The sequence below is a fragment of the Cydia amplana genome, chromosome 13 (assembly GCF_948474715.1).
Source record: "Cydia amplana chromosome 13, ilCydAmpl1.1, whole genome shotgun sequence".
Classification (NCBI taxonomy): Eukaryota; Metazoa; Arthropoda; class Insecta; order Lepidoptera; family Tortricidae; genus Cydia; species Cydia amplana.
In genome coordinates, this window is record NC_086081.1 from 15,670,409 (window position 1) to 15,778,251 (window position 107,843).

At 37.0% G+C, this 107,843-nt stretch overlaps 2 protein-coding genes across 2 annotated transcripts in view; both read right to left on the reverse strand.

Moving 5' to 3' along the window:
* The window catches only part of LOC134653732 (neuroglobin-like), an 18,953-nt gene extending 2,941 nt beyond the window's left edge, over window positions 1-16,012 (reverse strand). The window contains exons 1-2 of the mRNA XM_063509127.1: window positions 15,834-16,012; window positions 1,202-1,433 (exon numbers count right to left, since the gene is read on the reverse strand). Coding sequence (XP_063365197.1) covers window positions 1,202-1,433; window positions 15,834-16,012 — 411 coding nt within the window. The remainder of the gene's footprint in view (window positions 1-1,201; window positions 1,434-15,833) is intronic.
* A 20,618-nt stretch (window positions 16,013-36,630) lies between these two features.
* Window positions 36,631-100,918, reverse strand: LOC134653592 (neuroglobin-like). Its single transcript, XM_063508988.1, has 4 exons — window positions 100,903-100,918; window positions 70,076-70,512; window positions 42,166-42,397; window positions 36,631-37,063 (listed from the first exon to the last, which is right to left on the reverse strand). Exons 2-4 carry the CDS (start codon window positions 70,270-70,272, stop codon window positions 36,917-36,919), a joined length of 576 nt encoding a protein of 191 aa, XP_063365058.1. The 5' UTR covers window positions 70,273-70,512; window positions 100,903-100,918; the 3' UTR covers window positions 36,631-36,916.
* Between the last annotated feature and the right edge of the window lie 6,925 nt (window positions 100,919-107,843).

A 107,843-nucleotide genomic window follows, 5' to 3' on the forward strand; every position in this document is an offset into this window, starting at 1 on the left:
TCAGTGCATAGTCACAAAGTGCAAGGTTCCCATACAACATCGTGCAGTATCAAAGCAGGTATAATGGGAACGCGCTTATTCTTGACTTAATACGCATTTTATTAACATAGGTAGGTATAGTTAGAAAAACCTAGTATGGGAACTGCACGCCGACTGCACGCCAACTGCAACGTCAGCGTGCCGTTCCCATATAAGTTGCAGTCGAGTTGCAACGAAATATCATTTGATATTTACCAGTCGCTTTTCGGTGAAGGAAAACATCGTGAGGAAACCGGACTAATCCCAATACGGACCTAGTTTACCCTCTGGGTTGGAAGGTCAGATGGCAGTCGCTTTCGTAAAAACTAGTGCCCACGCCAATTACTGGGATTAGTTGCCAAGCGGACCCCAGGCTCCCATGAGCCGTGGCAAAATGCCGGGACAACGCGAGGAAGATGATGATGACAATTTGGCGGAATCTAATAGGGGCAAGTAAAAATATGGGTAACTGGGTAATGGCCAAAAATTAATAGGTAGGTATTATTATATTCCTATGGGTTTCAGCTACGAGATAGAGTCTACCACTTTAACAATCCATCGTACAATACTACGTCCTGTCTACGTCGCGTATACAATACAATACAAATCCTCTTTATTGCACAACCTCAATAAAATATTTACAGAGAGACACACATAATACATGAAGACAGAGGTAACAACAGGCGGTCTTGTCGCTAAAGAGCGATCTCTTCCAGACAACTTTTAGGTAGTGGAGAAATGATAATACTAATTAAACTATTTAGGAGGTGCAAAAAACTAAATTGGAAACTACATAATATATCTCTGAAGAAAATACCTATAAATATTAAATCGCGTATACTTTTATATCTGCACTATGCTCCAGTCAGAATGGCGACATCAAAGTGATTGAGTTAGTCGCCTTCGTTCGTCTGTTCGTTCCAGCCACTCTGCACTTACCTATAGGTATTGCCACCTTATTCACAAAACATTCGGCCCGATTCGAACTTTAAGATACGTCAATTATTGCGTCTAGATGCGATATTTATTAGATATGTCAGTGTCAATACGTGACGTTTTTTTTTTTCAAACAAAAACTTCACTTTTGACACTAAAACGTATCTGAAAGTTCGAATCGGACCGACTCTGTTGTGTGGTCACTGGTCACCAGTGTTCGATAAAAGGCTTCAATGATGATATTTACCCAAAAATTGCTAGCTTCGAACCCATCTATCTGATGATGCGTGGCCCCCACATGTTGCACATACACCAGGAACCCATCGACGTCTCGTAAACTCTTGATGCCCTCGTCCAGGGTATGCATGACCTTCGTAGCGTGTTCAGCCAGCTCTGTGGAGCTGAACTGGTGTTCTGCTGTGTGGAGCTCGCTGAATTTTGTGAAGAGAGCTAGGAGATCCTTGTTTTCTTCGAAGAGTCTGGAATAAACAGGAAGATTAAATTAACGGCCTCTTAGTCTAGTCGGTAGTGATCCTGCCCGTTCGAATCCCAGTAAGAGCATTTATTTAAACCTTTAACCATAGACATAATTAACATTTTAAACAGATTTTGAATGAATATGAGCTTTTTTTTCAAGAACCGCTTTTTTTAAATTTTGCTTGTTAAATAAATTTACGACGCTGAGCAAAATATCGAATATTATTTTTCCCGTGCATATCTTCTGGATAATGAAGCTAAGCTGTCGCGGCAGGCCGCGCTGCACCATTATCCCTGACAAGGGTCTGATCGCACGTATACCGCTATGCTAATGTGGAAATCGGAACTTTCTATTAGTAAACGATTTGTCAAATATTATAGACCCTTTACAGTTGTGATAAGGTTTGAGGAGCAAGTAGAGGGGGTTTTGAAGGATTATTTACAGAAAACTTGATGGTTTTTCAGAATACTGTAATAGGTGGAGCGCTGGAGTGGAAGGGTTGATTCACCAAACACGGTATACAGGTTAATAGATGTAATATCTTCCAGCTTGTATACTCTAATCCACCCAATACTTGCTATTCTAACTTTATATATAATTATTCTACGTGACAGAACAGGAAACCCCTTATCGAGTGGAGGCGCAAGATCTACTTTAAATGTGCTGATCACTCATATGCACAGACGTGTCGCATCATATTTTTAACCGACTCCAAAATTCCAAAAGGAGGAGGTTCGTTGGAGGCAATTCAGTTGTTTTTTTTTGTCAGGGTCGAGTTCTGATGATGGATTCCACGAGGAATTGAGACAACTCCTCAAAATTTTAACTTATAGCGATATAGCTCTAAAAAAAAGCATTTAAGTATTCCAAGTGCTAAGAATGGAACTGCTCATGAAGACCAGAATGCAACTCCTCCGCGATAAATATTTTAGCGCGATAAATTTACGTTAGGTACTACAACATTTGCGCATCGTTTAATTACGATAGAATACTGGACATTTTTCTACAAGAACATCCTGTAACTATAATTAAGTATTCTTGCAAATAAATGATATTGATTGATTGATTGATTGATTGGGGTTATTGTAATTATTATGAGATGCACTATGGTAAATAGTTTATATGGCATTTTAAACTCTCGTCTAGCCTATTGGGATCAGTAATGATAAAAAGAATGTGAAATTTGTGAAATTATGCGTGGTGAACTCAAAGAAAATGGGTTTGTTAAAATAAAACATCGAATGGAAGTATGACTGAATTAAGTTATCAAAATTTGTACAAGGAAAACTTAAACTTTGCACCGTCAACATTTTTAAGAGTTCAAGTTTATCAGTTACCCTCTTTTCCCATTAAACCGATATTATCTTTGATAAACGGCACCCGATCTTATCAAACAATCATTTTAACTTGCAATTTCAACTCTACTAGTTTGAGTTTGAGTTGCTTTTCGTAATAAATGGATTGTTAAGATAGGAGTTTGTTTAATGTAGTCGTTATCCATTTCGAATCGGGCCAATGAACTGAACTGGCACGTAAATAATGAATCGCAGGCATTTCAATTTGCACCGAAACGGCCTGGCAGGTAGGGTAACCAGGCCCCTATTTCACCACGGCGACAGGTGCGACAATTCGACAAACGTCACTGTTGCTGACGCTACAGGCATCCATGGGCTACGGTTACTGCTTACCATCGGGAGGGCCGTATTCCTGTGTGCCACCATCATTGTATTATTTAAACAAATGTCACTGTTGCTGACGTCACAAGCATCCATGGGCTACGGTTACCGCTTACCATCAGGCGGGCCGTATTCCTGTATTGCATTATTGAAAAAACTTTATTATATCGGCAAAAAACAGGTATTTCTCTTCCGAAGTTTATGATAATGATGATGACAATTGTCACACGATTTAATAGAACTTTCGGTACCTAATTCTTGACAGGAAATGAGTTCTGTGTCGGAATTTCGTGTCAATTGTCGTGTTTCTTGTGACAATTGTCATTAGCTTCGCACAATACCTAAGTAGGTACTTATTTAATGGCGATATAATGGAGTTTTTTTGCAAATTAATATATGTTGGTGGCAAACAAGCACACTGCCCGTCCGATGGTAAGCGGTTACCGTAGTTACCGGAGGCCTGTGACGTCAGTAACAGTGATGTCGACGATTGTCGCACCTGTCACCGTGGTGAAATTAGGGGTCAGGTATAAAATATAAAGTAAATGTAGAAAGCAGGAGAGTACAAGTGAATGCTGTGATCATCATCATCATATCAGCCTTTTATCGCCCACTGCTGAGCATAGGCCTCATGGGACGATACCCTTCCCTACGAGACCCTTCGCGTCTACATTTTTTTTAATTTGCCGCTCTTTTCTACTGACGGAAATGGCTTGACAGAGTATAGCAAAATTGAATGTGCGAAAAAATATTAACGAAACTTTTTAGTCCCACTTGCAGTTGGCGGTTCAATTTGCTAATTATCGGTACGAAAAAACAATACCAATATCATAAACTCTGGGCCCGATTCGGATTTTGTAATAGACATCTATTAGATATCTTTTAGACATCGCCAAGATACGATAACGATATGTTTAAGATCTAACCTGTCAAATTTGACATTTCCGCGATTCTGGAGATACTCTTGATCGATTTCCACAAGATATTACTTAGAGATCGAATTCACATGTAATAGTTAGATATCTATTACATGTGAATTCGATTTGCCCGGATTGCGCTGCAAAAGAGAACTAGTTGAAATCTAAACTATAACGTATCTAGAATGGATCTAGTACGTGTCGTCTCTTGTGAATATCTTGAAGTTCGAATACGGCAGTTAGTCATTACACGATGATGTTGTAAGTAGTTCAAATCTAGTGCCCATATATACCGACCTACTGACAAAGTATCTAGATAACCTAGCGTCTCAACTTGAGAAAGTGTCAGAAGCAGGCCAATTCGAACGTTTGACATCAAAATTATATTGGTCGTACTTGTCCGTACATGTATTGGCGCAAGCGAGACGCACGATAAATCTTCTGCTTCTATATTTCTGGCTTTATGGCCGTGTTATACGAATTATGGATATATGTAGGTATATACTTGTAAAAAACGTCCAAAACGCTTAACACGGCAGAATAGCCACGACAGCTGATGGTCACCCTGCTGCCGAGTGTTTTAAAGAGATAAGTTAACCGTTGACGGATCCGAATTGTGGAAGCGTATTTAAATTGGCGTGAATAAGGGCTTTTTGGCACTCATAATTTTATTTACATTCCAGGGCTATGAAAAAATATTTTAGAAGTAAGGTGTGTCGGGGTAAAAGTGAAAGGTTTTTAGTGTTCACTGCCTCAAAAGGAACCGGAACCTTTATAGGATCACTCGTGCACCTGTCTGGCTGTCCGACCATCCCCCCCCCCCCTTTATCTCCGAAACTACTCGGTCTAAAATTTTGGAAAAAATACACAAAATAGTTCTTTACCTATAGATGACAGGAAAACCTATTAGAAATGTGCAGCCAAGCGTGAGTCAGACTTAACCCTTAAATGCATAGTGTTGCCAAATGTCTACAAAGCATTAGACAAATTCTATTTGTTCCTGTATATTATTTCAATAGTAAAACTTATAAATTTTCCGAATTATTACATAAATTTACGCAGTATTTTAATTTATAAAAATTACATTTGTTTATAGACCAAATTATGGAAAACTTGGAAAAACCTGGAAGTTGATGATTTTTAGTATGTGATATTGGGCAGATTTTTCGGGGTTTGTAATTATTTTTTATTTAAGTACAAACTTTATCATAGGAACATCATAAATAGTGCACCTTTCTGAGGGCAGTTAAGATTTTTCCTATACCCTTTACTATAGCTATATATTTCCAAAAATATAATTTAGCCTATGCAACTTGTAACACTAATTTCGCAGTGAAAATCGATGATATAATTTTTTTTACTATCTTTCCTAGAAACGGCAAACGATTATGTGATACATATATTAATTTCGGACAAAAAGAAAAAATCATGCATATAAGGGTTAATAAACGGAACCCGTGGAACGCGAGTCCGACTCGTACTTGGCCGGTTTTTTTCATGAGGGTTAAAGGGGCCCATGCACTGATTATCAGTCCGCCGGACGACATGAGCCTGTCAGTTAGAACAAAAAGTTGACAGTTCCGAACAACTGACAGGCTGATATCGTCCGGCGGACTGATAATCAGTGGGCCCCTTAAGATAAAAAGCCGCCCGTAAAGGCAGGGACACTCCTTCAACTAGGAAAAGTTCGTCTGAGTATGGTAACCAGTGTCATAACAGGTCATGGACTTTTTAACAAACATCTTTTTATAACAGGTGTCACAGACAGTCCCCTATGCCGTGGATGTATGGAGAAGGAAGAAACAGCCTCTCACGTGGTGTTGGAATGCAGCGGAGTGGCCCCATACAGGGCAAAACATCTCGGATCCCCGAGAGATCTCCCCGAGGTCCTACTCAACATCAAAGGTTTGATAGGATTCCTCGAGGAGCTGGGCTGGCAGGACTAGCCCCTATCACGCAAAATAGGCGCAGGACGTCGAGTTGCGGAAAATCGCCCGTACTACAATACAATACAATACAAAGGCAGGGACATGACTTACGCATTGCGTTGCGTTATGACAAGTATGTTTCTAGCATACAAATTTCAGGGTTCAGATTTCATAATGCATAATGCGCACGTGGGATGTGTGTCCCTAGCTTAATGCTCGTTATACGGGCGGCTTTTCATCGTACCCCTCATGAAAAAACCCATTCAATATTACTCCAACCCATTGAATATTACCGTACTTGAATACGGGAATTTCTTACTTAGGGGGCTAATGCGAAGTTGTATTTTTCAAATTGAATTTTTACACGTTAAATCAAGGGCAAAACCATGAAAAAAATACTCAGGACCAAGAACGTCACTTTTGACACTGACAGATTGGTATCGTATCGTTGACATCTTTAGAAGCATTGTTCGAATTGGGCCGGTAGTTGGTCAAATAAGAATCCAATCAATTTGATCTGTCACGTTATAATGAACGGCCGCAAACAGCCGACTGTCAATATTTATTAGCCGTCAATATTGGTTAGTGGCGGCCCTGTTGAATTTTCAATCAAAAGCAAATACGAATGAATAGCGATACAATTTCGTTATTGAAAGTGTAGTTTTCGTTATGTTTTTAATTTTGCATTTTAAAACGAAAGTGGACGACCACGCAAAATCGTCTTTTCATACAAACATGTCCTCATTTTCCACTTTGGATATTAACAATATAGATTTTGACACAATTTGATCAATATCAACCGCAGATACATATATGCCCCTTATTTTGTTCTTTTTCGAATATTTAGTTATTATAAGAGTTAGAAGCATTTAAAATCGAAAAACGTCAAACGGTGGGGCATAGCTGTGGTTAATATACATCAAATTATGTAAAAATATTTATTTATTATATTACCTTAGCACTGCCTTAGCAAAACTTGTACTACTAATTAATATTATACATATATAGAAAACACCCATGGCTCAGGAACAAATATGTGTGTTCATCACATATATAGATGCCCTTACCGGTATTCGAACCCAGGGCCATCGGCTTCACAGGCAGGGTCACCCAGTAGGCCAGACCGGTCGTCAAATAGTTATTGTGGGAATGTGGCTAAAAGAACTTGACGGAAAAATGTTATCACATCGAGCTCTACATACTGTACATGTCGAGTACAAAATATACAAATGTGGCTTTCCATCAGAAAAGGGTCTTTAATGCTTCATGCGATAAGGACCTTTCTATCAGAATTTCTGTTGAAATTTCAGATAAAAAGGACCTTAATCGATATTAAACTTTCGTGAGACATACGGCGCGATTCGGGAAATTATTTAGAGATTCACTAGATATGAAATAGTAAAGATATGTGACGTTCCACGGCAAGAGGTACCATTGCCCCGGCTGAATATTGGAGCGGCGTTAATAATAGCGTAAGCGCCAGCCGCCATAAGATATTACCTTTTGCTGTGGAACGTCACATATCTTTACTATTTCATATCTAGTGAATCTCTAATTCATTTCCCGAATCGCGCCGATATTCTAAACTGTTTAGACGACAACGGTTTCACCCACTTGAATTTTTAGTCGCTATTGGCGACATGTTTCGGGCCCTTTGGGGGTCCTTCTTCAGGCTCGAGTGCTCGCGGCGACTGCAACTCGCGCACTGATCGCGCAGTACCAGTCAGTCGCCGCGAGCACTCGAGCCTAAAGGAGGACCCCCGAAAGGCCCGAAACATGTCGCCAATAGCGACTAAAAATTTAAGTGAGTGAAACCGTAGTCGTCTAAACAAAAAGGACCTTATTGTACTTATAAATAAATAAATAAAAAAATGAAAACTGGTAGGTACTATTGATTCTCGATTTTATCAATTTCTTTAATTTGATTTGTAGATGTCGGCGGCCGATCGTAAGATCAGGCAGATCGTAATGCATCTGTGTAATGTTTTGACGATATAGTGACATTAAACCAATGTCACTATATAGGTAGGATAGGTTCGTTAGGTTGCTTTAGATGCCCGAAGGGCAAACTGCCCAGAAATAGGGAACGGGGGAACGGGTCAAAGATTTTCACGTTTCACGATATGCCTAGGAATTTCACGATATGCCTGATCTTACGATCGGCCGCTGACATAGATATGGAATAGACGATAATTAATATAAACCTTAAGAATAGAGTGGACACACCGTGATATGGAAATCGTTTTAAAGTAAGAACGCATAATTTCGTACTCCCGGCATTTTCTTTTTCTATCGCATGTTCGTAATATTACTGACATTGGGCTCGATTCGGATTTTGTAATAGGTATCTATTAGACATCGCCAAGATACAATAACGATATGTTTAAGATCTAACCTGTCGAATTTGACATTTCCGCGATTCTGGAGATACTTTTGAACGATTTCCACAAGATATTACTTAGAGATCTAATTCACATCTAATAGATCGTAAAAGTGACATTGGTTGCCCGAATTGCGCTGCAAAAGAGAACTAGTTGAAATCTAAACTATAACGTATCTATTAGAATGGATCTAGTACGTGTCGTCTCTTGTGAATATCTTGAAGTTCGAATACGGCAGTTTGCCACTGTGCGGGCGGGACGGCTATGCACGTGCGATAGATAGGAAATGACGGGTCAATGTATGTCATTCTTTATCCCTATCGTCCTAACTTTAGCGTCTATGTGCACACGGTATGTTTGTATGTGAGGCATCAATGTGTGTTTAGATAAACTTAGAGCAGTCAGTTGACTTTTAACCTGTACCCATGTAATTTTGAGTTTCCAAAACGTCCCGCTTGGCGCGCTGTTCAGAATCCCATACAAAAATAGACAACGCAAACGCGAACGCACGTCACGCGCTCGAATGAAATTTACACTAGGGGTTCTGGCGTTACTTTCGTCCAACGTTTCTCCTACAATAACTAAATAAGAACCTATTTTATTATTACTTCGCTAGATTTTGAAGACTTAATTAATAGAGAGTAATCTTGACTCTTACTGATATATTTCCTTCAATTGCTCGCCAAATAGACATATTTTCATACGGCGCTCCAAAGATAACAGAAGCAGGATATTATATCTGCCACGTGGGCTTACGAAATATGCTCTTATTTTAATAGCAGTCAAGGCCGCCTTACAATTATATTGATCCAAACGTCTGGTGGATATGGATCACTAATGTCGGACGATAAAGTGCTATTAAAGGTTTTCCCCTCGGGGTTGGATTTGATTTGCCCTAAATAAAATGTAGTAAGTAGTGTAAGTACCTACCTTGTTGCTATGCCCGGATATGTTCCGCCTGGACACTTAAGAGATCCGGGGTTTTCATTTTATATTAGGTACCTACATATTTCTTTTTGAAGTGAAAACTTCTTTAGCGGCGCTGTGCACTTTTTGTGATGGGGAAAAAATGTTTAACTCGTGAGAGGTGTCACGTGACCGTAAGACGTAAGACGGACACGTGACCTGATCGAAAAACTGTTACTTCAATGTCATTGAGTTTTTCTTTATTGATTTAAATGCCATCTAGTGAGTTTCACTCTAACTCGAGTACTAACAGTGATGTGCTTAGGGGTTTCAAGTAATGCGACTAAATAACGCTAGATGGCGTTAACCTCAATTATACATAGTGCTGCAGACATTTTGCAATAGTGATTGAGTTTTCACTTCTGCCAGCACTCCCGGAGTGCAACCCGTTGTGTTTTTTTTTACAGACATATCGGGCTAGTCGGTAGTGACCCGGCCTATGAAGTCGATGTTCCCGGGTTCAAATCCTGGTATGGGCATTTATTTTTGTGATGAGCACGGATATTTTTGTTCCTGAGTCAAGGGTGTCTTCTATTATGTATTTAAGTATTTATTAATATTTATATAATTACATGTATCGTTGTCTAAGTACTTACCAACAACACAAGCCTTATTGAGCTTATTGTGGTCATGTGGTGCTTAATCAATTTGTGTAACAATGTCCTATAACATTTTTTTTAATAGCCCGTTATAGTGTCCCACTGCTGGGCAAAGGCCTCTCCCCTTGATCTCCACAACTCCCGTTGTTGTGCTTATTTCGGCCAGTTACTGATGAATGCGTCTTACGGCTTCGGGAAATGATTTAGAGATTCACTAGATATGAAATAGTAAAGATATGTGACGTTCCACGGCAAAAGGTACCATTGCCCCGGCTGAATATTGGAGCGACGTTAATAATAGCGTAAGCGCCAGCCGCCATAAGGTACCTTTTGCCGTGGAACGTCACATATCTTTACTATTTCATATCTAGTGAATCTCTAATTCATTTCCCGAATCGCGCCGTCTGTCGTCCCGCCATCTCTGTCTGGGCCGGCCACGTCCGCACATTAATTAATATTAATTACTTATTTACATAGACAATATAGTTTTATTATCCCTGTCACGGGTGTTTATTTGTCTATTTAGTTCCATTGTACTCCATTTAGTATCTTATCCTTATTAATGTATCTGTCTGAATACAGTAATCCTATTATGTAATGACTGATTAATCTGAACTTAAAGCAAATCCCGCACCCTATCCACTAGGGAACCATAGTAACGCTTCAATGCGATTAAAGACACATTTGTGAGACGTGTTCGCGTCCACATTTGATATAGCGTCCTTACGTCACTGATATGAGATTAATTGACAGGGGGAGGCCGGGAGACTCGCCCAGCCGGGCTAGCACATGATTGGCGCGACAGTATCTCGCCTCCTCTTTAAATAAAGAAATATTATAAAAAATAAGTATAAAGCCCCACCAAAGGATAAATATAAGGAAAAAACGTGCCTCGGAAATCAAGATAAAGTCATTCTCGGATAGATGGCGCACATACCTTTGGCATATGCTCGGCTAGATGGCGTTGACGACACCGTTTCATATTTAACAATTTTAACACATATTAGGCATCAGTGAAAGAACATGGGTCGAAATGATATAACAATTATAAAATCATTTATCCTTATATACCTACATCAATACATTTTTTTGATAGTTTTATACATTTTCTTTTTGAGTTTTAATCGTGTGTCGATAGATGGCAGTAAATTTACTGTGACTACAAAATTTACTATGCCCTCTATACTATCCATTTTCTTTGGCCCCACGGTAAGCTCAAGGAGGGTTGTGTCGTGGGTACTCATCAGACAACGATATATTATATAATAAACAAATACTTAAATACATAGAAAACAACCATGACTCAGGAAATATCTGGGCTTGCTATTCAGCTATTATGAGCGGACAGTCACTTTACTGAGTTTACTGTAATGAACGGCTGGTGGTTCTCACCACCGGTCTGACCACTGCCTTAAGACGAAAGTGGAAGACCCGCGCGAAATCACCTTTTCATACAAACGTAGTCCTCATTTTCCTCTCTGGATATTAACATTATTGAAAATATTTTGACACATTTTGTTGTATATCCATCACAGTTATGCCCCTAAGTTAGATATTTTTGTAATTTTAAATTAAATCTAATACCTTTAAACGAGCAATTCTTGCATATTTATTTATTCATATACCTATTTATTTGTTTTTATATATATATTTCGCGGGGTTCTCGGTAACGGCTTTAACGATTTCGATGAAATTTGGTATATGGGGGTTTTCGAGCGCGAAAAATCGATCTAGCTAGGTCTTATCTCTGGGAAAACGCTAATTATTGAGATTTTATATGTTTTCCGAGCAAAGCTCGGTCTCCCAGATATTATTTATTAGAGTTAGGAGCAATTAAAAATTTGTATGAAATCTATTTTTCGCTCCTAATTTATACAACAATAAAAAAATCGAAAAAAAGTCAAACGTGGGGGCGGGGCTTAATTATACATCAAATTATGTAAAAATATTTTCCATAATGTCAATATCCAGAGAGGAAAATGGGGACTACGTTTGTATGGAGAAACGGCAGTCCCCTTTCCTCTTAACTATAGCGAAACTAATTTGAGCATGCATCTAAACTAAGCTTCACGAGCAACTAACGTAATTATGCTCGCTGTAGCTTGAGACGATTCTGGTCTCCCAGTGGCATTTCTTGTGCTATTCACCAAGTTTAGCAATCATGTTAGTTTATGTTATGTCAAGTTTGTTAAATGTTACATATGTGCGTTGCTGTGGGGTAGTAAATAAATAGGCAAGACCGCAAGGTGGTAGCGTACCTAAATGACGATGGCGCAGCGTCCTGCGTTAAGGATGACTCACGTTAGACCGGGACGTGTCCGGGCCGGAGCTTCCGGGGCTTCGTTTTCTATGGAAATCATCACGTGATCACCTGTCATCTGTCATAGAAAAATAAGCGCCGGAAGCTTCGGCCCGCGGCCTGGACACGGCCCGGTTGGCCCGGTCTAACGTGAGTCATCCCTTATTCCTCCAATGATCGCTTGTATCTTATATAGTTTGTAAAAGGACTGTCTCATTTCAAACATAGACAGAGTAAATCATACTATATTTATCTTACACTAGTACTAGCACCCAAAAGAAAAGGATGAGAATAGTTTTTTGTTCTTATTTACTGACAAATTTGGTTTGACGAACTATAAAACTGTCTGTCATTTTATTTCGCCCATGAAAATCCGATGTCTGCAGATTTGCTATGTCTATGCATAAATTCAAGTTTGAAAAAATCAAACGAAGGTGGTTGATACTTACCTACATCAAATTGAGTCAAAATATTTTCAATAATATCGAGAGAGGAAAATGGGAACTACGTTTGTATGGACAAGCGGTTTCAGGGCGATCATCCATTTTCGTATTAACTACAGTGAAAATGTGGTGAATTAAAAACGATTTTCAGCTCACTAGGTCGGAAAAGCTTTATTTATAATTTAACTACATCTGCTGGTAAATAAAATTTAAATCAACGCCCATTTCGAAATTCTTTTCGAATTTTCTCTAGCATAATTTTATTATTAGTAAAATGGATTTTCCGTATTAATTTAATTTTGCGTTAATTATAATCACGATATTAATAGAGTCAGGCTAAGTTAACTCTGCATCGTAGTGAGTGTTATTTTAAACGTCATAATTTCATAGAAGTTTGACGTTTATGATAACACTTGCCATAGCTGGGCAGAAGTCCGTTAATCCGTTAATCGTTAATTGACGAAGTTAAGTTTTCGAGTAACGGATTAACTTTTAAGTTAACTTTAAAAACCTGTAACGGACTTGTTAACTTCCGTTAACTTTCCTTAAGTCTGTTAATCGTTAATACCTAAGTACCTACTCACACCAAGGCCGCGCGCTGCCGCGCCGCGCCGATCACGTTACGACTAGTTTGCGTTAGGTTTATACAAACCAGTTCAGTCGTAACGTGATCGGCGCGGCGCGGCAGCGCGCGGCCTTGGTGTGAGTAGGTACTTAGGTATTACGCATACGCAGTGCAACTTTACATAGCGCGATAGCGTTTATTGGCTATGCTATTATTAATTAGTAATGATTACCATGTTAATTAGTAGATTAGTCTTTAATAAAAACAAAATGTATGATTATTTCTACTAGTTTTATTTCCTATTGCGTATATTTACGATTTCGAGTTACCGATTAACTTTAACTTCCGTTAAAACTTTTGAAAAGTACCGTTTTAACGTTTAACGAAGTTAACTTTTTATTTAACGGATTAACGATTAACGAAGTTAACTTTTTGATTAACGTTGCCCAGCTCTGACACTTGCAGTTAGCTCAGCCTGACTCTACTAGTATGATCAGAATATGATAAAAAATTCTAACAATCATTTTAGGGAATAATATCGTCTTCGGTTACCGCGATAGTTACTCATGATATTAACACTAAATATGTAGATAAAATATGTATGTATGTATGTGAATGTAGTATAAATTCAATATACGCGATTTAGTCCGTTTTAATAGTTTTATTTCAATAATTTTAGGGGTTAAACAAATAACCATTTTAATACCGTTTTCTACAAGCCAGTTAAATTTATCATCATACGTCCGTCGGTGATCCACCACAGATCCCTAGATTAACCAATCCAATTTATATCCAATATACAGAGTGTTTACAAAACAAGAGCAACTGAATATAAACAAAGGCGTGGGCGGGCGTGGGTCAGAGCTATTTAATTTGCACCGAAAATGCCTTTGAAAAAAAACTTCTGAGAGGACTTGAGTTCAATAATGCCTTCTTAAATAAACTCCAGCTAAACTCCAGGCATTTAAAATATATTCAATGGGTTGCTAATCTTTTCAATCGAAAAACTGTCTGCTGAACCTGTGTTGGTTAGCGAACACAAACAGTTCTAGATTAAAGCCCCTCGTAATGGAGCGAAACATGTCAAACAATGTTGGTTACCAGATGACAGGAATTTTCCTGACATGTCAGGAATTTTGGCCTTTTGTCAGGAATGGGGAGTTGGGGACGGAACACGAAAATGTCAGGATTTTTTTGAATTGATGGACTTTTTTTTTATAAAGTACCTTTTTATTAACTTAAATTAATACAAGCAATAAATTTAATAAAACTTAAAAAAACGCGGCTATTGGCTCAATCGGGTGACCATCGCTAACGGCTAGACCCCCCTCCCGTCGTCGTTAAAAATATGAATGTCAGGAAAAATATTCGGAACTCAGGAATTTTGTCAGGAAATTCTAACTTTGTATCTGGTAACCCTATCCGTGTCAGAAAGGCTTGGTGCCATAATGTCCATGGTCAATTAGTCCGAATGTGGTCCGAATGTAATAACGCCCTGATGACGGAAAGTCCAGATGTAATAATACCCATTTGTGTCTAGACATTATGACTTATGACATCTGGCCATTCTGGCAGTGGGGCATTATAACAGTTTGCCTAAATGACAAAAGGACATCACGACACCTAGTCTTTCTGGCAATATGGCTAAACGGTTTTAATATGGTCGATTTTGACAGCTTAAGACACATAATTCTAGTTTTATTATTATTGAATATACATATATCGGTAACCTTTTCATATTAAATTAAATAAGGTAAAGTAACAAGTCAAATTTGAAATATAAAAAGCCGTTCTCCATACAAAATCAAGTTTTTCTACGAAAAGCGGGCAACATTTGCTCAGTACTTACATAAACCACCGAAATAAAAACCCATCATGAAGTCCGGTCGGATACTGAAAGTCGTAATTCATAGACAAATGAAAGAACAATTCGACAAACAGTACAACAAAAGGAAATAACAGTAGGAGAGCAAACAGGAAGGAAATATATAATTTATATGTAACCGAGCGAGACGGTGTCTGCGGTTTCTTTGATGTTTGATAAGATGCAAATGAGCAGACGCATCTTCCGATGCTAAGCAATTGCTGTCGTCCATGGACACCTGCAGCATCTGCACCAGAGGGGTTACAAAGGCATTGCCGGCTTTAATATGAGAGTGTGACTCTTTTCTCGATGGTTTGAAGATCGAAAGGTGGATGCACTGTGAGAGATGACAGGAAACGAACACAAGTGAATGATAAGATGACAAGCGATAGAGAGGTATGGAAGAAAAAGACATGCTGCGCCGACCCTAAGTGAATGGTGATGATGACTCAAGATAAGAGCTTCTTCTTCAACCTAGCGTTTTCCCGGCCTAGCGCCAGGGTCCGCTTTCCTGCTCAGTCTTCAACTCAACTCAACCTTTAAGTGACTCAAGATAAGATAAAAGATTTTTATTCGTGACGATCACAAAACATGTACGGACGTGTACATACAACAACAACAGCAATAAAAGAAGAAATACATAAGTGTGCGACATAAAATTGACCCAATGCTAGCTATAAAGCCAGCGCTGGTCTTCCGTAGGGCCAATTCGGTGATGCCACGACAGATAACACATAAACTTAGTACATCATTGTGAACTTACTTCACAAACAATATGATCCCAGTCTTCTCGATCTGTCTGTATATTCCCTTCCAAGACGCCAGCATACAATACTGCTGCTTCGTGGTCAGGGGACACCTAGGGTCCGACGGGGGCGGTGGCCGGTCGAAAGGGTCGTGGTTCAGCTCTGAAGCCGCTAGTTTCGCTAGCTTGCACCCCATGACTTTGAAAGTTTTGAAACTTTAACTTAAGTCATTCATCAACTGCTTGGACAACTTTGCTTCTTTGCGATTACGCTCTTGTAAGATCGTTAGATTGACTGGTTAGACAAAAATTGTTTTTTGGCGTTGTTAAAAAAAACTGTAGAGTCACGTCCAGTTTAGTAGTTAGCTTCACAGTGAGACGCCGATTATCGGGATGATAACACACAATTTTGATAAAAGTATTGACTTGTAGATTTGCTTCAATTTTTTAGATTGTTTACTATGTCCTGTTACTTGAAGTTAGCGAGTTAATGTTAACAGTTGACAATCGTGATATATTTTTAGCGCTAACTGATTTAACCTTAAAATTTAACGTTCCGATATTTTTAGAATCACAAGTTTATTTAAATTTAACTATGAAATAATTGTTTTAGTTATAATTTGCTAAAATAATATAAGTATGACAAACGTGTCGTTGTCTTAATACCACTTATAATCACTGTCTTAGAACTTAAACATTTTAAATCAAGCTATTTAGATTAATAGCCTGATCTAAATTTCTTTCGCAATTAACGTTCGATCACATGTAAACACATTATCTGCAATAATGGCGTCTAGTAGAATTCCATTAATCGATATTTGAATATAAAGTTATAACCGTTGCGTCTCGTGGTTACGCAGGCGCGATCTTTTTGGGACTGACTCTAGTGCACTTAGGCGTTTTAGTGATGGGAAACGTTTTAGTTTACGAATAAATTAGTCATTATTTTGTTTTATCGTTAGTAAAAAAATATAAAAAATGTTAATTTATATTAATTAACACTTGGAGAGGATAAAATATACTGGTTTAAATGTGAAATTGATATTTTTATTGTTGCTTTACAGAATTTCAAAGGCACAGTGAATCCGTTTGTCACTTTTTGATTTTCACTCGAAAAAAGCATCTATCTATATTGTGTTAATGTAGTAGTCATTTATATTCCGACGCATTGTTAAACATGTTAAACAAGCTTGTAGAAAAATGGCTTCCCAATAGTTTTTCCCAATAGAAAAATAATATCCACACGTTTTCCGTTCAGCCAATCAGTATCCATTGTGTGATTGTCTACAAAACTAACGGCTCACTTAATATATCGTAAGATATAGAGGGCAAAGATCTCATAGTGGGAGGGAATGATTATCCTCCTAACTTTGCCGGGGGGAAAACTTTGACCATAGCCCCGGGGATCGAACCCGGAGCGGTGGAGTGTTAAATTAATACAATATCGGATGACAGAGGGCCTACTGCGAACACCGAAGTTCGCAAAATGCGGACATCTCTCTCTGTCACTCTTAATACGCCTTCATTAGAGTAAAAGAGAAAGATCCCCGCAATTTGCGAATTTGGGTTTTCGCGGTGAGCCTTCTGTTTGTTGGTTATTAGTTGTGTTGTCGTTAATTGGTGACATTATTTTAGTTTAAAGTTCGATAGTCACTACGTGTCGTTTGTTTGTTTTATTTTACATACATGATGAAGTATAACTGAATATAATAAATAAATTACAAACACTGTGGCTCTCAGATGTAGCATTAATTTAATAGGAAGTTATTAGGAAGGTGTTGTTAGTTGGAAGTGTTTATTATTCATTAACTTATATTTCATAATACATGAACATTAAATTATTTTGTATTGATATACATACTCATAAATCATACCTATTAAATATAACAGATTTTAATGACTACATGTCCATACATTATGATAAAAAAAAGATTTAGGTATTTTTATTCTCGTAATCATAAACCGACCAATTTTATATCTTATAACATTTACTCGGATCTTTATACTTTCCTCGAGTATTCAAATCTTATACCTTTAAACGAGCAATTCTTGTATATTTATTTATTTATATGTATATCTATATAATAATATATATTTTGAGGATCTCGGAAACGGTTCTAACGATTTCTATGAAATTTGCTATATGTGGGTTTCCGGGGGCCAAAATTCGATCTAGGTCTTATCTCCAGGAAAACGCGCATTTTTGAGTTTTAACAGTTGTAATAATAATCATACAGTAATCTTAGTATATTAAATCACGGAAGTTTTGTTATTAAAATTGTAATCTAATGTACTATATGCCCAAGTTAACATATTAACAGTAACTATACGTTACTGCCTGCGACATAAATATGCGACGCACGTAATTGTATAAATAGCATGTAAGCAATAATAGCCTATAAATATGTGTTATGTTTAGATTTACTCTCTCTCTATACTTGGATACCGAGGATACAACACAACTTCGGTAATGTTTGCTTTTACTTAAACTCCATTTCGACCCTCCGACTACCAAGTCATCTCATGGCGACCCATACCAGAAGAGAACCAGGAAAGTGAAGAATACCACGAAACTATAGGAGCACTCGAGAACACGCACAAGAACCTAGGAGCTTACCTTAGGATACAATGTAGTAATAACCGCACAGACTGGAGTACCTGGTTAAGCTATTGGTGTTTTTCGTATAATACCACCGTACATACCGAGACGCAATATACGCCATTCGAATTAGTTTTCGGCAAACACTGTCGTTTACCGAATAATTTAATTTCTTCTGTCGACCCTCTCTATAATTATGATAGTTATACTAAAGAATTTAAGTATAGGTTACAAAGAGCTCAGTCAGAAGCTAGAAATAATTTAATGTCTAGTAAAGTAAATAGAAAATTAATGTATGATAAGAAAATGAATTCTGTACAATATAAACCAGGAGACTTAATACTTTTAAAAAATCAAGTAGGCGATAAATTAGACTCCATTTATAACGGACCTTACAAGGTCATAGAAGATATGTCACCGAATGTTAAGATATTAAAAAATAATCAGGTTTATATAACTCATAAAAATAACACTAAGATGTATTTTGAAACTAAGTAATAACTAGTTTATTATTATATTCAATTATAATTAGAAAAAAAATGTAAATGCAACTGCGTGTGTCACATTTTTTTTTCTCCTTTGTGGGGGTGAAGAGTAACTTTCCAGGGAGGTGTACTATATGCCCAAGTTAACATATTAACAGTAACTATACGTTACTGCCTGCGACATAAATATGCGACGCACGTAATTGTATAAATAGCATGTAAGCAATAATAGCCTATAAATATGTGTTATGTTTAGATTTACTCTCTCTCCCTACTATACTTGGATACCGAGAATACAACACAACTTCGGTAATGTTTGCTTTTACTTAAACTCCATTTCGACCCTCCGACTACCAAGTCATCTCACTAAGTACTTACATTCATGTAGCTAATCTGTGTTTGGACCTATGTTTGACTGGTAGAGAATGCCATTTGGCATTAAGTCCGCCATTTGTATTATTTGTATCACTCGAAAAAAGCATCTATCTATATTGTGTTAATGTAGTAGTCATTTATATTCCGACGCATTGTTAAACATGTTAAACAAGCTTGTAGAAAAATGGCTTCCCAATAGTTTTTCCCAATAGAAAAATAATATCCACACGTTTTCCGTTCAGCCAATCAGTATCCATTGTGTGATTGTCTACAAAACTAACGGCTCACTTAATATATCGTAAGATATAGAGGGCAAAGATCTCATAGTGGGAGGGAATGATTATCCTCCTAACTTTGCCGGGGGGAAAACTTTGACCATAGCCCCGGGGATCGAACCCGGAGCGGTGGAGTGTTAAATTAATACAATATCGGATGACAGAGGGCCTACTGCGAACACCGAAGTTCGCAAAATGCGGACATCTCTCTCTGTCACTCTTAATACGCCTTCATTAGAGTAAAAGAGAAAGATCCCCGCAATTTGCGAATTTGGGTTTTCGCGGTGAGCCTTCTGTTTGTTGGTTATTAGTTGTGTTGTCGTTAATTGGTGACATTATTTTAGTTTAAAGTTCGATAGTCACTACGTGTCGTTTGTTTGTTTTATTTTACATACATGATGAAGTATAACTGAATATAATAAATAAATTACAAACACTGTGGCTCTCAGATGTAGCATTAATTTAATAGGAAGTTATTAGGAAGGTGTTGTTAGTTGGAAGTGTTTATTATTCATTAACTTATATTTCATAATACATGAACATTAAATTATTTTGTATTGATATACATACTCATAAATCATACCTATTAAATATAACAGATTTTAATGACTACATGTCCATACATTATGATAAAAAAAAGATTTAGGTATTTTTATTCTCGTAATCATAAACCGACCAATTTTATATCTTATAACATTTACTCGGATCTTTATACTTTCCTCGAGTATTCAAATCTTATACCTTTAAACGAGCAATTCTTGTATATTTATTTATTTATATGTATATCTATATAATAATATATATTTTGAGGATCTCGGAAACGGTTCTAACGATTTCTATGAAATTTGCTATATGTGGGTTTCCGGGGGCCAAAATTCGATCTAGGTCTTATCTCCAGGAAAACGCGCATTTTTGAGTTTTAACAGTTGTAATAATAATCATACAGTAATCTTAGTATATTAAATCACGGAAGTTTTGTTATTAAAATTGTAATCTAATGTACTATATGCCCAAGTTAACATATTAACAGTAACTATACGTTACTGCCTGCGACATAAATATGCGACGCACGTAATTGTATAAATAGCATGTAAGCAATAATAGCCTATAAATATGTGTTATGTTTAGATTTACTCTCTCTCTATACTTGGATACCGAGGATACAACACAACTTCGGTAATGTTTGCTTTTACTTAAACTCCATTTCGACCCTCCGACTACCAAGTCATCTCATGGCGACCCATACCAGAAGAGAACCAGGAAAGTGAAGAATACCACGAAACTATAGGAGCACTCGAGAACACGCACAAGAACCTAGGAGCTTACCTTAGGATACAATGTAGTAATAACCGCACAGACTGGAGTACCTGGTTAAGCTATTGGTGTTTTTCGTATAATACCACCGTACATACCGAGACGCAATATACGCCATTCGAATTAGTTTTCGGCAAACACTGTCGTTTACCGAATAATTTAATTTCTTCTGTCGACCCTCTCTATAATTATGATAGTTATACTAAAGAATTTAAGTATAGGTTACAAAGAGCTCAGTCAGAAGCTAGAAATAATTTAATGTCTAGTAAAGTAAATAGAAAATTAATGTATGATAAGAAAATGAATTCTGTACAATATAAACCAGGAGACTTAATACTTTTAAAAAATCAAGTAGGCGATAAATTAGACTCCATTTATAACGGACCTTACAAGGTCATAGAAGATATGTCACCGAATGTTAAGATATTAAAAAATAATCAGGTTTATATAACTCATAAAAATAACACTAAGATGTATTTTGAAACTAAGTAATAACTAGTTTATTATTATATTCAATTATAATTAGAAAAAAAACGTAAATGCAACTGCGTGTGTCACATTTTTTTTTCTCCTTTGTGGGGGTGAAGAGTAACTTTCCAGGGAGGTGTACTATATGCCCAAGTTAACATATTAACAGTAACTATACGTTACTGCCTGCGACATAAATATGCGACGCACGTAATTGTATAAATAGCATGTAAGCAATAATAGCCTATAAATATGTGTTATGTTTAGATTTACTCTCTCTCCCTACTATACTTGGATACCGAGAATACAACACAACTTCGGTAATGTTTGCTTTTACTTAAACTCCATTTCGACCCTCCGACTACCAAGTCATCTCACTAAGTACTTACATTCATGTAGGTAATCTGTGTTTGGACCTATGTTTGACTGGTAGAGAATGCCATTTGGCATTAAGTCCGCCATTTGTACATTATTGTATATATTTTGTGCAATAAAGATTAAATAAATGAATCTTCAACGCGGTGATTAATATTTTCGCACTTCTAAATTAAACGATTTTTCGAATCTATTTTAGATGAAAGGCACATCACTATCCCACCATTACGACGCCAACGATATAATATTGTATGATAATATTTTAATATTATGGCGCTCATACGTCATAGTTCCCCTTCAACGCCATTTTAGACCTTATTCCTTTATGATAGGGGTCATTGGTATGCTGTGATCGTGACCATTGTTACTCATATGGTCCTTATTTGGGGGTAGGTCGGGCGGCGTCATACGTAGAGTAGTTATTACTACAGTACTGTCGGTTTCCTAGCATAGTTAAGTTAGCATAGTTTGTTACAAGAAATGTTATACTAATACCTATGCTAAGTAGATGACTCATTATGGAAAGGGCTTGAAGCTGCCATAAAAATGTATGATTGGTTTAAATAGCATAAAAGCAGGGCTTTAAGAAGTACCCCAGGAGACCATTACTATTGATAAGTGACAAGAAAAACGTTATTTCATTTTATTTTTATGAAAAGCAACTAGCTTTTCAAAAATAAATATGTATTCAACAACTTTAGTCGCTCGCACTCGGTATTGATTGATACATTTAATGCGCGGCTAGGTTGGATACGAGTATGACTAAGTTTGCCTCGTGACTTGCTTGCTAATTTTGGCTCGTATAGTTTTTTGTACTGTACTTACCATAAGTACAACAGTACCACATTTGGCAGGCCCCCAAAGGCGTCAGTAGTAGCGCCAGCATCAAAGTAGCGGATGAGACTATGTGTCAAAAGTATCTGCCCTTCTGCGGCGGTAGCACGGTCGCATTTTTATCGCTTATCACCATGCCTGTCACGTTCTAAGAAGTAGGTATGTAAGTGCGAAAGTGACGGGCATAGTGACAAGCGATAAAAATGGAACCATGCTGCGCCCGCTGAAATAGCTTAACAAAAAAGCGGCCAAGTGCGAGTCGGACTCTCCCATGAAGGGTTCCGTATTTAGGGGATTTATGACGTATAAAAAAAAAACTACTTACTAGATCTCGTTCAAACCAATTTTCGGTGGAAGTTTACATGGTAATGTACATCATATATTTTTTTTAGTTTTATCATTCTCTTATTTTAGAAGTTACAGGGGGGGGACACACATTTTACCACTTTGGAAGTGTCTCTCGCGCAAACTATTCAGTTTAGAAAAAAATGATATTAGAAACCTCAATATCATTTTTGAAGACCTATCCATAGATACCCCACACGTATGGGTTTGATGAAAAAAAAAATTGAGTTTCAGTTCGAAGTATGGGGAAAAATTTATTGTTTTTTTTCTATTTTTGTGTGAAAATCTTAATGCGGTTCACAGAATACATCTACTTACCAAGTTTCAGCAGTATAGTTCTTATAGTTTCGGAGAAAAGTGGCTGTGACATACGGACGGACAGACAGACGGACAGACGGACAGACGGACAGACGGACAGACGGACAGACAGACAGACAGACATGACGAATCTATAAGGGTTCCATTTGGCTACGGAACCCTAAAAAGAGGATATCACTACACTACATCCGCGTCTATTTGTTTGTGTTGGTATTTTCGCGATAAACTCAAAAACTACTAAACGGATTTTCATGCAGTTTCATCTATCGATAGAGTGATTCTAGAGGAAGGTTTGCGTATAATTGGTTAACCCGTGCGAATCCGGGGCGGGTCGCTGGTGACTCTGTATGTAGGTACAGTGAGCTGCAAAATTTCATAAAGAAATTATGAATGAATTCAGTGATAAAGTCGCCAATGTCGCCATGCACTTTATGCACGGCTGATGGTACAATAATTTGACTGTAGAAAATAATCGTAAGTATGACCATATCTCTTATTTCCGTAGAAAACTTAATTGGCTCCCTATACAAGAACGTAGGTCCCTTCGTACTCTGTGTACTCTCTACTCAATCTTGTTTGACCCGTCCGCCCCAGATTATCTCCGGTCGAAATTTAAATTTGTCACTCCACGTCCAGGTATTACAGATCTTCGCTCTTCCCGTAGCCTTACGCTCATTGTCCCCCAGCATCGAACGGGTTTCATGTCCAATTCTTTCACTATTCAGGCTATCAGACTTTGGAACATTCTCCCACTCCCTATCAGACAAGCGCAGACCAAATTCACATTCAAGCGCATGCTGCGCAAGTATTTCCGTGACAAACTTTCCTCTTCGTCAACTTAATGATTCACACTAGGTGTTTATATATGTATGGTATATATGCAGGTTTATTTGTATTAAGTATATGTGTAAGTTTATCAATATAGTTTATATTCATAATAATATAGTCCTGTTTTCAAATTAATTTATTCTAAAAGACACTGCACCTACTTAATCTTTCTGGTTCGACCCATCCCATTGGTTGACTGGTAGAGAATGCCTTAAGGCATTAAGTCCGCCACCTTCATGTATTGTGCAATAAAGATTAAAATAAATAAATAAAATAAATATCCGTATATGTATTGAAGCGAGCGAGACGCACGGGCGACTGACATCATTTAGATATTATTTTGATATTAAAATGTATGTTTGAATTGCCCAATGTCAGTCAATAATTCATTTAGACCAGGTACCAGATAACCGAAAAAATGGTTTATTTATTTTACTTTCAGATCCACTGGAATGGCTGGAATCCACTTTACTGTCGACGGACGTGAAAATATTTTTATTAGGCCAGCCCAAAGTGGAACGTGAAATATTGCGTTAGGTACTTCGCACTAGCACACCAGTAATGTAGGGCTGCAATTATATGCGATATTAATATTACTATTTATTCAGAGCCCACTGTGTCCCACTGCAGGTAAAGGCCTCCCTCCTCTTTTCCATTCGTCTCTGTTCGGTGCTTTATCCGTAGCCCCGTAGCCAACATGCCAATCGCTAATAACGCTCCGAGGCGAACGAAACGCAACTGTCACTGTCACACTAATATGAAAGAGTGATAGAGAGCCACAAAGCGATTCGATGGCGAAGCGATAGCGATCGTCACCTTGGCTAGGCCGCCAGTCTCTCAAAAAGGAGTCCAAGTTATCCCGCCACCGTCGACGAGGTCTACCGGCTCCTCGGTTAGACTTGTTGTCCCACTCGGTCCCATCTTGGCCCGAACGATATGTTTCAGCAAAATATTTAACTTGTCACTTACTTAAACTAAGCGAGCGAGACATCAATAATTAATCCTTAATTAAAGGTCTGTACACAAGAAGCAATGGCTCACATGAATACAAATGGTACTCAGAAAAATTATACCAATTTGTCGGTTTTCACTACGGTCAATGTGGGTAAGATCGTCTATAAAGCCGCGGACTGGAAAACGCGCCCGTTTCTCAAAAGATTGTAACTATTATAATACAAGACCTAACTAATAAAAAGTAGTAGCAATTAAAAACATTGTATTATGTATAGAGTTATAGGTGACACAGCTCAGGTAAGCAGGAAAGCACATCAAATATTATATGTTGGTAATTAATAATAATCAATCAGATTTATATAATATGTTTTCCCATTTCTTTTAATAACTTTATTTTCTTTTCCTTTTGTAAGAATTTGATATGTTTTCTGAAAGAGCTACGATTTTGTATGATTCCATGTACATATGTATATTTTCTAAATCAAATTTCTATTACACCTTATGTGTATAATTGCATGAATTCTATAGTAATTTAAATTGTATTTTTTCCCTTATTTTCTCGTAATGCATGTTAATTATAAGATGTAATTATTTTTGAAAAGATGTGTCCCGCCGAGTTTGTTGCCGGTCCCATATTGGGATACCCTCCTCCAATTGAGGGGGGATTTAAATCTTCTCGGGGCAGAGGTGTAGGGTTGGAGCCGGTCTACCTAGCTTTATTTGACGTTCATAAGCGCATTGTAATTATGCCTACTTGAATAAACTATCTTTTATCTTATCTTATCTTATCAAGTAGAAGTCCCTTTCTAACAAAAGCTGTCAAAAAGTGACATCCGCATGTACTACAAGTTACAAGCTTTTGAGAAACGGGCCCCTGGACGCAAAAGCGGCCAAATGTATGAACGGTCTTGATTTGTTGCTCGCCGCGCCGCTTGCGTCCAGTCCGCGGCTTGGGGAAAGACCGTCTACAAGCCTTTCGTCGTTTTTAACTCTTGCGTTTGTATGTACATACTCCACTCAGAAAGAACGAAGCTCTTCCTTTCTGACTGTGTCTGAGCGACGTATACAAATACGAGAGTTCTTGCCCTATGACGATCTTCCCAGCAATAAATTTATATGCCGGTCTTTTCCACATCTACCAATTTTATTACGAATTTTAATGGACTACCAACCAAGTGGCATCCTTGGTTTGAATATACAAGTTATTATTACAGGGTGGCTAGCCAATATGCCAATCGTTTGCGCTAGGACAACGAAACGCTACCTGTCTCATTATCGTACTGATATGTAAGAGTGATAGATAAAAAAGCGTTTCGTTGTCGTAGCGCAAATGAGTGGCATCTTGGCTAGGTCCCCATTAAACATCGCATCGTTATATTCTTAACGGGACTTGATCATGGCTAATTATATATTTTAACGAAAGAAAAATCTAATTTACAAATTCCAAAATAAATTTAAGATTTGTTTATAGCCTGACCAGTAATACCTATATGATAATTGTCAAGAGGGCGCTGTTATTCTCATGTATAGGGTGACAATTCAGTGTAGTATGAAAAAATTAGTTCCAGTGAAATTCCGCAACATGGCGCACCCTCAATATACCTGCTTTGATACTACACGATGTTGTATGGGAACCTTGCACTTTGTGACTATGCGCTGAAACTTGGCACAGTTGATTCTTAGCTGGTCTTGAGTTGATAGAGACCGGGAGACATCGAGAGCCAACGCCCATTTAGTGGGTGGGAGGGGGGGAATTTCGACGCAGCCGCGCTTCAATTGAAGCCACATTTCTCGAAAGCTATAAATATTAGGGCATGTGATATATCATTTTCAGATAAATTGAGGATGAGGAATCTATTTTTAGAACAAAACCAATGCACTTTCTAACAAAAAAAATGAATAAAGTAGAGTAGAAAAGACTAAAAAAAGTATAATTTTTTTTTATAATTACCATTTTTTTTTAAAGTGTAACAGAAATCTCAAAACAAAAAATATAGACGTAAAGCTACACTTATCTAGTTTACAAAAATATATAGTTTATTATATAAATCTGTTGAAACATGGGAGATAAAAAATAATATTCAGTGTGGGTTAGGGTGATCTCAATGCATGATCGTCCGTGAAGTAGGGCTTAGGTACTGTTTTAAACACACGAATGGTAAATATATTATTGTTTTAGATCTGATAGCGCCACTTGCATCATCCCACTAATCCGGGGTTAACCGGTTAAACCTAGAGTTACCATGGTTACCAGTACAATTCGACACTGTGTTAACGGTTTACCCGCTTAACCCCGGGTCAGTGGGATCGTGCAAGTGGCGCGTAGTATTTTAAATGAAATAACGTAATGTACATTTGGCAAAATGCCAGGACAACGCGAGGAAGATGATGATGACGATCCACTGCACAAGTGCACATACAGAGGTCTGAACATTTAAGCTGCCTGGTTTTCCAATTGAACCAGCCGCGGCACTGTTTTATGCATTTGCAGTACATATTTGCACCTGACAATTTCTAAACGTGCTTCTGCAGCAACAGGCAAGTACGTCCATATAGGCTCCCGGTTGTTGTTGACCTTCGTGCAACCCCAAGTAGACGGACAAGGTACCTGGATTTTGAGCTTGTGCCAACTGACCCCATGCACCCCTTGATATAATATGGCTTTTAAAAATGCTATGTAAAGTAGCTTAAATGCTCCAGGTTTAACCGGTTAACCCCGGGTTAGTGGGATGATGCAAGTGGCGCTAACAGATCTAAAACAATAATATATTCACCATTCGTGTGTTTAAAATAGTACCTAAGCCCTACTTCACGGACGATCATGTATTGAGATCACCCTGACCCACGCTGAATATTATTTTTTATCTCCCGTATTTTAACAGATTTATATAATAAACTATATATTTTTGTAAACTAGATAAGTGTAGCTTTACGACTATGTTCTTTGTTTTGAGATTTCTGTCATACTTAAAAAAAAATTGGTAATTATAAAAAAACAAATATACTTTTTTTAGTTTTTTCTACTTTATTCATTTTTTTTGTTAGAAAGCGTATTGTTTTTGTTCTAAAAATAGATTCCTCGTCCTTAATTTATCCGAAAATGATATATCACATGCCCTAATACTGCTTTAATTGAAGCGCGGCAGCGTCGAACTTCCCCCCCGCCCCCCCACCCACTAAAAGGAGGTGGCTCTCGTCGGCTCCCGATCTCTATCAACTCAAGACCAGCTAAGAATCAATTGTGCCAAGTTTCAGCGCATAGTCACAAAGTGCAAGGTGTCGTGCACTATCAAAGCAGCTAATAGATCCTGGTTCATCTATAACTACCTAAATTTAACTAGGAATAGCTTATTTACCTGCCGAATAAAAGTGAACAAATTGATCCCAAATAGTTATGAAACAATCAACACAACGAAGAAAGAACGTTTACGGTCTAGTAAGAAAATAGTTAATTTATGGGATCCCTATCCTATCAGATTTTATATTAATTGTCACTGTGGCAAATGTCACAAAACGCACGAAGTGGTACATAAATCCAATTCCTTGACTGCTATTTCAGTAGACAACAAAATAACCCAAGAAAGTGCTTCAGCCCGCAACTTCGTCTGTGAGGAATGATGACGATTCATAAAAAAATATGTCCTTTCTGGGGCATGAAACTATGTCCATGCCAAGTTTTCTCTCAATCGGTTCAACGGCTTACGCCTGAAGAGGTAACAGACAGACAGATATTATAAGAGTTACTTTCTCATTTATAAATAGGTAATTTATTGTTCTTACAATAAATAGGCATATCTTGCATATCTTGATGTGTATTATTGAGCGGCATCGTCTTTTAGACTAAGCTCGTTAAATAAAGATTTAAAAAATATAGGTAATAAAATTACTTGGTAGGGATTTACGTGAACGAGGCTCAAAATGTTTACACCCACATGTCTTTTAGTAGATCTGGCAACATTGGGGCCAGTTGCCGGTTCACCCGGTTCACCCATACTGGTTCAATCATACTGTCTTTGTCTTACACTAGTACTAGCACCCAAAAGAAAAGGATGAATATAATTTTTTTTTTGTTCTTATTTACTGACAATTTGGTTTGACCAACTATATTATTATGTTTTCAGTTGTCATTAAATTATTTTTCGTCTCCTCAGCTATTGAATTGGTAAATGTCCTCAATTATGACATCGTGACAACCAAAACTCACTAATTACCACCACAACTTTATATCAGCAGTTCGAACCATATGGTACTAAAAGAAGGTTGATTTTTGTTTAATTATTTTTTAGTAATTATAGTGAGTTTTGGTTGTCACCTGACGATATATTTGTTATAAAAGTTATAAAAGTTCCATGCACTTATCACTGCAGTAATTGTGGTTATCTTTATTACTTGCACCTTCCTTAGCGTCAAAAGTCATGAGTAATTTGTATGCTGTAATTTAACGACCAAAACTCATCGAGTTACAAGATCCTTTCCAATTTTCGCCTCAAAAGAAACTGCTAGACCGGCTGATCTCACTAATAGCAGTAATGGCCCATTAAAAAGACATCTTACAAGTTTTATGAGAATGTCTCTTTTATTAGCCTTCAAGCTGTTAATTCCAGGCTTAAATCAATTATTTATTACTACAGTTGGCCGTTCAACTTTACTACCCTTAGCTCATTACCTTTTCATGCATACCTAGTCATTAAACATTTAGTAATGAGCCTTGTTTCCTGAGTTTTCGAGCCTTTTCAACTTTGTACAAATAGAAAAGCTCTTGACTGTCCATCGGTGACCTTATAATTTTGTAATAATGTCTACGAATTGTCAGTTAACAGTATGGGCGATGGTACTGAGATAAAATAGAATTCAAAGATGGAAAATAGAGTATTTACCAGAGCTTTCCCGTGATGTTTTGTATGATTAAAAAAAAATGTGTATTTTTTGTCCTAATTTGCTCGGGTACATTTTATTTCAATTAAATCCTAAATAAATAATATTGGGTACCGATATCCTCTAGGCGAGGCTCCTGGCGGCCTAGCCAAGCTGACCTTATCCGACAGTGACATAACAGTTGCGGTTGTGCTACGTAGCGTTAGCGATTGGCATGTTTTCTACGGGGCCTGCCGGCCTAGCCAAAGTTACAATCGCTATCGCTTCGACAACGAAACGCTTTGTGTCTCTCTATCACTCTTCCATATTAGTGCGACAGTGACAGTTGCGTTTCGTTTGCTACGTGTAGCGTTAGCGATTGGCATGTTTTCTACGGGGCCTGATCATTTGATACGGCAACTTTCCGTTGGAAAGCGATTGCTATAAAATTATGAGTAGGCGCTTATTTTTACACGAAAATCTGATTCAAAAGACTATATCTATCCAAAGTCATTAAGATTTGAATAGCTCGTTAACCTAAAATTTGTTATTCATTTTGGCTTGCTTTATTTATAAATTTTGCTTGCTTTTATTCTGCACCAGGGCCGTCAGCAACGATTAAAAGCTTAAGCTTGTTAAAGCCTGGATAAGTTGGCAAGTACTTTATAAAGTTAAACAAGTTTCACAGCATTTCACGTGTAAGTACCTAGATTTAAAACTTCGTAATTGTTTTTATCTAGGATTTATAGAGATTAATTGTTTTATATTATATATAAAGAAACCATTAACTTTTAATTAGTTTTTTGAAGATATAATAATGATGTTTTTTATAAATACATTTTGCTTCTTTCACCTTTATAAGCTAAAAGTAGGTAAGTAAGCGTTATTTTACCTAGCGATATCAGCGCAGTATGAACGTTATTACGTACTACTACCATAGAGAAACATAGTAAGACAAGATTGCTCACTCCATACATCAGTTAGACTATTAATTTCAGTGTCTACATTTAGCATCGAGTAGCGGAACTATCAGTACTGGGTCGTTCTCGCATTTCGTGCAAATCGGTGTTTTCGGAAATTTACCAAAAATGTGGTGGCGTTTTCGAATATCTGTTAATGCAAGGTTGTAACATAGGGCCTAAAGTATATGTATCTCCAATGAACAATTCTAAAAAAGTTAGTATTTTCTTTATATGTACAATTAACACCCAATTTTTTCATTCATCTCTATATGTAACGCGTGAAGATATAACTTTGACCTACATTTTAACCTTAAGATACTACAAATAGAAAATTCGTTGTTTGTGCAATAAATGACTTATTTAGTTATGTTTTAAATCGTATAATATTAGAAGCTAGAAATAAATAATAAAAACTATACAGCCTTATAAGTGTTTGGTTCAAGTAATTTCTTCATTACCGACGCGAGAAATAGATTAGCTATATTTTGCTACATAGCGAGGGTATATAGCGCCTACCGCCGATGCAACACATTGTTCGTCAGTCAGTTGGCCGCATGATCTCGTAGCGGATGCCCGTGTGCCACTGTTAGCGAAAATATATACGATCTCTCGGGTCGGGAAGGAGTGTGGTTCTCGATAGTCTTCATCGCCATCGCGTGATTTATACAGTAAGTAGCAAGTGTACATTATTATAATTATACGTAATGAAGTGTTTTAGTGTCGCCTTTCAGATGGTTTATTCTGCAAAATTAAGGTCTGATGCCAACTGATGTAGGCGACAAAAACTTCCAAAACTTCATTCATATCGGTTTCATTCACTTCTTTTCCTTCCAATTTTACTGGGGAAGGTAATGAATGCCTTAAGAAGGTAATGATAATATATTCGAGGCAGTGCATTTAATGAAAAGAGGCTTAGTAATTATAAATACTACGCTGTTATAAACATTTAAAACTGTATATGATAATAGGGGAGCCTTTGTAGTCTAAGATGGTCGACCTTCACCGATATGTCTGACGGATGAAACTTACATATTATGAAAGAAAATATGTTCCTGAACATAAATAAATAGGGTTGCTTAAAGAAATATGGTCAAGACTATTTTTAATTATTTTTTGAAAAAAAATTTTTTTTTTCAAATTTCACCGATCTGTCTGACAAACAAAATAAGTTCCAATGGAAAGTATACAACTTGTACAATATAAATCAACTAGGTTGCCTATCTTTTCCCGGTCACTATTATGTGGTTATAGGGTTGCTTGCGAAAATCCGATCACAAATAAGGGTTGCCAGGCTTTTAAATAAAATAAGAAGGGAAGACTTTTAGCGATAACTCATAAACGGCTTAACTTATCAAGTTTGCTTTAATTTTGTTTGAATGAGTTTATTAAGCACTATTTTTATGATTTTTTTTTTCATATTTTTGGATCGATTTTTCAAAAGTTAGAAGGAATAACCGTTTTTTGTTCTTTCTAAATTATTATTTCCGAAATGATTCACTTTATCAAAAAATGTTGTTTGCAAACTCCTATTTATTTTTAAAGACCTTATCCAACGACACCCCACACTATAGGTTTAAAACGATAAAAATAAATTACATAGGTACAAAACGCGAATGATTTAAATATATTTTGTCTATGCTAATTTTTGAAAATTTGAAAACTACGTTTTATGTGATATGGTGCGCAGATGTTCAAACCGACTTAACAAACACTTGGGGTTGACAATCTCGACTTATAATGATGATAAGTAAATGGTAAATGTACCATCTAGCTTGAACATTATAAGTTGAGATTGTCAACCCCAAGTGTATGTTAAGTCGGTTTGATCATCTCCACAGTGCTTAAGACACATGTTTTTAATATTGTCGATTTTAATTGGTGTTAATTTTCTTGAAATACAGTTTTTTTATGTTCGATTTCATAAGTTTGTTTCATTACCGTCCACAGATAAAATTACCATCTCGGCCGATTTCATTACCAGCGCGTAGTTCATTACCAGTAGCCTTATTAAATGAAAAGTAATAAGGTTACAAAGGTGCCTTTAGCAGAAAAATGTTAATAAATGAATCCACAAATTGACGAAACCCAAAAGTTTACCATTTAAAAGAAAAATTACAAATCGAGAGAATCTCACCGATTTGCACGAAATGAGAGAATGACCCTACTGCTACTTGACAATAAATGTAGCACCGACCGGAAAGTCTTATCTCAACAGCATAAGACTTTCCGGTCGGTGCTACATCTATTGTCTAGTAGCAGTAATCATAGTTCCGCTACTCGATGCTAGATGCTAATAGTTTTTTTGGTACTAAAACTGATGTATGTAGTGAGCAATCTATGTATTTTTTTCTCTATGGTAGTACCTAATTTATTTATTTATTTATTTAAACTTTATTGCACAGTAAAAAAATGTACAAAAGGCGAACTTAATGCTAATCTTTTTTATGGCTATTCCAAGTAAGCGTACCTACTTAAGGGATAAAATAATATTATTTAACACGAATATTCCATGTTCTGAGCTTTGCTTGTTTATATAAAACAAACATACTTAGCTACCTATGTGAAACTGCTCAGTAGGTAAGTTATGGAAAACCTACTACCTAAGGGCGACTTTTATTACTTAGGTAACCTTTTCTTGCTAATTTACCAGTGCCTTGTACGAACACCATGGACACTTTTCACTTGTACGCTGACGCCATATAGTAGGTAACATCCAAAGTATTCAAATAGTTCGGTACGCCATACATATTATATGGTGTACCGAACAATTTGAATACTTTGGATGCTACCTACTATATGACCCTGACTGTACCAATGCCGTCAAATACCAAAGCATTAACATTAGTACTGTGAACAAGTACTAAGCTCATGTAAACCCAGCATCACTAGGTACTTGGAACAGATAACACTTGTAACTGACTGAGAAGACGGGTTTCGCCTGTCTTTTACGCAAATTTGAACTCTATCGCTTAAGAAACAGGGTCATAACTACAGTAGCAGAATTAAATGATCGTTGACGGGATGCAAAGTTTGAAACAGGTGTTGTTTCCGAGTACTTACCCTTAAGTTTGTGTGTGTGAGTGTGTGAGGTGAAGGATTTCCCCCGTTGTAATTTCAGCTGGTTTCAAGTAACTTCACTAATTTTCACTAAGCTGTTATTTTATTATTTCCTGTCCTTCTAAATTGATTATTAAGCCTTGTTTTAATATGCATCCAATGCTTTTAATTAAGTTACAAGTTATAACACTTTAAACTCTCGCGTTTTGTACACATGTAATTACACAAACGGGTCTACCACACGATATAGTTTCATTGTTTTACCTTAAATTCCGACATGCTGGGACAATGTCAGTCTTTCCGTGACTACGGCTTGTGCAACTCAGCTGAAACGTCGGAATTTAAAAACAATGAGACTATATCGCGGTAGACCCGTTTGTGTAGGTAATTAAATAAGTTACAAGTAGCAAGCTAACTCAATTGCAATGTATATTCTTACACACCGTAAATAAGGCTGAAATTGTAATTGAAGGAGTCCAAGAATTACTAGTTTCCATCCTTGTTACGACATTACCGACGGTTCTATAAAGGTCTTTGAGGTTCAGAAGCGGATTAAGCTCGTCTTAAGTGATGTACACCGGTTTAGATACTGTCGAATGTAAATTGGACCTTTATTTAGTGTAAATAGTTAAGCAAGTTAGCTCAGTTTGGGCTGGACGAGTTAAGCAGGCTTTGCCGGTGGAGCTTAAGTTCATTTACAGTATGAGTTTATCTCAAGGTGGTAACGGGGCAATTCTGTTGCGTTAACAGTATTATGGGTGATTCATGTGCACTCATTTGAACCACCCGAGATACAGAGTTACAGGATACTTAGGCAATATTAATTTGTAAATAAGGTGCATTAGGGTAACTTCGAAAGTGGGTAATTTTTTTTTCTAGATAACTTGAACTAGAAACTTCTGTGGAAACGGTAAGCGAGCGTTGCAGTAGCGTAAGGGGTCGTCCTAATTCTACGCGATTACACGATTATCGCAAGTAAGTACGTGTGAATTTTACTCGTATATACGCGCGTGAGTAAAAACAAAATTTTATACAGTAAAAAAATAGTGTGTCAAAATTATTTGACCGAAGGTGTGTGACTAGGGCCTAATGAGGTGTATTGCAGAAACTTCAAAAACGGGTTAATTTTGTAAATTACAAATATCTAAGTACTAAACTAGAATCATGAGATGAGATTGCAGCAGCGTAGTGTTGCCGAAGTTATTTTCAAAACTACCCCGATTTCGAAGTTAGCCCAATGCACCTTACCTATATGTAATCTTGTGACTAGTAATAAAAGGAGTGTCTTTTTAAAAAAAGAAGTTTTTAAAAGCCCTGGTTCCGTACCGTATGTATGTATTACAAGAACAATGTAGTAAACAAATTCGGCAGATAAATAATTACCTTTACAAATAATACAGACAGGTAAAGAAAGGATAACCTTAGCTTAGTTCATTATTGAAAAATAAATCAGTATTAGATTTCAGGTAAAAAATACAGTTAATAAAGTCAATTCCAAATCTTAAAATAGGGGTGTCTATGTCTAGGTATATGTAAAACGAAAATGATTCGAGTTGTACACATACTTGTATTTTTAGTTAAAACATTTAGAAACGTTACAATCACCAGGTGTAGGTACATTTTGTATATTATGAAGTCTAAATTACAGTTTGCTATTTTTTTTTTGTAAAATTGGCGAGTTATTTCAGAACTCTTATGTTATACACGAATATAGAAATTAGAAAACAATTGTATTTGTCTCAAACTGACTGATAGACTTGTTTAGTAAAGCTAAATGTGCATTTTTTAAATATATCGTGCCAGATTGTATGTGCGTATTTTTTGTAGCAGACACAAAAAACTGTACAGTCATATTTAAAAGGCGCTATTGGACATACATGTCCCATAGGATATATTCGTTATTTTACAGTCGATTTGTGTAGAATAAAGCATGACCCTTTTTTACGATGATTCCACAAATTACCACAATGTACAGCGACTTTTGAACACGACTGTACATTTCAGAAAACAAGATAAAGGTACATTTTAACAATATTGACTTGTTTATTGACACAAATAATTATTTTAAATTAGTTTCATTAGCAAATCATCCACATTCATACACGGAAGACGCAATTTATAACAATAAAAACAATAATTTAAGCGCAAAAATATTTAAAACAAAACATGGACCAGCCATGATAGTGTAGGTAACAAGAAACGTAGTCTTTCCTTCAGTTCATAACCAAAACTCACTTAGAAACATTGTTACTTAGTAACATTTGTAACATTGTTAATTACTTGTTATTAACCTTAGTAGCATTAGCATTGCATGGGATCATTTGGACAAGGTGTAATTTGAAAATCGTTAATATCTACAAAACTAGAAATTCTCTGAACACTGGTAACATTTACCATGATGTTTTGCTTACCAAAGTAAGGTTTAGTAGATAAATATTTCGATTTTAGAAATTACATACCTATTTTCCGAAATTACCCCAAAGCACCATAATTAAATTAAACACAAACAAGGTTTACAAATGTAGTGCCCATTTGCTAGGTAGTGAGTTTTGATTGCAAACTTTAGTGACAATTTATAAATACTAATTAATAAGCATTTGTGACATTCATTTAAAATAAAATAACTAACCGCCATAACTTACGTAACACACTCACATATCGAATATAATTATGTACCTACATTTCATGCTATTTTTTAAAAATAAACACTTTCGCAAAGCGTTCATATACAATGTTCCCTGCTTACTAAATGAACCTCTTAGCCCATACACTCAACTCTCAACTCTTAAAAAGTTCCATCGTTAACAGCTGTCACAACTTACTTTTAAGACGCATTAAAATATTCACAATATACACATTTTTATAAATTATTTTGTTAGTCACTGTTCATAAATTGACTTGCCAAAGACGATTCCAAATGTTGGAATGTTACTCGGTCTCATAGACGCGTATAAAAATTGGAAAACTTTCGAATCTTGCGTTTGATTTTCAAACTTTGAACTGGGTGCCAGCGTTCTAGAAGTTTATTCGTTTTCTTTTTTTTCTAGTTTATGGCAGCTCACGTTTTATTGCCAGCCTTCTCGAAGCCTTCGACGAGCGTTTCTAGGATGAACTTTATGGTTATTTTGTAGATGTTTTCGACATTCGGTGTGTAGCGGTCGCCTAACGTGGACTCGACGGCCGCAAGGAAAGGAGCCTCGATTTTCTGAAATATGAAATATATGTTTAGTTAGGACAAGGTCGAGTGTGAGAATGCGTCAAAGGACAGGTTCATCGAGTAATATTTACGCCTTTTAAGCGAGAGATTTTTAGACAGGACATATTTATTTTTGCTGTAAAGTAAGAACGCTAAGCACGGAGAATTCCGTATATTGACCCCGCCTGCCCTATATCTATCGCACGCGTATAATTATATTGCGTATAATTATGTCACCGATGATGCCGGCGATCAATGTCACTGTGCAAACGGGACAGCAATATAATTATGCGCGTACGAAGAAGATGCTTTATTTGAAAAAAACCGGCCAAGTGCGAGTCGGACTCGCGTTCTAAGGGTTCCGTCCATTATGTTCAACTCCCGCTTGACTGCACATTTGCACGGACCTATGTGCATTTTTTGTCAGACATATCCTAACTAAATATGTTAATTTTATCACAATTATAATAACTCTACTGGCGAAAGTGTTCTCAACATCTTTATTTATATGAATTTAAAAGTGGAAAAATTACTCTCTTGGGTGAGACTTGAACTCACGGCGTCTGGAGTTCAAGTGTCACCCAAGACAGTATTTTTCCAATTTTTAATTTATTCTGAGCATAATAGCATCGGTCGCAGACATTTCTGCTTCTTAAAAAAATAATTAAATTGTATGTGTATATATATCAAGTCCAGAAGTAATTTATTAATGTTATCTACAACCAGAGCCCGTACCATGAGTCACTGACAGTGTCAAAACTGACATATACGCTATCCAGAACGTAATTTACTTTCTATAATACATCTCGTTCGCACTAATATGCGAGTACGAGCGAGATGCATAGAAAGTAAATTACGTTCTCGATGGCGTTTATGTCAGTGCCAAACTGATGGTAGCCGTACAGAAGCATAACAACTTATCAGAAATCATCTAAACATACTTAAAAATCCTAAAAGCTGCTTACCGCTCTTACAATGCAGGTACGCCGTGAGACACAAAACATTTTTTTAAGAGGGTTATAAAAGAAAAATGTTTGATAAGTTCTTAAAAAAAAGTGTAAAGATTTTTTCTGAATTATGGATTTCTCGTATTTTTTGTATGGGTGAGTGAAAATTTAGTCACAGAAATGAATTCCTTATCCTCGAATTACACGAAAAAGACACCAAACTTGATATAGTTGCTAGATGTATGCAGATATAAAATTTAGAACGAGGCGCGCCGGAGGCATTAGTTTCGTCCAGTAGTTCCGTAGAAAACATTAAAAAAAAACCCGTAGGGGTAGGGTCAAAGACTAAGTAATTAAGTTCGACTCACGCTTGACTGCACATTTCTAATAGGTTTTCCTGTCATCTATAGGTAAAGAACTATTTTGTGTATATTTTTCAAAATTTTAGACCCAGTAGTTTCGGAGATAAGGGGGAGAATGGTAATTTTTTGCCTATTTTCTTGAATAACTGCTAAACTATTTATCCTAAAATAACCGAAAAATTTTTTTGAGTTACTCACAATGAGCTCTTTCATTTGAATTGTAACAAGACATAGTTTGAAAAACTTTATTTTTTAAGTTTCCCATTTACACCCCAAAAGTGGCTCCCATGTTTAAAATTCATTTGTTTGCGTTACATGGCCGTCTTTGAGTCACAAACTTGCATATGTGTACTAATTTTCACATTAATTGGACCAGTAGTTTCGGAGAAAACATAAAAAAAACCCGTAGGAGTAGGGTCAAAGACTAAGTAATTAAGTACGACTCACGCTTGACTGCACATTTCTAATAGGTTTTCCGGTCATCTATAGGTAAAGAAGTATATTGTGTATTTTTTTCAAAATTTTAGACCCAGTAGTTTCGGAGATAAGGGGGGGGGGGAATGGTCATTTTTTGCCTATTTTCTTGAATAACCGCTAAACTATTTATTTTAAAATTATAAAAAAAATACATTTGAGATTCTTACAATGAGCTCTTTCATTCGATATGTAACACGATATAGTTAGAAAAACTTTATTTTTTAATTCTCTCATTTACCCCCAAAAATGGCCTCCATATTTAAAATTCATTTATTTACGTTACACATCCATCTTTGGGTCACAAACTTACATATGTGTACCAAATTTCAACTTAATTGGTCCAGTAGTTTCGGAGAAAATAGGCTGTGACAGACGGGCGGACGGACAGACAGACAGACAGACAGACGAGTGATCCTATTAGGGTTCCGTTTTTTCCTCTTGAGGTACGGAACCCTAAAAAATCACCTTAATTTTCATAATACAGTAGAGTCCGGTTATAACGACGCCCAAGGGACCGCTGATGTTACGTCGTACTAACCGGACGTCGTACAAAACGAACTGCCAATTTTAATATATTTTATTAACCAAAATAATTACGTCATTTTGTATTTATTAATACTTATGCGACAATCAAAGAAAAAAAACATTTCCTTTAAAATATTTATTTACGTTAGTATTACAACACTTTGTCTTAAATGGAGAGACTTGTGTGTTTAGAAGAAGCCACTTTTCAAGGTACGCGTAGTCAACCCACTCGTCGTCCGCAAATTACTCGAATCCCGTAAAATAAAAAGTCGTAATTCTTGGGGATCTAATCCAGCTGACGTTGTTTTATCACACTGTTCCTATGTCCATATCCTGTGTCCATAGATCAGCTCGAAGTACCTACCAAAATATTGCATTGTACCTAACTTATGTACGTAATTATGTATGTGAAGTTTAAGCTTAAATTGAAAAAGCGGCCAAGTGCGAGTCGGACTCGCCCATGAAGGGTTCCGTATTTAGGCGATTTATGACGTATAAAAAAACTACTTACTAGATCTCGTTCAAACCAATTTTCGGTGGAAGTTTACATGGTAATGCACATCATATATTTTTTTTAGTTTTATCATTTTCTTATTTTAGAAGTTACAGGGGGGGGGACACACATTTTACCACTTTGGAAGTGTCTCTCGCGCAAACTATTCAGTTTAGAAAAAAAATGATATTAGAAACCTCAATATCATTTTTGAAGACCTATCCATAGATACCCCACACGTATGGGTTTGATGAAAAAAAATTTTGAGTTTCAGTTCGAAGTATGGGGAACCCCAAAAATTTATTGTTTTTTTTTTTTTTTTTTGTGTGAAAATCTTAATGCGGTTCACAGAATACATCTACTTACCAAGTTTCAACAGTATAGTTCTTATAGTTTCGGAGAAAAGTGGCTGTGACATACGGACGGACAGACAGACGGACAGACAGACAGACAGACAGACAGACATGACGAATCTATAAGGGTTCCGTTTTTTGCCATTTGGCTACGGAACCCTAAAAATGGAAATTGGGTTTTATTTAGTTTGCAAGATTACACAAGTCACATGACTATTTCATCTTGCTGCGTATAGGCAAAAGAGAGAGAGAAGTTAGGTGGTGCGCGGGACGGATTAAGCTTCTTACCAACTATTTATTTGTAAAAACTACGTCGCTCGTCGTTGTAACCGGACTTGACGGACGGATTTCGAGTCAATTTCCGTCGTTAAAAGCGATCGGTCGTTATAAGCGAATAAACGGTTGTACTTTCATAGTAGCTCGTACTAAAACCAAACAAGTGCCTATACTTACGTCGCTATAAGCGGTTGGTTGTTATATGCGAAGTCGTACTAATCGGATTCTACTGTACTAATAACGTGTTGTGTTTAATACATTTTAGACACCTCGCCCGCTTAGCTATTTCTAGAGACTGTACCATGGAGAAATATATAGTAAGAGAAGAGTGCTCACTCCATACATCAGGTTTGGTACCAAAAAGAGTATTATTTTCAGTGTCGACATCGACATCGAGTAGCGGAATTAGCAGTACTGATAATTCCGTTACTCGATGCTAGATGTCGACACTGAAAATAATAGTCTTTTTGGTACCAAAACTGATGTATGGAGTGAGCAATTTATGTATTTTTTCTCTATGACTATACTAAGATGTCAATGCCCTCTACATGATAGATATCTTTGCTCTTGAAACATTGCCAATGACCCGGTAAGTGATACAAAATCAACAAAAGAAAGCCAAATATTTGGGCGTAACAGTGAATTGTATGGTAAGTCTCGCCAAGATGATGTATTAGATAGTGATCGATGTTTCCCGAGGGTGTTCGTTTTATTACTGGAACAAGTTATCTTTCTGAACTTGTAATAATTTATTTATGACTAGCTTCTGCCCGCGACTTCTACATGGCAGGATGATGATGATCGATTAAAAAACTACCCTTTGTTCTTCCCGGGACTCCCTAACTAACTCTAGGTATACCAAATTTCAACTATATCGGTTCAGCGGTTTAAGCGTGAAGAGGTAACAGACAGATATCCGGACATAATTAATGGGATTACTTTATTAGTACTATAGATTAACGTTAAAATAATCATTAGGTAATGTTAAAATATGATACTAGAACTTTTTTCTAGCAATAACGAGGGATTCTTTTTTTAAGAGAAAAAATCTAAGTATCTATTAAATAAATCCGCAACAGAATTATAACATTGAATGCGCTTATGATATTAGTTTTCGAGGAATGTTTCATTTTATTTCGTGCTCACTTTCCACTCTGGCGAATTGGGACAATTTGGTATTTCATATCGCCTTTTGATGAAACTAGTAGAATAGTTGGACCGATCACGAACTTAAATGTTAGAGCCTCAATTGTATAAAGTATTTTATTGTTTTACGTGAAATTGCTGAAACTGAATGCAGCTTTGATACATACAAAGTCGAAAATAGTATGTTTAAGTATGTAATAGTATGTTTGTTGTGTTTGTTGTATGGTAAGTATCTGCTAAATGAAAAAATATTTGACTCTTTTTTGCAATAAAGAACGGCGTTTGGCGCAGGTACCTACAATCCATACCATACCAAACTTATATGGAGAAGGGGGAACTCACCCAAAAATATTCCCCTTTGAATCCCAGTATCCGCCTATGGCTGGCGCCGATCTGGTGTATGTAATCGAAGAAGTTGTCCAGGTCATCCAGCCCTTTGATCCCCTCGTCCAGCGTGTTCATCACGTTGTTGGCGTGTTCCGCTAGCTCCATGGAGTTGATCTGCTGATCTGTACAGACGGATGTAACTCACCCAAAAATATTCCACTTTGAATCCCGGTATCCGCCTATGGCTGGCGCCGATCTGGTGTATGTAATCGAAGAAGTTGTCCAGGTCGTCCAGCCCTTTGATCCCCTCGTCCAGCGTGTTCATCACGTTGTTGGCGTGTTCCGCCAGCTCCATGGAGTTGATCTGCTCCTCCTTCGTCCGGCATTGGCGGAATTTCTCGAACATGTTCAGCAGGTCTTGGTTCTCTTCGAATAGCCTGTGGGCAAGGAATTGTTTAAATGTAATGCTTGTTGAAAAGAAAGGAGTGAATGTACAGATATTTTTTAACACCCCGGCCGCTCCAATCTATCTGATGGCCCCTGTACAATGCAAGTTGGTCCAAAAATACGCTGACAAAGTTTTTTTATTGTGTATTAACTAATTGTTGATCATTTTAACATATGTTGCGTTTGTGTATCACTTTGAAGATAATACGTTTTATTTAACTTAAACGATTGTAACTATGTAGTTTTAATTTTTAATGAAACACGTGTAGGTACATTAGAAAAATATACCAATTTTTTTTGTCAACCCTGTAGAGTGTAGATCAAAAGACACAATAGACAAATCCGAAAACATAAGCAGCCCTCCATTTGAACATCGAAGTGCTCCCCAGTGAGTACCATCGCCCACACTGTTAACTATACATCGATGGACCTTATGCCTTTTGTAATAAGGTCCACAGATGTATAGTTAAGAGTGTTGTTGTTTGTACTCCTTGAATATGCTTAAGGTGCGGATTTCCTCACGGGGCCCTTCAAACCAATTTGGATGAGATATGTTCTGCTTATAAACAAGGGCGCTTTGGTGTCATGAGTTTGATATGGCAGTTGAACTGAATAGTAAGTAGGTATACTACGTAGTAATATATTCACCTACTACGTTGTGTACTTACTAAATACGTTACGTAATAGTAAAAGTACTTATGTATATTAACTTGAGATTTTTTAAAACGGAGTGGACTATTGTAATAATTGAAGTGAAATACTTAATGAAAATTAGTATTTTTTTTGGATTTTCTGACGACTTGGACGCATTCGTTAACCCATTCAGCGCTACTCACGACACATTTCGAAAATTTCAAGCAATGAGTAAGACGGCCTTTGTCCAGTAGAATAACAATATCTTGGGGCCGATTCAAATTAACATTGTAACATAAAAATGAAATCTAAATTATGTGCGTCTCACTCGCGCCTATTTACGTACAGTCAAGTACGAGCGAAATGCACATGCGACTGGTTAATTTGATGTCACAATGTACGTTTGAATTGGTCTCTGCTAATGAAAAAAAACATTTATACAATTTTTTTCAAGCTGCTTACAAACAAAGTGATCGTAATTATACCGGACGATATTAGCCTGTCAGTTAATTCTGTTAAACGCAAAAGGCGACAGTTCCGAACAACTGACAGGCTGATATCGTCCGGCGAACTGGCGAAATTAATCTGTAACCCCTTTAGTCATGATTCTGTGCCAATGCCAATGATGCTCACATGAACATTGAACGACCTATGAAACGAAGTTTTCAATCCCATCAATTACCTTGTACTCGTCGCAGGTAACGAAATAACGTGCCGATAATTGTATTCCTTGCGTTACCTTTGAGCCACGTACGAGGGATGGATTGAGTTACGGGACACCGATCTTTCGTGAAAACGCGTCGAATTATGGACCTTATGACCGTTCTTTCAAGTGTGTTTTGGTTGTACTTAAAATAAATAATCGAAGAAATATGTTATTATTGTATTTTTATTACTTAAATGTTAAATTTTTAAATAAATGTATGTGCAAGACTTCCAAAAAATGCCTACAAACATTTTACGTGACAGTCAGTCCATAAAATTAACTTTCATATTGACCATCATTCGACGCGAGAGAATTAAGATAGAAAGATAGAATGAATGATATTCTGAGGTTGTGCAATAAAGAGGATCCGGGTAATGTATACTTGGTCAAGCAGATCTTGTCAGTAGAAAAAGGCGGCAAATTTGAAAAATGTAGGCGCCAAGGGATATATTATATCGCCCCATAGAAAATTTGAATTTCGCGCCTTTTTTTACTGACAAGATTTGCTTGACCAGCTATATTCATCGGTCGCGTTAAGGATGACTCACGTTAGCCCGGGCCGAATAACACGGTACTGTATGTTGTATGTAAGAGAAATGAAATATAATTTTATAAAGTCAACAAGCACTGAACCGACAGAAAATTAAACATAAAACAGAAATCCATCAAAGTGTCTTAAAGATCAAAGTCAAATTGCAAGTTGTTGTTAAAAATAATTGCTTCCGAAATTGTCTTCATTTGTTTGGAAATATCCGAGTGTAATTACTCTTCTCTAATTTTTACAGTAACTTGAACCCTTAAGTTCAAATTGTGAAAAGTTTAAGCATATTTCCCTTACTTTAATTTTCGCCGAGAAAGTTCCGCCGTATCTTTCAACTTTTTATTGGGTAGTTAAAACGTAAGTATGTCACATTTATTAACTCTGGAATATCAGAGATGTTTCAAGGTTTGAGGCTATATCATCCAATTGTATTTTATTTACTTTTTTATTATTACTATGGAACAGTCTTACACAAATCGACATAATCCCACAGTTAGCTAAATAAAGGGGCCCACTGATTAACAGTCCGCCGGACGATATCGGCCTGTCAGTTACAAAAAGTTGACAGTTCCGAACAACTGACAGGCCGATATCGTCCGGCGGACTGGTAATCCGTGGGCCCCTTAAGGGACAATATGGGCGGGGATAGTATTTATTTAATCATAAATAAATGAAAAGATCGAGTGCCTTAAATAAATAAATAAATAAATGGACATTTTTTTTACACAAATTGACTAAGCCTCACGGTAAGCTCAAGAAGGCTTGTGTTGTGGGTACTCAGACAACGATAGATATAATATACAAATACTTAAATACGTAGAAAACAACCATTACTCAGGAACAAATATCTGTGCTCATCACACAAAGAAATGCCCTTACTGTGGGATTTGAACCCAGGACCGCGGCTTCACAGGCAGGGTCACTACCCACTAGGCCAGACCGGTCGTCAAAAATCGCCTTAAATCTTTGTCGCAACGTACTTAGAACGTGAAGTCTGCCGATCGTAACCAAGTAACTCCCTCGAAACTGTATTTCCCCTCGTCGGAACCGGAAATCACATCGAGTTTAGTTTTCAGTTCGTTAGTTAGGAACAAAAATGACGGCCGCTCCAGCTTTCGCAGTAAATAAATAATCCAATATTGGAGAATCGCAACGAACACGTCTATTTTAAAATGACAAATTGACGTATCAAGATGGAATTGGAACATGTTTTGGTTAAAGCGAGGAAATTAGAAAGAAACAAAAGATGTGGCGCGCCGCGCGCAATTTGCGACGTAAGTTTTGTCGATTGCGCGGGTTTTAACGTTTTATCTCTGAAAGAATTATAATATACTTCTGTTTAAAATTTAGCTCGTCAAATCCCTCGGCTATATCATTAGCTGTTTTATACTAAAATTATACTGCTACAGTATGCAGTGTAACGTAAAGATATGCAATCGAAAATGAATGAAAATATGACATGTTTTCGTGTATTTTTTTATCACGCCGGCTAAGGTTTTGCTTAGAGCCTGTCCTTGCAAATATAGTTTAGTTTCCGAGTGGTTTTTTCATGGCTTTTTCCCTTGATTAAAATATGAAAATTTTCAATACAAAAACTATAATCCCTTAATCCCTTATTTATTGCATACGAAGTCGTATAGGGTAATAATTATATTCAACTCTATTTAAAAACCAAATCTTTAGTTTTTTATCACATTCAGTAAAGGATAATGAATGCGCGCTCAAAATTAAATGAACGTTTCTAAACTAGTATTCTTGGTTTGCCCTCAGGTAAAATAAAATACTTGTCCTTATCCTGAATGAACGAACATGAACCAGGTAAAACACTTCCAATTTAACCCACGTCGACGAAAATACAAAGCACAAAGTAGGTCAACTCTAACTACCCGGGGGTCGATTCTGCTTCTACAACTTGATAAGGTATGATATTTTTATGACAAACGAGCAGACAGATCATCTGATGGTAAGCGATTACCGCAGCCCATGGACACCCGCAACACCAGAGGGGTTGTAAGTGCGGCCTTAAAGAAGAGAGTACGCTCTTTTCTCTTCTCTTCTCTATTATTATTTTGATATGACCTTGAGTCAGGGTGCGCCGCTGCACCAATCAGCTTGAACCGCTTACGCTGATTTGTCCTTATGAAATGCAATCAAGAGTCGTGTGTGCATTTCGCTCGCACTTAGGTATTAGTGCACGTGTGAGGTGAGACAGATGACACGACTGGTCGTATCAAAATAAGATCAAAACCTTATTAAATTGTTATAATAGAATCGGTCTTCCACTGTTAGTTTAGGTCTAGTACGGAGCTTTCCAAACATTCCAACAAAATTTAAACATTCGCGGATGTCATTATCATGGAATCCGAAAACTGCTAAATTGATTTAAATAGGCGCGTGAGTTCGTAAAAGTTTCTAACCTTCGTCCGTTATTATTGGAATTAATCGGTGGTCAGTTAATGGTAAAGACTGTGTATAAAGTCGCGTTCCGCGTCGTTATTTTATATAGGTTTGATCATTTAATTTTAGGAAAAGAACTCTGACCTCTTTCTACAGCTAAAGCCCCATTTAGACGGTTCTAGAACTTGCATGCAACATTCGATGTAAGTACCGAGATTTCTAGTAGGTACAATAAATTCAGTCGATCGACTAAATATCGGAATATAACAAAATTGCATGCAAGTTCTTGAAGAAAATATCGAATGTAATCTAATTATCTAAGTGATTCCCCCTTTTCACAAAAATTGTTCGAAAATCGCTACATTAAAGAATGACCCGACACTGGAAATTCGCTGTACATTGATGCTCCAACAAGGTACTAAACTGTCGTTACTTATCGACCCAGAAATTGAGAGGAAATTGTTACCGTGGTGAAATAGGCCCCACATTAAAAAAGCGCTGATGGCCTAGCGGCGAGCGTGCGACTTACAATCCGGAGGTCGCGGGTTCAAACCCCGGCTCGTACCAATGAGTTTTTCGGAACTTATGTTCAAAATATAATTTGTTACCTATTTACCAGTTACTTTTTGGTGAAAGAAAACATCGCGAGGAAACCGGACTAATCCAAATAAGGCCAAGTTTCCCCTCTGGGTTGGAAGGTCAGATGGCAGTTGCTTTCGGAAAACTAGAGCCTACGTCAATTTATGGGATTAGTTGTCAAGCGGACCCCAGGCTCCCATGAGCCGTGGAAATATGCCGGGATAACGCGAGGAAGGAGAAGAGGTGAAAATGGTAAAATAGGCCCTAGATGTCATTCTCCGAGCATCCCAAAAGCACAGTAAGTTTCCACCTGCGTTATTCCAAAATGGCTCCAGTAATTTCAGCACCCTAAAACAATAGGCAGCGTCAACACTGCGGGTCAATATTGACTTTGTCCGCATGAAATTGGTGATGGCGCGCTAAATCTAGACTCCGTTTAAGCTTACTTTGCACAGACAGTACTCAGTATTTACGTCACAATTTCATAGAAATTTGAAAGATGATATTAATGATGAAACATTGCCGCACTTTTTCTTTGAAAATGCCATGCAGAGTTGGCTTAGCCCGACTCTCTGACTTCTCTTATCTCAGCGAGAGTTTTTCAACTTAGGTAGGTACATTAAGGATCAATATTCTTTGACCGCGTGAATTTTAGGCGCGGGTTGAATAGGTACTAAGCTCTCATGTAACTATGAATCCTAAAGAGGAATTTGACTTGGAGCCAATTCAAACTTATATTTTGACATCAAAATGATATCATTTTAATAATCGTATGTAATTTAAAATATTTTTGTAAAAATTTAAATTATTTGTGTAGTTGAATTAATATTTAACATCAGAATATTTTATTATGTGTACTTACTTAATTGACGATTGCATGAATCTTCCGGACATCGTGTATGGAAAATCCATTAAAAACGTGGGTTTAGAAAACTGTCATAACAACGTGTCATACTCACCGTAAACCGACTTAAAGGCTCGTCTCGTCAATAATGATTGACGTTGCGAGCTTCCGTCTCAGAGCCGAGCGGAAATGTGGGAAATCTAAAGCGTTTTTTCTGCGCCATTGATACAGTAGGTAGGTAGATATACGCTTTGCGGCGTGTATGACAATAGAAATAGGTGTTTACAAACATTGGCTAATTGTAATGTACATAAGTACCTACGTGGTAGGTTGTTGGGCAGACGATGACAGATACGTAGACCCTCTGATATTATCAGTAACCATGTCATTAACTTTGAGTAGTAGTGACATTACTATTGACACTTTACCGACGTTTCTACACTTTCGACACAGGTTTCACTGCTGGTCGCGGCTAACTGATGTTACTGATGTCTCAGAAAAATATCATTTTACTTGATATTTCACTTGATTTTGACTTCTGTAACTTGAGAATGAGGGCTGATTTTTGGCAATTTCGGGGTTGGTTCCATTAGTCAATATTATTCAGTATAAACTAATACAATTCACACTGCAAGAGTATGGTCAGACATTACAAAATCATTCTGTATACCTAGTACCTACTAAGTAAAAAAATTGGCTATTATGTATGCAAATGAATCTAATTTGGGATAGTTATTAAATAAGCCTATCTTTACTTAATCTGATCTCTACAGATGTACCTACATTCCAACTGAAGTATAAAATTTTCATTTTATTAAACCGTACTCTTCTAACCCTTTCTCATATCGAACATTGCCTCACAAAACCATTATAAACTTGATCTCAGATCACATGTTGCTATTGCCAACCTTTAGGTCACATCATACTGGTCATTCTGGCCAGTCGATGCATGGGAACTTTTCTCAGCATACATAATGGCTCATGATTATTTTACACAAACGTCAAGTGCCCTACACCCCTTCTATAAAATGCCTTTCATGTTGCATCGCCGTTTTGAACTCTATTCCCTAGCACTAGAGTTTATAATCGATTATTATAAGGACGGGTGGATTAAAATGCGCAGCAGCTGTTGTATTTTGTGCATCAAAAAGGCGTAAGTAGCTAAAACATAATATTAACATATGTCTTTTTGTATGTTTGTGTCTTGTGTTTACGAGTGATATAAAAAAGTTTTATGGATTAGTCTGAATTGTGAGTTAATTAAAACAAATCGTTGTCTGGAGAAGTGGAATAGCATAATTTATATCGTGATTGCATAAGAGATAATAATGCAGTCGAGAGCAAATTAAAGTGGACACTATATTGTGAGTGTATTAAATTCCTTTATTAAGGGGCCCACTGATTAAAAGTCCGCCGGACGGTATCGGCCTGTCAGTTGTTCGGAACTGTCAAAATTTTGTTCCAACTGACAGGCCGATACCGTCCGGCGGACTGTTTATCAGTGGGCCCCTTTAAGGTTAGATAGGATGGGGTAAGGGAAACTCAAGGAGGGGCAAGAGGAACACTTGTAAGGAAACACGTTCATAAGCTACGATGACCGCTTACCATCAGGCGGGCCGTATAATTTGGCACCGACGTGGTATAAAAAACAACGACATTTTGTAAAAGATATCTGTAATAAAAATATTCCTAATATTTTGGTCAATGTCATTTGGACCACCCTGTATAGTTAAAAATAATAATATATTATAGGTATAATTTGAAGACACACCTGCACTCCGTGCGCGCATGAAATATGTACAGTCGCCATCAGATATATCGGAGCGGCCGAGGCGCTCACAATATCTGAACACGCCTCTATTGTCAAGGCGATAGAGTGCGCGTTCAGATATTGTGAACACCATGGCCGCTCCGATATATCTGATGGCGTCTGTACAGGGTAAGGATCAATACATACGGCCTATGTCGCGATCGATAAAGTCCGTGTGCCTATTTTTACCCCGGCCGAGCAGGTGGGACACTTGGGGGTAACTTACCCTCTTTCCTATAATAACACGGCTTGGAAAAATGTTTGGAGAGGGCAGTGTTTGCAATCAGTTTTAGTCCTGAGTCTATATTTGTGTATGGTGAAAAATCAGAGGCGAGTATATTTTGGTGAACTCTGAAAACCGTTGAGATCGGTAGGATAATTGTGATAAATAATCAGCTTTATTATAAATTTCATCTCTCTTTTCTTCGTGGGGCCTTTCCCGAAACTCACACTATCTCCATAACAAATTTCATCCAAATCGGTCCAGCGCAGCGGTTTACCTAAGCGTCAAAACGTAACTATGTACTTAGAACCGAACTAAACATTATCAATTATAATTATATGCATTGCATGTACATGCAAGTACATATATAAATATGTATGTATAATTGTATAGGTATTAAATAGTTCTAGCCCGAAAATGACAACTACTACTAGTCACTACCTGGGCGTTTTCTAAAATAAATATCGAAAACCTGATTCTTTCAAATCTGGAATTCTTGGGCTCATTCTACTCAGAATCGACAGCATTCTCCATCCTTCCATTAAAAAAAGTTGTCCCAAAATGTCCATTCCATTACGTCACGTTTTATTATGAGAAAAATTTTCACTTGTATGGACGTGACGTAGTGGAATGTACAATTTTCATACAAATTTTTGGGACAAGTTTTTTTATCATCAGGATTGAATATGCTAGTGATTCTGAGTTGAAAGAACCCAAAAACACCAGGATCTGTGACAATCGGGTTTTTCAATATTTATTTTAGAAAACGCCCACCTACTACACTCTTTGATTCATACATTTTGTAGGCTTCTTCTTCCTCGCGTTATCCCGGCATTCCCGGGGTCCGCTTGACAACTAATCCCATGATTTGACGTAGGCACTAGTTTTTACGAAAGCGACTGCCATCTGACCTTCCAACCTAGAGGGGAAACTAGGCCTTATTGGGATTAGTCCGGTTTCCTCACGATGTTTTCCTTCACCGAAAAGCGAATGGTAAATATCAAATGATATTTCGTACACAAGTTCCGAAAAACTCATTGGTACGAGCCGGGGTTTGAACCTGCGACCTCCGGATTGTAAGTCGCACGCTCGCCGCTAGGCCATCAGCGCTTTTTTAATGTGGGGCCTATTTCACCACGGTAACAATTTCCTCTCAATTTCTGGGTCGATAAGTAACGACAGTTTAGTACCTTGTTGGAGCATCAATGTACAGCGAATTTCCAGTGTCGGGTCATTCTTTAATGTAGCGATTTTCGAACAATTTTTGTGAAAAGGGGGAATCACTTAGATAATTAGATTACATTCGATATTTTCTTCAAGAACTTGCATGCAATTTTGTTATATTCCGATATTTAGTCGATCGACTGAATTTATTGTACCTACTAGAAATGTCGGTACTTACATCGAATCAGAAGTGAAAAATTGACTTAATTTTGACATTTTGATGATTAAAAATTTAAAAAACATAGTAATTTTTTTGGTACTGCATTGTACCTACTATAACTTAATTTATGAAGACTACCCCCAATCTGCATTACACAGAACTGTGATTTTTAGGGTTCCGTAGCCAAATGGCAAAAAACGGAACCCTTATAGATTCGTCATGTCTGTCTGTCTGTCCGTCTGTCCGTCTGTCCGTCTGTCCGTCTGTCCGTCTGTCTGTCCGTCCGTATGTCACAGCCAATTTTCTCCGAAACTATAAGAACTATACTGTTGAAACTTGGTAAGTAGATGTATTCTGTGAACCGCATTAAGATTTTCACACAAAAATAGAAAAAAAAACAATAAATTTTTGGGGTTCCCCATACTTCGAACTGAAACTCAAAAAAATTTTTTTAATCAAACCCATACGTGTGGGGTATCTATGGATAGGTCTTCAAAAATGATATTGAGGTTTCTAATATCACTTTTTTCTAAACTGAATAGTTTGCGCGAGAGACACTTCCAAAGTGGTAAAATGTGTGCCCCCCCCCCGTAACTTCTAAAATAAGAGAATGATAAAACTAAAAAAAATATATGATGTACATTACCATGTAAACTTCCACCGAAAATTGGTTTGAACGAGATCTAGTAAGTAGTTTTTTTTTATACGTCATAAAACGCCTAAATACGGAACCCTTCATGGGCGAGTCCGACTCGCACTTGGCCGCTTTTTTTTTGTATTATTTCCAGTCAGAATCACGAGCTCTTTCGACCCTAATACGAGAAAAAAAGTGTCCCCAAGATTTCATACAAATGCACCAAAAACTTGTGCACATTTTTTCTCAGTTAGAATGGAGAAAGCTACTGATTCTGAGTAGAAATATTATATCAATTCAAAATTCTAACAGAATGAAATTATGTTCAAATTTAAATAGAGATGCCTATTTGCCAAATTTGCGAAGTGACCATTTGAGCAAACATCTTTTTGGAATATAATATTAGCCAATAAAAAACGTTTGCTAAATAAGTTTTTGTCCTAATAACATTTGACAAAGTAAAATCATGCCAAATGATAATTTGACCAAATAAGTTATATGCGAAGTGTAACTTTGCTAAAGGTTCCTTTGGGAAATGAAACTATTGCGATAAGTTTGTTGGGAAGTGAAATTTGGCGAAATGTATTTGGGCCAAACGGAAGTACAGCCCTTCGTTCACTTCAAAATACGATATATTTAAGTTAAGATTTTGGCGTAGCGTACTCTTATCGGATGCGTATACTCTTAGACCAGCTTACCCGGGAAATGCGTCTAGCTGTAAGAACGATTTGGTAAGTTGCCATACAAATGTTGTTGCCACTATGGTATTCGATAAAATCACGTATATTGTATACGGGAAAAATTAATTCAGCCGCATTCGAGAGAAGCCAGTGCTGTCAAACTGGTTTAATTTGACAGACATTCAGACGTAGGTACTCCTTGAGTAAGCACTGTTGAATTGAAACTCGTTGATTTGTTATTGTTATGTGAACCTAGCCTAAAACACCCGTAATTACCCTCAGGTACCTCAACGTCATACAATTAATTTAACTCACTCGTCACCGGTTTCAAATTGTTGAATAAGATGCCCTTAAGATGAATTGAAACTTTCAATTCATCTTAAGTGAAACACAATTACTCATGTGGCTGTTAATTGCAATAGCATGCCTAGCTAGATCATATATCTAGATCAGGTACCTATAAGTTCCACGTCAAGCATGCAGTGTAATTTGATTCAGCGCACTAATAGGAAGATCAATACTTAGGTAACTAGGAGCTGATTCGGATTTAAGAATTTGTTACCGTTAAGATCCCATTTTGATACGACCTACCCTATCCCCCCCTCCCCCCTCCCCCTGTCCTATTGCTGATTGGAGTATGCATGCGAAGTGAAGTGAGTCGTGCGTGAGATGCGCGCCAATCACCAATACAATCAGGTAAAGTCAGGAAACTAGAAGGAGGAGAAAGATATGGCGCGCCGCGCGAAACTTACGACATGTAATAGCATTAGATAGATAGCTGTGGTTTAATATACATACCTACATCAAACTGTGTAAAAATATTTCGCATATTTCGCCTATATACCTACGCATCGGTAATGGATTCTTGCCGCGCCTGGATTTTATTTCAAATTATTGTGGTTTTTATGTTACATTTCTGTGCATTCTTCAGAAAAAAATGCAATCTAATACATATACCTCGATCAAATTAGAAATTGGGAGACTCGTGTTACTATACGGCCTTGCTTCGCTCGCCTTTTCAAAACACGTTCGACAGATAACTCCCTATATCTCGACCTACATAAAGTGTCATTCTATGGAACTTGCTAACTATGTAAACAAAAGTCACTAGTAAATTTTATTGACATTCAGAGACAATTTTAATATGGAGGTTTGTTTACAAAGTTAGCAAGTTTCATAGAATCACAGTAATATAGCTACTATCACAATAAAGGCATCGTAGCATAACGGGTAATGACCAATAATTAACATTTAGGTACTGAACAAATTTACTCGTGCGTCAGAGGCCATTATTATTAAACTGTATTTCTAACAATAGGTAAACAAAGCAGACTTGTCGAAAGTTCCTATAGGTACGTCAACAGGCCTTGGTTCCCGTCGGTTGAGTTTGAGCAAGTCAGGGCTGACCAGTTTAATGTGACTTCTAGATCCTACTACAACAACAAACAACACTAATCCTAGTCCGGGCTGACCAGTTTAATGTCACTTCTAGATCCTACTACTAAACAACTTAAAACTAATCCTGCTCACCGCGCATTTTAACAACAATTTAATTGGTGCGACAGTCGTCTTCTGGTGATTTTCTCCAAAATTGTACAAGAAATGTATGTGACCTATTCGTGTGTAATGTGAAACAAAGTTGTGTCTCCTATGAGCAATTAACGGCTTGTGCTTACCTATGTAATCATTACATTGGGCATGAAAATAGAAAAGGAGTGAGCAATATGCTGTATATGACCCAAACGAACCTTTACCCGCAGAGGCCCAGATGCCTATAAAAAGGCTTTTCATTCAATTGTATATTTAATCGTCATTTGGCCAAGTCAAGATTGCATGGCCAGTTTGTATTTGTGGGCGGCTAAAGGGTAAACAGAGGGGCTACTGCGAAAACCGAATTTCGCAAATTGCGGGCATTTTTCTCTGTCACTCTAATTACGATTTCAAAAATCAAAAAAATTCAAAATTCAAAATTATTTATTTGTCCAACATAGGTAATAGGGTGTTACAGTTCAGTCACTTCGTTGGAGTAAAAAAAAAAAGAATTCGGTTTTCGCGGTAGCCGCTGGCCTCTGGCACAGGGCGGACACATCATACATCAAAAATCATTTGCGTTTATATGTTTGCACGGCACTTCTGTACACGCGTCATTGTGTATGTGTGGGTAAGTCGCTTTACTGAGAGAACGCCAGAAGTCCGCCAGATTCATGTCGCGGCCAGTCGCGGGGCGAGGTAATGCGAGTCGGGGCGGGGCGGTGCGTGGTCGTTCTGTATGATAATACTATTAGTTATTCTGTGCCTCTGGTTACACTCAGCTTTGGACTCGTTCTAGTTCAGGTAGATATTGAAACGACACCGCACGGGGCTGGGGGAGGCTCAAAGCACACAAAGGCTTCGACTATGTTGGACTAGTATGTATATTACAGATAATTTACTAACAGACAGTTCATTTCAAGTTTTCGCTTTGTTACTATCTGTTATGGGAATTAAATACTATTTATGACAGCAGGTGGACACTTATATTGTAAGTAGACGGTTGACGCCTAATGTCAAACTGTGGAACATAGGAAAAAAATCATTAATTTTAAATACTACATAGTATAAAACAAAGTCGCTTCCCGCTGTCTGTCTGTCCCTTTAGATCTTTAAAACTACGCAACGGATTTTTTATTAGATAGAGTTATTCAAGAGGAAGGCTTACGTATAATTTGGTTATCCGTGCGAAGCCGGGGCGCGTCGCTAGTATAATATAAACCTCGTTATAATTATAATATTTAGCAAAACTGTCAATGGTGTATAATGCAACCTTCGGCGAGCCAATCGGTTTTGAAGATAAATTACACTTTGAATTAATTCATGTAAGTATTTGATTAAACCAATTAATAAACAAAGAAACAAAATGCATATACAAATCCCCGCCGTCCCGTCGAGGGTATGATACGGTGTAGTGGGCAGAGACCTAAAGTGAAGAAAAAAATGGAAGTGGTGAAGCGACCGCGCTGTTATAAGCTGTGTCACGTGAACGCTCCATTTGTAAATGAAAGAGCATTGACAAAGTTCCAATAAAGCGATAATCGTGTACACTGCACACGCAGTTATAGCAATACATACATATATGTATACTAGAATACTACAGTCTGTTTGGAAAGAGAAGAGTCGTGAAATGTATTGGGCCCCATACATTCCACGACTCTTTTCATTCCGCACAGACTCTACTCTTTGTGTTTTGAGTGACCAGACGTGACCAGATATCTCGACTTAAAAAAGTGTTGGTAGTGGCCTAGGAGCTCATACTTAATCTATAACCTATGCTTAGGTAACACCGTACACGTTCGCGTCTTTTCTGTAGACATTGCAAAGTTAAGAGAATTTAAAGCAAATTTTGAACCACCCTTACCGGCGCGATACATGTTTAGTGATATAAATGTACCGGGGTCGTTAACTTTTGATGTTTTGTCCAGAGACCTTTTTCTGAGTTGTGTTTGAGCTCCAAGCGGTACGGGTACGGCGTATTAGTGATAGTGCTTACGGCGATATTTGGGTCGAAAGCTGCACTTCATGCAGAAAGCAAGCCGCTTTGCTCAGTGATACTAGGGACCAATCTGAATGATTTCATCCAAGGAAACACAAATTTCATCCACCAGAATTCAAGATGGCGGACCTTTTCCAAAATGGCGGCTGCAAAATTTAAAAAAATTGTAGACACAGAACGGCTGCACCGATTTTAGGGATTGATATATCAATCAATCCGTATTAATACATATAATTGTAAAAAATATACCATTTAAGAAATTAAAGATGGCGGCCAAATATTAAGAAAATTGTGATTTTTTTTATTTTATTTTTTTTCCTTTTAATAAAAATAACAACTAAATATTCTATGATATGGTCACATATTCTTTTATTTAAATGAAACCTGATAATATTATCTACAAAATAAAATAAAATGCTTGACAATCCGTCGAGTAGTTTTTGAACTATACGCATTACAAAAAGCGTGTAAAAAACTGACAAATTTGATGATATTTCTTTATTTTAAAAGGTAAAAAAACAACAGAAAATATATTTACTTTATTTAATGGGCTATAAATAATTTTTTTTTTATATTTCCGCTTGATAAATTAAAGATGGCGGCCGAATATTAAGAAAATTATGACATTTTCTAGTTATTTTTTCCTTCTATTAAAAATATGGTCACATTCTATAATATGGTCACATTATTCTACTTTAAAAGAAACCTGATTAATATTATCTACAGAATAAAAAATATGTTTGACCATCCGTCGAGTAGTTTTTGAACTATATGCATTACAAAAAACGTCCGAAAAGACCCGCTCGCACCAAAACTGACTACTTTGATCATTTTCAAACGTAATAAAGGACAAAAAATATATTTACTTACTTTAATAAATGAGATGAGAGAGATAAATAACAATGTATTTCCGCTAATTATTTACTCCTCTTTATCATTTTCATCCTATGTTGTTGAACTTACAGAAAAGAAAATTCGTATGAATTCAGAACAAAATATTACATATATACCTACTTAATTAAATTAAATACTATATAGAGATGAAATACGCCAAACTGTCTCGCCCTCCATTACTATTTCAATGTGTGTAGCATTAAAGTAGTAATGGAGGGCGAGACAGTTTGGCGTAGTTCATCTACTTAATACTTGATTTATAATTTTTTTTACTGAGGTGTGCCAATAAACAGTATTCTGTCTATGTATCTATCTATTATACCTTTCGTTTTTGCAGATGCTTTTGCATAATTATGCTGCATTGCACTGTGCAGGGTAGACCCATCCTCCGACACGCACGGCGCATTGTTTCGCAGCCTTTTTTATTTACAGCCGCAATGGTCCAGGTATGATTATTTACGCCATATATCCCTGGCTTCAGACCATTGCGGTGTCCAATTGTCATTGGCTGACTTCCAACCCCAAGAAAATGGCAATGGCACAGAAGCATCATCAAAAATAAGGGCATTGCCCCATAAGTGGCCCACTTGATGTGACACAAAGCGCGTGTTTGTGTAATGCTGCCGATGTTAGTGGGATGCTGGTTACCAATTTATTTTGAGTAGCAAATAGTTGCGTACCAGGTTGACCTACATATGTGCTGTTTGTGTGTCAGATAGATAGCAGGTGTCATTTTCCAGTATAGCCATGAATTATTCAGGAAGACTTTCTAATAACTGCGATATTTCTTTCAAAGCTGGCGTAACTTCAGGGTGTGATAACCATGTTTTGAAGCAAGACTTCTTTCCTTTTGTACGGAAATAAGGAGTAGTGTCACAACCTGTAAAGGTGTGAACGCCACGAAGAGCAGGACCCAAAGTATTGGCTATTTTATGAACTTCAACATAACGGCGTTTATTTGCAATCCCGATCAACAGCTATATTTTTTCAAGAGTACCAGCAGATCTCAGGCCTCATATCTACAACTGGTACAAAAAGTAAATGCGAAGAGAATAGACCTTGTATGGGATTTTTATCTGCCAAATAGCCGAGTTAGACAAGAACGAGAAGGAAGAGGGGCAGGCATTCGACGAGCCGCTGACCGGGCTGGCCTGCAAGAGTGGCCTGCTCTTGACCGGGACTGCAAATAAACGCTAATACTTTGAGTCCTGACAGATCGACCTCTTCGTGGCTTTCAAGCCTTTACATGGTGTGACACTACCTACTTCTTATTTCCATACAAAAGGAAAGAAGTCTTGCTTCAAAACGTGGTTGTCAAGGTTGTCATACCCTGAAGTTACACCAGCTTTGAAAGAAATATCGCAGTAAATAAAAATGGCTGCGAAACAATGAGCTACACGTGTCAGAGGATGGGTCTACCCTGCACAGTACAATGCAGCACATGCAAAGGCAGCTGCATAAACTAAAGGTACCTATAGATGATCTACGCCACACTGGGCTGGACAGTTTGACGTAGTTCGTCTCTATATATTTAATTTAATTATATGTATTAGGTATATATTGTTCAGATTTCATATGAATTTTCTTTTCTTTTTACAGACTGTATTTACATAAAATATATATACAGTGGTACTACTTAAATAAATTCACAACTAGCTTAAATCTAAAATAGGCTCTTGAGGTATTGTACCAAGGATGGTGGCGGCATTTCCTCGTTGTATTGCAATGCTGATACGTTGTGCGAGGAAGCCGCCAGCTCTTTGGTCACCTCTTTTCTGTAAGTTCAACCGAAGAAAAAGAACTAGTAAAAGACGAAAATGATAAAGAGGAGTAAATAATTAGCGGAAATATATTTTTTATTTATTTCTAGCTCATTAAGTAAAGTAAGTAAATATATTTTGTCCTTTTTTACCTTTGAAAATAAAGAAAATTATCAAAGTTGTCAGTTTTGGCGCGAGCGGGCAGTTTCGGACGTTTTTTGTAATGCATATAGTTTAAAAACTACTCAACGGATTGTCAAGCATTTTTTTTTATTTTGTAGATAATATTATCAGGTTTCCTTTAAAGTAAAAAATATGTGATTATAAAATATTTAGTTGTTATTTTAATAGAAAAAACTAGAAGACTAGAAGATGTCATAATTTTCTTAATATTCGGCCGCCATCTTTAATTTATCAAGCGGAAATATCAAAAAATATTTATTTATAGCCCATTAAATAAAGTAAATATATTTCCTGTAGTTTTTTTACCTTTAAAATTAAAGAAATATCATAAAATTTGTCAGTTTTGGCGCGAGCGGGCCGTTTCGGGCGGCTGTTACGCGCTTTGTGTAATGCATATAGTTCAAAAACTCCTCGACGGATTGTCAAGCATTATATTTTATTTTGTAGATAATATTATCAGGTTTCATTTAAATAAAATATTTAGTTGTTATTCTCATTAGAAGGAAAAAAATTAAATAAAAAAATCACAATTTTCTTAATATTTGGCCGCCATCTTTAATTTATTAAATGGTATATTTCTTTTACAATTACAGGTGTTAATACGAATTGATTGATATATCAATCACTAAAATCGGTGCAGCAGTTCTGTGTCTACAATTTTTTTAAATTTTGCAGCCGCCATTTTGGAAAAGGTCCGCCATCTTGAATTCATCAGATGAAATCATTCAGATTGGTCCCTAGTATCACTGAGCAAAGCGGCTTGCTTTTTGCATAAAATGCAGTTTCATTTCGCTAAGCCCTATCACTATATTAAATAATTATTAATATAAATAATAATAATTATTTGTTGAAACACAGATAGTTCGTAATTCGGTTAAAAGATTCGCGATGTCTCGACTGTCGCGAGTCAACAACAGCGTGGAAATCAAGGCTCGGAAAAGCGCCCGTCATTTTGAACCCTTATGAGCAGCTCACCAAATTCGCAATTCACCACATGCTCAGTTCATCAAATTCTCATTTGACCATGTTCGCAGCTGATCATTTTGGCATCTCATCACTTTCGCAACTCACCATATTCGCATCTCACCATGCTTACAGCTGAGCACATTCTCATCTCATCACGTCCTCATTTCACCAAAATTTCACTTGACCATTTATCAGCTCACCATACTATTATTTAACCATGTTCTCAGCTAAGCACTTTCTCATCTCGCCATGCTCTCAGTTCACATCATTCTCATAAATGTACAGTCAGTGTCATGAACATCTTCAGACTTGAACTGATTAGCGATGTGTTGAACATGACTGTGTGACAATAATTAGGATTGTGAAATAGAAATGATTGAAAAAAAAAATGTGTTTAATTTGTTTATTTCAACATATAAGTTATTATTATTAACTAGTATACATTATCGTATATTCCAACCACTTAATAAACAATATAACAAACATAAAATATCTATCTCTCTGTTAAAAAAAAAAACAAGTTAACCATCTTCAATATAAAAAGTAGCACTTAGTATATTTTCACTTATTATTAACTAAACTGAGGTTATCTAGCATTAAACGGTAATTTAAAGAAGCTAAATTATTCAAGCATTCTCGCACACTAATTTTTTCATGTAAACAATCCAAAATTATTTAATAAAAGCATCATATTTTTGAGATGTCACATTGTGAAATGGAGTAAATTACTATACATTTACGATGTGGTAAGCTGCGAGTGTGGCGAGATGAGAAAGTGCTTAGCTGAGAACATGGTTAAATAATAGTATGGTGAGCTGATAAATGGTCAGGTGAGATTTTGGTGAAATGAGGACGTGATGAGATGAGAATGTGCTCAGCTGTAAGCATGGTGAGTTGCGAAAGTGATGAGATGCCAAAATGATCAGCTGCGAACATGGTCAAATGAGAATTTGATGAACTGAGCAGGTGGTGAATTGCGAATTTGGTGAGCTGCTCATAAGGGCCCAATGACATCCGTAGACAGTAAACGAACATTTTCGACTCGTAAATGGATCCTAAATTATGAGTTGTTTTCAAAATGACGGGCGTTACCCGAACCATAGAGAAAAAAATACATAGATTGCTCACTCCATACATCAGTTTTAGTACCAAAAAGACTATTAGCATCTAGCATCGAGTAGCGGAACTATCAATACTGCTACTTGACAATAGATGTAGCACCGACCGGAAAGTCTTATGCTGTTGAGATAAGACTTTCCGGTCGGTGCTACATCTATTGTCAAGTAGCAGTACTGATAGTTCCGCTACTCGATGCTAGATGTAGACACTGAAATTAATAGTAACTGATGTATGTAGTGAGCACTCTTGTCTTACTATATTTCTCTATGCCCGAACCTAGGTGGAAATGAACGCTTCTACGAGTAACTTCAAAATAAACTCCGCCCTGCCGGAAGTGATGTGACCGCTCCTGACGGGCTTCCGGTCTCGGAGAGGCTCTTAAAAACAAAATATCAATCAATCATTACATCTAAAACGGCTAAAGCGACGTTGTTTTCATTATATGAAAGGATCTATTGACATACAGTGTGCGAGCGAAGTTAATGTGCGATCGCGTAAAAAATGTCACCCGTAAATATGTTGATAAATAAAATATATCACGTTTATGGTCTACCAATATAGGACTAAAGGGATAGTTAATGTCATTGGTTGGTGTTTTGAAATTATGCTGTTTTAACAACGCTAAAACTTACAAACTTAGCAACGACTTTTGCAGTAGCCTGTAGTAATATGGTAGCAATAGGTATAGTACTGCAGTCATTTTGTATGTATGAGCATTAGCGAAAAAAATACATAGAGTGCTCACTCCATACATCCGTTTTGGTACCAAAAAGACTATTATTTTCATAGTCGACATCTAGCCTCGAGTACCGCTACATTATACTTAACTAGATGTCTCGTGAGTGGCCACTCACGAAAATTGTATTGAACAACAATTTTCAACTAATATTAAAGCAGAAGGAGTTGAGACTTCCGGTTAATCCGGTTATAATATTAGCTGAAAATTGTAAATTGTTGAGCATTAGACTTTTCGGTCGGTGCAACATGTATTGTCAAGTAGCAGTACTGATAATTCCACTACTCCATGCTAGATGTCGACTACGAAAATAATAGTCTTTTTGTTACCAAAACTGATGTATGGAGTGAACACTCTATTCTTACTATATTTCTCTATGGTATGAGTATTCACAAAGCCACGGGCCGCGTGGATGGACATTTCCGTATAGAACCACCCCACACTAGCGTCTCGCGAGCGTCGGCGTCTAGTCAACTCTATGGCTGCTGCTCGACGCAACGTTAGCGCAACTGCGCAGCGACGCCATTTCCCATAGCACCGACAAGACGCTGACGCTCAAAAGACGCTAGTGTGGGGTGGCCCTATAAGCCTCTGTTCTCTATAAAGCATAGATAAATATAAGTAAAGAAAGAGTGGTAACTCCATAGGTACTCGTACATCAGTTTTCTTTCCAAAACGCGAGTTATTTCATAGCCGACATCTAACGTCAAGTAGCGGACATTATCTTCTGCTAGTTGACAATAGATGTAGCGGCAAACAAAAACTAAGTACTATATTTCTCTATGCTATAAAGTGACCTTTGTTCTCATCTCTCGATCTCGATCTTCGGGTAAACCTAAATCGTAGAATCCTAAGGATCGTTCTAAAAATACTTTATCAGTGTACCTAATCCTAATCAGGCTTATTATCATTACGAGCAATCAGAGGCTTATTTGATATCGCCATTGATAGCGAACGAGTTAATCGGAGCAATTAATGACTGAACAATTATTAGTAGTGGGAAGCCAATTTGTGTCGCTAATACTTCTAGGTCGTAACTCTATTAATTTGTCACACAATTTTGTAATAGGCGCTCTGGTAATGATAAGACTGTAGTAAATGAAGATACTCGTATATTAACAACCTTTATTATAATTATAACCCTACTACGTTTCGGCTTTTATACTCGTATCACTACATAGTATAAAACAAAGTCGCTTACCGCTATCTGTCTGTCCCTATGTCTGCTTAGATCTTTAAAACTATGCAACGGATTTTGATGCAGTTTTAATAGATAGAGCGATTCAAGACGTAGACGTAGGTTTATGTATAATTTGTTAACCCGTGCGAAGCCGGGGCGGGTCGCTAGTATTTGTATAGTTAGGTTGTTCTGTAATAGGTAAATAAAGGACATAAACCCTAATGATTAAGCCACATGCGACGCAGGTCGCCACAACCCCTATTTACTTAAGATTAGGTTTTTATTGGCACTAAACGTAGGTAAATGGACAAAACAACGAGACCTAAAACCTACAAAGATAAATGATCTTAGCGCCATAGGTATTTTATGTCTTACACAGGTATCAAAAACAGCATAAGCGTCGGAAAATCCGAAAGGACCTTTGCCCTATTGCGCCTTAAAACATTGTTAGTAACCACAGTTTCATTACGCAACAACATACACCCTAGCGCTGTCCCTTGCGTTACGCTAATCCCTAAATCTCAGTACCAGGAAGACATATGTGTCAAGAGTTTTATAGCGACGTAAGCCTTTTAGTTCAAGGATATTGTGCACGTCGTGTGTAAGCACAGATAAACGAACTTGGGGCTTGTGTTTACGATAAATATGGGTAGAAGGCTTAACTGGGAATTACGGCGTGCCTAGTCGTAATTGCAGTATACTGGCCTGAGCTACTACGTAATATAAAATCAAGACCTACCTAATGAATAGGTACTGACCTTAATAGCAATGTAAATTACTTATACTAATATTGAATTGACTCTGTAATGAATAATCTAGCTAGTAGGTAATAAACAATAATGTTGCTTTATTATAATTGGAGGCTGAATTAGTTTTTATATGTATTTTGTACCATAGACATATTTAGTTTATTTGAATTTTGTATTTTTGCCATTTATATAATTTTTAGTGTATTTGAATTGTACTATATGTATTTTAGGAATAAGGAAATTGTATACCGTAAACCAGTTGATTGTGACACTCACTAATCAAATAATTTTGTAACATCTGTAAACTGACATGCACAATCTGACAATAAATGATTTACTTACTTACTTACTAATATTAGCACGAGCGGTTCAATAACAACTTAGCCCCCTAGTAAAACAAATAACTAGGTATTTCACGCTACTATTGAACCCTCAAACAGTGTAGGTCCGTGCAATAAAAAACCCTCTTAGATCTAGGTGTAAATCCGCCATCTTAACGCGACCACCATTTTAAGCCTGAAATATTAGCCTTCCATACGTTTACTTACCACTTTACTTTTACCGGTGGTAAACTATAGAACTAACCCAATTCGCCTATTATCTAAGAGAACTATAAAAGGTACGTGCGCCCTCAAGGACGGCAAAGATAAATTTGTCCTCCATATAAGACGGTAGTAAAATGTTTTCCTTTTATACCTACTTTATTTTATGGAGCTCACTTGCCAGCAGCGAATTATATATTTTTCTTAGCTGTGACGTTTTATAAAGTTGTAAAAAAAACAAAAGTATCGACTTAATTTTAAAATTACATCTAAATTCGATATTCATGTGTTTGTTTGGGATCATTTGGCTAAACGCTCACCCGCTGCACTGAAAATTAAATTAAATAATATATTAATAATAACGCTCGAAGTTGGATCAAATGTAAATAAAAAAAAAGTAGTTAAAAAATACATACATATTATTACATAGGTACACTAGGTTCAGTGAGCTGCAAAATTGCATGGACACATTATAAATGAAATCCATTTATAAAGTGGCCATGCACTATGCACTTTTTCAGCTGGGTTTACACTTATACACTATACAGTATGTGATGAAACACGTTGCTACGTTACCAAACATTTATTCACATATGTACAGTTTCTTTTATAGGTTTTATGATAAACTAGCGTTACTCAGTTTTCTTATGTAACAGCGACATCTTTTAGGGAATTTGTACAACAAATTAAATATACTTCATATCGGCTCGAACAGTATGACTAATAGTGACGGCCGAAGGCCACTTTGTTACCCTGGCCACTTTGGTCGTGATCATGTCGAAGCTAAATTATATTAAGGTGGTTCGATTTTCATACAAAATTCAATCGACTTTCATTAAGTAACTACACACTATTACTACATAAATATTTCCGCATTTATCTTCTTTCGAATATCCATTTTCGCTAAATGAATAGGAAAACAATGTTTCATACAGAAATCATGCAAAAATCATAGTTAACTTTTCATCAATTTTACGTATGTCGTGACAAATGTCGTGTACGGATACATTTGCGACGTTGCCATACCATTTCCGACGTTGCCGGGCTGACCACGGCGCGAATTTGAAGTGCCGTCATGTTTAGCGCAATTTTGTTGACCTACCCGATTTTGTTGAATAAGTACCCGTAGTTCGTCAGCTTAGCTAAGAACTATCATGGCGCGTTTTGTAAACAGTCGCTTTTTTGCTTACAAAGGGAAGGTTCCCGGTTCAAACCCCAGTCATTGTATGCTGGGACATAACTTTTTGTATTTTTTTTTACACCTAAATTTCGTGTTGTGTTTTTTATTTTTATTTCATTTTTCTTATTTTCAAAAATCGATGGATTAAGTATGGGCTAAGCGTATTCGTTTAATTTTTACAAAGATAATTAGAAATTATACTCTACCTAATCTTTTTGATTTTTACAATCAGGACATCCTCACAGCAATAAAAAAGAAATGTATAAAATTTCCTGTGGTTGAAAATAATGGAATTTTGTCTATGAATGAAAAACACAATTATTACTAGTTACTACCAGGTATGTAAATTATAACTTGATTATAACTTTATTAGAATCCATATTGTTGCATCATCTTTCTTCCTATTACATTAGATATTTTTTCTATCATGTTTCATGATATTATATTTCTTTCAGGTACAGGGACTACTACGGATAACAAATATAAAAAAATGTACTGTAGGTACTTGAATTAAAAAAAAAATGTTTTCCTTTTATTTTATTTTACAATTACCTACTACTTTTTTAGAGGCTGGGCAGTAAGGGATTGCTTTACATGTAGAACAATCTACTAGCGCTTTAAAAAAACTGATACCTGACACTTACAAACTGGACTTTCTTGGGCTTATTCTACTAAGAATCGTCAGTAGGTATTCTCCATCCTAGCATAAAAAGATATCCTAAAATGTCGGTCATCACGTCAGGTTTTAGTATCAAAAATGTTTCCCAGCCTGCGTGACGTAGCGGAAACTAAAACTTCTATACAAATATTTGGGACATATTAGGGTTCCGTAGCCAAATGGCAAAAAACGGAACCCTTATAGATTCGTCATGTCTGTCTGTCTGTCCGTCTGTCTGTCCGTCCGTATGTCACAGCCACTTTTCTCCGAAACTATAAGAACTATACTCAATACTGTTGAAACTTGGTAAGTAGATGTATTCTGTGAACCGCATTAAGATTTTCACACAAAAATAGAAAAAGAACAGTAAATTTTTGGGGTTCCCCATACTTGGAACTGAAACTCAAAAATTTTTTTTTCATCAAACCCATACGTGTGGGGTATCTATGGATAGGTCTTCAAAAGTGATATTGAGGTTTCTAATATCATTTTTTTCTAAACTGAATAGTTTGCGCGAGAGACACTTCCAAAGTGGTAAAATGTGTCCCCCCCCCCCCCTGTAACTTCTAAAATAAGAGAATGATAAAACTAAAAAAAATATATGATGTATATTACCATGTAAACTTCCACCGAAAATTGGTTTGAACGAGATCTAGTAAGTAGTTTTTTTTTATACGTCATAAATCGCCTAAATAAGGAACCCTTCATGGGCGAGTCCGACTCGCACTTGGCCGCTTTTTTTATATTAGCTTCAGGATTCAACAAGAATATGCTAGTGATTCTGAGTTGGTTGGTTGGTTGAAGAACCCAAAAAGATCATAATCTGTGAAAATCAGGTATTGATTTTTTTTTTAAAACGTTGATAATGTAATTTATTGATAATAGCTACCCGCCCCGGCTTCGCACGGGTTAACAAATTATACATAAACCTTCCTCTTGAATCACTCTATCTATTAAAAAAAACCGCATCAAAATCCGTTGCGTAGTTTTAAAGATCTAAGCATACAGACAGACAGACAGAAAAGCGACTTTGTTTTATACTATGTAGTGATAGTGATGATGATGATACTGAATATCTGGGGGAAGCGCTGGTGGCCTAGCGGAAAGAGCGTGCGACTTGCAATCCGGAGGTCGCGGGTTCTAACCCCGGCTCGTACCGTCGTACCAATGATTTTTCGGAACTTTTGTACGAAATATCATTTGATACCTATTTACCGGAACCTATTTATATACCGATACCTATTTTTCGGTGAAAGAAACCAATGTGAGGAAACCGGACTAATCCCAATAAGTTTACTCTCTGGGTTGGAAGGTCAGGGCAGTCGCTTTCGTAAAAACTAGTGCCCATGCCAATTCTGGGATTAGTTGCCAAGCGGACCCCACGCGAGGAAGAAGAGATTGAATATCTGGGAGACCGACCAAAGCTCAGAAAACATATAAAAACCCAAAAATGCGCGTTTTCTCACAGATCAGACCTAGCTAAGAGATCAAACCCCTTATAGCAAATTTCATCGAAATCGTTAGAGCCGTTTCTGATATCATCCAAATATATACATAAATATATATATAATAATTGCTCGTTTAAAGGTAAGATAACACAAAAAGGACAAAAATAAACAAAAAGAAATTACCTACTCGCACCAGTCTTGAACCCCAATCCTCTTGCACGTATTTCCACGAACATACCGTAACGCTATTGCAGTATACTTACGTTGTGTGAAATTGTCTACTATAAGCATCACGGAAACACTGTTTGCATGTGTGAGTTATAGTAGGAAAAAGCATGACAGCAACACTCCGTCGACTTTAAAGGATGGTTTTTGCACAATGAAGTATTCAATGTTTATTTTAATAGTTCAATATTTACTTAAAGAGTTCGCTAAACATACTTTTAAGTATACAAATACCAAGACCATTCCATAAAAAAATTAAACATGAAATTTTGCGAAAGTGGCACCATCTAGCGAGGGTTAAGCTTTGAGTAACCTAGTCGAACCACCTTAAAAGCTAACCGTTTTTATTTCATAATATATTTTATATCGATAACTCAATGGTCAATGAAACTATTGTGCTTTCTCAGTAACCGTCCATACGCAGTCGTTTCAAACGACTTTATAAAATGTAAGCTATTTACGGGAATGGAGCTGGGCTGTTCAAACCGTTCAAAGCGGTTAACACTTTACTATAAAACCATCATAAAAGGACCTTTGAGCATAAGTGTTTCATAACTCGGTAATATCCTGGTTTGTTATTCTAAGATACTTGAGTAACATATCGATTTGTTTACCTCCCAAATACTGGGGTCAGCTTTAAATAAGTAGGTAAGTAGGACACAAGTGATGAAGAAAAAGTGATTAAGCCCTCCGCTGCTCGAGCCCGGATTCAAACTGGGTTTAATTAAAAAATAATTGGGGAAATATGTTTTTACAATATTTTCAATACTTAAATGTTACATTTCTAAATACATTCCTCTGCTAAACCTTCATAAAATGTCTACAAACATTTTACGTGACAGCTACTTACTCCATATAAAAAAATGATCTGTCATAGGGACCATCATTCGCCGCCAGAGGTATATTTTAGTTATTTGTTTTACAAGGGGCCAAAGTTGTAACAACAACTTTTACTTTTTACGGTTAAACATAACCGCTCGTGTTAATATTGATACCCGAGCAAGCGAAAGATTCCAAAATTGAATTGGTTCGAAAAATAGAATCATGAGCGTTGCGAGAGTTTTAAAGCACGAGGGTTAAACAAAATTTGCCCCTGCGTGAAACACAAAATATTTTTACCACACCAACCCGAAGAAAATATTAATTGTAAGATATCAAACCGAATCATATCCAAATGAATGTCATTAAATATGTATCATTCAAAATCATCATATAAAAGTAAATTCTACCAGCAAACATAAGAAAACAACTTCAAATTTGCATTTGATTACTTTGCCTCAAAGTCACATGTGAATATAATGCAACTTTGGTATCAAGAGAGCCTGGCCTTTACCAGTTGGTGTGCTGAAAATTAATGTTTACGTTACGTATTTATAGTCGAATACAAAGCCTTTGTGAATAGAAAAGCTGGCCTTTCCACTCTAGTTTCCGGAGGGCTTCTAGCGGGATTGGTTGGAGATGGAATCGAACTCTAACGTTCCGATTGCTATACGATTGTTATGTAACTTACTTATTGAATGTGTTTCCACTTGCCTTCCATTGGGATCTGATAACTGTTTTGATTACACTAGTATGAAAGGAAAGTTTTTGAAGTGAAAACTTCTTTAGCGGCGCTGGGCACTTTTTGAGGTGGGGAAAAACTGTCAAATCGTAATAACAAAGCGGTCAGGTAAAATGAATTCGGTCTGACCCGACGAGGTTGTAGGACGAATATAGTTCCAGTATCAAGGTTATATTTCATTTTTCTTACTGATAAAAAGAAAATAAGAACTTGAACTACCTATGTCAATTATCATTATTGGAGTAGGTATAATTATGATAATATGATCGGCTGATTTTTATTTCTTTTAAGTTTGGACTGTACCTTTATTTACATTTTGTTCTATCGGCTGATTGTGTAGTTTTGTCAATAAAGTCATGTATGCATAGTTTATTTTGCCCCGGGGCGAGAGAAACTCCCTATCCAACCTTGAAGTTTTGTTATTTTATTTATGTGCACTTGTTCTGTTGACCAGGATAAATAATATTCGATCTTTAAATTTCCTTGCTCAATTATCAACCTACTTACTTTATAAACATGCAAATGCCGGTTTTCTCCATAGCCCTCGAAATGCCCTTCCACGAGGCAAGCATGGAGTACTTCTGCTTGGCCGTCAGCGGCAGCCGCGGGTCGGTCGCCGGCGGCGGCCCGTCCGCGATCGCGGGCGCTGCCGCCCCCGCGCCCCTCCTCTCCGAGGCAGCCAATTTACCCAACTGGCAACCCATCACTAACACTGACACATCACCGAAAAAACAAAGCACTGAAAACACTGTCAACACTGCATTTATAACATCATCCGGCACTATTCGGTCTTCCTGAATGCCGTTTGCACTCACAACATGACCGCGTTTGCAATCATTTTGTTTTGTTCGAGAGCGTTTTGCTATCTGAGTTGTCTTCGTTCATTCATGGCGGCGGTTTCGTTATCGCGCTGTTATCTAATCGGGCATTCCGAAGGCGGCAATCTGTGAAAATGAAAACCAAGCGTAAATAAGGTATGAGTCAACATTACATCTTTGGTATAGCTCAGAATATAATCAAGATAGGTGTTACGTGTTTACTGGTGTTTACCGAAATCTTATCAGAAAGGAAATAAGACTCCGCTTGCATTTCTATTTTGAGTCTAGAAAATAATGTTAAACATAAATTGGTTCAAGACTGATATCCTAGAGTTTTTATTGTGCTAAATGAGCTAATGTCAAATAAACCTAATGGATATATACCTAAAGCTGTCGGAGTTTTGCCTAACTAATATATAGAAAGCTATAATAAGTCGAATAAATAGACATATTAAGGACAAATAAAATATTCAGTGACTTTTAGGGTAGGTAGGCAATTCGGTTTCTTACAGCCAATGATAATTTATGACGGTATGATAGAAACGATGTATATGATAGATACTTTTTTCTATTCAGAACACGATACTGAATTTACCCTTAAACGGATCCCCAATATTTTTGTTAGACCTTGTATTTATAGAAAAGTCGTGTACATATATTGATTTAAACTAGCACGATTTTCAATCATACTTTTATAACTAACACGGTTCTTCCTCGCCAGTCTGCACTGTGAACACGAACGTAACGCCACGTTCGAAACGTCAGGTCATAAATAAACGTAAGTTTTACGCGATTAACGGGCCAATTCTGACTTTAAGATACGTCAAATACTAGAGATTGAAACGATATGGATTGGATATGTCAGTGTCAAACAAGTGTCAAAAATGACGTGTTTGTTTGAAGAAACGTCATTAGAATTGGCCCGTAAGTCCTATACATATTTCAGCAGCACGTCAGAATCGAAACATCACTTCAGTAATATAATCCTCCGCTTCAGTCCCATTTGAATCGGTAGGTACTAAATCTACGTCATATGTTATCTACATGACGGTCCCAAGCTTATCCCAAACCAGAGACAGTTAAATGTTCAAGACTGCCGATTACCTACTCATTGAAATTCCTTTCTACAGAGAAGGTAAATAAATAAACACTTTACATTTAACGGGTCCTGTAGACCTAGCACATGATTGGCGGTCTTCTTCTATGTTAATAAAAGAGGGAGGGGTAGTCTATCTCGCCGCGAGATACTGTCGCGCCAATCATGTGCTAGCCCGGATAGGGGTTAAATTTGATTGTTACGTAATTTTCACTTTAATTAAAGGAAATTCGAGATTTATACGATTTATTATCTAACATATCTACATAGGGGTAGACTGAATTAAAGTTATCCATGCAATAATATGTGCGCCCCTAATTATTATTTTAAACACCACCACACGCTACTTATCAAGATATCAAGCCGGTATATTTATATAGCACTATGAACACCACAAAAACAACCTCTCGCTGAACCGCTGAAGCGAGACCTGAAATACCTCTAGGTATATAGACGCCGACCTTGCACTCAATCGTGCAGAATGGAGGAAAAGAACAAGGAAGGCCGACCCCAAGTAAATGGGAACAAGGCCTAGCAGGATGATGATTTGTACACCACAAAAACCATTACGCTAGGTATCTAAAGGTTGACGGTATCAAGTATAAATCACATCGCCTGTATAACATAAGCGGAATTGACAAGAAACTCAACTTTGTACGCTGACTTACCAATCTATATCCCAAAATTGTCTCTGCCCAAACCGTATGTAACCAGAGATTTGCGGTTTCGCCTAACTAGTTCCCTGATTGCATCGCGCTTTGGTCAATTTGAAGCAACTTGACGTCACAGCTTAACTTGTACGTAGGTATTAACCCTGTGTATTATCGCCATCAGATACATCGGAGCGGCCGAGGTGCTCAAAAATAATTTAGCACTCTAACGCCTTGACGATAGAGGTGTCTTCAGATATATGTGAACACCTTGATGGCCGCTCCGATATATTTTATGGCGGCTGTATGCAAGAACAATTTTTTTGCAAAGTTTTTTAAGTTTCGTATGTGTTTGTGAGGTGAGTCCATTTCGTACACCCAGCATATGGCAGCGAATCACAAACGTTACAGTCGGCTTTTTGTTCAGTTTTAAAATATCCGTTTCTGTTTTCATTCAAGTAGTAAACAGTACCTACCATAAGTAGGACCTGAGACAGTATACAATAATAATTAAATCAACCTCTAACATTTAACGTATAATATACCAACTACACCCGTTCTCACATTTCATTTTGCACAAAATTCTTATAGCAGTATGTCGAATCTAATAATTAATGTCACTGAACCTTTTCGGAGCTCAAGTCAAGTATTATTGAGACCTACAACTATTGAAGTCGAGTGTTCAATATTGCCCGCGGGCTGAAGATCTTTGGGAACAAAGACAAAGGAAAGAACAAGCCCTCTTAGATATTGGGTTGCAAAGTTTTGTAACTGAAAACCACTGGAGTGAGCCATGTCTTTGATGTAATTGATATTTCTTTATCTACTTGATTTGATGGCTAACAAATATCTGTATAAGCTTTTATCGCTGACTGAACTTTTTTTTAACAGTCAAAAGACTATAATAAGTAGATACTATGGAGTCAATTCTTACAAACCCAAATACGATGAGGTTGGGTTGTTTTATCATAGAGTTCTTATACTTCCTATGGCCACCTCCGCTCGGCTGTCCATCATCAGATCAGCTTAGTGACACCCTAATATTATTGTCAGTGAGTAATTTTATTGTATCATAACGATACCTACACGTCGAAAGATACTACGAGTAGTATCAGTACGAGGTACAGTTTTATCGTCATACAGACATCGATACGGTAATCATTCGATCGTAGGTAATAGACCCTGCTGTTACTAGTACCAATAAAACTCACTACAACTTCGCTTGTTTTTATTTGAATTAGGTATGTTTTACAACTTTTACACTTGGAACGGAGTAGCCATTAACAGGCGTTCCCCTTTGGCGTCTCCATTTGGTTATATCCCCCATCAAGCTTTTCCATGTGGTTTTACACCACAGTTGATAGATTTCATAATACAAATACTCTTTATATTGCACACCTCAATACGAAAACAATACAAAATACAGCAACTCAATAACAGGCAAACAACAGGCGGTCTTATCGGTATTAGCGGAAATGAAAAAAATTATGTCATGTCATTAGTAGGTGTTTCAGATGGAGTGGAAGAAACGAGAGATGCGTGCGAAATGCACAATAAGTGAATGGCATAATTTAGACGTCATTCTGATGTCAGTTCACGTTCGAATTGGCCTGTCCAATAGCCAATTGGAGTTGTAAGTCGTCTCATGCTCATGGTAAGGTTGATTGGTATCGATTGACGTGGGTCTCGCCGCTTAGCTACAGCCATTATTAATGTGTCCGACGGATGGACGGACGTAAGCTTGTAAGTGACCAATTGGGTAAAAATGTTTGCGAACATGGTCGTTACGGCTCATGTGACGGTGATGACTATGACTGTGTGTATCACATAGCGCACTCATAAGCAATGAAACGGGTCAGTTTGTATAGAAATTCTGTACAGAAATATAATTTGTACGTCCTTTAGGTATACCAATTCTGCCTATCCATAATATATTGCAGTTTCATCATCATCATGATCACCGATCATGTTCTATGAGAACATGACATGTCGGACGCCTCGGCCCTGGCACGGACCGGTGTAGCGTTTGTCATCTTTTGTTCGATTCATTGTTAACTACAGAGTACAATGAATTTAGTCGATCGACCAAATACCATACCATATAAATGGGGCATTAAGCCATAATATATTGCAGTTCGTAATAAAGTTCGTTACGGTACAAAATATGAAATATTTATTCAACCTACAATTTCGTGAGAGCTAAAATCCATGACAAACGTTAAAATATGCTAATTCTGCGCACAAAGGCCTTCGTCCACTGACCGTCAAACTGTCCATGTGCTAACCAAGTGTAACTGAACAAGAATACAGTCACATACAATAACAGTTAGCGCCACTTGCAACCATTCTATTAACCCGGGGTTAAACGGTTAAACCGTTAACAGTGTCAAATTGTACTGGTAACCGTGGTAATTCCAGGTTTAACCTGGTTAAACCCGCGGGCGCTAATTCTTGGGATTAGTTGCCAAGCGGATCACGCGAACAGCGCGATGAAGATGAATTGATTAGTAAATTTACAATTCACACAAAATTAACAAAACCCCACATCAAAGTAAACTTGTCATTTAAGCACCATGATCTTAGAAGATATAACCAAACGGAGTAGCCATTAACAGGCGTTCCCCTCTGTCGAAAATAGCCGACCAATGGCCCCACAATGTATGGACAGACGTTTATCTGACATGGCTATTTTTACGTTACGTCATACGTTTGACTGGCAGACTGTTGTACAGAAAAATACAGACAAGGCGTCTCCATTTGGTTATATCCTTTAAAACCATGATGTGATTGTTTTTTTCAAAGGCATATTCAAAAACATCGCTGATGGGGTAATCCATTGTTAACTTTGTCATGTTATTAACATTTACTATGAAAAGAGTTATATTGCCTTTTTACCACACCCGTTTGGACAGTCTCTCGGATCTTTATTATAAATATTCACTCGATCACAGGATCCAGCATCCAACAACTTCTAACAAATTAAGTAGTCAACCTATGTTATCATATTCCTTTTTCATCATATTCTTCACTAGCTGTTGCCCGCGACTTCGTACGCGTGGATTTGTATATTGGTGGTTATATATTCTACATTAGCTTAGAATATTATGCAGCAAAATATTGCAGTAGGACGGTTAATCATTTGTTAATTATTAATATTATACAACGCATGAGACTTGTCTTTCACAACCTACGAAGTTTCTAGCCCCTAACTAAATAAAATTGTTCTCGACATAATCCCTCTCAACCCCCTTAGAAGATTTTCATGTCCTCTATTTAATAAGACCTACTACCTAACTACCTATTTACGAAGTTTGAAGTAAATAAAATTTGAACCCTATATAAACTTTCAACCCCTTTTTAACCATTTTAGGGGATGAATTTTTAAAAACGCTGAAATTACTTTTCTTGTATTCTAATAATATGCCTCTGTACAAAGATTCAAGCCCGTTCTCACAAAAATGTTTGAACTCCATACAAACTTTCAACCCCTTTTTCACCACCTTGAGATATAAATTTTCAAAAACGCTGAAATTTATTTTTTTCCGTTTTAAAATAATACCTTTTTATGAAGTTTCAAGTTCCTAGCTTAAAATAAAATTTGTACCCTGTACAAACTTTCAACCCCTTTTTAAACCTGTTAGGGGATGAATTTTACTAAACGCTGAAATTACTTGTATTATCTTCTAATAATATCCCCAAATACAAAGATTCAAGTCCCGCGCTCGAAAAAATTTTTGATATCCATACAAACTTTCAACCCCTTTTTCATCACCTTAGGGGATGAATTTTCAAAAACACTGAAATTAGTTTTCTTGTGTTTAAATTTAATATCTTTTTGCAAATTTTCAAGTTCCTACCTTAAAATAAAATTTGCACCCCAAGACGAACTTTCATCCCCTTTTTAAATCCCTTAGGGGTTTGAATTTCCAAAAACTTTGCAATTACTTTATTTTGTAATCGGCTATTATGCCTTTCTAAGAAGTTTCAAAGCATTTGTTATGGATTCAAACTTTTAACCCCTTTTTAACCCTGTTAGGGGATGAATTTTACAAAACGCTGAAATTACTTTTCCTGTCTTTTAATAATATCTCCAAATACAAAGATTCAAGTCCCGCGTTCGAAAAAATGTTTGATATCCATACAAACTTTCAACCCCTTTTTTACCACCTTACGGGATGAATTTTCAAAAACGCAGAAATTTGTTTTCTTGTATTTTAATAATATATCTTTTTACGAACTTTCAAGTACCTAGCTCAAAATAAAATTTAAACCACATACCAATTTTCAACCTCTTTTTAACCCTGTTAGGGGATGAATTTTACAAAACGCTGAAATCACTTTTCCTGGCTTTTCATAATATCCCCAAATACAAAGATTCCAGTCCCGCGCTCGAAAAAATGTTTGATATCCATACAAACTTTCAACCCTTTTTTCACCACCTTAGGGGATGAATTTTTAGAAACGCTGAAATTAGTTTTCTTGTATTTAAATTTAATATCTATTTGCAAAGTTTCAAGTTCCTAGCTTAAAATGAAATTTGCACCCCAAGACGAACTTTCATCCCCTTTTTAACCCCCTTAGGGGTTGAATTTCCAAAAACGTCGCAATTACTTTATTTTGTAATCAGCTATTATGCCTTTCTAAGAAGTTTCAAAGCATTTGTAATGGATTCAATCTTTCAACCCCTTTTTAACCCTGTTAGGGGATGAATTTTCAAAAACGCTGAAATTACTTTTCTTGTCTTATAATAATATCCCCATATACAAAGTTTCAAGTCCCACACTCACAAAAATATTTGATCTCCATACAAACTTTCAACCCCTTTTTCACCACCTTGGGGGATGAATTTTCAAAAACGCTGAAATTAGTTTTCTTGTTTTTTAATATAATACATTTTTACAAAGTTTTAAATTTCTAGCTTAAAATAAAACTTGTACCCCATACAACCTTTCATCCCCTTTTTAACCCTCTTAGGGGTTGAATTTTTCAAAATCGCTTCTTATCTCTTGTACACTTTATAAATGCAACCTAGTGTGCAAATTTCAACTTTCTAGCTTTTGTAGTTTCGGCTCTGCGTTGATGAATCAGTCAGTCAGTCAGTCAGTCAGGACACTTGCATTTATATATATAGATTAGGTAGGTACCACTAAACAAAACTACACTCCAAAACCAATAGTTTTTTTCGCCCTTATTCCAATATTAGACGTGATTTAAATGACACAGAGTAGTAGGTGTATAACGGACAATACAGTACTACTTTTGTATTTTTACGTCCTTGACTGTACCTATCCAAATCATGTCCATGGCAAATATCATCCAATTCTGTCCTCCAGTCAAATCATTCTGAGCATGATAAATTAAGAATTATACACATAGAAATCCATACTTCCTAACAAACTTTCGAATTTAGGTCTAATATTATATTAGTTAGAAGTAAGATTAGAGGAAAGGAGAATATTATAGATATCAAATATCTACATATATGAATGTACCGGGGATTACTTTTAACAGTGTAAAAAAATGTTGAATTATAACTTTTTAATTTAAGTGTTATTTATTAAATAACACTTAAATTAAAAAAAATTGGCCTAAGTCGTAGTCGCTTGGTAGGGTGCCCAGAATGCCATCTTTATTAAAGTACGGCGTAACCCTTAAAATCGTATTAAAAACGCGAGCGTAGCGAGCGCGAAATTTTTTTGATAGAAAAAAAATTGAGAGATGCTATGTCAGGGACACAGCCGCAATGGTTTACGTGAAACGTTGGTGTGGATATCTAAATAATGCAAAAGCCGAAGGCCGAGCTCCATGTAGGGCCGAAGGCCCGAAGCGTCCAGGCTGTCAGTGCTTAAGCACAGAACAATAGTATAAGTGTCTAAATACGAAGGCCGAAGGCCGAGCTTCGTGTAGGGTCGAAGGCCCGAAGCGTCCAGGATGTCAGTGCTTAATCACAGAACAATGGTATCAGTGTCTAAATGCGAAGGCCGAAGGCCGAGCTCCGCGTAGGGCCGAAGGCTCGAAGCGTCCAGGATGTCAATGCTTAAGTCGTAGTAGTAGTCGCTCAGTAGGGTGCCCATCAGAATGCCACCTTTATCAAATGAGGCTTAACCTTTAAAATCGTATTAAAAACGCGAGCGAAGCGAGCGCGAATTTTTTTTTGATAGAATAGGATTTGAAAGAAGAGAGGCTATGTCAGGGATATAGCCGCAGTGGTTTACGTGAAATTTTGGTGTGGATATCTGGAAGGCCGAGTTCCATGTAGGGCCGAAGGCCCGAAGCGTCCAGGATGTCAGTGCTTAATCACAGAACAATGGCATCAGTGTCTAAATGCGAAAGCCGTAGGCCCGAAGCGTCCAGGATGTCAGTGCTTAAACACAGAACAATAGTATAAGTGTCTAAATTCGAAGGCCGAAGGCCGAGCTTCATGTAGAGTCGAAGGCCCGAAGCGTCCAGAATGTCAATGCTTAAGTCGTAGTAGTAGTCACTCGGTAGGGTGCCCAGAATGCCACCTTTATCAAAGTAGGCTTAACCTTAAAAGTTAAAAACGCGAGCGTAGCGAGCGCGAATTTTTTTGATAGAAAAAATTGAGAGAGGCTATTATGTCAGGGACACAGCCGCAATGGTTGAATTTTGGTGTGGATATCTAATGCGAAAGCCGAAGGCCGAGCTCCGCGTAGGGCCGAAGGCCCGAAGCGTCCTGGATGTCAGTGCTTAATTACAGAACAATAGTATAAGTGTCTAAGTGCGAAGGCCGAAGGCCGAGCTCCGCGTAGGGCGGAAGGCCCGAAGCGTCCAGGTTGTCAGTGCTTAAACACAGAACAATAGTATTAATGGTCCAACATGGTCCAACATAATAAAATATTAAATGATCTCAATCGGATACTGGACCTGGTGCTGTCAGACAACGTGACCTCTCAAATAGTAGTCGAGGAAGCTGTCGCTGGACTTGTAACAGTAGAAAAACATCACCCCCCACTTAACATAGTGATGTCATGCCCATCTCTATTCACTAAAAATTGTCCTAATAACACGAATAGCCCACCTCCTAACAACCATGACAGTATACCTATAAGAAATTACCGTAAGGCTGACTTTCATCTTCTGTATCAAAAATTAGCTACCACGGACTGGTCCCCTCTCCTTAATACTAGCGAGACAAATGATTGCACTAACCATTTTTATGCCATTTTAGATGAAATCCTCACAGAGTGTGTACCGTTAAGAAAACCCCACAAGAATAAACCTAAGCACCAGTATCCGGAATGGTTTTCAGCGGATCTCATTGATTTAAACAAATTAAAAAATCACTATCACAAGTTATTCAAACAAACAAGCGATCAACTCAATTATGCGTTTTTCACCTACTATCGGAGGATGGTAAACATTCAGACCGAAGCTGCTGAACGAACGTACGTAGAAAACCTACAAAGCAATATCATTCGTGACCCTTCCACCTTCTGGAAATATATAAAACGAAATCGTGGTTCGAAGCAACCTGCAACTTTTGGCAATATGTCATCGCAAGATGTGGCCGACTCATTTGCAACTTTTTTTAAAGAAGTCTTTTTAAAAAATTCCCCCACTCTCGACGTGACCACAGCATGTATGGATGCCAGAGCTGAACTACCCAACTGCAGTGACCGGCATATAACCCTTGATGACATAAGTGACAATGATATTCGCAAAGCAATTAATCTCTTACGGCCCAAACAAACACAGGGACCAGATGGGATCCCTCAGTATGTCGTTAGAGACTGCTGTGAAGCATTTGTGCAACCCCTCAAGTGTATATTTAACTTGGCTTTAAAAAACAGAACCTACCCAACAGCCTGGAAGACGACCAAAGTATTGCCAATTCATAAATCAGGATCGAAATCGGAGGTCCATAACTACAGACCAATTGCTGTACTCTGCATCTTCGGCAAGGTTTTTGAATCAATTATTTACGCAAAAATATTCAAACAGCTAAACGGTTGGTTCTGCGACGAACAACATGGGTTTCTACCAAAGCGCTCAACTACATCTAACCTACTTAACATTGTATCTTTGTTAGCGAGTAATCTGGATCAGAGGGGACAAGTAGATGTAGCTTATTTTGATTTCCGTAAGGCATTCGACCGAGTTGACGGCGATGTCCTACTGAGGAAGCTCTGTATGAGCGGGTTTTCAACCGATTTGCTCCAGTTTTTGTCGAATTACCTCTCAAACAGACAACAATATGTTTGCTACGAGGGTTCTAGGTCCACTCCTTTTTTGGTTACTTCGGGCATTGGACAGGGAAGTAATCTCGGGCCTCTCTTATTTCTCATACTTGTTAATGACCTTCCGGCAGCAATTAAATTCTCAACGTGCTTGCTATTTGCAGACGATTTAAAATTAGCTCTACCCATCGAAACTGGTAACGATAACAGAATGCTACAGTCAGATATAGACGCCGTTCACACCTGGGCACAAAAGAACAGCCTCGGCCTCAATGAGGACAAATGCTCTGTGATGTGTTATACGCGAGCGCGCCAACCTATACACTGCATATATAAAATGGAGGGTAAACCACTTAAACAAGTCAGTGAAATAAGAGATCTAGGGACATGGTTTGATCCTCAGCTCACTTTTAACCAACATATTGTAAAGGTCTGTAATGATGCTAGGAGATGTCTGGGATTCGTTATACGGCAGGCAAAAATGTTTACAAACAGGCACGCTATCAGTATTTTGTACAACGCGTTCGTGCGTAGTAAGCTGGAAACTAACGCTTTAATCTGGAATCCCCATGAGCAGCAGTATATTCTTCTTCTTGAACGGATACAAAAACAATATGCACGTTTCCTATACAAAAAGCTATATGGTTACTACCCATACTTATATCCAACTCTTTTTATACTTGGAATGGTGGACTACACATCGCTGGAGGCTCGGAGGAATATCTACCTAATTAAATATTTCCTTCGGCTTATACGGGGAACACTAACTAATCCTGCCCTACTCTCCCTGGTAGCAATTAGGGTGCCTCAGGCCTCCACCAAGCTATTACGCGCTCGCAGCCGCGGCTTCTTTGCCGTCCCGCCGGCCAGGACGCGTGCTCTCTCTTTCTCCCCACTACATCAAGCGATGACGCAATTAAATTGCATCTTGAACAGCGATAGCCAACTTGACATATTTTACACCTCTGAAAACCAATTTCTGACAGTATCCAACCGCTACCTTGAGTCAATAGTGGCGAAAAGCTCCATAGTCTAATAGAATTAACATTAATTTCTGACATTTTGCTCCTGGACCTGTTTTTTATTTAATTTATAGTAATTTATGGTAATTAATTTTTATTGCAATTGTAATTAGTTTTATCCCCCATGTAATATATTGTAATTTAATCCATCTTAATTGAGTACCTGTCTGCATGTTAGACTTAAGTAACTCAACACCGATTAGTACGTAAGGTTTAACTGTTAGTACTAATTGTAAATAAAATAAACAAATAAACAAACAAAAATGTAGGTTAATGTGTGTGCTGGGAGTCCTGAAGCACTCAATGAGTTTAGGAACTCCAGAGGGTCTGTTGTGGCGTTGCCTTCATCCAAGACAGTGTTAATGGATTTAGGTATATACTGCCTGTTCACTTTTGATTTCTGCCAATATCCGCGCATGTGTAGGTAAGTATAGACGTACGACTCTCTCCAGTACCCGCTGATACACCACAGTACTTACCGTCGAGCACGTCTGTCGTGCGAATCCGCTGAGCGGTCAACCGTTCTTCGCACTGCGTGAACGTCTCCGATTCTTCCTCAGATTCCTGAGACCGTGCTACCTTGTAACCTCAATACGTTGCGAGAATTTCGCGAGAAAATTGTTTTTTTTCGGAAAGGTATGGTGACGCGTTTAAAATGCAAGTCCCAAATTGTTTGACACTTACAAAGACATAATACCTATTTAAAATTTAAAAACTTTCGCGTTTTGAACACATATTAACTCACATTTATATATAGACGGGCCTATCTCGAAATGTATTTTATTACCGTTATTTACCGACGTTTCGACACAGGTTTCACTGGTCGTGGTCGCGGCTAACTGATGTTCCAACAAAATGTCAAAACAGAGATTTGTGCAACTACCCGACGAAAAGTGTATGAAAAAGTTTGGGGTAGACATCATATTTTCAAACCACCCACTTCACATAATGTTAATTATTGTCAATGGACCTGCGATAGACCCGTCTATAAATGTGATTTAATATGTATTTGAAAAGACGTTTGACATTAACTAAGAAAATTTTTGTTTTTTTTACAAAGTACATACACAAAAAAAAAGTTTGCACCACTTTCTTAAGTTAGCGCCATAAGATTCAGGTGCAAACATAACTTAATTGAGTGTAGTGGCCACCCCCCCCTTTTAGGGGTTGAATTTTTCTAGCCTAAAATAGGGCCAGGGATTTTCTTGACAGATTAGTAAAGTTTGCATCAAAATCCGTTCAGCCGTTTTCACGTGATGCGCGGTCAAATAAACAGATAAACAGACAAACAGATAAACAGATAAACAGACAAACAGACAAAAATTCTAAAAACTGTTGGAACGTGTTCTGTTATCGATTCTAAGTATCCCCAACCAACTTTTTTTCGAATATCTTCCATGTACAGACTTTCGACCCTCTTCAGCTTTATTATATGTATAGATATCTATAGGGGCCCACTGATTATTACCTGATCACTGATATCGGCCTGTCAGTTGTTCGGAGCTGTCAACTTTTTGTTCTAACTGACAGGCCGATATCGTCCGGCGGACTGTTAATCAGTGGGACCCTTAATAGGTACCTACTCATATTTTTTTCATTATTTTTTAACCGTATGCTTAAAACCTACATCAAAATCGCCAAAAACTCTGTTTTTGGTCGTAAAATTACGACACCAATGTTGATATACTTACCTAAGTTGTCAAATTAGGAATGAAAATAGTCCGAGTGTACTGTACACCGTCACGCCTCGACAAAGCGTGGCCAACTGTATTAGCATCTCAACTAAGTTATGTAAATTGGCCTAACATAATATACACGTCACACAGGACTTCACGGCGCTCACACATGCATGTATGAAAACACACTAATGCCGTCAACACACATGGCAATTTGTAGCTTTACAGTTAAAAAGATATTATTATAGATATTATTTGTGCAAAAATGTCCTATAATATTTATAATGTTTATTTATTTATGGCAACGAGGAAAGTGGACTTCTGCTTCATACAAACGTAGTCCCCATTTTCCTCTCTGGATTATGGAAAATAGTTCTACACAATTTATTGTAGCCATATTATGTATTAACCATAGTTATGCGTCTTTGTTTGAAGTTTTTAGATTTTTTGATTATTATAAGGGTTAGGACCAAATGAAAACCAATAGGGCCAATGAAAGCCAATTGACATTGACAATTGACACAATTGATAAAAAACATAAGTTTGAATTTACGGGATTCACCAATCCTCGTTTCCTAAAATGAAATCCAATATCACCAGGAAAATTACAATATTTTCCCCAAACAGATACGTGACGGGGCTCAAAACAACCGCCTTTTTATCATTTTAATCTTTATTGCGAAGGTAAACAATTTCGAAATCGTATCCGCTTTCAATTATATTCGTAACAAGGTACTTCAATTTTTTCTACCTTACCTTGTTTTTATATTTCAATATATTCCAATTTTAATTAAATATTTTTGCCGTGTGGTGGCCGGCTTTAGAATAGCGCCAACGCTCACATGGGATAAGGGTGTCGTACGAGGCGACTAAGTCCACAAACGAAGCAAAAAGCTGTTTCGTCACAGGGGAGATGGACCTCTGAGCATTGGCTTACAATCCATCTAGGAGAAGGATACTCCAAAATTAAATCCCGGACTGGAGTTACCGTAAGGCGCGAGTAGCGAGCGTCCCAGGCGGTGTTAAGTCCGGAGAGGTCATTGTCTCTCCGATTTGCACCATAAATCGTCTGCAATAGACGCAAAGGCCAATGGAATTAAATATTTATTATGTAGCCAAATATCCCTGGTATTTTCTAGACGCATTACAAATTCCCGAACATAAGTATGTAATAAATTTCACATCCTGGACACCCGATCCATTAGTGAGTTCCGCACTATCGTGAGGCTGATTCTGATTCAACATTTTGATATGTTTTTCATCTCATTTGGATACTAAGTACCTTGAGTCTAGTTATCAGGCATCTCATGCGCACCAGTAAGTGCGAGCAAACTGATGCTCACCGCAGAAAACAAAGAAAAACTATGGCATTAAACACTATCATACCATTCATACCTCAGATAGTTGTCAGTCTTAAACAAAACGTGTAATAAACCCATTTCAAATTCCAAAAATGCCGTATTGCTATGTTTTGGAGTGTAAAAACACCAGCCGAACAACTAATATCACCCATGGGGGCATTTTATAGTGCTTGTGTAGGCATCGTAGTGTTTCATAGTGTTAATTTAGTTTGCGGTAGTGTGCGTGCTAGCGACAACGGTTTTCATAGTAATCCAGGCTTATTTCGCTTCTACTGTTTTTTTATTATTTTCTGTGGTGCTAGCGGACAAGATCGTATCAAAATAAGATAAAGAGTTTATCAAAGTTCTAAAGCAGAATCGGCGTCTGTAGTATTTCATGATCTCGCGTTTGAGGCAAACCATATCGCCTCTATTTCGGGATAACACCAACAAATGTGTTATTTATCGATTGCCCACTTTACGTAGTTGCTGAAACTGGGGAACATCAGAGAATCTATACCTACCTCCGTAATTAATGTAAGTATGTAGTACCTAGGATGCCAGAATGGATTGATTGCGTATTTATGTGAATAAAAAAAACATCCATTATTTATATGAATTTCGTATAAATTACATATACTTATATATATATAGGAATACATAAGATAAATACGGCGTAAATGTTCAATGAATTATGAGGTTCAAAAACTTCAAAATACTCCATGACTAAAATGAATTATCGTATTAAATTTTGTACAGTCAGCAGCAGAAGTTGCTAATGATCTTGACGCGACATTATTGTTAAGAGAATAAGAGCGTGTCAAGGTAATTTTGAACACCTCGCCCGCTTAGCAACTTCTGCTGCTGACTGTACTACTGTAAAATGTTATGTGCCATAAGTTGTTGGAGCACAATTAACCAGCGTGGAGCAAAGTTGGCACATTTTACAATAACAAAACACAGCACTGAACCCCTAGTGTAAATTTCACTCGATAGCGTGACGTGACGTACGCGTTGCGTTAAGTCTCGTTTTGTGTCATGAATCTAGTATTTTAACTGGATCAGACATGAGGGGTGGAGGCAAATGACCGAACTGGATAGTCTTATGTATCTTTCAGTAGGAGTAGCAGCAACAGCGCTATTATGGTTTGTCCTTGTCACAGTCTCGCATTTTTTTATTCCCCACCATAAATTAGTATGGATTACAAATAAATTCGACCAATCATAGCAATGCCTATGTTTGGTCCCTCACAGACGCACGCGTATATACCATACATATTAGGATCCTACCATCTATGTTTTGTATGGGATTTTGAGTTTCCAAAACGCCCCGCTTTGCGCCCTGTTTAAAATCCCATACAAAATAAGACTTGACGCAAACGTATACGTCCATCAAGCTATCAAATGGAATTTACACTAGGGGTTCTGAAGCACCAGCTACATGCTAACTTCACTTTACTAATGAATTGTTAAACGCGTTCGTCTTCTTTGTTTAAGTCCACAGGCGTACAAAGGCAAACTTTTGTATAATTTAGCAGAATGGTTTAACGTCAAAAACCGCTGTCAGAAGTTGAAGGTATCGATCCAACTTAACCGTACTCTCTTAAAACGTGAGGAAATTACGTATACAAGTATATGTAGTAGTAGTGTTAAATTTTGCGATAGACCCGTCTATAAATGTGAGTTAATATGTGTTCAAAACGCGAAAGTTTTAAATATTATATATTATTATGTAGTAGTGTACGTTAGTGTAACAATAAAATATTTAACACTAAAGGGGCCCACTGATTACGAGTCCGCCGGACGATATTAGCCTGTCAGTTGTTCGGAACTGTCAACATTTTGTTCTAACTGACAGGCTGATATCGTCCGGCGGACTGATAATCATTGGCCCCTTAACAGGCCAGTTCGAATGTTCAAACAGCAACACTCCTAACTGTACATCAGTGGACGTTATTACAAAAGGCACACCACCGATGTACAGTTAACAGTGTGGGTGATGGTACACGCTGGCATCTCTATCTGTGATACGTACGGTATTATATAAGGCTGCTATTTAACTGATTACCAGATTTAGTAAAATTTAATACCAAAAATATATATTTTACCACCCTAAAATAATAAATGATCACCAAAATTGTAACTCCATTTTAATGTGAAATGATTACCAATTTTATTACATTTTACTATCCTTTTAAAGGAAATGACACCAAACTAATCATTATTAACCCAAAAATAGTAAATGATTACCAAATTTCAAACCCCATTTTAATGTGAAATGATAACCAAATTTTTTCATCTTGCTATCCTATTAAAGAAAATGACACCAAAATAATCATTGTAAACCCAAAAATAGTAAATGACCACCAAAATTAGAACTCTATTTTAATGTAAAATTATAACCAAATTTTTAAATCTTGCTATCCTATTAAAGCAAATGACTCCAAAATAATCATTGTAAACCCAAAAATAATAAATGACTACCAAAATTGTAACCACATTTTAATTAAAAAGAGGCAAATATTTAATATATCGTTATCCTATTAAATTAATTAATCCACTTCGTCACCTTTTTCTAGTAGCATTTTATTTCTGTACCTAACAATCGCAGTTCTAACCTAACCTAACCCACTTTTCTAGTAGCATTTCTTTTCTGTATGGGTCGCAGTTCAAACCTAACCTAACCCACTTTTCTAGTACCATTTCTTTTCTGTAAGGGTACCAGTTCAAACCTAACCTAACCCACTTTTCTAGTACCATTTCTTTTCTGTAAGGGTCGCAGTTCAAACCTAACCTAACCCACTTTTCTAGTAGCATTTATTTTCTGTAAGGGGCGCAGTTCAAACCTAACCTTACCCACTTTTCTCGTACCATTTCTATTCTGTAAGGGTCGCAGTTCAAACCTAACCTAACCCACTTTTCTAGTAGCATTTCGTTTCCGTAAGGGTCGCAGTTCAAGCCTAGCCTAACCCACTTTATTAGAGCATTTATTTTCTATAAGGGTCGCAGTTCAAACCTAACCTAACCCACTTTTCTAGTATCATTTCTTTTCTATAAGGGTCGCAGTTGAAACCTAACCTAACCCACATTTCTAGTAGGTAGCATTTCTTTTCTGTAGGGGTCGCAGTTCAAACCTAGTAATTTTGGCATCATTTTACTTTATTTGGTAATATGTATACATTTTTTGGTAATCACAGTGGTTTATTTAGGTGAAAATATCGCATTAATTTGGTCTTCAAGATTTGGTGATCATTAATGATTTTTGGTAATCATTCAATATATTTGGTATTTGAATACAATTTGAATGGCAGTCGTAATTAAAACGGTGGTACTTTTGTAATTTTAGGCCTTATTTTTTTGGTGTTCAGTAATTATTTTTGGTAAGCATGATTTTTTTATTTAGGGTACCAAAGTATTTTTTGGTGGTCATTATATTTGTAGCCATTAGGCTACAGGCTACGAACTAGAATATAGAAGTCTGACTAGGAGGCCTTCAAACACAGACAGATAGAATGTACTTAATGTTTTTCCAGTCAGTGACGCCAAGAGTCTGTGGAATTCGTTATTAAATCAAGCTTGACTGTGCTTTGCATAAAAGATTTGAGCGCGCTGACGGGAAGACATTGATTTTCTGGAATTTGTAGGAACAAAATTACTCTTGTATTAACTCACATTTATAGACGGGTCTATCGCGAATTTATTTTGTTATAAATATTTATTTACCGACGTTTCGACACAGGTTTTGCTGGTCGTGGTCGCGGCTAACTGATGTCCCAGCAAAATGTCAAAACAGAGAGATTTGTGCAACCACCCGACGAAAAGCGTATGAAAAAGTTTGGGGTCTATAAAATGTATAAATATGAGTTGATATGTGTTCAAAACGCGAAATTTTTTAAAATATTAAATTACTGGTGTTTTGAGTAGATTCACCTTTTATTTGAACGTACCTATAGTTGATACACATTTTATTGCATAATTAACTCAATCGCGTCTTTTCTGTAGACCTCGCAAAGTTAAGGGAATCAAAAGCTATTAATTTATAAGCTGCGCTCTTACAGGCGGGATGTATATTTTTGTTCATCTAATTTGCTCGAAAAAGATCTTATTTCATGCCTATATTGTTCCCGCGAGAGTTATGGATTTAGAGGGAGTTAAGCTTTTTTATAGAACCAAGGAGGTATAAATGAGTTTTACTGTTAAAATACTCACGGTTATAGTTTAATATAATTATTTCTGTTTAAAAAGATTTAATTTGATTAATTTAATAGCCGTTAAAATATTTATACACAAGTTTCAATCGTGTGTGTATCGGGATGGGCCTATGCCTTCGGTGCCTAACCGCACAAAAAACACAATACCTATGGCGGACGAATGTCACCGTACTAAAGAATTATTCCGTTTAAAATTTAGTTTTTTCTTCGCATGTGTGTCGCACCATTTCGTTAAGTAGCAACTTCCATATTGATTGTCGCTGTGACAAGGTACGAAAGGGTACTGAAATTGTAATTACCTATATATTTGTTTTCCAAGTACCTTTGACGATCAATTACCTAAACTCCTTACATAGTATAATTAATAATTATATATATTACTTTTTTATTTTTATTATTTCTAAATAATTACAAAAACACTTAAAATAAAACCTTATAAAAAAAAATTTGGCCTAGGTCGTGGTCGCTCGGTAGGGTACCCAGAAGGCTGACCGCATTGCCCCGCTGGATGGCAATGCTGATCCGCTGTGCAAAATATTGGCCAGCCCTCTGGTCACCAGAAGCCTCTATAAGGCGCTTTGACAGCTCCTTATAGAGGCTACGTGCGCTAGGTCCCCACGGCCCCAGGGTTATATAATATTATAACTGTACAAGAGTACACACTTAAGTGAAAACGCCCGAATCGGCCTAGCGACTGAATCGCGTGCGTTCTATAAATACAGGATGTTTACTTTATCAGCGGATCTCTAAAAACTAATAGAGCTAAACTCAGACGCCGTAAGAACTATAATGTTTTGTGTTTAACATCGTAAATATTTCGTGCGGTGCAAACTAGGCTAATTTATAATATAGAATAGGCTACAGACTAATTTCTTTTTATGGTATCAATCGATCGGGTTTGTTTTTAGGATCAAATGTCTATATGGGACCCATTGCATTAAAGTAACACAAAAGTCAGAAATTGTAGTCAAAGTCCGACAGTCGCACTTCACTCGCGAAACGCCCTATACAAAACGGCCAGAGGCCGTGACGTCATCGCCCACGTTGTAGTATGGACAAAACAAGAAAATTGCGTTTTTGTCGGTGAAATATTGCGTTTATGTATATAGTTGCTATACAATATTTTTTTGGTGAAATGTAAGGAATCGAATGGTACTCTTACTTTTATCGTTTTTAGAAGTTAAAAAAAACTTAAATTTTGAAACTTTCAGGTCCTGTATTTTTGTAATTTTTCAATATTTTATTTTAATATCCACATTATTGTGATAAATTGCTCGTTTGCTATCTATTTTACTAGATTTTGTTATAAAATTCAACATGTGTCAACATCCCTATTATGGTTGTGTCGATATTTACAAGCTCATATTTTTATGGCTTTTAACAAATTATTTAACAAAACAGGCGGGCAGGTACTTCATACAGGCCACTTCGAACATACTGAAATTAGAATAACATCTAAGTAACTGATATCATCAATGCATATTTTATATTATATGTCTCTATATCATTTATGCTAAACAATTTTGTTCGAAATCGGACAATCCATCTTCGTCCTTTTTAATAATGCTTTTGCTTCAACCTCTATATGAATAACACAGAACACACGAGTATGGCGGATATTAAGGTCGCTGTAGTAATAGAGACCCTCGAATGCTGACCACGATCCAGAGTAATGAAAAACAACAACGGGAATGGCTTTAGATGTCTACCTATAATGTCTGTGCTATAAGGAAAGTGGGTCATCTTTCTACAAAGCAGCGTACACATATAGTATGAATCAAGCTTTTACTAGGCAAAGTTTGTCAGTTGTGAATTTTAGTTCCCGTGGAAATTAGCCTCCGTTAGCGACTTTATGCGCGTAGAAGTAGTTAATAATTGGCAAAGAGAATTTGAAATAGAGGCGGATTGTCAAAGTAAATTATGTAGCCACAGTAAATTCACTGCCATCTTTTGACAAAAGGTTAAAACTTGTTAGAACGCCATTTGACGTTGACCCTTATTCATTCACTGATATGTGTTAATTTGTTAAACATTTAAATTAACGCCATATACCCGAGATTAGGCCAAAGGTATGGTGCATTATTTTCGAGAGATGGCGACATAACCGCCAGTACTAACTAAAAGGGTATTTTTTTATTCATCTCAGGGAATTCTTTGCATCGTAGGCCAAATAATTTAAGTACACAGTCACAATCAATAATATAACAATCACTAGGGACCTCATATTATTCTCACTGTCACAAAGTACGAAATGGCACTGAAATTAAATTCCTTGAACGTACCTATAGGTACTAATCTTTAAAGTCCTTCGGATAGTGGGATACCCCCTTGAGTTATTATTACTATAGAGAAGTCATACCAAACGATGAAATTGTCGCAAACCCAACCTGTACCACGCGACCAAAACGTCGTAAGCGCCGTAATATTCATGGCGCTTACGCGTTTAGGTCGCGAGATTGACGCACTATGGTTTATTGTCAAAAGTTTGAGTCAAAACAACAACAACTCATGGCGCAAAATACTAATTCTCTGTGCCTGTTCTATACGTAGTAATAGTTCAATGGATACCCCTATCAGGCTATCAACTACGTGGTTAAATACCTACTGGAAAAAAAATCATGGTATTCATAGAGAAGATAGAAAGAAAACTATCATTACAAACTTTACTGTTATTTCTCGCGCTAGATTACACAGGGCAGTTTCAAGGGGTGTAGCGTAAGCGGCGGGTGGAGACGCGAAACTGTGTCAAGCCGCCTACCTTCCAGACTTTCACGAAACATTATTGTCAGCTCTAAACCCTCAAACGTCCTTAAACACAAAAAGCAGCAGATGTTTTTGGAGTTTCTCACGAAAATATCTTCAATGTTATTCTAGCTATAGTGTTTCGTTGTAAAAATATAAGCTTGCTTCGAACTGAGCTTTGTAAATAAGTTGCAAGCTTTATACACAATTCTCACGAAAGACGCCGGGCAACCTTATTAAGTGAACTCCTCGTATCATGTTTACTACGTTATACTCAATTTTAAAACTTTAGGTGTACATTTTTTTTATTGTTCACTATATAGTTTGTTCCGTAGTAGGTACTATACCTCTCGCGTCAAATGATGGTCCCTATAACAGTTAATTAGGGTTGCGTACAAAAAAGGTACAAAAAAAACCCTTATTTTTATATCGAGTAGCTGCCACGTTAGATGTATGGTAGACAGTTTTTGGAAGTTCAGCACATTAACCTTTTAACCGCCAGCAATTTTTGATCGAGCGTGCTCGTGTCGCCACCGACAGTAATTGTACCACGCAGAGTAAGGTTGGTATAGTTACGCGAGTTATAAATGTGCTGTAAAAACCAGTGCTTTTATTTCATCCTTTTTGAAGTCGGTTTTATTTTAAATTAAGCCTAACAATTTTAAGGAACTGTCATAGGAACCATCATTCAACGTGAGAGGTATGAGGTGTAACGTAGATACGTTACGTAACCTAGGTTACATTTATAAAATTAAATTAGATTTAAAAATAACTTATAACACTTTAATATTATTTATACAAAACTGTTCCTTTTAATTGAGACTCACTGTACTTCGTGCAACACTCTTTTGTTCGAAGTAAACCGGCTAGCGGCGTTCCCGTCCCGCGGACCCTCTCTCCGCGCGGGCCCGCGCGCGATTCGATGAGTGAGGACAGATCTAGCTTTCGTCGCCGGCGCACGCTCGCTTGCCTTCGCGCAGCGACGTCTGTCGTGCCCGGCGAGAATTAATATGTTCGATTTTATTTATTCATTCCGTTTCTGTACTCGTTTAGTGCAAATGGAATCATTTTTTAGTGTTTAATTAAAATCCCCTTTGGGTAAGTGTTGAACATTTCTTACGCTTATTCTAAGCAGGTAGATTTAAATGTTATGTGTAACGGCTATTTCGCTATGCTACTTCTTTGTGTGATTTTACTTGCCACTTAATTCAAGTTCAAGTACTCATGCATACATTTCACTCTTAATACATCTTGTTTAATTGCTAAATTGTGTTTCTTTAAAGTCTATTTTAAGTTAATTTAAATTCAAAATTTGACCGTTAGATCCTATACTCAGTTTTGTTTTATAACTTGTTATTTTAAATTTAACATCAGTGCAAAGTGTAACTCCGTCTGACTGTACCATTCCGCACATCACCAAACTTTCACCATCATCATCACGCAGTACTGCTTCTCGCTTTGTTTCTTGCCGTGCCGGGTACAGTCAGCGGAGACATATTAAGAACTTTTCTTCACACAATGGAAATAAATTCCAGGGAGCCTAGTTACGGCTAGAACCGTAGCCGAGAAGACCGGTCCGGCAGTTCCTGAGCGGCCCCAGCTGACGTCCCTCAGCTCGTCCGTCTCCGTCTCCCAACCCGCAGTGGCTCCGGCAGCATCAGGGGAGTACTTGCGTGGTGGAACTGTCCTCGGAGCAAAATCAGTACCGGCCTAGAACGTACCCTACCCTACGACGTATTCGTGTGCTTGCGGCGGAAATTAAGGGAGAATAAATTTAGTTCGTTATTTTAAAAACTACAGTTTCATTTATTCTTACCGCCAACCCGTAGCAGAGGTACCTACATTTCTAAAGATTTCAAAGACAGGTAGGTACTTAAAGACCCAGTACCTCAGATCATAGAAGTAAGGAGATTTATAACGAAGCATAATTTCAACGAGACTCGGTGTCTCCAACTGTGCCCCACCACATCATTGAGGGTGTGGCCAGACAACCAACTCACGCGCTGTGATTGGCCGAACCGCGCGGGGTAAAGGACAAGAGCGGCGACGCTAGAGAGTAGGACAAGTCGATAAATTTACAACAGCTATCGATATTTTGTATTATGTTCTAAACATGACTTTATTGTTTTGGTATTAAAATGTTTTAAGTAATAATTGCCATTGACATAATTAGGTATATAACCTTTAAACATTTGACCTTATTTGCGAGCTAAGATTTTTAATGTACGATTAGGGTAAGTACCTATATTATTCGATCCATAAAGTTCTGTCACAAAGGTTTCTACTGATATAATGTAATACAAAGCTTTTAGTAAAAAATAGCAATGATTCGAAAGCTTGTTATATGTTTATCAAAACGTACCTACCTAACATAATTGGTATAAAATTTAGTAACGATTTTATTTACTGTTTGTTTATATTGTTTACTTTGGGATTGTCGTTAGACGCGATATTTTATCGATAACGCTTAAACCTCAATTATGCACGAGCGCCACTCTAGTTCCTTGCGGAAAGAAGGGAACCGGTTAGCGGTCGTACCAAGAAACAATAATGCCGTTGTGGGTATCGTTAGCGGCTTAATGCATTGCGCCGTTGCCTAGCACACTACAAATAGTTTTCCATGCTAAGCCGTCAATGTAGAATGCATATTCAAATTGCCACGCGTTTGTTTGGCAAAATGGTCCGACTCAGTAAAATCATGTCACTGGATTTATTTGTTAAAATGTGTTGTTTTATTGACTAAATACGTAAAAAAAATGTACTAACATGTGGTATGTAACTCCATGATCCCTATAGTTTTTGCTAGCACTCCTATTTCTACACGAAACAACGCTACAAACCGGCATTTTACGTAAATTGACGAGCACATTTTTCTACGACAGCTAAATTGCGACTGTCTTACCCGGTCTTACGGCGGAAAGAAAAATGGTCAGCCTGACCATGTTGCGGCGACACGCGCCACGCCTCCGTCAGATATCTAGTACCTTCTATGATCTGAGCCCAGTACGTATAAACAACCCTTTCGTATTGTTTGTACTAAAACAGCAATAAATTATACATAAACGTAACCACTGAAAATAAACCGGACGAAAACAAGACAATGACGATGAGATATTTGACGTGAACCGAAACGTGTAAATAAACTTCGGTACGAAGTACCGGTTTTACTGAAGCTTGAAGATAAAACTGTCTTCAGACATTGTTATTATATTAGTACGGAGAAGTGAGTAGGTATTATATTCTTTGACGGAGAACAACAACACAGCTAAGGTTATAACCCCAGTACATTAACTTCATGAAAAGTCGAAGGAATAATGATAATTATTCTAAATACATGCAAAAATCAATCCTTATTCATTTTAGAACTTATTGTTATTTAAAAAAATCCAACTCCTTTTCATTAACATACCGTGTTTCCGCCATTAAGTAGGTACTTAATAAATGAATATTGCGACAAATACAGTAAACTACCCAACAGCGAGACACGTCATAATAATACTTGAGATAAGTGCCGCGAGGGCCATTACTATATTAATGGCGATATATTTAATAGCTCGTAAAACAGTATGCCAATGGTTTCTGAAGTGTCGAGTGATATCGATAGGCCATTTCAAGTTTTAGTTATTCGATCTGTTTCCGATATGATGATGTCAGAGTCAAATGTAACGTTTTTGGTTGGACACTGACAGATCAAATCAGATTGGAAACAGATTGAATAACTAAAACTCGAATTAGCCTGCGAGTTCTGTAAGGCTAATAAAGGTTAGCCCAAAAATACGTTGACAAATATTTTTACTCGGCGTAGTGTTGATAACTTTAGCAAACGTTTGCGTTTGTGTATTAAAGAAAATAGGAAAATATTTACGAGTAATTCGTTTTCTTTTAGTAAAATAATTGTAGTTTTAATTTTGAATGACAGTTTGTAAAATATGCGAAAGTAAGAAAAATATTCTTACAAATGTTACTAATGTATTTTTTGGGCCTTTCTGTATGTATACAGGATGTTCGGTACGGATCAAAAGAAAGCAAATGATAGAGGTCCCTTAAAATGATTGCTAAAATGTAAAAAATTGCTACTCTTGTTTGAACTAAACTTGGCATTAAAAACTAGGTATTACAACGATAAACAAACTTAGGGCCCGATTCGGATTTTGTAATAGATATCTTTTAGACATCGCCAAGATACGATAACGATATGTTTAAGATCTAACCTGTCAACTTTGACATTTCCGCGATTCTGGAGATACTCTTGAACGATTTCCACAAGATATTACTTAGAGATCTAATTCACATCTAATAGATATCTAACACGATCTATCGTAAAAGTGACATTGGTTGCCCAAATTGCGCTGCAAAAGAGAACTAGTTGAAATCTAAATTATAACGTATCTAGAATGGATCTAGTACGTGTCGTCTCTTGTGAATATCTTGAAGTTCGAATACGGCAGTATATACAAACTACGCTACAGTCATACACATAATCTTCGGCTGTAACGTACCTTTTGACCTAGTCACTTAAATTATACGTCATTATGCTAGGAACGGTATGGAAGCATGTTTTGCATAATTACAGTATCCATAAAGGCTTCGTGTCGGACATTCAATGCACTGACTATTTTGTTGAAATAATTAGAAAATTGAACACTGGCCACACAAATATTTGTCTAGTTTTAGGTTTCAATATTGCCACCAAGAGATGGCGCCTCTTTCTATGCGTTTCGTTGAGCGAACAAGTATTCTTGTATGTGCATCGGTCTTATGTGAAATAAATCGTTTCAAGTGATTTTACCTTGTTTCTCTGGAACCAAAGCCCATAATCCAAGACTCATGATTTAATGAACTTTTCACAATTCATTCAACACTTTTAAAGCGCGTTGTAGAAAATGCAATTAAGAACGCAACACCATCTACTGGAAAGTTATGAGTTTAAGATGTACACAAAACTTGTAAGTCTTTCTTCTTAGCTTTCATAATTTTAGGCCATCATCAAAAATGATTGATAGATACCCAAAGGTGCAAATAAAGGAAGCGGAAAATGAATAAAAACACTCCACTGAATGATATCTTTGCCCCAAATTATCATTTAGGTCATTGGTCCGCGAAATATATTTATATTGTTGGCTCTCAAAATATCATAAATATTCGCTCAATTCATGAAAAAGAAAGATTGGAAACTCTTAGATTAGGTATTCAAAGTGGTTATCAAATAAAAGAGAAAAACGATTTTCGATATAAATAGAGTGATTCGATTATCGGAGTTCGTGTCTTAAAGTGAGAGGTTTGTATAAGAAAAGTCTCCTATTTATTTGAATAAATCGGCAAGTAAGTTGTTTTGATGAAAGTGCTTAGGAATAATTTATTAGGTAGGTATAATTCTCTTTACTTACTTTGTTGGTTTGTTTTCGATTACTTATCGAATTTGTTGGCATAGATGAAACGTGAATTTCTGTTTATTTTCGTATGACTCGTAAAGACGAAACGTAAGAGGTTATATTGGAAATTTGCTTGAGGAAATATATAATTAAGTATAATGTATAAGAATTATCAAATAATTTATATACTTATGTACCTTCTACTGAAAATATACTACCTACTCAAGTGAAATTGAAATTTAAAAAACACTAAACTACTATACTAGGTGATTTCGGGGTCGTGATCCTGAATGTTAAAAATGTATTGAGATAGTCATACTGAACCTACTTAGGTTCAGTATGACCAAGCACTATTATCACTAATGATGAACATAATACTAATTATTAGCTTATTACCACTAATGATGAACAGGCCTAGGACTTCATTTTACTTAGTTCTACAAGTCCCACAACTGGATAGCGTACAGAAGAAGATAATCGGTATATCCGCTTTGCTCGAACTAGGCCACCGATTTCCATTCCATGTGTTATGCATCCACTTCTGAACCGGGCATAATATCGGCTTATTATAGCTCTATTTTTAGATAGCATTGTTGGAATTGAATTATCTTGAATGTGTGAGAGAAAGATGGCCGTAATTACCATGATAAAAGAGCTATTTGTACGATGAAAGGGAAATCTAAATAGTATTTTTTGCAACCAGGTACATAATAAGGGTTCTTAAAATTCAAGGCCCAAAGTTACAAAACAAAACGTACTTGAGTTTTGTAAAGACAGGCCCGAGACTTTTAAGACCTAATTATGTACCGTTGCACACATTTTTTTCTAAGACAGCGGCAAACATCTAAAATTAGAAATAAAATAAAATCAAAGTAAATATTGGTTTGCGGATTGCCTATTAGAAGTCAGAATTAAAAAAAAACAACAGTTGCATAATGTTGTATGAATATCCCTAATAACACTGCTGTAGCATCCTTAAATGACACTGCGCCGGGGCGCGCGCCGCGCTTCTTATGAAGTTTTCAATCTCACTGGACGTCATTTAATCTACAAATAAGAGTGCTGGAGTAGAAAAAGATGATTTATGTACCTATTTTTAGCTAGCGTCGTTACTCGGAAAACCTTTTTAGCGAATTAAATTCCAAAGTATGGAAAAGTTCAGTAAACTGTCTGGCATGTATTGATTTCCTGCGAAGTTAAGTCCATTCCCCTTTTCATGCCTTTTCCGAGTATATTTATTTGTTATTCTATTGTCTACAAAAATATATGTTTAGCAATAAAATTAAAGTAGCTTAATTATGCTGCACTTAGCGGGTGTACAGTCAGCTGCAGAGATAACTGATCCTTGAAGCAAACACTTAGTTACTTTAGAAACTAGTTAGTTGGCTAGTCTATCAAAAATATTAAGTTGCAAAAAACGGTACCTACGAATATACTTTAAGCGTCTTAAATGCATGGTAAGAAAAGAAATGTTGGCTACCTACCAAGTTTTTTCATTACCTCAACTGGTTTCACGTAACACCAAGGCGAAATTCCCGAATAGAACAAAATTAAATACAAATAAACGTAAATTAAACACTATCTTTCCTTCTTCGTCACTCGGTTAGAATCTCAACAAACCGAACTTACTCAATTTAAATTCGTTCCAAACCATATCCTCGAACCACAATTAAACTTCGACGTAGGTATACGTCTCAGTTGTGCTGCTTCCGCAAGAAACTTCACGCCAAACTGAAGCGGCGTTCAGAATTTACAAGTTGTTAAAGTTTCGGTCTTGTTATGATAAGATCTTGACACGACTAGCTGTTTTGCGCGCAACACTAAGGTGTCATTCGCGTCAACACTGCAGTAACGTTGCAACAGTAATGCTGCTGTCTCCCGAATATCACCTGTTATAAAATTATTACGAACGTGATGCTTTATGACACGACCTGGGGCCCGTAATACAAGTTGAAGTCCGTTGTAATACAAGTGGAAGTCCCTTTCTAACAAAAGCTGTCAAAATGGGACTTCCACTTGTATTACAAGTTACAAGCTTTTGAGAAACGGGCCCCGGTAGAGCATTTCGCGCATACCAATATCAGCGCGAACGATCGTGACATAAATCAGTATCAAAAGTATCAAAACCCTGACTTTAAAACCAGAATGGCACCCTTTGTACAAAAATTCAAAATGGAGCGCTCAGCGAGAATTTATGCTGCACAGTCTTTTAAATTACTGGCTATTAATGTGGTAGTACGAAATGGGTTATGAAAATTATCCTATCACGAGCAAGTTTATACCAAATTAGCATAAGTACCTATTATACATTTATGATTCTGGTGCACAAACAGTATTATTTTAAATAAAGTTGAACTCAATATTGAAATTGCTTTTCAAATAGTGATTAACACACAGGGCTCGGAGAACGAGTTTTAAAATTATGGCAGGTGTAACCATCGCTTTTTGTCCGATAGCGTTTAACCTCGAAATGTATATGACGATCCAAGAGGTTTTTAAATTAAAATCTATACATAGGACATGTAGGTTAAAAACATTCGGGAAAATCGGCGTCTTTTCTGTGGACAAAGTTAACGATTTGGATACATTTTTCTATGATTATCAACATACAGAATTTAAGAAGTAGGAGGTTTTAACATAAACTAATATGGAACATAAACTACCTACGAAAATTTGGCCCTAAAGTTCGTTTATTCTATGTTGTCCACAGAAAAGTTCCATATTTACGTAAGTAACCTTATTAACTACATAGGGGTTACTTATGACGTGAAAAACCGATTATTTCTAAACACATAAGTCACCCAGACGTCCCATAGCAAAACGTCTGACATATCTCCACGGATAAATTTAATAGGAAATCCTTTTGTACGTGGTATGCTCATACTAATATCGTCCAAAAGATTGGGCGCCTACGAATTCAGTATTCATGTAAGTCTTTGCTCTTCCAAGAGGGAATCCGCCGTAAATAATGCAAGACAATGTAATCCTCATAGATATGTGGGGCACTATTCGAAATTGTTTCGTTGTAGTTCGTGAAATTCTTGCTTCCGGGTAAAAAATGTGTTCAAGAAATCTCAGAAAAAATCCTAAAGTAGGTACATTAAGAATGATAGATAGAATACTCTTTATTGCCACACCTCAGTAAAAGGTACAGCTTAAAGATGGAAAATTCATTAAAGATAGAGGCAGACAACAAGCGGTGTTATCGCTAAAGAGCGATCTGCTGTGTGCTGATTTTGTGTAATTTATCTATATTTTTGACATTTTCATGACATTAAATGTGTGTTTGAAATGTCTGATTTGATACGGTGTATGTGTGTGCAGCTTCCATAGTTGTTGTGGTTTTCTGTGCCGCTTCTATACGTAGTAATAATAGTTCGACGGATACTACTTACTTTTTGCCTTATGGTCACATTGAACCAGTCGAATCGAGCTCCGTGTATGCTGATTCTACCCCAGGATTTGCCTCATCCGTTTATGACAGGCATGACTTATGTATCTTTAGATTTGTATGAAGTGTATTGTCCCGAACCGCGGCGACCCCAATTCGGGGAAACCGACCGGAAATAGAGTGATAGATTGTATCTACCCTGCTTGCACTTTACTTGAAGTAATTTGATGCGGAAGATGATTTGGAGATTTCCTTTTAAGTTCCTTTGTATTTATACCACGCAAAATCTGTTTACTACTTGAGAAATTCATAATTCAAAATTACTATCCCAAAGAAGAAATCATTCATTTAAGTAACAAATTCTTGAGGATAGATCGGATCCTTTTCGCTAAACTACGTCCAATTATTAATGCAGCAAATATTTAGTATAACAATACAGACGATCCACTGCTTAATAAAGATGATGAGTGAGATCTCAAGATCACCAATCATGCCATTCCTCTCTGACGCGCTCTTTTTTGTTTTGCTAGGGATGTCAAGTATATCATATCATACGGGGACTTCATATGTAGTTATGATAGTAAAACTTGCTGAATGGCGACCGCTGAGTTACTCAGAGTATCCCAAAAGCTATTCATGTTGAGTCATGAAGTTAGTAGTAGTGTTAGACAACGCTAAGTAGGCAGCGATTTTGATAACCCAGACATTGCAAGTGTTATTTAAACGTCATAATTTCATTTTCGATTCCGCCTGGTAATGTAATGTAGCTAGTGCATTCTATGTTTAAAATGTATTAGAAGCAAGATTAACTGAGTTACGGAAGCTATTTTGGCAACCGCATGCCCCTGCAATAACCACAAACACATTAACACAAGACGGCGCATTAGGGTAATCAAGTGCATGATACGGGCACCACTAACGCATGTTATACAACAATTTATACACACAGAAGTAGTTGCAATTTATAGCAACAGCGCTTGAGCAGCAGACATAATATGAGACCTTGAATGACATCGCGCAAATATTTTGTACCTGATTCTCTTGTAAATTGCATGATAGGTATTTTAAAAGATTGATACGATAGATTAACGACTAGACGTGTTCATTTCGTGTTCTAAATGGGGTGCTTGGTACTGAAAGTGTTAATGGTTAATTTCACGCGAATCGTTCTGCAAGAGGGATAGCATATTTATTGGGTGCACAAAGGTTGTCTTAAAAGTTTCTTTTGCATTCAAATTCAATTTCAATTTCTTTATTGTGAGTTATACGTAGGTAATACAGATGTTCTAAAATACTTATGTCCATTATAACCTGCCTTTAAGGCGTACAATATTCTTAAACTATATGCATTATTAAAAAATTAAACTAACATAACATAATCAAAACATAACATGACAAAAACAGACAATAATTATTAATTTATATCAACAATTACAATAATTATTAATTTGTTAATACTAATTACATGTCACAACCGAGATCCCAATTTCTTATTATTAAATTTAGATGTCAAAATTATCATCAAAAAATTATTTTATGCCATAATAACTTTTTCTTACAAATAATTCCTTTAGGTGTCGTTTAAATGAAGGTGTTGGTAAGCCTTTTATTTCGTTCGATAAGTGATTGAACATTCTAGGTCCCATAACAAAAAAATAATTGTCATAAAAGCTAGTTTTAGGAATGTGATCGGGTAGAATATTAAATACATTTTTGGCTTTCCTAGGAAATTGGCATGTGTGACTTTTAAATAGTTCCATATGTTCCTGAATAAATATGCAGGACTCTAAGATGTAGGTTGAGGTCAGCGTCAATATGCCTAATTTGACAAAGTGAGCTCTGCATGAATCTCTTTATTTTAAGAAAGACATTGCTCTTATGCACTTTTTCTGTATTTTAAATAGAGGCAATATATGTGTTGCCACGGCATTTCCCCAATGTATTATATCATATCGTAAATTTGACGCTACATATGCGTGATAGGCATTTAGAGCAGTTGCTTGTGATACTGTATTTGTTAGGTTTCTTAAAACGTATATATATCGGCTAATTTTCTTACAAATATCCATTATGTGTGTTTTCCAGCTAACATTAGAATCAATTATAATGCCCAAGAATTTAAATTCATTAACTTGCTCTATAATATTTCCCTTATACATTATCATCATGTCCTTTTCCTGTGATTGAGATAGATAAAACTGCATTACTTTTGTCTTGGTTACGTTGACTTTTAAATTATTTTTATCAAACCATTCTATGACATTATTGACGGCGTTGTTAGTTTGTGTTTCATATGTTTCGGCATTACTTGATTCAACTATAAGTGTGGAATCATCAGCAAAAAGCACCATTTGATGTTGTACGACACATGGAAGATCATTGATGTAAAAAAGGAATAATAATGGTCCTAGTATACTCCCTTGCGGGACGCCGTATTCAATATCCAATATATTCATAAAATTCTTCGTCTGAAATTTCGGGAAATAAATGCTGCAGAAATATAAAGATTATCTTTCTACCGTGTAAACGAAGATGAAAGAGCACAAAACATATCAACCTGCGAAAATCCCTTAGCTGGGAAAAAACCTTCCCACGAGAGGGATTTAGACATTATTCGAGCCACGTACTCATCGCCGAGTCAATTCATCCGACGCTTATTCCGAATTCCGAATTCGTTAGTCGCGAACTTCACATTTCCTTTTATTTGTAACAAATCTGAAGGCTTGAAAATTTTCACAATTATACGATAGGTATATTAATTACTTCTTACTTACTTGGCTAACGCCATGACCCCAAATGGGTCTTGACCTCCAACACGATATATTATTGATAGTTAATAAACTAAACGGATTATATTCCCCACGCCTTTACCTGAAGCAGACAAGTTTCTTCACTATATTTTCCCCAGGGAATTAACAACTGATATTAAGTGCCTCTTCTGGTGTTCTATTAATGAATTGTCACATTCCCATTGGCTAATTAATACCAAAGATGAAAGAGCTAACTATAAGAATTGCCATTAGCAAATTACCTCTACACTCTACAGTACCTACAGACTACACACACCTGTAACCTGTAAGGATAGGTAATCCTAGTATAGCCACACGGCTATACTATCCTTCCTACCTATCCTTACCTATCCTTACCTATCCTTCATCTTAAGGCATACCTCGTCGGAAAATTAAATGGAATGGAATGCAAGCTTCATCGGAGAATGTTAGTGTTAACTCCAAACATGCAGGAAAATGGATTGCAATATCATTCGTAATTATAGAGCTGCTATAGCTATTGTGTTTTACCTGTATACACATTTGCCAAGTTGCAAGTTAGAGAGATTTTTGCATCCCAATGCCCGCCAATGTGCTTGTTCTCAACGCGGCTTTTCCAATTCATTTAATCTTTCACGGAATCGAGATGAAAGAGGCGTTTCCAGGTATCCTTGTCATCAAGATGTTTTATCATTATGTTTATTTTATAAAGTATGCTGCAACAAATGTTAACAATATTATTTAAAATAAGGCATATTTTAAAATACAACGTCGATATTTCATACATTGCTTTTTTTTAAAGCAGCTGAAACTGTTATTATTGCTTACCATCGAATGTGCAGCATCAACAGAAAACACATTAACGCAATTAACCTCGTTTAATATGAAAATCTTCCTTAGCCCGCTATTATTAGAATGTATGTTTTATTATCAGTAAATTTAGCTTTTTTATGAGTTATAGGGATTTTAACATGACCAACGCTTAATATGACCGCTTAGGCGTGGTTGACTAGGTACGCATAAACTAAAATACGAAATTCATAGTTCTATAAAAGAGAAGGTCTATGTTTGGATGACGTACAGTGTTCTCCGATTATATAATTTATTACAGTATTTTATTTTATATAAAATTAAAACATGAGTTACAAACAATCAACTATAATTATTGTACTTTAATTCTTGGACAGATGGTAAGTATGTACAGTCGCCATCAGATACATCGGAGCGGCCAAGGTGTTCACAAATATCTTAACGAAGCCTCTTTTATCAATACATTTCAGTGCATGTTCAGGATATTTTCAGCACCTCGGCCGCTCTGATATATCTGATGGTAATCGTACTATCTAATATAAGTGAATACTTTAATAGGTAAAATATCACTCATTCTAGTAACTAGTTTCAAAGTGATCCCTAAACCCCTCAAGTATATTGTCGTACGTCGTCATAGCAATAGCGGTCAAGGCCTGTATACGACCTCCATCCGACACTCATGTTTATTAACTATGTGAGTATATTATTATCTCAAGTCTTTAAGAAAAAACACATCTTTAAGCAAGATATTCACCTGTCTGACTACAAAGGAGGGTTAACATTTTCGAGTAGGTTTTTGTATGAGTTATATGTATAATCCTACAAGGCGTTTCAAATCTTCTAAAAGGTTGGGCGGCAAAATTTAGCCCTGCGCAGCCCATTGCCTTGGGAGCCGACGCCTCTTGGCGTATCGGTGGATGACATACCTACCCCAACACAAACACTCTAAGATAAGCCACCTGCTACACTTAATCTGTATCACCAACATTTCCAACTCACCCCAATATTACGCTTATTGTGTGAAATTTCTTTCGACAACGCAAACGCTTAAGGCTTTTTGCATGCGACGGAAATCAAATACAGTACCTGCAAATACCTGGAAAACGGTCTGACAAAGCATCTGTACCTGACAATGGTAAAATGGGGGTAAAAGCTGAACCGACTGCGAATGTTTACCTGAAATTGGCAGCGCTTTTAAAGCTCAGTAAACTGGGTCAGAGTACGATATTCACTGAGTATGGGGCTGTTCATAAATTACGTCATCTAATTTTGACGATTTTTGACCCCCTAAAATCATCCAAAAATCATGCTTCGAATGATCCCGTTTCCTCCTACGTCATGCTACCATCATCATCCGGTGTTCAAACATAATTTGAAATGAATAGCCCCTATGAATAAAATATAGTTTGAGCAACACTAACTAGTTGAAGTACCTACCTATTTTATTAACTGATCATAATATCAGATAAAGCTTGAACCAAACCATTTTCAACCGAAATAAATTCAAAAAGATTATAATTTATTATCGGTTTTGACCGAGCGAAGCGAAGATTTTCATGTCAGCTTGGGAAAAATGCTTTCATGTGTCTGTCCGGATGTTTTCCTCTACACCACTTAACAGATTCTCGTGTGAGCAGGTGACGAGATGATCATTACATACCTACTTAAAATATTTTGATCGATTCAAAATTTTTTTCTTCAAAAAGACAAGAATATAATACTTTTAAATATTGATAATGATGAAAGTGACAATAAGGCCGTCCTACTGGAGGTTCGCGAGGTTATTAACGCAGTAGAGTCTATGCGGAAAGAGAAGAGTCATGAAATGTATTGGATCCCATAAATTTCACGACTATTCTTTTTCCGCACAGACTCTAAACATGTCACTGACGAAAATGAAAATTTTTAGTCGACACGTCTCTTGTCTTGTCTTGTTGTCTTGACATAAATCCCCGATGTGCTTTTGCTGTAGGCACTTATGAGGATCTATACGAGTCCAGCAAAATTGGATCAAAATTACCTACACGAGTGACCCATTATATTATTAGATGTACTGCGGCACAATTTTTGAGTTAAGTATACTAAAATGATAGTTAGTGCGACCTACTGGAGGACAGCGTTGACCTCCGCGGACCTAGTTTCGAAGTACCGCCATCTTTTATTCACCCCGTTAAACACTTCCCCTGTCGTCAAGATTTCAGTTTTTCGTTCTTCGTAATGTGGACATTATGTACCTAATAACCTAAAGTATTAACACTTTTAACTATGCGTTGGTTGTGGGTAATTTTATTTAATGTTGTACGCTACATTTTTTTATTTTAGAATTTTTCATGTTATTTCTACTCAGAGTCACTAGCTCTCTCAATCCTAATAGGAGAAATAAAGTGTCCAAAGTTTTTTTCCCATTATGTTACTAAATTTGATAGAATTTTTATGACGGTAACGGAATGAAAATAACGAAAATTTAACGAAATTTTGGGATAAATTCAATCTTCCGAAACATTTTCAAATTAATCAAAAAAAATTTTTTTTCGGCAGTAATGCAGTCAGCAGCAATGTCGCGCAGCATTACTGCAGCAGTAATGATGGTGCTAGTCTCAACCGAACAGTATCTTACACTACGAGTATGAGGTAGGGCAAGATAGTTTGATGGAAAATGGGCGTATAAAGGCGGCCTTTTAGTTTACACTCAAAACATGTAGCATAGAGAGCTTCAGTAATTACTCTCTGACAATGCTTCTCTTCAGAAGAAAAGATAAGATAAAACAACACATTTAGCTAAACAATATAAGCCATTTGGACCCAGTCATGTGATTTAGGTTTTTATCGCAATTTTCCAGGCTCTTTTAGGATTAGGCGTTTACCCTCAACCAGCATAGTATGATCTTTCATTACGAATAAATGTCATGGACCTAATAGGTTACCTTAAATTGGCAAATCTTTCGCGTTTACCATAGGTGTTCCGGTCTAGTATGGTCTCTCATTACGTGTAGATAGTTAAGGTCATAAGGGCCACATATATTGGTATTCTAAAAGTTGAGAATATAATGCCTGAAGCCAGTCCCTAGGCGCTAAAGTAATGGGACGTTTTACCCAGAAAATTGAAGGTAGTAAATATTCCAGCTTAGGAAACTTTATTTCATTTGGAACTGATTGCTTTAAGGACAATTTAGTCATTGTACAAGGTACAATTACAACAATGGGTAAGCCTTAAAGTTTTCAGAACTTTAGCACCTTAAACTTTAACAGAAGGCACATATTTCGCGAGTAGGTATTGAATGCGACCGCATCAGAAATTTTATGTTGGGTTTTTTGTTACAATAGGTATTTTTACTAGGTTGCTTAAAAAAGAAGCCTAGCGCGCACGTGACACCTTATTTTTTTTTACATGTATGAAAGTATTGCTTGTACGGAAGTCATTAAATAAGTAGATACGTAGGTAGGTATAGGTACCTATCCATAATTGTGTAACTCAAAGTGAAAAAGAAAATACTTACCATTAAAAAAGCACAGAGGTGCGTGTGATAATTTTTTTTTCAAAACGTCAAGTCACGCTAAACCGTTTGTTGACACATAACTTTAATTAGGGAGTCGACGTTATCCCGCGGGCGAGATGCCACATTGTTGCCGTGCGGGCTTTTTGCGGATTGACTGAAACATTCTGAACTTCCTAACTCGGTCAACTTGAAGGACAAAGTCGGATTTGGAGTATTTTGCGTACTTTTTCTACCACTAGCTTTTTGATAACAGAAGTACCGTAAAATATGCCTACATGGTTCAAAAATTCTAAACTTTCACAGCAGTGGTCTACAGGACGCCTAGCCAACCAGCCAGTCTCGTTGACAATCGTACATCGACAAACGTCAAACGAACAGAAAAAATGTACTGAGGGCCTATGTGAAGCTCTCTGTCGCACTTGTAAATTCGTACGTAAGTGTGACAGGGAGGCAGCACGTCGAACGTAGTTCGCGGTAAGCCGTCTGAACCCCTAGTGTAAACTTCATTCGATAGCGTGACGTGACGTTACGCGTTTACGGTAAGTGTCATTAAGTATGTATTGGGATTTTGAGTTTCCAAAACGTCCCGCTTGGCGCGCTGTTCAAAATCCCACACAAAATGAGACGGCCGTTTTTCCACAAACATTTGCCATTTCGCCTTTTCATACAAACGTAGTGCTCATT

What these genes read in the sequence shown, in the direction of transcription:
- LOC134653592 (XM_063508988.1), bottom strand. Translation starts at nt 70,272, where the DNA reads ATGGGTTGCCAGTTGGGTAAATTGGCTGCCTCGGAGAGGAGGGGCGCG. An exon ending in GGCATTTGCATGTTTATAAA is followed by an intron (nt 42,398 to 70,075) that starts GTAAGTAGGTTG and finishes CCTTGCCCACAG; the next exon opens with GCTATTCGAAGAGAACCAAG. An exon ending in TCAAAGTGGAATATTTTTGG is followed by an intron (nt 37,064 to 42,165) that starts GTGAGTTACATC and finishes TTCATATTTCAG; the next exon opens with AAAATCGAGGCTCCTTTCCT.